The following is a 112,632-nucleotide window of genomic DNA, read 5'->3' as shown; positions in this document are numbered from 1 at the left end:
GATTACTTTGTGGAATTAAGTTTAGTGTCGTGCAGGACAGTCTTTCTTTGGGATGTTGCAGACTGAGTTAATGCCATGTGTCTTACTGATTAGGCATTTGTTTAAATGAGCAGTTGAATAGCTGTACCTAATGAAGTGACCCTTTAAATTATTATTAATGATCTAAAATAATATATACATTTTTTATAAACAGCTTATTCTTGTCACCTCCGTGGTGGAGAGGTTTGTGTGTCCCAGTGATCCCAGGAGCTATGTTGTCCGGGGCTTGTCCCCCTGGTAGGGTCTCCCATGGCCCTTATGGAAGAATCACCAAGGGAACTGCTTACCCTGCCCGGGATAGGGTTACTGGGCCACACCCTGGAGCCAGGCCTGGGCTTGTTCACGAGTGACGGGAGAAGGGAAATTGACAGACGGATTGGGGCTGCTTCTGCAGGGATGCGGTCGCTGCACCGGTCTGTCGTGGTAAAGAGGGAGCTGAGTGTGAAAGCAAAGCTGTCAGTTTACCGGTCAATCTACCTCCCAACCCTCAGTTATGGTCATGAGCTTTGGCTCATGACTGAAAGAATGAGATCGCGAATATAAGCAGCAGAAATGAGCTTCCTCCAAAGGGTGGCTGGCCTCTCCTTTAGAGATAAGGTGAGGAGTACAGCCAGTCAGAATGTGCTCAAAGTAGAGCCGCTGCTCCTCCACATCGAAAGCAGCAAGTTGAGGTGGTTCAGGTATCAGACTAGGATGCCTCCTGGGCGCCTCTTGGGTGAGGTGCTCCGGGCATGTCCTACCAGGAGGAGGCCCCAGATAAGCAGAAAAAAATGGATGGAAGGATGGATAGATGGATGTTATTCTTCTGAAATGCTCTAAAATCTGTACAATAAATAGCAACTACAGTTGTGAGATACATGCAGTGAATATAAAATCAGAAGTGCCTGACTCCGTGGTATAATTCACAAATGCACAGCTTAAAGCAGATAACCTGTAAGCTGGAGAGGGAATGGCGTCTCACTAAATTAGAAGATGCTCATTTAGCCTGGAAAAAGAGTTTGTTGCTCTATAAAAAGCCCTCCGTAAAGCTAGGACATCTTAGACTACTGTATCAAATACAAGATTCTTCTTCTCACCTTCAAATCTCTTCATAACCTTGCTCCCCCCCTACATTGCTGCTCTAATCCATTACTATACTCCCTCACGCCCACTTCTGCTCGTCACTATACCTTCTGTCCGTTTAGCAACTATGGGGTCTAGAGCCTAGAGATGGGGTCATACAGCACCCCATCTCTGGAACGCTCTACCGCAATCTTTAAAGGTCATAAACAGCTTATCTCATTTTAAATCTCGTCTAAAAACCCATCTATTCAAACAAGCTTTTGGCCTGTGACTGGGTGGGTTCTAGGATTTTATCTTGATCTTAACTACTGTTTTGCTTTTCTTCAATTTTTGTTTATTGTGTAATTGTGCTTTCTCTTTTGCTGTTTTCATCTTTGATTGTTTTTTACCTGTAAGGCAACTATGAGTGCCCTGAAAGGCGCCTATAAATAAAATGTATTATTACTTTTATTATTATTATCTTACTACTCATCATTAATTGAAGAAAATAAGAACAACCCCAGGTTTGTTTTCAGCACTGTAGCCAGGCTGACAAAGAGTCAGAGCTCTGTAGAGCCGAGTATTCCTTTCACGTTAACTAGTAGTGACTTCATGGATTTCTTTACAAATAAAATTTTAGACATTAGAGAAAAAATTATTCATAACCATCTCAAAGATTATTCTTCATGTTCGGCTGCTTTCAGCACTGCTGGTATTTGTTTAGACTCTTTGGCTCCAGTTGATCTTTCAGAGTTAACTTCAATAGTTACTTCTCCCAAACCAGCAACATGTTTGTTAGATCCCATTCCTACTAGACTGTTCAAAGAAGTCTTTCCATTTATTGATGCTTCTATCTTAAAAATGATCAATCTGTCTTTATTAGTTGGCTATGTACCACAGACCTTCAAGGTGGCTGTAATTAAACCTCTGCTTAAAAAGCCATCACTGACCCAGCTGTCTTAGCTAATTATAGGCCAATCTCCAACCTTCCTTTTCTCTCAAAGATTCTTGAAAGAGTAATTGTAAAACAGCTAACTGATCATCTGCAGAGGAACGGTTTATTTGAAGAGTTTCAGTCAGGTTTCAGAATTCATCACAGTACAGAAACAGCATTAGTGAAGGTTACAAATGATCTTCTTACAGCCTCTGACAGTGGACTCATCTCTGTACTTGTCCTGTTGGACCTCAGTGCAGCTTTGATACTGTTGACCATAACATTTTATTACAGAGGGAGTCTTCTTCACACACTAAGGTTAATTATGGAGTTCCACAGGGTTCTGTGCTAGGACCAATTCTATTTACACTAATCAAGCTTCCCTTAGGCAGTATTATTAGAAAGCATTGCATCAATTTTCATTGTTATGCAGATGATACTCAGCTTTACCTATCAATGAAGCCAGATGACACATATCAATTAGGTAAACTGCAGGAATGTCTTAAAGACATTAAGGCCTGGATGACCTCTAATTTCCTGCTTCTAAATTCAGATAAAACTGAAATTTTTGTACTCGGCCCCACAAATCTTAGAAACATGGTGTCTAACCAGATACTTACTCTGGATGGCATTACTTTGGCCTCCAGTAACACTGTGAGAAATCTTGGAGTCATTTTTGACCAGGATATGTCCTTCAATGCACATATTAAACAAATATGTAGGACCGCTTTTTTGCATTTGTGCAATATTTCTAAAATTAGAAACATCCTTTCTCAGAGTGATGCTGAAAAGCTAATTCATGCATTTATTACTTCTAGGGTGGACTATTGTAATTCATTATTATCAGGCTGTCCTAAAAGCTCCCTGAAAAGCCTTCAGCTGATCCAAAATGCTGCAGCTAGAGTACTGACAGGGACTAGAAAGAGAGAGCAGATTTCTCCCATATTGGCTTCTCTTCATTGGCTCCCTGTTAAATCTAGAATAGAATTTAAAATCCTTCTCCTCACCTACAAGGTCTTGAATAATCAGGCCCCATCTTATCTCAAAGACCTCATAGTACCATATCACCCCAACAGAGCACTTCACTCTCAGACTGCTGGCTTACTTGTGGTTCCTAGGATACTTAAGAGTAGAATGGGAGGCAGAGCCTTCAGCTTTCAGGCCCCTCTTCTGTGGAACCAGCTCCCAGCTTGGATTCAGGAGACAGACACCCTCTCTACTTTTAAGATTAGGCTTAAAACTTTCCTTTATGATAAAGCTTATAGTTAGGGCTGGATCAGGTGACCCTGAACCATCCCTTAGTTATGCTGCTATAGGCCTAGTCTGCTGGGGGGTTCACATAATGCTTTTTCATTCACCTTATTTACTTTGTTTATACTTCACTCTGCATTTAATCATTAGTTATTATTAATCTCTCTCCCCCCTCAGCAGATGACCCCCCCTCCCTGAGCCTGGTTCTGCTGGAGGTTTCTTCCTGTTAAAGGGAGTTTTTCCTTCCCACTGTCACCAAGTGCTGCTCATAGGGGGTCGTTTTGACTGTTATTTTTTTTTTTCTGTAATTATTGTAGGGTCTTTACCTACAATATAAAGCACCTTGAGGCGACTGTTTGTTGTGATTTGGCGCTATATAAATAAAATATGACTCAATTGAAATTGCCAAAAAATGATTGGTTGTATTTAAATATCTGTGGATTAATTTTTTGGTATAAAATCTGTGAAACATGTGTCAAAAATATCTCTTATGAATGACAAGTCATTTTGAGTGAAAAACAACACTCCTGTCACAAGTTAGAAGCTAAAATCACTTCTTGTCAAAGTGACTTTCATGTATTATTTATTAATGAGGGTAAAAACTATCAGTGACATTAAAAAAGTCTTTTTTTTTTGCCTGAGGAGATCTGGCCAAGAGAGCTGCAGAAATTGCAGTAAATATAACATTACAGTTCTATTAAGCGTAGCCAAAAAGGCCTGGATTGATTATAATGTAGATACAACAATGCAGAGTCATAAATATATTTGCAAAACAAGTCATTTCTTCTTTTTATATATAAGCCCTTCATAAATCCTGTGCACCACAGTGTATTTACTGAGCAGTGTATTTAGTGTATTTACTAAGCAAAGATAATACATTTTAAAAAAAAAAATTGGAAATCACTTTTTGGCTCAACACCAGAAATCTGAAAACTCCGCTGCCGCTGTATTTTGAGTACACCCAGTGCTTGTACTGTATCGCTATGTCTACGGCATCGTCTGGACCTCGCTTTGGCACAGAGGGTGACACAGACGCCCTGATCCGCCACACTATTTGAAAAGCATACCTTGGCTGTTAACCCCTCCCCCCGTCGTACGGTTTGTACGCTTTGGAAAATGTCGATAATCGTGAATGATCCCTAAGACATAGTAGGTAAACAAACTGTATTTATAATCACACTTTTCACAGATGGAGATAAAGTGTTTCACATTGAAAGATATTTTTGTGATGACTTAGGGGCAAAAGCAAAATTGTCATCACCGCTAAATAAATATGATGTAGTAGGAGAAGCAGCAGACGGAGTTGGGAAATGGATGTTTTCAGTGACAGAAGAGATGAGGCAACAGTGAAAGTCTTTCAGGGACAAGGAGCGGAGTTTGCAGAGTGCTGCTGTGGAGGAAGGCGGGGACAGAGAGAGGATGGTTCAACACGACCGAACATAATGCCTGAAATATAACTCTGTCCTAAGAGCTTTTTAAACAAGCCAGAATCTTCTTCTGGCTCACCAAATGTTGTAGCCATTTTATAGTCTTTCTATGATTACTTGTTAGAAGGTAATTGTGGTATACTTCGACCTGTTAGAAGTGAAAAAATGATTTTTTTTTATCTTATTGTTGTGCAAACATCCATTTTTAGCTATCTTTTATATCTTTTTCTAGTGCTTTCATGTGGTACTTATGCAAAGAGCAATTAAAGATTCCAGATTGACCTGCTGTGCTGTGTTGAGTGTAACCTAAAGACTACGATTCAGGTCTGTGATGTATACTGAGCCTACACTAAACTAAGCAAACTGCAGATCCAGCTGAGGAGTGTCATCGAGGAATACCTCAGGATGTTCCAGGCTCCTGGGACTCATGCAAATTTTAACCCATAAAGAGAAAAGTTTTTTTTTAGAACACCTGAAACAATCCACTGTTGGGCAGAGAGAAACTGCTTCTCCACCATGTTTAGGTCAGTAGTAGTTCTCTCCAGTATTATGAGGTCTAGCAGGTGTGTACTCAACACTTTGTTACCAACTGTCCTCATTAGAAGTACACAGAAAGCTTCAGATAGTTTCTATGTCTCGTGTGCCTTCTACATGAGTTTAATCCATGTTTTAGAAGAGGAACTGGTTAGCAGTAGTTTCTTGCACTGTCTTGAGAAGCTTGTGACATTCAAGTGGCTCAGGCTGGATGGCGCTTGTATCTCAGTCACTCCATGAAAGAAAATGAATGCTGTGTGGAAAAATACCCCACCTTCCTCTTCTTCCCTGATATGTTTAATTGCTTTTCTCAAAGACACACCACAACACACAACTCAAAAGAATCTCCAAACCTCTTGCATCTATATTACACTTTACATTATTCATGATGCTCTACAATTTCATACTTAGCACAGGGGGAAATGTTTATAATATGTAGTAGGCTTGTAATTCAGCTCATGAGTTTAATCGATATGAAGGCAGTCAGGGACAGGTCGAATCAACAGGACTCAGCAATAACTGTAGTCAAAGTTTTGACAAAAAGTTAATAGGATTTAGTTTGTTGCTCCTAGAAGCTATTCTTTTGACCTTAAATTATATAATATTATCAAGATCTTTCCACGAGCTTCTCCAAAGCCAGGGAACTGCACACATTTATGTACAAGAAAACAGCAGCGACTTCGGTAATTACTTCACAAAGACACAGTTCAAAAACTGTCTGATCCAAAGTACAGCTGCCAAGTCAACAAAAATCAAATGTAAGACATTATACATCATTTCATGTGCTGATACATCTTGTATGAAGAAATATTGCATGATGTGGCTCATTTCATGAGACTGTCTGAATGAGTAACATGTTAAAGTGGCCGGTCTGTAAATGACACTAACTTGACACCTGATTAGACTGAACTAGCCTGCAATTTTTACATTAAACATGACTGAAAAGGAGTTAGGAAACCACAATATTTCAATGATGATTCCTACAGTTGCAGCTGCTGTTTTCTCCTCTCTAGAGCTGCACCTCCTTCGTCTCCTCTCTCTAAAGCTGTAGCCTCCTCCCTTGTCTCTGGACCTTTTGCCCCCTGCTCTCCATTGTTGCTGAAAGAAACAAAAATTATGTAAAGCACAAAGTTAGCTAGCCAGACACCAACTCATTACTCATACTGTAGCATTATTGTTAGTTCACTGCTGTCTGTCATCTTTATCTGTACCTGCTTGTTGGGGTGGGTGGGTGGGTGGGTGGGGTCATCTTTATTCGTTTCTCTTCATCATCATCATTTGCTTCTGCTAGGGATTTTTTTTTCTTTCATCATACTGTTTTTTAACAATTTCATCATAAAATGACATGCCATCTCTTTAAATGGAGTCTGTGGGGATTAAATGGCATTAGATGCCACAAGATGTGCTGACATACAGTAACATGTTATTAAAGTGAAGTGCTACTTGTGAGGCATCTTATATCACCTTTCCTCCTGTAGGGGCACTATTTTTTGAAACACTTAATATAGGTTGTATTTGCGGGTAAGAAAATTACTCTTGGGTTCAAGAGGGTTACTTTGTAAAAGACTAGACAGGCAAATAGTTCAGAGTGTTTCTCAATGTAAAACTGCAGATTATTTGGGTATTTTATCATTTACGCTAATACAAACACTACAGCAAACCATTGTTGTCAGGCTTTGATCTTTAGGCCTTTGCAGCAACATTTGCTGCTGTCCACATGATGTCTTTTTCAGGGAAGACCTTACTCCCTCTGCTGTAATAAACATTGTCCCCATTCGTATAAATCTGATTGGCCAACAGCACTGAAAAGTAAACCAGTTAATTTAAAATCTGATTAATAGGCTGGTCATCCACTCAGTGCTTATGCACCTGTATGATGACAGGGAGACAGAATCTCATAGTGTGGCTTTGTGAGAAAAATAGAAACCACTATATGTGAAAAGGAAGACAAAGTCGTGTGCGTGTGTGTGTGTGCGTGTATGATAACCATGACACAAACTAAACACTCTATAGTAACAGCAACACAGAAAACCATCAGTGGATGCATTTTTATTTCTGCCTCTGACCGCTGACTGCAGCAGTGCCCCTCAGCTCTGCCAGATCAGTTCAATATCTGCAGGCAAGAAATCAGAACTTTTTCTTGGTAAGATTTCTCAGATTAAAAAAAAAAAAAAGTTTTGCTTGATATTTCCCACGTGTTAGAATTACTGTGAAGTTTAACAGTTACTGATAAGTTGAGAGGTGACACTCTCCGGTAGGTTTTACTAATCAGGGAAGAGCTGGAGTCGTATGTATTTAACTGAAGATATATTAGGGAGGTGGTTAGGTGCTCAGAGTTCTGATTTCTCTGACTTTTCTGTTTTAATGGTCAGTTCTGATAAAAAAAATATTATTGTAGGTGCTTTTAACATCCATGTTGAAAATGACAGCCTCAACACTGCATTTAATTTTTTTTTATTAGACTCAGTTGGCTTCTCTCAAAATGTGAATGATCCCGCTCATTGTTTTTATCACACTCTGGATCTTGTTTTGACATCTGACATAGAAACTGAATGTGGAGAATAAATTTCAATAAATCTTATAAATTTGAAATGTAAATTTCATTACAGTGCATGTGCTGTAATGATAGTGCTGTAACTAAGTTTAAGGATGTAATTACTCCACTGTTAATTTGCCAATGTGCCAACACACTGCAGATCAGCTGCCTGTACACCCCACTGTGTACAACTCTGCTCCTTAGGCTCTCTCCCTACAGTGGAAAGCACCTTGAGGCAACTGATGTTGTGAATTGGTACTATATAAATAAAAATGAATTGTACTGAATTGAATTGATGGCAGACTCAGTGTTGTTAAATTAGGCCAAACCCTGGACTCATTACCAGTCCATTACAGGGATGACACAGATAGGTAGACAACTAGGCTGTTGCTTTTCTTTTCTTTCTTTTTTCTCCAAAAGCTGTGAACTGCTCAGAGTAAATCTGTCACTGCTGCTGTGATAATGTCAAAATATACTGGTCAAAAAATTAAAGGAACAATTTGAAAACACATCAGACCTCAATGGGAAAAAAATATCATGCTGGATATCTATACTGGGTAATGTGCCTGGAATGAAAGGATGCCACATCATTTAATGGAAATGAAAATGGTCAACCTACAGAAGCTGAATTTAAAGACACCCTGAAAATCAAAGTAAAGAATGATGCAGCAGGCTGGAAAAGTTTGCTGAAATTTCACTGCAGCAACCTCGAGTACCTGCCTGTCTCCTGGAGTCTCCTCCATGCTCTGAGACTGTGCTGGGAGACACAGCAAACCTTCTGCCAATGGCACGTATTGATGTGCCATCCTGGAGGAGTTGGACTACCTGTGCAGCCTCTGTAGGGTCCAGGTATGACCTCATGCTACCAGCAGTGACTCTGACCCTAACCAAATGCAGAACTAATCAAAACCACTCAGAAAAGATGAGGAGGAAAATGTGAGTGTCCTCCACCTGTAAACTCTGGAGCTTGAAAAAGGCGACTGGACTTCTTTTTGTTTCTTGAAGACGTTTCACCTCTCATCCGAAAGGCTTCTTCAGTTCTCAACCAAATGGTGGAGAGACCCAGGTATTTAAACCCCTGTGGGCGTAGTCCCCTGGAGGTGGTTATGACCCTCTATTGATCATGTGCGGGAACACATGTGCCCAGGTGTGAAGGGGGCGTGGGTCATATTTAATCAGTGGTTTCAGTTGAAACCAATTTAGGACTCCGCTCCGTTGTTTCCTGTGGCCTATTGAGGTCACTGGAACAAAGGTGTGAATGGGGGTTGAGACGTCTGGGAAGGGAGCTCAGGACAGCACTGTAAGCGGGGGAAAGTTGGTGACGTAATCCACCTCCTCTGTTCAATGATGGATCACACCTTCACACCTGGGCACATGTGTTCAAGCACATGATCAATAGAGGGTCATAACCACCTCCAGGGGACTACGCCCACAGGGGTTTAAATACCTGGGTCTCTCCACCATTTGGTTGAGAACTGAAGAAGCCTTTCGGATGAGAGGTGAAACGTCTTCAAGAAACAAAAAGAAGTCCAGTCGCCTTTTTCAAGCTCCAGAGACTACTATGACCTGGATAACTGAGAATCTACACAGACTCCACCTGTAAACCATTCCTGTTTGGGGGGGTGTCTCATTGTTGCCCCTCTAGTGCACCTGTTGGTAATTTCATGAACACCAAAGCAGCTGAAACTGATGAACACCCCCTCTGATACTTACTGACCACATCAGTATCACAGAGGTTTACCTGACTTGATGCTGAACTCTGAGTAAAACGTGTTCCTTTAAACTTTGAGCAGTGTAGTTCAGTAAAGGTAGCCTGAAATTGTTTCATATTTGTACAGTCACAAAGTCTGATACTGCTGTTCACGCAGATGCTCTGGGTGGATGTTTCTGAGTTAAGAGATTTTAGATTTCACATTTGGGTTGATAATTGTTTATAGAAATAACTGTTTTACTTATGATATTAAATACACTTTGAAATTTAATTTAACTGCAAATGTATTTATGTCTAAGTGTCTCTGGTGGAAACTTTTGGCATTCAAGTGTTTTTAAGGTTTTATTGAGATAATTTCCCATAATTGTAGTGACACATGAGGGGTCGGAAGCATGTAGCTTACACAGCAGTCTGTGGTTTTCTGAGGCAGAGCAGGACTCAGAGCAGAAACTGTGGTGTGGTGTTCAAAGAAACAAAGAAAAAACATCCTGTAACATATTGCTTCACTTGTAAAATGCCCTGACTTGACGGACTTGTTGAAATCATTTCAATTCAGTTATGCAGTGCCAATTCACAACAACAGTCACCTCAAGTCACATTAATATTGTAGGGTCTTTACAATATATAGAGAAACCCCCAACAATCAGACATCCCTGTGTGAGCTCCCCTTTAACAGGAAGAAAGCTTCTGCTTAACCAGGCTCAGGGAGGGGCAGCCAAGAGCCGAAGCAGACAGGAAAAAACACATATTACGGGAGAGAGCCAAAATTTATTAATAAAAAATGCTCAGTGCACGGGATGTCCCCCAGCAGCCTGAGCCGGTTGCAGCATAACTAATGGTTCAGGGTCACTTGAACCAGCTCTAACATCCACTTTTAGAAAGTCTAGGAACCATAAGCAAGCTTGCAGTTTGAGAGAGAAGTGCTCTGTTAGGATAATATGATACCATGAGGTCTGTAAGATATGATGTGGCCGAATTATTCAAGATCTTATATGTGAGGAGAAAGATTTTAAATTAAATTCTGGATTAAACAGGGAGCCAATAAAGAGAAGCTATGAAAGGAAAAATATGCTCACTCCTTCTAGACTCTGCAGCATTTTGGATCAGCTGAAGGCTTTTCAGGGAGCTTTTGGGACAGCCTGATAATAATGAATTACAATAGTCCAGCCTAAAAGTAATAAATGCATGAACTAGGTTTTCAGCATCACTCTGAGACTATTTTTAGCAATATTGCACAAATGACATATCAAATGTTTAAACTTTGAAAATATACAATTGTAAGAAAACATATTAGCTCATTCTGAATTTAATGACCACAACCTCCAAAAAAAAAACATGGTACAGGGCCATGTTTACCAGTGTATAGCATCCCCTCTTCTGCAAACATCCTGAAGACGTGAAGTGTTTTACACAGTATGGGACACATATCATTAGCCTAATGGCTTAATGGCCGAAGTCATATTTTGGCATATTTTGAGATACCTACCTAATTCTACTCTGCTAACAGTATAGATTCATTTAGACACATATCTCATTTTTGGCCAAAATATGTCTTACGCTATTAGGCTAACGATATTTACAACCTGCCTCTGTCTGCCTGTTGGAGATGGGAAACACCTTCACACATATATGCATGCAAGTGGCAGCAAGTCCGCGTAGCTCAGGAAGTGTGGGTTTATCAACTTTACTGGGATGTGCACATTGTGATGTGGGCATTTTCCAGTAAAGGGCCATATCGTTTTTTAAGATAAATACCAAACGAGGTCACGTGACTGCCTCATTATGTGATTCGAGTTGCTGAAAAAGCCGCGGGAAATAGAGGAAGTGTTCTGGGTGATCTGAGGCCAGTCTGATCCACTGTTGTAGCAGCATAATCAGAAACATCTGTATCATCATCTGTATACATTAGCACTTCAGTTTCTGTGTACCTGCTTCTTCAGTTCTCTGTGAGTGTTTTCTAAGGCGGTGAAAGATGTACCAAAAAGAAGGAATCGCCTAAACCCCGACACTTTTAACAAATATTTAATCCTGGATAAAAATCAATACCCCCCCCCACCAGAAACACATGCCATACACTTCTAAATACAATACTTCATTGATACACCAAAACTGATGTATTGATACTTATGCCACGTTTCCACTACACACGGTACCTACTCGACTCGACTTTGTTTTGTTTCCATTGAAATTGTGTACCACCTCAGTGTGGGTGGAGTCGATTTAGCAACGCGGGCAGAAGTCAAGTCAAGATTCTTTATAGAATTCTTTATAGAAGATTCTTTATTTGTCTCCCTTGGGCGAAATGTATCTTGGTTTAAAAAGAAGAAAACAATAAAACAGATCAAGACTACCACTCAATCCGATAAATACATTAAAAAAAAAAAGAAAAAAAACACACAATAAAACAGAATAATTTACATAGAAAAAATAGAACTGTAAATATAAAATCAATATACAATTTAACCAATATACAATTTAAGAACCTATACAACTTGCCATATGTACTTCTTCATCATGTTAGCTCAATGATTGCCTTGATTGATAGGGTTATAAATGAATGTTTGTACCTGTTGTCTTTACAAAGAGGAACCCTGTACCTCCTTCCTGAATTCAGCAGCACATACTCTGCGTGCAAAACATGGGAGCTCTCCATCAAGATGCTATTTGCCTGTGCAATAACTGCTCGGTCAAAGAGTTCCTGAAGGTTGGGGGGAGTGTGACCCATGATTTTACCCACTGTTCTTATTAGATTATGGATTTGCGTTTTGGATTTGACTGTTAGATTTCCAAACCAGCTAGTTAGACTGTATTGACTCTATTGTTGCTCTATAGCAGGGGTAGGGAACTCCAGGCCTCGAGAGTCGGTGTCCTGCAGGTTTTAGATGTGTCCCTGATCCAGCACACCTGAATCAAATGACTGAATTACCTCCTCAGTCTGCCTCACATCTAAAACCTGCAGGACACCGGCTCTCGAGGCCTGGAGTTCCCTACCCCTGCTCTATAGAAAATTACCATTATATTTTTACAAACTCCAAATAAACGGAGTCTGCGCAGAAAATGAAGATGCTGATGAATGCTGGCAGACACCGTGGCAACATGTGTGCGCCAGCTCAGGTCACTGTCAATGTGAACACCAAAGTATTTGTATGAGGTCACCTGTTTGATGGCTTTATTGTGTATGATCACAGGGTTCTGGTCACCAGCTTATCTGGGATCCAACAGCATCTCAAAAGTCTTGCAGGTGTTTATGTGAAGTTTATGTTTATCACACCAGGTCACACACCTCTCCACAGCAGCTCTGTGGGTGGAGTCACTGGAATCCTTGGTGAGCAGACTGAGAATGACGGTGTCATCGGAAAACTTCACAATGTGCTGATTTAACATAGAACTGACGCAGTCATTTGTGTACAGGGTAAATAAGAATGGTGAACTGACGCATCCCTGGGGGCTCCAGTGCTGCTTACCAATGTATCTGAAAAAGTAGAATTGAATTTGACTTTCTGCGGCCTGTTGGTAAGGAAAGAGTGGTACCACCTGATTAAAAAGGGGTTTACATTCATCTGCACCAACTTTTCAAGGAGCATGTGCGGCTGAATTGAGTTAAAAGCTGAGCTGAAATCAACAAACAACATTCTAGCATATGTACCAGGCTTTTCAAGGTGCTTTAAAATAAAATGCATTAGTGTTAACATGGCATCATTAGTACTACTTTTTGTTGTGTATGCAAACTGATACCTGTCTAACAGTGGCCCTACGTCAGTTCTGAGTTTATTTATCATGAGTCTCACTAATGATTTAAAAACACTTGAGGTAAGTGCGACAGGCCTATAATCAATGTCCTCCTGAGGACATGCCTTTTTTGGAACTGGTATTATGATGGATTGTTTCCAGATTTCTGGCACAGTCTGTGTATCAATTGAAAGTTGGAACAGCTGGTGCCAAGTTGGAGTCAGTTCCTCTGCAAATGTCTTTAAAAGGAAAGTGGACATATTATCAGGCCCAGTCACTTTTCTCCCCTGCATGGATCTGAAAGTTCTTGTGACGGCATTAGGATCAATTAAAATCCTGTCCTTCATGTCACAGGTTACATTCATTAGGACAGTGCAGCATTCTCTGGTGTTATCAGATTCAAAACACATGTAGAATGTATTCAATTCATTTGCTTTTGTGGTTTCATCATTGGCAAACAGAGGCTTCCTTTTTGCCTCCATGTTTGTCATTATTCTGATAGAGTCCCACAGTTTCTTGGAGTTGGACATAGTAAGATCCTGTTCTGCCCGTTCTTTATAAACACAACCTGGCTAGTCTCATTTGTTGATTCAAGTCCTTTTGAGCTGCTTTAACTCCTCCGGTATCGCCAAATTTAAAGGCGTCCTTTTTCCTCCTAATGCATTCCTTAATGCCTCTTGTGGTGTACAGTTTATTATTAGGGTATCTTATGATAGTCTTTTGTGGTATAGTACAGTCTACACAAAAAGAGATAAAGGCAGTTACTGCTTCAGCTGCGTGGTCCATATCGGCCTCCTTAAAAAAGATTTCCCAGTCTGTGGAGAGGAAGCATCCTTTCAGTTCTTCAACTTTGTCTCTGGACCATATCTTAACAGTTCCCCTTTCCGGTTTACGGGACTTAAAGACTGACCTATATGTGGGTAACAGATGAATCACATTATGGTCTGAGTTGCTAAGAGGAGGTTTAGCTCTGGCTGTATAGGCCTCCTTAATGTTACCATAGCATTTATCCAGGATATTGTCCTTTCTGGTGTTACACCTCACATACTGATGAAAACCAGGAAGACTCTTATTTAAGCTGCAATGATTAAAATCGCCCGGTATCAGCATACCAGGTTCCCATTCGGTGGATTGTAAACAGCACACACAAGTATGTTTGCAAATTCCTTTGGCAGGTAGCGTGGACTTAATGTGACGCACAGCAGCTCCAGGTCAGGGTTTCAGATTTTGTCTCTGATAGCAACATTTGAACACCAGCTGTCTTTGATATAAATACATATTCCACCCCCTCGAGTTTTACCAGAGTTTATATCTCTGTCCATACGTACATGAGAAAGACCATTCAGCTGTATAAAACTGGCTGGTACATCACTACCAAGCCAAGTCTCTTTAAAAACCAATATATCAGACTCACGGTACTCATGCCAGCCTCGGAGATGTAGACGCAGCTCATCTAGTTTGTTTTTCAAGGAGCGGGGGTTGCAAAGTAGGATTTGGAGCGTTTCAGTAGTGTGTGTGAGAGCGTTTCAGTAGTGTTTGTGAGAGCGTTTCAGTTGTGTGTGTGAGCGCATTTCGTGTAAACAGGAAGGCATTTCGAATGAACAGGAAGGCGTTTCGAATGAACAGGAAGGCGTTTCGTGTAAACAGGAAGGCGTTTCAGTAGTGTTTGTGAGATCGTTTCAGTAATAATGTCCCTAACGGCCCCTCATACTCCAGACCTGTTGTCTAATGCTGCCTCTCCAGCCACGCTTCCTTGCCTTCCCGTCTCGATGTGGGCCTCCCTCGTGCCGTAACAGCTCCTTGGGTATGCTGTCCAAAAGTCCTGGCGATGGCAGGGCTACAGAGTCCCTTAATTCCATTAGCCCCGAGCCAACCATAGGTTATCTGGTTAGTGCTAGTAGCCCCCTCCGTGAAGCACTGGATGCATAGGCTAAGTAGAGTTAACCCTACTAGTGCTAGCAGCTCCATTAAATCCGTGGATCACTTCAGCCACCAACAGTTGTCGAGTTAAAAACAAAACTGTAAAAGCATTACTATTAAAAACTATTAAAAAACTATTTAAAAAATATAACTAATGAACAGACTTAACTAACGAACAAACAGCGAGTGTGCAGTAGGAGCCCTCCTCTCTTCTTCTTCACCGTGTTGCCAGCAGAGCAGTGCCACCAGCAGAGACAGAAATTCTAGAAACTTGGTGACAGGTACAAATCACTTGATGTGATTTGTAAGTGACTCAAGCATGGCTCAGAGACCTCCTGGTACACGATCTAATTTCCTGTCTGCCACTGAGCACAGAAACGTGTGCAAGTCGTTGTTGGACCACACTGTTGGTTTGTGTGTCTTCATTTCCCTCGCTATCGCGTTTTAAAAATCTTCGACATCACTTTTTCAGATCACTTGGAACCCCAGCTGAGTGGGTACTAAACAAGTGCCTGGTTCTAGGACATAATAGAAAACCCTACAAACTGTGCTGAGTCAAGCTCAGTATGTATTAGTGGAAACATTAGATATACCACAATAAGGATAGATTTAGTTCAGCTGTGTTTGCAATACCTTAAATGGAGTTCTTGACATAATAATTGCATAATTATGTTAAAAGATCCACCAGCCAACGTGACATAACAGTAGGAATGCTGTACATCAAATGTCCAGCAGATGTCAGCACTCCTGAATGAGCTGTTAAAGGGTCTTTGTGTTATCTGGCCTTTGGTGAAGCAGTTTTCTGGAAATCGCCGACACATTCACGGGGCCTCATCATACCATCACTACCTTCTGGCTCTGCAGAGGACCTGGTTTGTTCAGTATGTGGACAGTCTCACGAGGAAGGACACTGCATCTGTTTTATGCTAATATGAAGGATGCTTACAGTGCTTTACCACCACTTGGCAGATCAGATCACAATCTGGCCTTTCCTCACCCCACTACAAACCATGTGTGATGAGGCTGGCTGCTATCAGCCGCTCATACAGGAAATGGTTGCTTGAGGCCTGCAAGTCTCTCAGGGACTGTTTTGAGTGCACAAACTGTAGTGTGTTGATGGCACCACAAGATAACAACATGAATGTGAACACTGGCGCAGACGTCATTAGCTTCTGTAGGGACATCATATACCGTAAGGCAGCCATTACCAGACTTCAGAGAGTGATTCATTATCTCATTCATTACAGTAATTTGCACTTCTCAAAATTGATGAACTGCACATATTTGTTACAAATTTGCCATTTAACTAAATAAACCTTTGGCTCCAGTCCAACATACTGGAAAACATACCTATTATAATGAGGATGCACACAAGAGCCAAAAAAAGGCTTTGACTGGTGATGGTGCATCAAAAACCTGGCACCATGTTTGCTTTTCTGAAGAAATTCTGAAGATGCTTGATCAGATTGGCAGCCATTTTTCTGTTCACCCCATAACTGCTGAACATCACACACGCAAAGATGGTTTCCTGATAAAAAGTCAATTCTTTGAAAAAGAGATGTAAATGACATCAGAGGGGATGTGTGTCACAGTGTCTGATACCAAAAATCATATTACAAATTCTGTGAATTTTGAAACCACTAATTGTGTCACATATCTTAGTTTGATAATGTTTAAACAACTATCTATCAGGGTGTGGAGTAAAGAGGACCCACTGCAGGACACAAGCAGATAGAATAACAAAAACTGTACTGTTTTACTGAGGCTGCTGCAGAACTAATAATAATAATAATATGAAACAAACATGAAACAAACACTTACCAAGAATGAGCCAGAGATCAAACCTTCTAACTGGCAGATAACCCACTGTACTTCCTGAGCCACAGCCACTCAACTGGGGCAGCTGAGCCGCAAAACTGAAAGTCACAATATGAAAAACAATGAAGCTAAACAGGAACCAGAACAGAGAATCATTAAACTCATTCCTCAGAAAACCACAAAGTCAAAACAGGAATCAAAACTCAATAACAACAAACTCACAAACACCACTGGATATAAAAAATAACAGTAATAAAGGCGACCATCTTTGCTGCTACACTGTTGCACTTGATATTACATGCTAATGAGTGTGCATGACACAACCTGAAAAGATTCCTTCAAAGTACTATTAGAAATCTGCATTTAATTTATGATTTATATCTGTTGTTCCTCAAAGGCTCAAGTCATACACTTCTTTTTGGTTACATGTTGTGTTCATAAAGGTGGTGTCTTCTCTGACCTAAGGCCTGGATGACCTCTAATTTCCTGCTTCTAAATTCAGATCAAACTGAAGTTCTTGTACTCGGCCCCACAAATCTTAGAAACATGGTGTCTAACCAGATACTTACTCTGGATGGCATTACTTTGGCCTCCAGTAACACTGAGAAATCTTGGAGTCATTTTTGACCAGGATATGTCCTTCAATGCACATATTAAACAAATATGTAGGACTGCTTTTTTGCATTTGTGCAATATTTCTAAAATTAGAAACATCCTTTCTCAGAGTGATGCTGAAAAACTAATTCATGCATTTATTACTTCTAGGCTGGACTATTGTAATTCATTATTATCAGTCTGTCCTAAAAGCTCCCTGAAAAGCCTTCAGCTGATCCAAAATGCTGCAGCTAGAGTACTGACAGGGACTAGAAAGAGAGAGCAGATTTCTCCCATATTGGCTTCTCTTCATTGGCTCCCTGTTAAATCTAGAATAGAATTTAAAATCCTTCTCCTCACATACAAGGTCTTGAATAATCAGGCACCATCTTATCTCAAAGACCTCATAGTACCATATCACCCCAACAGAGCACTTCACTCTCAGACTGCTGGCTTACTTGTGGTTCCTAGGATACTTAAGAGTAGAATGGGAGGCAGAGCCTTCAGCTTTCAATTCAATTCAATTCAATTTTATTTATATGGCGCCAAATCACAACAAACTGTCGCCTCAAGGCACTTTGTATTGTGGGTAAAGACCCTACAATAATACAGAGAAAACCCAACAGTCAAAACGACCCCCTACACTGTAAAAAAAGATATATCAGAATCAGAATCAGAATCAGAAGGTTTTTATTGCCATATGGGTGAACAGGTTCACAGCATTAGGAAATTGCTGCGGTACTTCGTGCTTACAGAAAAAAAACAAAAAAAAACAAATAAGTATAAAAACTATAAGACAATATACAAGTATACAAATTGCAAATATACAGAGATATTAGAGCTATAACTATAGCACAATATTACAAAATTACAAAATATACAGTGCAGAGACTAATTAAAAGATAAAAGAATGTAGACTATATTCCACTAATATGTACATCAGTGCAATCAGACAGGTACCATATTTACTCAATAAAATTGAGGCAACAGATTGCACGCAATATTATTAATTAAATATAATCTTGTTTGTAATTGAGTAAATTTTAATTAAATGAGACCCTTTGGAGTTAACCATTTAATATGAGTAGATTTAATTAAAATACATAAAGGAATTAATTAAAACCTAAACAAAAATATTGAGTAGATATCAAAAAGAGAAATGTCTAAATTAGTAAAAAGTACTAATAAAACATAATTAAATTCTACATACAAGTACCATGTAATTGAGTAATAATGATATATCTTAATCAATGAATTTACTTGAATTTACTTAGTGGATTTAATTAAATCTAAATATAATTCTTACTTAGATATATTGTGTTTATCTCATGACCCACATTTTAAGGTGAGATTACAATGGGTACCACGAAGTACAGAGTAAATAAAACTCAATTAACAGAACATACATTAAATTCTTGCCAAAAGTAACACTTTTAATTATAAAAATTATAGCATTTCATTGCAAACTTTTACAAATGCTGACCTTGAACACTATTTTTGTGAAAACAAAAATGAGTACAGTTGCCAGAGGACCTGTCGAGAAGAACTAAAAAACGTTAGGGCATGGCTACACTGTCCTACTGACATAAATTTACAAATAAATTAAATGCTTGTGACAAATAAGAGAGGAGACCATTTATGGTCATTGTATAAACTGAAATAATTGTCTTATCTTAAAGAAAAATCCTATGCTTGCTTCCTCACCTTAGTGAGCCGCTAAATTATATCAGTTATGATCTTAAAGAGAAGCACAAATCCTTGAAAAGTACATGTGCCACAACAGAAAACATGTAAAAGAACAATTTGTAAACATTTTTACCTTGAACCAACCACAACAGAATTTTTTAAGGGGTATTCAGAACGATGTCCTAAGCAGAACCTGCAAACGTAAGGACCTGTAAAGCTTTCAATAAGTCCACCAAGAGAGTGCGCACCAAGATTGTCTGCTGCCATACAACATACTGTCCCTTTAAAATTCTTTCCATCACTGGCAACAAAAACTCTAGACATACAAAACTCTTCTTTTTAAGACACAAATCTTTTGAGAGGCTCTAACACAATATCATAGCCAAATCTTTTAGCACCAACAGCCTTGCAGAGACTAGACCAGTTTATTGCACAAAGTATAGAGCGCAATCCAGGTGGTATATTTGCTAATACCCAATAAACAGCTGTGATATTGTTTTTTTACACAATGTTCCTAATGGAATCCTCAAAATAATCAATGTGGAGAATGAATGCTATTCTTGGTTCCTCTACAATGAAAAAAAATAGTTTTGTCTGAAATATTCCCCATCTTGAAATGATTCATTCTGAATGGATAAGCTTAACCTCAAGTGAAATATCCTTATTGGTCAATATATGCTGCAAGGTAGAAGGGGCAGGGCATGTATTGGGAGCTGAGATTCTCCTGCAAATCAAGAGCATACTCCACTGGCTAAAATTACAAATAAATTAAATGCTTGTGACAAATAAGAGAGGAGACCATTTATGGTCATTGTATAAACTGAAAGAATTGTCTTGTCGAAAAGAAAAATCCTATGCTTGCTTCCTCAGCACAGCGAGCCATTAAATTATATCAGTTATGATCTCAAAGAAAAAGCACAAATCTATGAAAAGTGCACTTGCCCCAACAGAAAACATGTAAAAGAACAATTTGTACATAAACATTTTACCGTGAACTGACCACAACAGAAATTTCACTGACATTTGGCACCTTCAAACATTCAATTCTCAAGCTTTGTTAAAGCTGAACCTTGTGGGTCACACAAAAGTGTGCGACCATAGTCTCAGTTCAAGCCAGAAGTTTGCTCTTGAGGGACTGGACTTTCTTTGACAGCTTTGATGCATCCAGTTCCAAGAAAAGTTTTTGGAATACCTCAAAGGTGTACTTCAACTGCTTGGGATAGTCGAGATTCAGTGCATAGGTCAAGCCCAAGAGGAGACAGCAAGCACTGGCAATATCTCCAAGTCCTCTGATGACTTCCATGCCCTCAATGACAACTCCAATTTCCTTTGGGCTGTCGCTTGTGGAGGCTATGTCCTTTGTGAGTTATTGCCACTACAAGCTGTTCAAGTTCCTCCAAGTTCTCGATGTCCTGCAACATGAAAATGTAATCAGTGCCATAGCATAAAACTTTATTTTTAAAGTAGCATATCACTTAAAAAAAAAACTGCACAACACATCACAAAGATTTTTAATAAAGAGCTCTATGTCACCCATGTCAATGTAAGGGTGAATGACAAATTAAAGCAAAATTTTAAGTTCATGTTTATTTAGGGCCCTTATTCACTGTTCACTGATCACTCATGAAAACCAGAAGGAGTTCATCCACCAGCAGCCAACAACTTCAGTGCTCCTTAGAATTGATTCAACAGACTGAAGCTGTTCTGGTAGGGCAAAAATTAAAGAGTACGAAAACAGTTTTGGTTACACATCACATACCAATGTACTTGACAGCCTCTAATCAAGGAATTACAATCCTTGAATTAGGTTAATGCGAATTAAGTTCACCTACACTGAACTCTTTGATGAGATGTTCCCCATGCTCTCCAAGGTATTCTATAAGGCACCGAAGGACAACCTCTCTGGCCGTCTCAACCCTAGGGCACGTGGAGTTCTGGAGAGGAATGCAACAACTGATAAGCCAATCATAAAAACAAAACAAAAAAAATCACTGTAGATGTTCTATTAATTCGTAAATGTCAACACATAACACTTAGGGGACAATTCTGGTTTTGTACAACCTAGATCCTATTTTTGTGATTTTGGTCATCATGTTTTTAAATTCTGATAGTATTTTACTTGCCTGCTTCACTATAGAGTTAAATATACATTTAGTGAATCCTTGAGTTCATGGCAGTATTTTTGTGTATGTGTGTGTTTTCTGTTCTTATAAATGGAGTCAGTGCAGTGTCATAATTCTGTTAGTTCTGATATTACACTGCTAAAAAACAAACTTCATTCCACAGCACCTTAGTTTGAAGAGTTTGTGTGGTCCTTTTAGCTTTGTAATGCCTGGTCTGTGAAAGGTACTACATAAAAAAACTTTACAATAATATCGAACACATGGTGATAAAATGATAACTGCTATCTTGAAATGGAGCCTAAAGTCAAATATATACTGACAGCACCTAAAATCCCAATCACTGTATAGAGCGGTTAACTCCATAACCACAAAACTCACAAATAGATAAATAAAGAATTATAATCATCATGATAAAATATTATCTAGACATGTACTTTCAAAATTTTATTAGATTTTGCCACCTTGAGTGTAAAGAAAAAAATGTTGCCTGGAAATCTTACGGAACAAAGCGACTTAATTTTGAAAAGTATTGTACCTCCAGTGGCTCCATTATGATCTACAGTCTTTGTCCAAGTGCTCCACCTTTAGCATGAAACAGCTTCAGTAGCTTGGGAGTGTGAAGGTCCAACCCAGACATAAATTTGGGTTCCAGTTGTACAGTGGTTATTCTCTGAAATTCAGCACTGATCTGAAACAAAAAGGCAACACGACAGACAGTGGTATTACATCACTTCTCAACCTCGAAATCGTCAATGTAGAGAATTAATGCTATTCTTGGTTCCTCTACAGCAAAAAATGGGTTTTGTTTGAAATATTCCCCATCTTGAAATGATTCATAATGAGTGGATGAGCTTGGTCTTTTTTTTAAAACTTCATGTGAAATATCCTTATTAGTCAATATATGCTGCAAGGTCTCAGGAAGGGGCACGTATTGGAAGCTGAGATTCTCCTGCGAATCAAGAACATACTCCACTGGTTCGATAAATTCAAACTGTTCCTTGAAATATTTTCTTCTTTTATAAACAGAACCAAAGGGCCCATCTACTCCCAATGCTTTGCTTGTAGGATGTGACTTACAGAGCTCTTCTGCCAATTCAGTGACAATGTCTTCTTCCACAGCACAATTGCTCTTTTTCAAACTTGTTTCAACTAGCTTATAAATTACTGGAGCAGATGCTGTGTATATAAAATGAAGCTCCTCCACCAAATCATCAATACATTTACCAGAAACGTTGTGCACACTTTCCAACTTCAAGAGAAGTAAGCCAATTCTTTGTTGTATTTCATTCGATATATCCACTGGAGGATTTATACAGGTATCCTCATAATCACTGTCACCTACATGATCAGTGGTAAAGTCTGGTGTTCACCAATGGCATCTGGCTTTAAGTCTTCAATTGAATGAGATCTGTGCTTTCTGCTTTTGTGCGAAAAAAATGTGACATATATATTTGTCTTAAATGTGCATCCAGCAAAAACACACTCTACGGTTTCATGACGCCTCAGATGATTGCCAAGGTGTAGGAAATATTCTTTTTTAGTGGGATGTTTAGATGAGCAGATTAAACATGAGAAACAGAGGACTACTTCTGGCCTTCTAGCTTCATCTTCTGGATGGTATCTTGAAAGATGCGTGCGTAGGGCACTCAAAGTTTTAAAGGAGCACGGACAATCATGAACAAGACAAGGTACCGAATTTCCAGTTTCAAATGTCCTGTGCTGTAGCCTGTAATGGGTCAGAAGATCACCCCTTGTCGTTGCTCTGAATCCGCAGGTTTTACACTGCCATCTCATCTGGGGACATGTAAGAGAAACACAGTAATGTTAATGACAAAATGTGCCTTTCTGCTTAATTGCATCCCTGTATCAATCACATGCATAGGCTGTATTGTAGGGCTGGTTGGTATATCAATATTTGCATCCGTTTGTTATATGTGCACTGACGACATCCAGCCTAGCAAGACGTTAAATTTTTACACAATTATAGCCTACATTCTAGATTTGAGAGTTTCTCCCAAAACAAAACTTGTTAATTTGACTTCATTATTTAAGCCATTTTAAATATTTCATACTATTAATGAATTGTAAAGCCTAATTGTTGTACACTTGAACACGTGATTACTATAATATAATAAGTGACTGGCTACATTTTTACTGAGTTTTATGCAAAGGTAGAACAAATTAATTTTAATAGGGAGGTTTTTATAGCAGGCATCACATCAAGCTGCATCACTTCACATCAGGCTTGCGCATTAACCTACTTTTATCTTTTATATTATTTCACCACCACCACCCCTGCCTGGCTGAAGTTCGCGAAACTTTTAAACTATCAAACCTGGCTGTGCTGGACACAAAACGAATAAAGATATGGTACCGCATTACTCAAATGTTTTCAGAAGAATTGTATTGTACTGTTTCGCGTTTAAATGAGAAAATTGACGCAACCGTCGTGTTAGCTCGCCTCCCTGATATGACTTCTCGCGGCTGGCGGGAGATTAATAAACAGTAACCCTTAATAAAACTGAAGCTCTAAAACGTAACTGTTGATACACTGACTTAATGCGTTTTCAAGGTAACTTAACATTTATGACAAAACAGCGAAAGAACAGAGAGAAGTGATAACGTTACCTGCGTGGTAAACGGTCCAACACAAAGAGGAAGTAAAGCTAACGGAAGTGCAGCAAGTAGAGTTTGGAACATAGATGCTCACTATACTTAGCCCTGATAATTTCCCGTTATGGAAAGGTGTCTAATCGTAACACAAACCCCAACATGCTTATCGGCAGGATTTAATAAGTACATACCGAGGACATATCACTAACATAAACGGAACATGGGCAACACAATAGCGGAAATACTAACCAATATCTTTCAAAATAAAAGCTTGTGCTTTTGTCAGCAATACGAACGGTTCGAAACGCTACCACAGTACTAGCCTATATTAACATGGCTTAGCTAACAGAAGCCAGCTTTCTGCTGCTGAGTCTCTCTCTCTCTGTGACTGCTCATGTTGTATTATAATGCAGCATACACCATACCTATGCATTGTCCTCACCAGCCCAGTACAAACAAAATAAGTTTCCTTACCGTAGTCAACCAGATAGATGAGTAAAGAGGTAGAGGGTAACTCCCCGTCTGCATGTTTTGTGGCTATGTCTGCCAAATTCAAAAAGCGCGGTTAACAGGAAGTGCTTTTCAATTAAAAATTGACCAATTCCATTAAGTTGGATTTATTCAATTTTCTCTCTGTTTAGAATTACACAAACAGAAAGCTTATATTTGATTAACCCAGAATACGTCAGTTTTATTCAAGACATTTTTATTTTAATTTTACTTAAATAATTACAACAAAATCAAAAACACATTAATATTGAATATATTTTACTAAATTCATCAATTAAAACCTACATGACCACAGAATCATTTATTACAGTGTATGAGCAAGCATTTGGCGACAGTGGAAAGGAAAAACTCCCTTTAACAGGAAGAAACCTCCAGCAGAACCCGGCTCAGGGAGGGGCAGTCATCTGCCGCAACCGGTTGGGCTGAGGGGAGAGAAAGACATGCTGTGGAAGAGAGCCAGAGATTAATATCAATTAATGATTAAATGCAGAGTGGAGTATAAACAAAGTAAATAAGGTGAATGAGAAGAAACAGTGCATTATGTGAACCCCCCAGCAGACTAGGCCTATAGCAGCATAACTAAGGGATGGTTCAGGGTCACCTGATCCAGCCCTAACTATAAGCTTTATCATAAAGGAAAGTTTTAAGCCTAATCTTAAAAATAGAGAGGGTGTCTGTCTCCTGAATCCAAGCTGGAAGCTGGTTCCACAGAAGAGGCGCCTGAAAGCTGAAGGCTCTGCCTCCCATTCTACTCTTAAGTATCCTAGGAACCACAAGTAAGCCAGCAGTCTGAGAGCGAAGTGCTCTGTTGGGGTGATATGGTACTATGAGGTCTTTGAGATAAGATGGGGCCTGATTATTCAAGACCTTGTATGTGAGGAGAAGAATTTTAAATTCTATTCTAGATTTAATAGGGAGCCAATGAAGAGAGGCCAATATGGGAGAAATCTGCTCTCTCTTTCTAGTCCCTGTCAGTACTCTAGCTGCAGCATTTTGGATCAGCTGAAGGCTTTTCAGGGAGCTTTTAGGACAGCCTGATAATAATGAATTACAATAGTCCAGCCTAGAAGTAATAAATGCATGAATGAGCTTTTCAGCATCACTCTGAGAAAGGATGTTTCTAATTTTAGAAATATTGCGCAAATGCAAAAAAGCGGTCCTACATATTTGTTTAATATGTGCATTGAAGGACATATCCTGGTCAAAAATGACTCCAAGATTTCTCACAGTGTTACTGGAGGCCAAAGTAATGCCATCCAGAGTAAGTATCTGGTTTGACACCATGTTTCTAAGATTTGTGGGGCCGAGAACACGAATTTCAGTTTTATCTGAATTTAGAAGCAGGAAATTAGAGGTCATCCAGGCAGAAGAGGGGCCTGAAAGGCCCCTCTTCTGTGGAACCAGCTCCCAGCTTGGATTCAGGAGACAGACACCCTCTCTTTTTTTAAGATTAGGCTTAAAACTTTCCTTTATGATCAAGCTTATAGTTAGGGCTGGATCAGGTGACCCTGAACCCTCCCTTAGTTATGCTGCTATAGGCCTAGTCTGCTGGGGGGTTCACATAATGCACTGTTTCTTTTCATTCACCTTATTTACTTTGTTTATACTCCACTCTGCATTTAATCATTAATTGTTATTAGTCTCTGTCTCTCTTCCACAGCATGTCTTTTCTCTCCCCTCAGCCCAACCAGTCGCTGCAGATGACTGACCCTCCCTGAGCCTGGTTCTGCTGGAGGTTTCTTCCTGTTAAAGGGAGTTTTTCCTTCCCACTGTCACCAAGTGCTGCTCATAGGGGGTCGTTTTGACTGCTGGGTTTTCTCTGTATTATTGTAGGGTCTTTACCCACAATACAAAGCACCTTGAGGCGACTGTTGTGATTTGGTGCTATATAAATAAAATTAAATTGAATTGAATCGAATTGAATGGTTTTGGCTGTTATGAGGAATAACTGTGTTTCTGAATTGTCCTCCTGTCCATCTAATTTTTGTGTATCCTAAATGCCTTGGGCATGCTAAATTTCAGACAGACCATTTTGAAAAACATGTGCAGCCTGCACATCCATCCATCCATCCATTTCTTTTGTTTATCCAGTTCTGGGTCACAGTTGGGCTGGAACCTATTGTAGCTGTCATAGGGCGAAAGGCAGGCAACACCCTTGGACAGGTGACCAATCTATTGCAAGGTTAACACATGCATATAGACAACAGTTCACACACACAACTTCAAATAAGCTAACATGGTTATGCTCACATAAAACTTTAATCAAAAGTCAGATCAAAATGATAGTGTTTCCTGTTTCTGTGTTTTCATTTTGTTCTCCTGATCATTTACTTGTTAAAGTAAAGATTCTCTATTAACAGATTTGGATCTGACACCTGATAGTGGCTGTTCCAACAGGCTTCTTTACTGAGTGGAGTGGCCCGGTGCTTAATACACTCGGGACCAGCTGCTAGCGCTCTCCAAAACACCGCTGCTGTCTGGAGCCAGACCGGTTATCCCGCAGGAAAGAAAACATCAGAGGGAGTATTGGGAGTGCAGTGTGTTATGCTTCACGGAGACATGGATGCACCTGGACCACAGTGCCACAGTACCCGGCCTTTTCACTATTTGCGCTGACAGAGATGCTAAGCTGAGCGGTAGGAAGAAAGGTGGAGGGACTGCAGTGTTTGTGAATGAAAGGTGGTGCCATCCAGGACATGTTACCGTAAAGGAGCGTCTCTGCTCGCCTAACATTGAACTATTAGCTGTGTGTATGTGCCCATATTATTTACCACGTGAATTCTCCTTCACTATATTGATCGGTGTCTACATACCACCATCAGCTGATAGGGCAGCAGCATGGGACATCATACACGTGACTGTTACTGACCTACAGCGTAAACACCCAGAGGCTTTCATCACCATCACTAGCGATTTTAACCATGCCAGTCTGGACTCCACTCTGCCAACCTTTCAGCAGTACGTGGACTGTAAAACATGGGACAATAAAACTCTGGACCTTCTGTATGCAAACATCCAGGATGCATACAAAGCCACTGCCCTTCCCCCACTAGGTAGATCAGACCATAACCTGGTCCTGTTAACGCCTCAGTATGTCCCTGCAGTTCAAAGACTTCCCGTTGCCACCAAGTCTGTGAGGAGGTGGAGTCAGGAGGCCAGCGAGGCCCTGCAGGTCTGCTTTGACACCACAGACTGGGATGTGCTCTGTGATCCGCATGGGGATGACATCAACTGCATCACAGACTGCGTCACAGAGTACATAAATTTCTGTGAGGACACCATCATCCCAACCAGAATTGTTTTCCCAACAACAAGCATCACAAGTGACCTGAAGGGCCCTACTGAATGAAAAGAAGAGGGTCTTCAGGTCTGGGAGAAAGGACGGGCTGAGAATGATACAGCGTGAACTGAAGGCAGGGCTGAGAAGGTGTAAAGATGTATACAGGGATAAACTGGAGACCAAACTCCAGCTGAATAACACAAAAGAAGTGTGGAGGGGGATGCAGCTGATCACAGGCCTCAATCCAAGAGATCAGCAGCAGCATGGGGGCAGCATGGACAGAGCCAAGCAGCTGAATCAGTTTTTCAACAGATTCAGTAACGGACCCCCTGTTGCCCCTCCTCACACAGCACCAATCCCAACACCTCCTCAGCCATCAAACAATCCACCAATAGCTTGCAGGTGAAACATGCTCTTGACCCTCTTCAGTCTGCTTATCAGCCTCGTGTGGGGGTGGATGATGCAGTTACTTACCTGTTGCAGCATGCTCACTCTCACCTGGATGGTACTGGTGGCATGGTGATTTTTCCAGTGCCTTTAATACCATCCAACCACCACTGCTCAGTGAGAAGTTGCTCAGGATGGGTGTCACCACTTTTACTGTCTCCTGGATTGCTGACTATCTCTCACAGAGGCCTCAGTTTGTACGGCTGGGGGAACCCTGCCTGCTGTGGTGGTTAGCAATACTGGAGCACCACAGGGGACAGTTCTATCGCCATTCCTGTTTACCAGATTTCCAGTACAACAGTGAAACGTGCCGCCTGCAGAAGTTCTCTGATGATACTGCAGTGGTTGGGTGTATTAAGTGTGGGCAGGAATCAGAGTACAGAGAGCTGGTGAGGAGCTTTGTGGAGTGGTCCAGCAGAAATCACCTTCTTCTCAATGTCAGCAAGCCATTGGTGGTGGACTTCTGGAGGAATAAATCTGCGACTAAGCCCATTAACATCTTGGGAGAGGACGTGGAAACGGTTGACAGCTACAGGTACCTGGGCATTGACCTGAATGACAGACTGGACTGGAGGACCAACAGTGATGCTGTGTATAGGAAGGGGATGAGCAGACTCTACTTTCTAAGGAAGCTCAGATCCTTTAATTTGTGCAGCAAGATGTTGGAGATCTTCTACCAGTCTGTGATAGCAAGTGCCATCTACTCTGCTGTTGTCTGCTGGGGGGGGCAGCATCAGTGCCAGAGATGCCAGCAGGATCAACAAACTGATTTGCAAGGCTGGAACCATCATAGGTCAGAAACTGGAGACGTTTGAGTCAGTGAGTGACAGAAGGTCACTGAATAAACTGCTCACTATTGTGGACAACCCATCTCACCCGCCACATTCCACACTGCTATGTCATGTCGGGCTGTGTGGCTGGGGAGGCTAGACCCGAAATGCAGGACTCAGGCAAATGGTGAACTTAAAGTGGTTTATTTGAGTATAGAAACAACAGACAACAACAAACCTAAACTGGGACTGGACGGGTGCAAGGACTAAACAGAGGAGGACAGCTGGGAACAGAGAGACACACAGCATTGGGAGCAATGATGACGACACAATAAAGAACAGATGAAAACTGAGGGCTTAAAGACACATCAGGTAAGCAGGGCAAGAGGAAACAGCAGGACAGGTGAAGCAAATGAAACTAATAACAGGGGAAGCAAAACTAAACACAAAGCACAGAGAATTAAATTTATATTTATAATACTAATATTAAAATATATACTACTGAAAATTACGTTTTTTACTTTAGTTTTTAAAGCCCAGCTGGAGTATCATCATGACCCACCAGGAGGCCAAGGGAAACGCTGCTTTAAAGGAATTTCTTCAAATTTGGAACAATTATTCAGTTGAACTTTATGATAAACTGGGTGAAAGTCAATATGATCTCACATGGTTTGTCCACAACTAAAAATTAATTACTTTCAATATTTATGTAAATGTCTAAAGTGATAATGATGTTGGACTGATGGAATATGTAAACAAAAAGTCAAAGGAAATTTCACTGTGAAATAAAATGTTCTGCAAAAACACTCTGACCATCATTGAACCCCATAATTTAGGAACAGAAAGACAGATTTTTTACCTTATTTCACTCTTGGTAGGGTACTCAATTGGTGGCGCTAATCTTTGGTTCTCTACTTCCTTCCTTCAAAATATTCAGTGCTTGTGTTACGCTATACTGCCAAAAGTATTCCCTCACCCATCCAACTCACTGAATCCAGGTGTTCCAGTCACTTCCACGGCCACAGGTGTATAAGCCAGCACCTCGGCATGCAGACTGCTTCTACAAACATCAGTGAAAGAATGGGTCGCTCTCAGGGGCTCAGTGAACTCCAGCTTGGTACCGTGATAGGATGATACCTGTGCAACAAGTCCAGTCACTACTAAATATTCCACAGTCAGATGTTAGTGGGATTATAACAAAGTGGAAGCAATTGGGAATGACAGCAACTCAGCCATGAAGTGGTAGGCCACGTAAAATCATGAACATTCTGCAGAGTCAATCACTACAGACCTCCAACCTTCATGTAGTCTTCAGATCAACTCAAGAACAGTGTGCAGAGAGCTTCATGGAATGGGTTTCCATGGCAGCTGCATCCAAGCCTTACATCACCAAGCACAATGCAGAGTGTTGATGCAGTGGTGTAAAGCACGCCGACACTGGACTCTAGAGCAGTGGAGACGTGTTCTCTGGAGGGATGAATCACACTTCTCCATCTGCCAATCTGATGGAGGAGTCTGGGTTTGGTGGTTCCAAGTGTAAAGTTTGGTGGAGGGAGGGGGGGGGGGGGATTATAGTGTGGGGGTGTAGTTCCAGTGAAAGGAACTCTTTTTGGGGATGGCCCCTTCCTGTTCCAACATGACTGCACACCAGTGCACAGAGCAGCTCCATAAAGACATGGATGAGCCAGTTTGGTGTGGAAGAACTTGACTGGCCTGCACAGAGTCCTGACCTCAGCCTGATAGTACACCTTTGGGATGAATTTTCGGGGTGGCTGTAGCTCAGGAGCTAGCCCAGGTCACCTACTGATCGGAAGGTCAGCGGTTCGATTCCTGGCTACTCCAGGCTGCATGCCAGCGTATCCTTGGGCAAGATACTTAACCCCAAGTTGCTCTCCAACGCAACCATTCGAGTGTGAATGTTAGATTAAAAAAAAGCACTTAGCTTGGAAGTGCTTATATGAATGGCTGTGAATGGGGTAAATATAAACATGTTGTATAAGCGTTTTGAGTGCTCAGACAGTAGAAAAGCACTATATAAGAACTAGTCCATTTACCATGAATTAGAGTGGAGACTGTGAGCCAGGTCTTCTCTCCAACATCAGTGTCTGACCTCACAGATGTGCTTTTGGATGAATGGTCAGAAATTCCTAAACCTGTGGAAAGACTTCCCAGAAGAGTTGAAGTTCTCATAGCTGCAAATGGTGGGCTGACATCACCCTGTTTAACTGTAGGCTGTCAGCTGAAGCAGCTGAAGTTCCTCCAAGTGATCCTGAAGCTCAGAAGACCATACATATCCATGTTTTAACCCATGGGCAGGTTACAGTAGTGGTAGATTCAATGAAAGCTTTCACATAAGACTGGACTTATGAACAGTAGATCAAAAAAAAAAAAAGAAAAAAAAGAGCTGCAACAACCATTTGCCTCCACCTTAACCTGCTTTGGCGGAGTTGATGTATTATGAGGGAGGCTTAAGGCAAAATAAAACAGACACTGTCTCAAAGCGACTGTGGGTTATCAACAATATTGCTGACAACCCAAAGGCTAAAAAAATCTAATTCAACCTTATCAGTTTATGTGTCATAGGTAAGTCAAGAACATAGATTTAAAAGTTGAAAATGTTTCTTAGTTTTTTCTTTTTTTATTATTGTATTTTACTTTCTTTAACTACTGAATATTTGAGACACAGTGTTTAACTCTCACACTAATGGAGAACAATGATTTCAGTTCAATATGTGTGAAATATGGATACGGACAGTTTGCTAGTGCAATTATGGCACAGGAAGCCATATTATTTGTCAGACAATTCCATTAAATAAGGTCAAAAGGGATTAACAGCACAGACATGGTTGAGAAGTCCAGCTGAGTGAGAAGAAATAATGGGAGTGAAACCTTCAAGTGGCTACAGCTTCCTCTGTGTGCATTCACCTGTCAAACCAGTCACACCTGTAAATTTAAGTCTAAAGATTAGATACGTAATTTAACAATGTACAGTTGTCACAAAGGAGGAAATTAACTACAGAGCTTCAAATGTTTACCAGTGCTAAATGGCCATAAATTCAGGACAAAGATTCATATATATATATATATATATATATATATATATATATATATATATATATATTAGGAGGTCAGGGGTTCGAATCCCGACCAGGGCAAACTTCCAGTAAGGGTCCCCAGGGTAGACCCCCCATGCTAACCAAGCCTACCTCAGAATATGAGCGAGAGATACATGATTCAAGCCATACCGGCTTGGACGTCGCCCGGATTAACAAGGTCCGCGTCAGATGTTGAGGAACCAGGGCATTCTGACGATAAGTGGGCTACTGGAACAAGAAGGTTACGGCATAAATGGACACGAGATGAGAACCGGGAACTGTTGGAATGCTACTATACATGTAATCCCAGCGAGAGGAGTTACATGAAGAGAATGTGGGACCTATGGATTCTTCGAAACCCAACATCCACACTGACAACGAAACAACTTGTGGCTCAGTGTTCCAACATACGAAGGAAGCAGCTGCTATCACAGCTAGAGATTTATGAGGTACAACACAAATGCTACGGAAAGAGGGAGCCAGGACGACAGGTCAGGGGGGAGATTTCATCATCCCCACACTCCGAGATTGGGTACCAAGCCCCAATAATAATAACAAGTACGCTGAATACCAGAGCAGCTGACCTGAAAGATAAGATCATGGCTTAGAAGGCAAACTGGACCCCTCAATGCCGACTACCAAGAATATGTGAAGTACTCTCTGAAGACCTACTAGAAGATGCGAATGCAGCACTACGGACAATCCCTACCACTACCATCACTGAAACTAATCAGTTGATGTATAACACGGCAGCAGTGATCCTTGAGATGCTTGGCTATAAGATGAACAGCAATAAGGAGCAGTACCCTCCATGGAAGCGACGATTGGAGGCTAAGATCAAGGCAGCATGGAGGGAAGTTAGCCAGCTCTCAGAGTTGCAGAAATGTGGGAGGGAGAAGAACACTGCCAAGCAGAGGCTCACAGCCTTGGCTAACCGCCTGAAGAGGTATACCAGGGAGATAGAAGCCAGGAAAATAAACCGGATGTTCTCCACTGAACCATCCACGGTATACTCTCAGTAGCAGGGGAACAATATGAGAACAGCACCCCCACCAAGGCTGGAGACGGAGCAATACTGGAAGAGCATATGGGAGAAGGATGCAACAAACAACACCAATGCTCAGTGGCTAGTGGATCTAAGAGCAGACCACAGCAACCTCCCTGAACAGGCCCCAGTAACCATCACAGTGGCAGACATCCAAGAAAGCGTCTCACACATGAAGAGCTGGACAGCACAAGGCCCTGATATGATTCACACCTACTGGCTAAAGAAGCTAACTGCATTCCATGAGCACCTGGCAGCACAAATGAACCAGCTGCTAGAGGTTAAGACACACCCAGAATGGCTGACTGAGGGCCAGACGGTCCTGATCCCCAAGGACCCCCAGGAGGGACCAGTCCCATCCAACTACCGGCCCATAACCTGCCTCAGTACAACATGGAAACTCCTGTCAGGCATCATAGCAGCTAAGATGAGTAGGCATGTGGCACAATACACGAGCGAGGCCCAGAAAGGGATAGGCAGAGAGACCAGGGGAGCAAAACACCAGCTACTGGTAGATAAAGCAGTCACTCGAGACTGTAAGACCCGGCTGACCAACATGGGCACCGCCTGGATTGACTACAAGAAAGCCTATGACTCAATGCTGCACACATGGATCCTGGAATGCCTAGAACTGTACAAGATCAACAGGATCCTAAGAGCCTTCATCAAGAACTCAATGGGTATGTGGAGAACAACACTAGAGAAGCCCATTGCCCAAGTCAACATCAAGTGTGGGACTTACCAAGGTGATGCCCTGTCCCCACTGCTGTTCTGCATAGGCCTGAATCCCCTCAGCCAGATCATCAACAAGACTGGCTACGGATACCGACTACGGAATGGAGCAAACATCAGCCACCTCCTGTACATGGATGACATCAAGCTGTATGCTAAAAGTGAACAAGATATCGATTCGCTGATCCATACTACCAGGATCTACAGCAATGATATCGGCATGTCATTCGGACTGGAGAAGTGTAGTCGGATGGTAACTAAGAGAGGAAAAGTAGTCAGAACTGAGGGGATTACACTACCAGAAGGGAACATTGCAGACATTGAGGACAGCTACAAGTACCTTGGAATCCCACAGACAAATGGGAACCATGAAGAGGCCGCTAGGAAAGCTGCAGCCTCCAAGTACCTGCAGAGAGTAAGGCAAGTCCTGAAGACTCAGCTGAATGGGAAGAACAAGATCTGGGCTATCAACACCTACGCCCTGCCAGTTGTCAGATACCCTGCTGGGATAATAAACTGGCCAAAGGAGGAAATGGAAGCCACTGATGTTAAGACAAGAAAGCTCCTTACCATGCATGGAGGGTTTCACCCGAAATCCAGCACCCTGAGACTGTACGCTAAGCGGAGGGAAGGTGGCCAAGGACTAGTGAGTGTCAGAACCACTGTCCTAGATGAAACAATGAAGATCAATGATTACATCAGGAAGATGGCCACAAAGGATCATGTGCTTAGTGAGTACCTCAGGCAGCAGAAACCTGAGAAAGAAGAGGATGAAGGACAGGAACCATCATGGAAGGACAGGCCTCTGCAAGGCATGTACCACCGGCAGATAGAAGAAGTGGCTGACATAGAGAAATCCTACCAATGGCTGGACAAAGCTGGACTGACAGTCAGCACAGAGGCACTAATCATGGCAGCACAAGAGCAAGCTCTAAGTACAAGATCAATAGAGGCTGGGGTCTACCACACCAGGCAGGACCCCAGGTGCAGGCTGTGCAGAGATGCTCCTGAGACAATCCAGCACATAACAGCAGGGTGCAAGATGCTAGCAGGCAGGGCATACATGGAACGCCATAACCAAGTGGCCGGTATAGTATACAGGAACATCTGTGCCGAGTATGACCTGGAAGTCCCGAGGTCAAAATGGGACATGCCCCCAAGGGTGGTTGAAAACAACAGAGCTAAGATCCTGTGGGACTTCCAGATACAGACAGACAAACTTGTGGTGGCTAACCAACCGGACGTCGTAGTGGTGGACAAACAAAGGAAGAAAGTCGTGGTGATAGATGTTGCGATACCAAGTGACTGGAACATCAAGAAGAAGGAACACGAGAAGCTCGACAAATACCAAGGGCTCAGAGAGCAGCTGGAAAGGTTGTGGAAGATGAAGATAACAGTGGTCCCCGTGGTAATCGGAACACTTGGGGCAGTGACCCCCAAACTGGAAGAGTGGCTCCAGCAGATTTCAGGAACGACATCCGAGATCTCTGTCCAGAAGAGCGCAATACTGGGAACAGCTAAGATACTGCGCAGAACCCTCAAGCTCCCAGGCCTCTGGTAGAGGACCCGAGCTTGGAGGGCAAAATAGACCGCCCGTAGGGGCAAGCTGGGATTTTATATATATATATATATATATATATATATATATATATATATATATATATTGTTACAGACACCATTCCCACTTTGGATATTTCTTGTCCACTACATTCACTGAAGTAGAAAATAAAGACACTGAATATTTTTTTAATCTGTATGCCTGACTCCTGGTGCTAGTCCCGAGTCTGGATAATTGGGTGTAAAATCATCAAATATGTCTATAGTGGGCTTGCCCACAGTAAAGCTTCACTGGGCCCATGGGTTAGTCCATGTAGGCCACACAAGGTCATTTGAATCAATCAAAACTAAATTAAAAGCTAATACTGTTGTGGTCCTGACCGCTACATGTGAAAATAAACAAATAAATAAAACATAAAGTTAACAGGTTTGTCAAAATTTAATTTTTTCAGTTCTTTACATAAATGTCTCAGAGTGCTGTGAGGTTAAAACTAAAGCAAAAACTAATGACCCTGTAGTTTTTAATCTCTAAATTAAAATTAAGTGCATACATGTCTCCCACAACATTTAAAACAGAAAGCAACTGAGTGGTTGCTGAAGCCTGCAGTTTTTCCCATCTAAGCATTTTGCTCTGTGGAAAAGCCATGCTCTTAAGTATGCTGGAAATTCCAATAGATTTCTTGACTTGAATAAATTAGTCAACTTTATTTTGCCTGACAGAATACATGGTTTTTATTATGTTACTGTTAACTGCATGGTGAAAACAACAGTTGACTCATTTTTGTGTGGCGTTTGCTGAAATCAGAGAGTCACGCCATAAAGTTAACAAGGGGGCGGACCCAGAAGCAGACACGGTAGACAGCTTAACAAACACAAGTATCTTTATTAATCCACTGAGCTCACAAACTCAGTATTGAAAACGCCTTTTAGCAAAACGAGCTGAACAGGCTTATAAATTCAAATAGGTACTGAGAACACTTTTAGCAAAACAAGGTCGACACAGGTACTTCACGGGCAGCTTGCAGGTGGATACCAGGGCTGTGACTGGCAGGTAAGTGATGTACAGAATTTACTGCAATTGAGTCCTTGAGGAAGAGATGGTGTGGGCGGCGGTGGTCCAAAATGAGTCCGAGGGGAGGCAGGCAGGCTGAGGGCTGGAGAAACCGTGAAGTGAGCAAAAAATCCTACTGCAACGTTAACACTCTGGCGGAGACAGGAGGCTTGAGATGGTCCTTAAAAACTGGAGGAATTGTTGATGAGCTCCAGGTGTGATGGTCTCTGCAGAAGGAGAAAAACCAGCCGCCCAGCCTACGAGGAAAAAAGGAACACCCCATGCCCACACCACAACCACCTGAACCCTGACACAGAGTTTGCCAAAAAAAAAAAACCCATAAAAAAAAAAAAAAAAAAGGAACAGCGTCCACTTGGGTGCAAGGATATTATTGTTAGTGAAAAGGAACGAAATAACAAAAAATGAAAATAAAAAAAATTTTTTGTTAACTGAAATAAATAAAATCAGTAATTAAACAAACAAAAAAATAACAAACTATATTGTGTTTTTACCAAACAAACTAAAACATATTGAAATTATAGATAAAAAAATGCCCTTCATTTTTGTGTTTGTCAATTTATTTAAAAGCCTTGTGGGTTGATTCTTTTCCATAATGTCAGCCGGTGGCCAATGGCGGAGACCCTGGCAGACAGATCGCCAGCTATCGAGACATGGAACGTCTGGTGCGTGAGGTTGAGAGATACCAGCTAGATAAACCTTTTTATAGATAAAAAGGTTTAGATAAACAAGATGTTCTCCACTGAGCCATCCAAGGTGTACTCTCAGTGGCAGGGGAACAATATGAGAACAGCCCTTCCACCAAGGCTGGAGATGAAACAATACTGGAAGAGTGAGGCAACACACAAGCAGACCACAGCAACCTCCCTGAACAGGCTCCAGAAAGAGGTGCTGATTCTCATGCCAGCCGCTTCACACTCGGCTGCGAACTGCTCCACTGCAAGCTGGAGGCCATCACCTGATGAAGCCAATTGGACCGCATCATCTGCAAAGAGCAGAGACAAGCTTCTGAGGCCACCAAGGAAGAAGCCTTCCACCACCTGGCTATGCCTAGAAATTCTGTCCATAAAAATTATGAACAGAATTGGTGACAAAGGGCAGCCCTGGCAGAGTCCAGCACCTACAGGAAATGAGTCCGACTTATTGCCGGCTATACGGACCAAGCTCTCACTGCGGTTGTACAGCAACAACAGGCCAGACACCCCATACTCCCACAGGACCTCCCAGAGGATACCCCGAGAGACATGGTTGAATGCCTTCTCCAAGTCCACAAAGCACATTTAGACTGGTTGGGCAAACTCCCGCGCACACTGGAATATCCTCGAGAGGATAAAGAGTTGGTCCAGTGTTCCACGACAGGACAAAAACCGCATTGCTCCTTTTGGAGCTGAGGTTCGACTAACGGGTGGGCTCTCCTTTCCAGCACCCTGGCATAGACCTTACCGGGAAGACTGAGGAGTGTGATCCCCTGAAAGTTTGGGCACACCCTCCGCTCTCCCTTCTTAAAGGTGGGGACCACCTCCCCGGTTTGCCAATCCAGTGGCACAGCCCCAGATATCCACGCAATGTTGCAGAAGCGTGTCAACCAAGACTTCCCTACAACATCCAGAGCCTTCAGGAACTCAGGGCAACTCTAGTCCTGGTGATACAATTACAAAATCAATCGTCGACCTGCGACCTAGGGTGTCCTGGTGTCACATGCACTTATGGACATCCTTATGTTTGAACATGGTGTTCATTATGGACAAACTGTGGTTTGCACAGAAGTCCAATAACAGAACACCATTCAGGTTCAGATCAGGCAGACTGTCCCTCCCAATCACGCCCCTCCAGGTCTCACTGTCATTGCCCACATGACCGTCAACATCTCCCAGCAAGATGATGGAGTCACCGGATGGAGCACTTTCAAGCACCCCGCCCAGCGAATCCAAAAAGGGTGGGTACTCTGAACTGTCATTCGGCGTTTAAGCGCAAACAACAGTCAGGACCTGCTCCCCAGCCCGAAGGCACAGGGAAACAACCCTCTCATCTATCGGTGAAAACTCCGAAGTGCAGGCAGCAAGCCGGGGGGGATATGAGGATCCCCACCCCAGCTCGCTACCTCTCACCGAGGGCAACTCCAGACTGGAACAGAATCCAGCTCTTCTCCAGGAGGCTGGTTCCAGAGCTCAAACCATGCGTTGAGGTGAGCCCAGCTATATCTAGCTGGTATCGCTCAACCTCACGCACTAGCTCAGGCTCCTTCCCCACCAGAGAGATGACATTCCATGTCCCAATAACCAGTCTCGATAGCCAGGGATCAGTCCGCCAGGGCCTCCGCCCTTGGCAACCGCCTGACACACACTGCACCCAACCCCTACGACACCTCCTGCAGTTGGTGAGCCTACAGGAGGGCGGGCCCACGTCGTCTCTTCAGACTGCAGCCGGCCAGGCACCACAGGCTAATGCCCAGCCAGAAGACTATCTCGAGCTCCCTCCCCAGGCCTGGCTCCAGGGTGGGGCCAAATTAACCCTATCCCGGGTAGGGTAAACTGTTTCTTTGTTTGTATTTGCATAAGGGGTCTTCTGAACCGCTCTTTGTCTGGACCCTCACCCAGGACCATGTTGACATGGGAGACCCTACCAGGGGGACAAGCCCCCTGGACAACATAGCTCCTGGGATCACTGGGACACACAAACCCCTCCACCACAGTAAGGTGGCGATTCACGGAGGAGTCAATGAGGACTACTGCAGATATTTAAAATGATGCCTGATGAGTGACCAAGAGGTGCCAAACCTGGGAAGAGTCGGCCAGCCTGACTGGAGGTCCACCAGACTAAATTACACATGTGTCAGAGACACTAGCTAAATCATTCCTGCAGGATGGGATGCAGCAGGATGACCAATTATGTGACCATCAAGAGCCCCCCACCCAGAGGACCAGAGGAGTTATGGTCCTTTATAAGAGAGTTAAATAATAAAGTCCTAAATTACTCTTCTTGTTGTTGCTGCTACAGCTGTTTGTAGTTCATACAGTTTATTTTGTCTGGCCAACAGTCCAAAACCAAGATAGTGAGTTTACTGTTCAGTTTAGACACCAAAGTAACACATTTCATACTGGAGCTAAAACCTTTTTCATCTCATTGATAAAATAATGGCCTATATTATTTTCTTTTAGAGTTTTCAGTAAAGACAAGAAACTCAACAAAACATAGAAAATTAGGTGATTTATGCAAAAATAAAGCTTTCATTAAAAAATGACTTGGGCCATTATTTTAACAAGGTTACAATATTCAAAGTAGTTTTAGATTTGTTTTCTGTCAATCATAATTGTATGAACTATAGAGCAGCAACTGTAAATTAATACATTTAAACTAGTTATGGCTAAAAGTCAACTTCTTTCCTGCTGGACCTCTTTTCTTACTTTGAATTATTTAGTGTGTTTTCATGTTCATACAGCCTGTTTTTGAGGCCAAAATTTTTGTCATTCAGTATATGCACATATCCCAACTTACCTATATGAAAACAAGACTTGTAATGACTGTTCCACAAGAACAGTTGTGGGTGGCAGTAGCGCAGTGGGTGCTCACCTCGCAACCGGAGGGTCGCTGGTTCGAGTCCCCGTCTGAGCGCATGCTGTCATTGTGCACCTGGGCAAGACAATTAACCCACATTACCTAAGTATGAATGTGTTTGGTGGTGGTCGGAGGGGCCGTAGATGTGAATTGGCAGCCACGCGTCTGTCAGTCTGGCCCAGGGCAGCAGTGGCTACATTAGTAGCTTACCAACAGCAAGTATGATTGACGTGCAAATGAATAGTGCATGGGAATGTAAAGCATCTTTTAGTACCTTGAAAAGCACTATATAAGTCTAAGGCATTATTATTAATAACACATATCCACATATAAACACAGAGGTCTGTATTTAGAACCAGGTTGTTTTGTTCTGTTATGTTGTATGCATGGTTTTGGAAGTAAAAAACTTTTTTGTAGGTATTTTAAGCTTTGTTGTTTATTTTTTAACTGTTAGTAACTTTTGCCAGTATTGCATGTTAGACTTGGGTCCACATTAAATCCAGGTGTTGTAGAGAGACGCATATCTAAATTCAGGAGGTTTTTCCTGATACTGTAGAATATAATTTAATATAAAATGTGAAGTTAAGATTTCAAATCATGCATTGCAGTAATGTTGTAATTGACACTAAATACCTGCTATGTGCACATGTAAGAATATCAGATATTCAATATACAAAATGATGTCAGATATTTAATTTTAGTGCATGAAAATAGTTTCTTAAAACTGAATCAATTAAAGATAAAGTTAATATGCAAAGATATCCTAGACAAGCTCTTCAGCAGATACAACTTATAGGGTATTACATGTATATTTCACAGCTGGCCATCCGAAGTTTGGATTTTTCAGTGTCCAGTCTTGTCGGTTTACGGAGAAATCTCCACAACATATCCGTTAAAGATCCAGTCCGCATTCTTCAGGATATTATCCATATTTGTGACAGATATGGAGCTATCACTGCCTTGGCTAGTACTGTATTTTCGGCTTTTATTCCAGTGTCTGCTAAGCTTGCCTTCCAGGGGGAATTCACCTCTACTGTTGGCCACCACAGTCCCTGCTGTACGAATCCTTTTGTCCTGCTCCACCTTCAAATCAACTGCCTGAGCTAAGCTTTTGCTCTGCCCTGCATTCTGGTCTGCCCTCTGAATTGTTATTCTACTATGCCTCGCTCCCAGGTTTCCCCTCGAAGCTGAGTAGATGTCCTGAACAGTTATTTTTGCTTTTTTTTCTTTGACTGCCCTGCTCCCTGTTTTTTTTGTTTTGGGTTCCACCCTCTTGTGTCCACTCCCCTTGATTACCTTTTACTTGTTGTCAGTGTGTTTTTCTCCTCAAGTGGCTGTGTGAGAAAGAGAAACAACTGTATGCAGAAAGGAAGACAAAGTCAGATAAATGATATGAAGAAAATGAGGAAGTGGTGTGTGTGTGTGTGTGTGTGTGTGTGTGTGTGTGTGTGTGTGTGTGTGTGTGTGTGTGTGTGTGTGTGTGTGTGTGTGTGTGTACATGTGTGTGAGAGACATGACAAAAACTAAGTAACAACCAATCTTGAAGTAACTGCAACACAGCCACACATCAGCGGATGCATCTTCACTTCTGCCTCTAACCACTAAACCTGAAGCAGTCTTACTCAGCTCAATACTCAGTTCAACAGGTAAGAAATTAGAATTTTTTTCTTGGTTAAAATTCTCAGATGAGATGTTCCTCCCGTAGGTCTAAAATTGTTGCAGATATTGTGGAGTTTTTACACAGTTTGTATTTTCCAACCTTGTACACGTGTTTAAAATATTTTCCAAAGTGCTCTGTGTTAGAAAAATGATGCTCACTTTTCATAATCAAGGGAAGGATTGAGGTTTTTGATTGAAGTCATATTGCACTGTTAGTAAGTGTTGGTAAAATGTGCAGCTAAATTAGAAAAACAGACTAAATAAACTGCCTTTTTTTTCCTTTTATGCAGCAATGAATTCATGATCAGATTTGAACATTTTGTACATTCATTCTTGATATGTTGAGAATAGACATGCATAATATCACATTCATTAAAAAAAAAAAGTTTTTGTGGGCATTACCTTTATCTTCTATGATATGACATTCTGAGGGAAACATGATGACTGTGTGGTACAACCTGCACAACTGTGGCATAAAACACAGTAATTCGGTCTGCTGTGCACGTGCTATCATCAGAGCAGAAAACAAACCTTTGACACTGGTGGTAACTGTCTTCGTATATTTTGACTGGTCTGTAAGCAGATTGTGAATAGTGTTTGTACTTATAATGTCCAACACTTCATCACTCAAAGGCAAACACATTATAGCACTTTTAACAAATTAATGCAAGTCTCACATATCTCCAGACTGCATCTTTCAGCTCACAGTATCACACAGATCATTCATTCTAACACGTCTGTATACTTTTACCTCTGTTTCGACTAAACTGTTTCGCTAAATGTAGCATTAAATGCATATAGTGATCTAAGTCTATCCTCAAAGACATGTCTTCAACTTAAAATGTAATGAGTTACACAAAACTCAGTGTGTCAGGCAAACAAACATAATTTATGATTACTCAGAGAAAACATGGACTGTATATAAAAGACAAATATAGATGCCATGATATCACTCATTTGTTTTGTGGCTTTGATTTTGGCATTTAACACCTCATCTTTTGAAGTAACTATATTTCGACAAAAGGACTGAGTACTACATTATTATTGAATGCTGGCAAGATAGCATTTGATAATAACCTGTCATTATCTTGTCTAACAACACAGTCTCGAACTTGTTTGTGAAATACCTCGTGAAAAATAATCTATTGATCTATTGGACAATAAAAACTCTTGGGTAGTGCTTGAAAAAGTCTGTGGCTAAACTACAGCAATTACCATATTTTCTAAAGCTAAATTTAATTGCTTGTCATAGTAACACATCACCTCACAGGTCTCTTAAAAATGTATGTTGTGCTGGGACAAAGCATTCTTCCAGGTGACACTGAAACATGAATTTGAAAGCCACACTAACTGTAACACAAAAGGAGGAGCAGTTGAGCATGCCCCCTGGGCACCTCTTGGATGAGGTGTTCTGAGAATATTCTACTGGGAGGAGGCCCCGAGGCAGACCCCAGGACACACTGGAGAGTTTATAGTTCTCAGCTGGCCTGGGAATGTCTTGGGGTCCCCCCCAGATGAGCTGGAGGAGGTGGCTGGGGAGAGGGAGGTCTGGGCTTCTGTTTAGGCTGCTGCCCCCACGACCCTGCCCGTGAAAAGTGGAAGAAAATGAATGGATGTATGGATGGACCTGTCAGTGGTTACAATGTTATTCCTGATTGATGTATTTTCATGGAAATGTTTAAAAGGATAAATTGATGTACCGATATTTCATAAAATACAGGCTGGTGATCAACTTCACCATGACATCAAAATGTTGTGCAAAAACACTTTTCATGCAACACCAAACTAAAGGAAGGAAGGAAAGAGTTGTGACCTTATTTTGAACCAACAGTGAACTGGTGCCACAGATTTTTTTGCTCCCCTTCCTTCAAAGTCTTCAATTTGAACTATATTAGTCATGTCTGGAAATATAGATGTAAACTTTAATTTAACTGGCTGTTAGAAAGATACAATCACTAGGTGGTGTTTGTTTTTTTCTCCTTGTATGGTCTCTGCCGTGTCATGTTCATTTCCCCTTTGACTGCAGCAGCTTTGCTTCTCTAAACTGCAGAAACCACATCTGTGCGCAACAGCTTATTCTTTGAAGCGCTACAGATCTGTCTTCATTTGTAACATATCATGTTCCAAAACATATCTTGTTTTATCAACCAAGCCTTTGCCAACATCTTAATTAATGACAGTTTTGGCCGCCACAGTTCAAAAAGGTTTTTGTGCAATCGTAAGTCCACATATATTTCAAATTAATCTCTCTTGGTCCTCTTTCCATTTTCATTATAGACTCTTTTTGGGTGATTTATGAGGAAATTAAGAGCATGATTGGTACATTATGTGCTCCTTTAAACTCTCACAACCGGACTTTTCTTAATCTTGAAGTGATTTCCAAGATCACTGCTGATGTTTTTCCTCCTTGGAATGCTCCAGACTAGCAGCCTGCCAAGGTTTCTGCTTTTATAGAGGTATTCACTTATATTATCATTTGTTAATCAAGTCCATTTTAGCAGCACCTAGTTGCTTCTTACCCTCTTAATTCTTAATAGAAGCAAAAAGGGTGTACTGTACTAATTTTTTTCACACACTACATCTGCATCATTGCTTTGATTTTGTTAAATAAATAATGACAAAGATGCATACAATATCTTGTGTTTTTGTAGTTCATCTGAAGTTGTATTGACCTATTTTATGAGACCCACTGAGCAGCATCTTACTTTTGTAAAAACTTGATACATAAAACCTTAAAATTGGAAGAGGGTGTACATTTACCACAGCTGTACAAGTACTCCATGAGAAATCATATGAGTGTGAGGATGACCCAAATGCAGGACAAGAAGGCCAGTTACATTTTGTTCTTTTTCTGTTTTCTCTGATCGCAGCCACAATATGTTTCCGAATGCCTCTCTGCCCACCCACACACTCAACCCTCCTAAGGATGACCAGGCAACTGTTGTGAACAACTTGGACAATCTCAGCATCATTTTCTACATGCTGACCATTGTGTTCGGCGTCACGGGGAACTCGGTGGTCATCTGGGTGGCAGGATTCAAAATTAAGGTGGACATAAAGTGTATATGTTTCAAATACCTTCTGAGCTTGTCAGTAATCTGTTTAGCAAAAGCTTAGTGAAAACTATCATATTTATTCTGTACCATATTTTACAACTCCCTTCAAGAAAGCTTCAGTAAAGACAGTAAATATTTTTGGTAATTTTGATAAGATCCTCTGAGCTTTACAGATGGTTTCACAACAGATACATGTGAAAGCCACAGCATTTGTAAACGTGTTTGTGTTTGTAAACATTTCTGGCAGCTGTGCAAATAATGTCCAGAAAACTAACTGGGATACTAGGAATTATGATAAATACAGGGACATGCATCATCTGCCATGACTGGTTGGGGGTGAGAGGAGGGAGACAGGACAAAAGACATGCTGTGGAAGAGAGCCAGAGATTAATAATAACTAATTATTAAATGCAGAGTGGAGAATAAACAAAGTAAATAAGGTGAATGAAAAAGAAACACTCAGTGCATCATGGAACCTCCCAGCAGCCTAGGCCTATAGCAGCATAACTAAGAGAGGGTTCAGGGTCACCTGATCCAGCCCTAACTATAAGCTTGATCATAAAGGAAAGTTTTAAGCCTAATCTTAAAAATAGAGAGGGTGTCTGTCTCCTGAATCCAAGCTGGGAGCTGTATAGCAGGAAATTAGAGGTTGCCCAGGCCTTTATGTCTTTAAGACATTCCTGCAGTTTAACTAATTGATGTGTGTCATCTGGCTTCATGGACAGATAAAGCTGTACAGTCTTCCCTCGTTATATCGTTTTTCCTTTATTGCGGCTTCACTGTATTACTGTTTTAAAAAAATATATATTTAAGTCTGATTCACAGAGTATTCACTATATTGTGGGATTTTGAAGTACAGTGGCTTGCAAAAGTATTCATACCCCTTGAACTTTTCCATATTTTGTCACATTACAACCACAAACATAAATATATTTCTCTGGAATTTAATGTGACAGACCAACACAAAGTGGTTACAATTGTGAAGTGGAAAGAAAATTATACATGATTCAAAACATTTTTTACAAATAAAAAACTGAAAAGTGTGGTGTGCAAAAGTATTGAGCCCCCCTGAGTCAGTACTTTGTGGAACCACCTTTTGCTGCAGTTACAGCTGCAAGTCTTTTAGGGTTTGTCTCCACCAGCTTTGAACATCTAGTGACTGAAATTTTTGCCCATTCTTCTTTGCAAAACAGCTCAAGCTCAGTCAGATTAGATGGAGAGCGTTTGTGAACAGCAGTTTTCAGCTCTTGCCACAAATTATTGATTGGGTTTAGGTCTGGACTTTGACTGGGCCGTTCTAACACATGAATATATTTGGTTTGAAACCGTTCCATTGTAGCCCTGCTTTATGTTTAGGGTCGTTGTCCTGGTGGAAGGTGAACCTCCGCCCCAGTCTCAAGTCTTTTGCAGACTCCAACAGGTTTTCCTCCAAGGTTGCCCTGTATTTGGCTCCATCCATCTTCCCATCAACTCTGACCAACTTCCCTGTCCCTGCTGAAGAGAAGCAGCCCCAGAGCATGATGCTGCCACAACCATATTTGACAGTGGGGATGGTGTGTTCAGAGTGATGTGCAGTGTTAATTCTCCGCCACACATAGCGTTTTGCATTTTGGCCTAAAAGTTCAATTTTGGTCTCCTCTGACCAAAGCACCTTGTTCCACATGTTTGCTGTGTCTCCAACATGGCTTCTGGCAAACTGCAAATGGGACTTTTTATGGTTTTCTTTAACAATGACTTTCTTCTTGCCACTCTTCCATAAAGACCACATTTGTACAGCGCACAACTAATAGTTGTCCTGTGGACAGATTCCCCCACCTGAGCTGTGGATCTCTGCATTTGGTCCAGAGTCACCATGGGCCTCTTGGCTGCATCTCTGATCGGTGCTCTCCTTGTTCGGCCTGTAGGTTTAGGTGGACGGCCTTGTCTTGGTAGGTTTACAGTTGTGCCGTACTCTTTCCATTTCTGGATAATGGATTGAACAGTGCTCTGTGAGATGTTCAAAGCTTGGGAAATCTTTTTATAGCCTAAGCCTGCTTTAAACTTCTCCACAACCTTCTTCCTGACCTGTCTGCTGTGTTCTTTGGACTTCATGATGCTGTTTACTCCCCAATTTTCTCTTAACCAACCTCTGAGGCCGTCACGGAGCAGCTGCATTTGTACTGAGATTAGATTACACACAGGTGGACTCTTTGTAGTCATTAGCAGTCATCAGGCAACTTCTGAATCAATTGGTTGCACTCAGAGAAAAGGGGGCTCAATACTTTTGCACACCGCACTATACAGTTTTTTATTTGTAAAAAATGTTTTGAATCATGTATAATTTTCTTTCCACTTCACAATTGTAACCACTTTGTGTTGGTCTTTCACATTAAATTCTAGTGAAATATATTTATGTTTGTGGTTGTAATGTGACAAAATAAAGTTCAAGGGGTATGAATACTTTTGCAAGCCACTGTATAATCTGTGTTATGGTTTATTACTGGTTGCTATTGATGACAGCAGCTGCCTTAGTTTGATAATAAGGTAGAGGGGGTGTTGAATAGTGATATTGTACAACTGATAATGGCCAGTCAGTAGGCCAAAAACATCCCAGTCTGGTTACTTACTTTATGTAAATAATGCTTGATTTTTCATCTCTCTTCTCCACCTTGTTTTGTTCTTCTTCTTCAGCCAACAGTCACCAGTGTGTGGCTGGTGAATTTGGCCATAGCAGACCTGATCTTCTGCTTCACACGAGTATTGTCTCTCACTAAGATGTTCTTGTTTGAGCACTGGCCTTTTGGCCTCTTCCTCTGCAAGTTCAACGGCTTCTTCAAATACGCCAACATGTTCTGCTCTGTTTTTTTACTGGCTGTCATCAGTCTGGATCGAATGGTCTGCATCTGGTACCCAGTCTTCACAAAGCGTCGACGCACCCTGTGGGCAGCGAGGGTGGTGGCAGTCCTCATCTGGACTGCAGCGATCCTCTTCAGCATTCCCTACTTCATCCACCGCAAAATCTACACGTACAAGAACAATCTGACTAAGTGCTCTGTAAACCAAATAAATAAGGAAGCAAATTACAACAGCACCAAAGTTGCTCTCTACTCCATTCGCTTCTTGTGCGGCTTCATAATTCCCTTCATAGTCATTCTCGTCTGTTACACCCTGGCTGGGTTGGGCATCCGACGCACCCGCCTATCAGGGAAGTCCCGCCCCCTGCGTATACTAGCAAGTTTAGTCATTGCCTTCTTCCTGTGCTGGGCACCTTACCACTGCCTCCAAATGGTGAAAATGGTGGACAATAACAATGCAGTGGTGAAAATCTGGTTTCCTGTAGCAATATGTGTTGCCTACTTTAACAGCTGCATGAACCCACTGTTGTACTTCTTCATGGGACTAAAAGTTAGGGAGGGGTTTAGACTCTCTCTAACGAGAGTTTATAGAAGGGCTCTGGCAGAGGATACAGGTGGCCAGATTACTCAGTCCACTGATCACTCTTTGGATTAAAGCTCTGGGTTGAAATGCAGTACTCCTTTAAGGAGTCAGACACCAGCGGGTGTAGCTGAGGTCTAAGTTTCTCAGTTATCCTGATGTTTTTGTGTTTTACTAACTAAAACTGGAAACCAGATCTCATGATTGGCAAACCAAATTATTATTGTTATTGTAATGCAATTACAATGAAAATGCTTCAAAAGGTAACAGCATCATAAACATGGCTGAGAAGGCCAGCAAAGTGAAAAGAAATGGTAAAAATGAAACCTAGCAGACAGTCTGTGGGTACAGTTTGTTATTAAAAAACAAAACAAAAAACCAAATGCCCCAATTGTTTTAAAGGGAAAGGAATACAATGATTTGATTTTTATTGCTTGTTAGTTTAACTTGTAATTGGTTATACTGTCATAAATCCTACTGTTGCAACTTTTTAATCAATGATATGTTGTTATTCTACACACATTCTTTTTATTGGTGTTTTTTTGATAACAGTTTTTCAGTAGACAATAACTCAGTACAATTGTGTTAAATAATTTTGACACAGCTGCAGACTAAAAATGTTCTTTAAAAAATAAAATAATTAATATACAAGGATGGTGACATTGTACACACACACTCACACACAAGTGGAGGGAAAAAAACAAGGTTGAGGCTGTGTTACAGCTTAGAGCTGGATTTCAGTCAGAGGAGTTGGGTGTCTGATCAAACTTGTAAAATCATAACCAAAATATGTCAAACCCAAAACCAGTACACCAAAAACATTTATTTTATGGTGCAAGGAATGGTAAGCATTTTTTTTTATATTCACTATGTTAAAGTGAACATGTCAGCAGGGGAACGTGGCAGCATTGCAAATGTAGAAATAAAAAGGCCTATCTACTACCTCTGACCACTACTTTACCCATAAGTACACAGCTCAGTGACAGAGGACAGAGGACAGATGGGACGCCTGCTGGCATGCTTCAGAGCAGCTTCTCATGGCTGGTATCATGAAAAGGCATATGTACACATATGTAACACAAAGAGTAATTTCACACATTTGCTTGTCATTTCACACCAGCAATGACAGCCTTACCTTGTAGTATTATTATGACTGATTAAATTATTAATGAGTCAGTCACTAGTCAATTCCATAATATTACACAGGGTTTTCAGACTTTCTTGTCTCCCTGCAGAGGTTCAGCATAGAGCTATGGGTCCTGCCATAAAAGAAAGTGACTGATACTGATTTTTTCATACATTAAATGGATGTGGCCTGATCTCTTCACTGTCTGGCAGATTGTGTATATTGGCTGACATGAAGACAGAGAGGCTGACTGTAATCGAGGGCTCTGAGGTATTTAACCAGGTGGTGTGAATAAATCTGGATGATCCACATTCATGATGTACAAGTTTTTTCTATATATTCTAGACTTGTGTTGGACTTTGTTTTCTGCTTGGACTTCATGTGCTATAGTTTTTTTTTCTTCCCCAATCAACTTGCTTCTGAATCTCTTCTTTTCTTTTAGTCAAGTCACATTTATTTATATAGCACATTTAACACAACAGTTGACCAAAGTGCTGTACATAAATTTAGAATTTAGAGTCAATTTAGGGCCAAATTATTGTTGTTATATGTCGAACATAACAAGTGTTTCAGAACACCCTTCTTTTTTTTTTTTTTTTTTTTTTTTTTTAGCCTGTCATGTCTGGCATCTTTCACAATCGGAATGATGATCCGAATGCACTGATGTGCCAAACATATTTGCTTTGACAAGAACAGCTCTATATGTTTCCTATAGGCTCTTCTTGTTAATGTTTGCAATTTTATTTTTATTTATTTATCTTTTTATTTAGTTATTCATGCCAAGTCTGACAGGCAACAAGGAAGGGGCAAGAACAAGAGGTGGGGGGGAGAAAAGGGGGGGGGGGGGGGAAGAAAGGAGATAGAAAAAAAATAAAAAATAAAAAAATAAAAGGGGTTGATATACTCACACACACACACACACACACACACACATCCATACACACACCCATATGCACCTACATACACACACACACACACACACACACACATACACACAAGTTTATTGTTTGTAGTGATGTGTGTGTATGCGCCTTTCTCATGCAATGTATTCGATAATGAGGGCGAGAAACTGCAACCATGCCCCCCGCGATCCAGAGGCAGATAGGGAAGGACCCAGGGGACCCAGGCCATCCACAGCACAGGAGCTCAGAAGACTTGGGGCCACACATCCCGATGGCAACCGCGTACACTCCCCAGAAGAGGAAGGAGGGAGGCTACAGACGGAACCCCCACAATCCAGGGGCTAGAGTCCAGAGAGCCAGAGACGACGGGCAGCCCACCCCCCCCGGCAGGCCGGCACCCCCAGCACGAGCCAGGCATGCGGCCCCCGAGGCCCCAAGCGCCCGAGAGCAGCCCGACACCCGGCAGAGCCCCCCCACGCGCCAAAGAGGCCCAAGCCACCCCCAGGTCACGGCCGCCAAGGGAGCAGGCCAAAAACCATGCCGAGACATCCGGCCACACATCCCGGGACCCACGGGCACCCACACCCCAGGGGCGGCAGTGACGACCAGTGGGGAGCAGCGTGGAGCGGTAGGGAGGGGTAACTCCCACCCTCCGTGTCCCACAGGTGCCAAGGCTCGGCAAGCCACCAACCCAGGCCCAGCTGTCCACACACACACACTCTCACAAGCACGCACGTACACACACACACACACGTACCAGTCACACGCACATACACACGCACGCACATTCGCATGCACCAGTCACACACTCATGCATACGCACATGTAACAAACATGGACACCTAATGTGGGAGAGCGGGTACCAGCACCAAGCCAGCGGCAACCCAGGGAAGCAGCCAACCCAGCCCCGAACAATGAGCCAATCCCCATCCCAGGCGGGGTGCACGGAACCGGGGTGTGAGAAGGCCCGCCCGCCCCCTCCTCCCACTCAGCGTGTTGGGGGGGTGATGTGAATGTATGTACTGAGAAGAATGTGTATGGCTGTGTGAAAACTACAGTGCTTTTAAAATTGGAGGGACAGATGTAATATGAGCACTGAATAACAGCGCCCATCCACACTGTCCCCCCAAGGCCCTCAATGTCTAAAATGTAAATAAAATTGAGGTGCAGGCAGCAGTGAACAGACAAGTGGGGCCACCTCAGCAGTGCCACCCACTAACCACTGTGTGACACACCTGCCCCCCAAGGCCCTATATGTACTATGATGTGTTGTGAGCTGTATAATGCAATTAAAAAAGGAGGAGTGGGACATCACGCAGCACAGCGAGCAGAGCCGAGGTGATGGCCCTACTCACTGCAGCACGAGCCCCCCACTCCCGAGAACCTATGTGTGCATAATGTGATGTTAAACTGAGTGGGAGGAGGGGAGGGGCCAGGATAAATATGACCGGGAGGCAGAGGACTACCCCCCGGAGGAAGAGAGCCAGCTAGCTATTGGCTCACTAGGCACCCCAGTTCCCTACACCCCCCCGCAGCCCAGGGAAGGCAGGTCCAGGGCCTGAGGTGACCGCACCCCCAGGACGCCACCGTACTCCAGGCCGGCACCCACTGCCCCCACTGCAAACAGGACACAACACACACCCCACATGCATACAAAGGACAACAAATATCGCACACACACACACACGCACGTACGCACACATACACATGCACGCACACACACGCACACACACACAGACACACACCCCCACATACATACTCACACATACACACACACGCACACAGTGGTCCTGAGTCAGAACCAACTGGCCCCGTGTGGGGCAACTGCTGCTCCCTCACCTGAGCGCCCCACCACCCCATGGGGGAGGGCACCCAGAATCCCGGAATGCCAGCCAGACACCCCGACACAGCCAACCCACCCCACACGGCGGCGCGCCCAAGGGGGCACAGACCCCTCCAGCGCAGGGAGGGGCCCAGCCAGGAAACGGGCAACCCCGGGCACCAGGGCCCCGACCCCCGCACCCCGGCCCCCACAGAGGAAGCCGGCCACCCGGACGGGGCCAGCACCGCCACCACGGGACCACGGGACCCCGAGCCCCACACCCCACGACCATAAGAGCACCATCCAAGTCCCCACCACCAACAACCAGGGCCCGGACACAGAAACCACAAAACGGTAGCCACCGCCTCCAGGCCAGAGCCATCAGACACCCAGGCCCCCCCGGCCCACCCCCAGCCACCTACCGGGCGCGCCATGAAACCAGACCACAGCTCGTCACCCCCATCATGCGATGGAGCTGATCAGTGGGGACCAGAGAGATTCAAATTTTGCCAGTTGATTTTTAGAGGTGGCAGACATTCTTTCCAGACTAATGTGGTCTAAAAGTAGATTCTTATAGTGAGTAACGCATAAATCATTTTTTGATTTCCAATTCATGAGGATAGTTTTCTTAGCGATGCATAAGGTAGTAAGAACTATGTGTGATATATTTGTTTCCATGTTTAATTCACTTAAATCACCTAGAATGCACAGTTTTGGTGATGTTGGGATATCGCAATTAAAACATGTGGATAATTCCTCACATATCCTCTGCCAGAACCTCTGAACAGGTGTACAAGACCAAACTGCATGCATATAGTTTTCAGTATGGTTGCCTGAACAGTGGGTGCATATATTTGTGTCTCTGAGGCCCATTTGGAACATCCTGTGTCCTGTATAATGTATTCTATGGAGAGTTTTGTATTGTATAAGTTGTAAATTCGGACTTTTAGTCATTTTGAAAGTGTTTAAACATATCTGTGTCCAGAAGTTTTCCTCTGGGTTAATGGAAAGATCTCGCTCCCATTTTGTAGTTGGGAGGGATATTGAATCATTAATTTTTAATAATAACTTATATATTTTTGATAATAATTTAGGGGTATAAAGATTTAGAAATTCTGTTACCAGTACAGGGGTTTCTAATTTTAAATTATTTAAATTAAACCTTGCCTGTATGATAGACCTCAACTGCTGGTATTCGAGAAATTTGCTATTGCTAATTTCATATTTGGAAATAAGTTCTTCAAATGAAGTAAAGGTCCCATCGTGAATAACATGTTCTAAATTCTTTATTCCTTTCTCTTGCCATGTTGAGAAGTTCAGTACTGTTTTTTTCTGACATATATCTGGATTGTTCCAAATGGGTGTCAGTTCACATGGGATAAGTGAAGACTTTGTTATCTTTAAGAATTCCCACCAGGCTGTCAGAGAGGTGTTTATGTTAAGACTTTTAAAACCGCTATGATGTTTAATACTGACGCTAATGAAAGGTAAGTCAGAGATTTTCACTTTTCCACAGAGTGTTTGTTCTAAATCCAGCCATGGGCTGTCTAAAGGGCTTGATTTGATCCATCTTGAAATATACTGTAATCTATTGGCTAAGAAATAGTGATAAAAGTTTGGGAGTTCTAGACCACCACTGCATTTTAGCTTTTGTAAAGTTTTTAAACTTATTCTTGAGGTTTTATTTTTCCACAAAAATTTTGAAATGTTTGAGTCCAGAGATTTAAACCAGGCAACAGAAGGTTTATTAGGGATCAGTGAAAACAAATAATTGATTTTAGGCAAGATCATCATTTTTACTGTGGCAACTCTCCCCATGATAGATATAGGTAGAGAGTTCCAACGTGTGAGATCATCCTCTACTGTTTTTAATAGAGGAATATGATTCAACCATACCAGGTCTGACAGCCTGGGGGAAAAATTAACACCTAAATATTTAATATTGCCAGATTGTAGTGAGGTGGTCGTGGTGTTCTGAAAATTACAATTTAGAGGTAAGACGTTTGATTTACTCCAATTGATGGAGTAGTCTGATATAGATGAGAACTTATCTATAAGTGTGATTGTTTTTAAAATAGAAGTTTGTGAGTTCTCAAGGAAAAGTAATACATCATCAGCATAAAGGCTTATCTTATGGTCTGTGTTTTCTGTTTGAATTCCTTTAATATCTACATTTTGTCGGATTGTTGCTGCTAGTGGTTCAATGAAAATGACAAAGAGTGAAGGAGAAAGTGGGCAGCCCTGTCTGGTGCCTCTCTGCAGACTGAAGCTTTGGGAAATAAGATAATTTGTTCTAACACGTGCATTTGGAGAGCTGTATAATGTTCTGATCCAGTTTTTGAAGGATGAACCAAATCCAAATTTGTGTAGAACTGCTAACAGAAATTTCCAATTTACCCTATCAAATGCCTTCTCTGCATCTAAAGAGACAACTGTGGTTTCTAATTTATTAATAGAACAGTAATCTATTATATTTATCAGTCTGCGTGTATTATTGGCAGAGTGCCGACCCTTGATAAAACCTGTTTGGTCTGGATGTATAATAGATGGAGTGATTTTTTCTAACCTTCTGGCAAGGACTTTGCAAATTATTTTAAGGTCTACATTAATCAGAGAGATTGGCCTGTAGCTGGATGGGAGTGTGGGGTCTTTGCCTGGTTTAAGAAGTAGACTAATGTTAGCAGAGTTCATGTTTGGAGAGACCGCATGATTGCTCTGAATCTGAGCCACCATTCTGAGAAAAGAGGGTCTTAGTACAGACCAAAATTCTTTATAAAACTCTGCTGGAAAACCATCTGGGCCTGGGGCTTTATTATTTGGGAGATGCTGTATTGCTTCGTAAAATTCAGATGATGAAAGAGGCGAATCAAGAGTCGCGGCCTGTTCATCATTTAGTTTAGGTAGATTAATGTTATTAAGATATTCTTCAATTTCAGCATCAGATGGATTAATCTGCGATGAGTATAAGGCTTCGTAGAAGTCTCTAAAAGAGTTATTTATTTGTTGTGGGTCGTGGGTAATATTACCAGTTGAGTCTTTAATAGAATAAATGGCTGTTTTTTCTTTATTTAGTTTTAACTGGTTAGCCAAAAATTTTCCAGATTTATTTCCATGTTCGAAGTTTTCTAAACGCAACCTCTGCAACATGAATTGTGTCCTTTTATCAATTATTTCATTTAATTCCAGTTTTAGTTTCCTCATGTTGTTAATTATATGTTCTTGTGGTGAAGCAGCATAGGCAGTTTCTAAAGATTTAATTTTCTGTGCTTTTTCTTTATTTTTCTTATGCGAGCAGTAAGATATTATTTTGTCCCTCATTACTGCTTTTCCTGCTTCCCAAAGAACACATGGTGATATTCCAGGTTGATCATTATTTTCTAAATATGCTGACCACTCCTTTTTGAAATAATTAATGAATTCTTGTTCTTTAAGTAATGATGTATTAAATCTCCAGTTCCTGATTGGTGGTGTGACTCTTTTCTGTGTCAGAGACATAGACACCGGTGCATGATCACTGATAGTGATAGGGTGAATCTGAGTGTCTGTGATATCCATCATCATGGAGCTGCTAACTAAAAAGTAATCTAAGCGGGAGTGAGACTTGTGTACTGGTGAGAAAAAACTATAATCTTTCAGAGTGGGGTGATGTGAACGCCAAGCATCGCAAAGACCAAAATCCTTCATGTACTGTTTAAGAATGTCTGCAGACTGCCAGTTCCTCTGACTCACTGCTGTACTGAGCCTGTCAATATCTGCATTAAGTACCTGGTTGAAGTCTCCTCCTATTATAAGTGTGGTGTCAGAGTGATCGGACAGTAAAGTGAAGAAGGTATGAAAGAAGGAGGGGTCATCAACATTTGGCCCATATATACTAGCAATGCATAAATCTATATTTTGAATAGTTAAATTGAGTATTATAAATCTACCTTCTGGGTCTGATGTAGTATTTCTAATGATGCAGTTTATCTTTTTGTTAATCAATATGGCTACACCTCTTTGTTTGGAGTTGTAGCAGGCTGAGTACATGTGAGGGAACTGTGGAGAGGAGAGTGTGTGCGCAGATGTTTTGGACACATGTGTCTCCTGTAGAAACACAACGTCAGCCTGTAAATCATTTAACCGATTAATAATTTTCACTCTCTTTTCCCTTGAACCAACTCCGCGTACATTCCATGAGACAAACTTGAGTGTGCTCATGTTTAGATTAACCGGTGAAGTGTTGTGTGTTTACTAAAGATGTGTGCGCGCGTCCTCGCATGTGTCCTCCATGACCTTGTGTGCGCATGTGTACGTGTCCTGCATGACTGTGTATCCTGTATGGCAGTGTGTGTGCTGTATGTCCGTGTGGCAAACATGTTGGGTGCAAAAAAAGAAGAAGAAAAAGGAGTGTAAAGTGAGAGAGAAATGAAACAGTGCAAACACCAAAGAGCCAAGCATAAAAAAAGAAAAAAAAACAACATGATAACAAAACAAAGAGCTGTGCATTAATTGTTATATACAGACCTGTAGACCGGCCGCGGTTTTAAGTTTGTCTCTTATCTAATCAATTACATGCTTTAAATTAACATGAAGTTGCTCCTAATAAAGCCATGGGGTAACCTCCCGGTCCCTGTACAGCTGACCGTTAACATAAAGCTTATCTACAGCTACCGTAGCTCTGACGCCCTCAGTGATGTATTTCTTCCTTATTGGAAATAATACTCGCCTCCGATCGAGAATCTCTTTTGGAAATTGTTCATTAACACTGTAGTGTGTTCCACGCAGCTCTCTGCCCCGACTCCTGACCTGCTCTTTTTGCTTGTAATGTTCAAATTTAGCTACAATTGGCCGAGGCCGTTTGTTATCGGGCTTCTTACCTCCGAGCCGGTGAACACGATGGAAAGTTATATTTTTTACCGCTTCACTCGGGAGTTTCAGCTGATGCTGGAGGAATTCGCGAACCGAGGCTTCGGCATCCTCCTCTGCTTGCTCTGGGATCCCGGAGAAGACGAGGTTGTCCCGCATGCTCCGAGCCTGGATGTCCAGAATGGTCTCCCTCATTTTCTTGTTTTCCCCGGTCAGCTGTGTCATCCCATCGGTGAGTTGTTTCACGGTATCCCTCAGCGTTTGGTTCTCGACAGCAAGCGCCGCCACCTGCTCTTGGCTAAACTCCAAGAGCAGGTGGAACACCCTTCTTAACTGCCATTAAGAAGAGGGAATGAGAAAATTTCCAAATGAAGCTGGAGAGGCCCCAGCAGAAGGAAGCAATGGACTGTCTGGACAAAGTGGCGCATCAGGAGAGGACTGCTCACTGACCCAAGCGGCAGAGAGGCCACCATCCCAGTCACTCACCCCTGAGACAGAACCAGCGAGTGAAGGTTCAGCTGTTGCTAAAGCAGTGTTCAATCCTGACATCTCAGTCACATTTTTGTCAGATGGTGGGGCATTACTCAGGCACACAAGAGCACAAGTGCTATATCTCCATCCAAAACTCTACTCAGGGGCAAGTAGTTATCTTGAAGCAGCACCTGAGCCTTAATACAATAGATTAATTGTTGTGTCCAAAGCAGGTTTTGAGGCCACCAGAGTGTAGACAATTGCCTCCCACTTGTCAAAAAGCTTCAGTTTCCCCTGACAGCTTTGTTCTCCAGCAGTACCTTATCACCAAGTGACAGAGGTAGACCTTTGACCCATCTGTTGTTTTTACTCAGCTGTGCAGTTCTTTCGAGTCAGAGCTATCACACAGTGCAGGTCCCGCAAGAGGGACTTAACATCACAGCCACACATAGTCTCGTCACAGAGTACATTCTTGAACATTAGGTGAACTGGCAGTCTAGGAACCCTTCCAAACGTTAAATAGGAAGGTCCAAACCCAGTAGTATCCCCAGGTCCAACTTGGGAAAAATCCTGGTATCAATATAAATGTCACGTCCACACAGTGCAGCCAGGAATGTTATCTTCCATCCCCACGGGAATCCATAACATAGCCAGCTGGGTGTGTAGTCGGACCAGAGGAAAGAGGGTTCCCCTTCTCCCAATCTCCTTGTGATGAGAATTTGGCCATCAATAGTGTTGAGAGACCAGCTGATCAGATCCATAATTTAATTTCCAGTTCGGGGATGTGTGAAGAGATGCTCTAAGCAGCAAAGCAGCAAAAAGCACGGGTAGATAGGGAAGGCTGTGGAGAAGAGGAAAATGCGTCTGTCTCCACCGAGAGCAGGAAGTAAAAAAAAAAAAAAAAAAAAAGATTTACATGCCCCTAAAACAAAGTGATGCTAACTCCGTCCAGACTCTAACGAAGTCTCTCAATGACATCAAAGCTTGGATGGCTTCAAATTTTTTTAATTTTAATAATAAAAAGACAGAGGTCATCGTTTTTGGTCCGGGCATCACGGGGAGGCTGTCTCCTGTGGATCTGGGTTCTTTATCTCAGTATGCTAAGCCCACGGTCACAAATTTGGGTGTTAAAATGAATGAAAACCTTAAGTTGGAGGGTCAGATTAACGCTGTGGTAAAATCTCGTTTCTTTCACCCGAGACAGCTCACCAAGATTAAAAAAAAAATCTCTTGTCGAAAGATCACTTTAATACAGTGATCCACGCCTTTGTTACAACCAGGCTGGATTGCTGTAATTCTTTGTATTTTGGCATTAACCAGCCCTCATTGACTGGAACACGTAAGAAGGAACACACCACTCCGGTATGCTATTCTCTGCACTGGCTTAAATGGCCTTGCACCACCCTACCTCACAGAGTTGCTGCACCTACAATCCCCTTCCTGCTCGCTCAGATCTGCTGACCAACTGCTTTTGGTCGTACCGAGGACTAAGCAGAGGCTCAGGGGGACAGATCGTTCGCTGTGGCAGCTCCCAGGTTGTGGAACTCTCTGCCTATGCACATTAAACAGGCCTCTTTAATAGTCATTTTTAAATCTTCTCTCAAGACCCACCTTTTTCACCTGGCGTTCGACCAAGCTTGAGATGTTTGTATTGCTGTGTATTTATTTCTTCTTTCTTTCTTTCTTTTTTAGTCTAATTTTATCCAGATTCTTGATTGTGTATTTTATTTTTATATTTTATTGTTGCTTTTTATTTTTATATGTTATTGATGCTCTTATTTATTTTTTTATTTTATTGATGCTCTTATTTTTGGGTGTTGACTTTTACCTTTGGATATTGTTGTTTTATTTTTCCATGTTCAGCACTTTGGTCAGTGCTTGCTGTTTTAAAGTGCTCTATAAATAAAGTGGCTTGGCTTTTGATCCTTTTCAAGTTTGTTTTTGTTTGAAGTGGTAATCTTTATATTTTAAAAATAAAAACAAGCTTTGATAAATATTTGCATCTCCTTTTATTTAGTTTGAAGTTGCTATGTTTATTGCCCATTGTTTTAAAGCATGCAGAGCTGTTCAGTAAGTAGAGCAGGGACAGGAAAGGGAGAGTTGATGTGCTGTGAGACTGTGTGTGTGTGTGTGAGACAATCTCACTGCTCACTGTTGACCACAAAGAGCACAAGAAGTCAAAAGCACCAACATGCACAAAGTTGCTGAGCAGAAGTGAAAGAAGGAAAAAAAAGATTCGCACACTATGCTGATGTATTGTTTTTTCTTTTTTTCTGATCATTCTGATCTGTATCTGATTTATATGTAATGTGTTAAAAAAAATACATATACCCCATGTAACCTTTTTACGTACATGTTGATGCAAATGAAGGAGGGCATGTCACTACTGTACTCTGAAAAAAAAAAGAGTGTATCTGTGTGCTGTTCTTTGTGGGATTACTCAGCTAGGAGATTGTGTTTAGTTAGGACAAGAGTTCTTTGGATTTATTCATTTCTTGTTTTGGAATATTGTACCTGTGATTGTCAAGTCTTCTTAATTGATAGGATCTCGATAGGGCCCAGGGTCTGGATTTTCGTCCAGTGAGCAAGTCGAGGCGCTTCCTAATAGTGTTTTGCTGTACCCTTATATTTTATCAGCTTCAAACTTCAGATCAAAAATGCGGCCTACAGACCCAGAAACAGCAAAGCATCCTTGCGCAGTTACTGAATCCCTTGTTGCCCCCAATGCATCCATCGGAGTGTGTGTGTGTGTGTGTGTGTGTGTGTGTGTGTCAGAAAAAAGTACTTAGGTTTAAATAAAAGCATCCCTTGACCCTCCAGTACACTGAATTGGATATGTGGAAGAAACAAGATGAACAGATTTCCCCCATTTTATTTGATATTTAGATTAATTTATAATATAGCTTTATTTTTTGACATTTGTTTTTATATATTTTAATTAGTTGTACATTTTGAAACTCAAAAGCTAAAGATTTTGAATTGGTGCCATAACAGCCCAGCCGGGTGGGGCTGGGCGGGTGGTCATAAGCCATTGTACCCCTGTAGCCAATCCCAAGCCTGGACAAATGGGGGGGAGTTGCATAAGTGAAGCTTTCCTGTGGGCTTGCCCTGCACTGCTCTCTGGGAAATCCTGAAAAAATACGTAAAAAATACACAGACTAACTGATATTAAATGAATCCATTTTATAACGCTTTACTCAAAGCAACATTCCTTATTCATACAAGCACTTCAGGCCGTCGTATACTTTGGCATGCTGACTGGAACAGCATGGAATTACCTTCCAATTAACTGTTCTACCTCCTGAGCTATGGCAACATTACACATGGACATGACCACAAGCATGCAAAGCCACAGGTAGAAGCGCTCATTTTGGAAATGTACATATAGGTTGTGTTTCAGTGCCTGCAGAAATGATGAATACTTACGTTTGGATTGGAGGACATGTTGTGCTAAACAATTAGACTGTTAACACGTAAAATTATACTGGATGAATATGTGGAGGCATGTTTTGGCAGTAAAGATGGGCTATCCTTACCACTGTCCCTCAAGCACCTGAAAATATATTTTAGCCGCTCCAGCTGAAAGTGAAAAGTTAGGTTTTATGCTTGTTTTCTGTTTTACTGAAGTTGATATGATGTATGCATTTTTGTACATTTTACAAATAATGACAGCACTGACTGTGCTAGCTGCATATTTGACCTTAAATTCTGAATCCTGATCATAATTTGTAATAAATAGGGATAATAGTAAAATAGTTTGGAAATAACCTGAGCTTAGGAAAAAAAAAACACTGCTGTGTGCTGCCATTGCTCTCATAATTTTTTTTTTCAGGAAAAAAGATCAGTTCAATAAGTTAAGAAACATAGGGCACCGGACAGAGCCAAAGGAATAGTTTATGACCTGTCAGAAAGATAAGCTAGAGTTGTAAAAGTTATAGCTGGAGGGACAAATGTGTCTTTATAGGCCTCTCCTGCAGGTGGGTGACTGTAAAATTGTAAAAGTGCGGGCAGGAACATGGGCCTCAATCAGTCCAAAGATGGGAGTTCCATAAATGCTCCTATGGACATGATAATCAAACAACACAATTATAAATGACAGGTGGCAAAATATATGCAAAAGTGGCATTATTGAACCGCAGGAGAAATTAAATGGTCGATATCTGGTACCTTCAATATGGCAAGCTGTGACAAGGTAGAATTAGATATACAGTGGCTTGCAAAGTATTCATACCCCTTGAACCTTTCCATATTTTGTCACATTACAACCACAAACATAAATATATTTCTCTAGAATTTAATGTGAAAGACCAACACAAAGTGGTTACAATTGTGAAGTGGAACAAAAATTATACATGATTCAAAACATTTTTTACAAATAAAAAACTGAAAAGTGCGGTGTGCAAAAGTATTGAGCCCCCCTGAGTCAGTACTTTGTGGAACCACCTTTTGCTGCAGTTACAGCTGCAAGTCTTTTAGGGTATGTCTCCACCAGCTTTGAACATCTAGTGACTGAAATTTTTGCCCATTCTTCTTTGCAAAACAGCTCAACCTCAGTCAGATTAGATGGAGAGCGTTTGTGAACAGCAGTTTTCAGCTCTTGCCACAAATTATTGATTGGGTTTAGGTCTGGACTTTGACTGGGCCATTCTAACACATGAATATATTTGGTTAGAAACCGTTCCATTGTAGCCCTGCTTTATGTTTAGGGTCGTTGTCCTGCTGGAAGGTGAACCTCCGCCCCAGTCTCAAGTCTTTTGCAGACTCCAACAGGTTTTCCTCCAAGGTTGCCCTGTATTTGGCTCCATCCATCTTCCCATCAACTCTGACCAACTTCCCTGCTGAAGAGAAGCAGCCCCAGAGCATGATGCTGCCACCACCATATTTGACAGTGGGGATGGTGTGTTCAGAGTGATGTGCAGTGTTAATTCTCTGCCACACATAGCGTTTTGCATTTTGGCCTAAAAGTTCACTTTTGGTCTCATCTGACCAAAGCACCTTGTTCCACATGTTTGCTGTGTCTCCAACATGGCTTCTGGTAAACTGCAAACAGGACTTTTTATGGTTTTCTTTTAACAATGGCTTTCTTCTTGCCACTCTTCCATAAAGACCACATTTGTGCAGTGCATGACTAATAGTTGTCCTGTGGACAGATTCCCCCACCTGAGCTGTGGATCTTTGGTCCAGAGTCACCATGGGCCTCTTGGCTGCATCTCCTTGTTTGGCCTGTAAGTTTAGGTGGACGGCCTTGTCTTGATAGGTTTACAGTTGTGCCATACTCTGCATTTCTGGATAATGGATTGAACAGTGCTCCGTGAGATGTTCAAAGCTTTTGAAATCTTTTTATAGCCTAAGCCTGCTTTAAACTTCTCCACAACCTTCTTCCTGACCTGTCTGCTGTGTTCTTTGGACTTCATGATGCTGTTTACTCCCCAATTTTCTCTTAACCAACCTCTGAGGCCGTCACGGAGCAGCTGTATTTGTACTGAGATTAGATTACACACAGGTGGACTCATTTTAGTCATTAGCAGTCATCAGGAAACTTCTGAATCAATTGGTTGCACTCAGAAGTTGCCTGATGAAAAAGGTCGTTGTCAAAAAAAATCGCAAAAGAAACGGCTAAACAGCGGCCCCTGGCAACTTTCAAAATACCCTTCGCGTTGACCTTACTTTATAGTAGAAATGTGAAATTTGGTACACTTGTAGAACGCTCACTGACAACGTTCTCCAGATGTAAATCTGCAACACCATGACGTTCTGTGAACATTCACAGTGAACGCAGACATTCACTGTGAACGTTCACTGAACGTCCCTACTTTGGATATTTCCAACATGGCAGAAATGTTGAATGTATTTTTAAGGTTCTCCTGTGAACTTATGTTCTCTTTATTCCAATGAGATTTATACACACGTGTAACAAATGTCAAAATTGATTCCAGCCACTTAAAATTAACACTCAGCAAAGAAGAAATTAATTTTACTGATAGAAAAGAAGTTTGCTGCAGTTTATTTGCAGAATATGCCATTTCCCACAAAATCTTTACATTTTTTACCTCAAACTAGCGTGAAGTGCAGGCCTAGATCAGATCAAAACATTAATAACAACCAAGGCAAAGTATTGATGTGATAAACAATCATACTTTAATCTTGTTTTTACTATATACTCATGTACTTTTTCTTGGATGAATAAACAATATTTTTGGACCACCAGTAAACTGAGTAGAAGACTGTTGTGAGTATAGAGAAAATGTTCTAACTAGCAATGTTGTAAAGTCTTTTCCTGATTTAGGGTTCCTCCTCATCATCATTCCTGTCACGTTCTGGATTGGCCGACGTGTCTTTATGACACTTGGCATGTTTCAGCCAATCTCCCAACACAGCCTGGATCTCAGTATCAGAGGATCTGGCTCTTGGTTCTTTCATACAGCCCCTGAAAAATATACAGACAAAAAAAAAAGACTTTGTACGTGCGCATTATCAAGAAAAATGTGACCATGTACTGAGGTTGGTGTCAGACACGAGACAATATTGATTTCATGGGCTATAGAGAAAAGTGCACAGTTGCTAAAGCTTCAGTCTAAATTCTGACCATTTAGTACTTACTAAATATCACGGCCACCAAGTGCTTTTTTTCCGTCTATGGCAGTTGTACTGTTTTGCAACCTTCAGCTCCTTTCCTCCAATGCCTGCCAGGTGATGCACCTGAAATGTGAAACAATACAGTAAAAGTCACTGTTTACACAGAAGGTAAAGGTTGATTTTGACTGTCATGCAGTATCCAAATTTACATTTTTTGGCATATGAATTTGTACAAGACAGACATGTTTTCAATGAAAGCATGTTTTCTGTGTTTTCTGAAAGTGGCTGCTGGTGGTGTATGACGTTGCTTGGTGACTTCTGATGGTGGGAACCGCAGGTGGTTTAGGGGGAGCTGGGTGTTTTGGAAGGTTTTTCCTGGATTGTCTTTCCTCATCTTCACTCTCATAATGGATGTTAATTCACCTTTAACAAAAAAATCATCTGTTTGTTTGTTCGTGAGATTCCTTAAAACCGGTCGAATCAGTGATGAAATCCTCTAATAAATAATAATCTACTCTTGTGAACCATTTAGTCACTTCGTTGAATAAATAGAGCCTGTTTTTGATGCATTCTGACAATCTGATGGTGAGAAAAAGAATTGTAAACACCGTTTACGCATGACGGTGCACAAACTCTTACTTCCTGCTCAGTTTCACACACGGAGGATGCACTGACTATGCAGGGAGTTTATGGTTTCATGTGAAAACCCACCCCATAGCACCATATACCCAAGTGTCAGGAATTTTATTGGCTATACTTCTGTGGTTTTGGATTTTGGGTCACAGTCGAAGAGAACATTGGAGAACATTTGGGGCATGTCCAGAAAAGTCACATGACGCTGTCTGCTTATTATTGGCTCTGGAAAACCCATTTCATAATATGATTGGCCAAATGAGGTGTCAATCCAATTCTGACGGTCTAGTCCAGGGGTGGGCAATCCCAGGCCTCGAGGGCCGGTGTCCTGCAGGTTTTAGATGTATTCCTGATCCAACACACCTGAATGAAATGGCTGAATTACCTCCTGAGTATGCAGTCAAGTTCTCCAGAGTCCTACTAATGACTTCTATATGTGATTCAGCTGTGTTGGCTCAGGAACACATCTAAAACATGCAGGGCACCAGCCCTCGAGGCCTGGAGTTGCCCACCCCTGGTCTAGTCTGTCATATAAAAGCATCGTGAGGGCGGATTGCAGCGTGATGCCATGAGGCTTCAAAATCGGAAAGCACTACAAACGGCCCGTGGGTGGGCCGTTGGCAGTTAATAGGTTAAGGAGGTCTGGATTAATCAGTATAGCAGGCTGCTGTTACAAGCTTGGAATGTGAATATTGATTTACAGTATTGTGTAGATGCATATGCATGTTGTGTTTATATAATATCATACATGTCAAAAAGTGAATGTGACATTGGCCTCCTCCTAGGAAATGCCCAAAGACAAGCAGCCAAAAGGGGTAATATTAATGTTAAAAAAGGCTCGGAAGACACTTGGCACTGTGTATTTACATAACTGGGATATGTGTGCTGTGTATAGATTAACAAACATGCATTTAAAGGAGTGTTCTAGGAAAGTTTTTTTTATTCCAAAAGTTGATAATATTGTGAAAATGAGTTTACCCATTTCTGTTTTGAGGCAAAAGGCTGCATCACATGATCTTACTACAGAAGACATGTGGGTGACTGGCATAGTTGATCGCTATAAGAACAGGCCGAATGATGATGTGTTCGATGACATGTGCCTGGCTAAGTTTACTTCAGAATATCATGTTTTGACGACAAAGGAGAAATTTAGAAATGCAGTAAAGTTGAATAATGGCTTGGGTTTTGTTGCGAAAAGAACTCACACAAAACCAGCTGTTGTTCATTATGCACGTTTCTCTGAAACAAAAGAGCCAGAAAAGTTTTATCAAAGCATAATGCAGTTATTTCTGCCATATCGCTTTGACGGTGAACTTAAGCCTTCAAGTTGTGAGACATTTGCTGAGTTTTGCAGAACTTGTTTAATTAGATTTGTTGATGGGATAACACATTCAGTAAAGTCTGTTGTAGATATAAATAGGAGTTAGTTTGAAGTGGAATCTGATTATTTGGAGGCTGTGGACAATGTTACTGGTGATGTAATGCTAGAAGATGCATGGGCTGAGTTGTGTCCTGAGCTTGAACTGGAACGCTTGGAGTGTGTGAAATTACTAAAAGAAAAACAAACAGAAAACGATAATGAAGAACATGTTCCTGATTTACGTCCATGTTGTAAAGAAATATCAGCATCTGAGAAAAACATTCTTAGAACTGAGGCCTTGCATTAATTAGATCTTTAATTGAAAAACAATTCCCTGTTTTTTTGTTTTGTTTTGTTTCAAATTAGGCAGTGGTGTCTAGACAGGGTTAATGGGAAAAATCCTGAAACACTGCACATTTTTATTACAGGTGGTGCTGGTACAGGAAAAAGTCACTTAATCAGGGCAACTGAGTATGAATCAAAAAGGTTATTGTCCCCTGTGTGTAAATATCCTGACAACACGTGTTTTCTATTGACAGCCCCCACTGGCATTGCTGCATATAATTTAGAAGCAACAACAATCCACACCACATTTTCTATTGGAAAGGATGTACGCTTACTGTACACTCCTTTGAGTGAAGATAAGCTAAATTCCTTGCATGCCAAGAACTGTGATCTGCAGCTTCTTATCATAGATGAAATATCAATGGTAGATCACAATCTCTTATCATATGTTCATGGTAGATTGCGTCAGATAAAACAAACTGGGAACTTTTCAACATATGGAAACATCAGTGTAGTGGCAGTTGGAGATTTTTTCCAATTACCACCTGTAAAAGGAAAACATTATATTCTGGTGTTGCTACAAACATATAGTCAAACTTATTTAAAATTGTACAGTTAACTGAAATTTTTAGGCAAAAAGATGCTGTGTTCTCTCAACTGTTAAACAGGATGAGGACTCGTTCCAAAGGTACACCAATGTCAGCTGATGATTTAGAGATTTTAAAAACACTGAAACAGGTGAGGTCAGCTCAGCCTTGCACATATTTGCAACCAATAAACAAGTAAATGAGCACAACATTCATCAGTTATATGAGTTGCCCTGAATTTGTTACTATAGGGGCACAGGATTACGCTAATGATAGAACAGGTAAACTGAAGTTGTTGGAAGGTAATCATGCTAAAGCTTCAAACACTTGCTTATCAGATGTACTGTTATTGTGTAAAGGTGCACATGTCATGTTGGGTAAAAATGTGTATGTTAGTGATGGTTTTTAATGGTGTTTGTAGTACTGTCACAGAGCTATCACTGCACAAAAAGAAGCATATTCGTCCCCGTATACTGACGCGGGCACCGCTAGTAAACGGCAGCTTTCGTCAGCATACGGGGATGCGCATTTTCGTTCGCCTGAGACGAATATGGTCGTTTACATACCACCAGAAGCAGCGGGGGGTAAAGGTATGGGGGGAGCCGGCCAGCGGGAGGTGTTAACGTCTCTACTTTACATATGAATAGCAGCGCTGCAAGCCGAAGCAGCGGCAACAGACCCACGTGGTTTCTCTGTCATTGGATGAAAAAAATGCCATCACAATTAAGCACTCACATGTGATTGGCTGGTAGATCTGTCCCCCATTGGCCTTTATAAATACAGGCCTGGGTAAGCCCCTCCCTAATAAATAACCCAGTAATAAAAATTATTTTTAATTATTATTTCTGTGATATACCTTGTATGTTATGTTGTATTCATGCCATGCTAATAACCTCAACTAAAAGGAATTCAATTCAGAGAAACAAATTGTGAGGCACAAGTTTGAATTTCTTTTTTTTTTTTTTTTTTTTATTTGCAAAGCAATATGCACATACACACACATACATCATATATAAGAAAACAAAAAACATTATGACATATAATGCTTTGCTACTTCTGGGCCATGTGGTGGTGGCTTTCTCTCACAGCATGGTCCAGCATACAAACACTTATGGTGCACGGTGTTGTATTTAGTGTGAGCTTCTAGACTGTCTTGCAGTTTGGCTCAGAGGTCACTGAGCTCGTGGCTGGGGAAGCTTGGGGGTCTTAATCCAGCCCGACACGCCCTCTGAGACGCCATCCTCCTCATCCAACATGAGGTCAGTGGTGACACCGTCCCAGAAGGCAACCTCCTTCACTGCCAGGACACTCGCCCTCGCCTCCAGCAGCTGTTGACACAGAGCACACATTAAGTCATTATGAAAATATGAAATATTGTGAAAAATAAGGAAACTACACTGAAAGCTTGAGTCTCTTGACTTTGAATGCACACATAGCAGATAAGACCCTGAATGCAAAAAAAAAAAAAATTAATCAGCCCATCTTTGTCATCAGAAACAATGGTTATGTGACAAAGTACCAACTCCTGCATCCTGTGAATAAAAGGCAAATGAACAAGTACTTGAAAAAATGTAACATTGATAAAAGTACTTCAGTGATTTTGGTCATTAACCCTTGAGGCACCTTTAAACTGATTATACATTTTTTATCTTTTAGGTCCCAAAGTGTTACAGCTGCTAAAACTATAAACATTCAGTGTTAATTATTTTCACCTTCACTGCATCACCTTTTATAGACATTTTGGGTTGTTCAAAAGAAGCCAGATTTTATATAAAGTTAAAAAAAAAAATAATGAGTAATATTTCCCAAAAATAAAACTGCATTTACAAGCTAACTACACAAATACAGCAGACGAACAATACAATCCAACACATCTTACCGGCTTCTTTCTTGCACGACACCAGGCAGGATTTTTAATGACTGCCGCCTTTTCCTGAATGTGAGGCTGACTGTAGCAGAAACTGCGGCGAACCGTCTGTAGGTTTAACAAGAAGCTGGAAAACATTTTTGTACATTGTAAATAAAGAGCATAAACACAGTGTATACATAAACATTTTCAGGCAAAAAACACACAAACACCACCAATAGATACTTACACGCAATTATATCACGGTCCACGCATTAGGAACACTCACACTTGCGTTGTGAGGCGAACACAGTCTGTGGAAAAAAAAGGTGAAAATAAATAAGAGTAAAAACATTTGAAATTCTTCTCTCCTCCACACATTGAATACTGCTGCTTTGTTTCTGATTCTTACCTCTGCAGAGGATCATACCGGCTTTTATTGGATTCAGAGTTGTGCAGGCCGCGAACTGCTTCCTATAAGATGAAACCAAATAAAAAGAAACCAAATCACAATACGTCTGTCAGCTTACTGTGACCATTCCTCCACTTTTAGTATTTTTGTTTTAGAAACGACCAAGTCTTACCACGTTTTTCAGATTGTGCTGCCGTCTTTTCTTTGTTAGAGTCCAGAGCATCGAGTCTCCACACAATAGACGCCAACTTGTCTTTTAGTTGCGCTAGCAGAAACTTGAGTAACTGAGGAGATAACCCACTCACTGCAGCCAGCAGTGTCTTCTCGTCTGCAGCGGGGCTGGTTGAAGCTGGCCGGTAGAGAGGCCCGCTTTCACGAGGAGCTTCTGGGGTGTTGAAAATATAGATGACCTCCATTGTCGTACCAGGAAAGCAGCATAGACAAAGAACGCCATTCAGTTTGAACGGAAGAGAATGACCGCACTGGTTTCCGTTGGTCTTGCGAGACCTTCAGCGTGATCCTGCACGTGATCTGTATTGTCCAATCACAGGCGAGGAAGCTGCCACACAGAATTCAATTCATTTCATTTCAACTCAATTAAATTTTATTTATATAGCGCCAAATCACAACAAACAGTCGCCTCAAGGGGCTTTGTATTGTGGGTAAAGACCCTACAATAATACAGAGAAAACCCAACAGTCAAAACGACCCCCTATGAGCAGCACTTGGTGACAGTGGGAAGGAAAAACTCCTTTTTAACAGGAAGAAACCTCCAGCAGAACCAGGCTCAGGGAGGGGGGTTATCTGCTGTGAACGTCTGGGCTGAGGGAAGAGAAAAAAAAAAAGACATGCTGTGGAAGAGAGCCAGAGATTTATAACAATTAATATTTAAATGCAGAGGGGAGTATAAACAAAGTAAATAAGGTGAATGAGAAGAAACAGTGCATTATGTGAACCCCCCAGCAGCCTAGGCCTATAGCAGCATAACTAAGGGAGGGTTCAGGGTCACCTGATCCAGCCCTAACTATAAGCTTGATCATAAAGGAAAGTTTTAAGCCTAATCTGAAAAATAGAGAGGGTGTCTGTCTCCTGAATCCAAGCTGGGAGCTGGTTCCACAGAAGAGGGGCCTGAAAGCTGAAGGCTCTGCCTCCCATTCTACTCTTAAGTATCCTAGGAACCACAAGTAAGCCAGCAGTCTGAGAGCGAAGTGCTCTGTTGGGGTGATATTGGACTATGAGGTCTTTGAGATAAGATGGGGCCTGAATATTCAAGACCTTGTATGTGAGGAGAAGGATTTTAAATTCTATTCTAGATTTAACAGGGAGCCAATGAAGAGAAGCCAATATGGGAGAAATCTGCTCTCTCTTTCTAGTCCCTGTCAGTACTCTAGCTGCAGCATTTTGGATCAGCTGAAGGCTTTTCAGGGAGCTTTTAGGACAGCCTGATAATGAATTACAATATTCCAGCCTAGAAGTAATAAATGCATGAATTAGCGTTTCAATGACTTGTTCTTGGAACTATATTTGATCCACGATATGCCATTAAATACATATATGTCCAGTCCCAACATATTGGCTATAGATCTAAACTCTTTGGAACTTTCTGTAGCACAGTGACCCCCATATTTCATCTGTGACTTGTTCACATATTCTGAGACAGAAGCATAGTTTTTCCCAGAAACTTTTCACGCTCGTCTGTATTATTTGTTATGTATGAAACAACAGCAAGTCTATTTTTACAATCATTTTTCTGTGAACCGCTAAGTAATGGTAAATGGTAAATGGACTAGCTCTTATATAGCGCTTTTCTACTCAGAGCACTCAAAGCGCTATTACGACATGTTTACATTCACCCATGCACTCCCATTCATACAAGCACTTCCATGTTTGCTAAGCTAAGTGCTTTTTAATTAACTATCATTCACACACATTCATACTCCGACGGGACGGTCGGAGAGCAACTTGGGGTTAAGTATCTTGCCCAAGGATACATTGGCATGTAGCCTGGAGTAGCCAGGAATCGAACCGCTGACCTTCTGATCAGTAGGTGACCTGCTCTACCTACTGAGCTACAGCTCTGAAAAAACTGTTACCATCATCTACAATATTTTCAGTCTTACACACATTTCCTTAAGGTCCACGTGATGTTGATTGTTGGAAATTGTGTTCTTCAAAATCAATTTTCAAGCTGTTACAGTTTTAGCAATATCTGCAGACAAGCGAGTAAATAGCAAAATGCTTTTAATATTATTGTTAATCCTTGCACCCTCTTCTACAAAACTCCCAGGTTTTACAGTCTCTACAGATGCAATTTTTTGCTCTGTAGCAACTTGTCAAGTTTTGTATTTATCTGAAACATCTTTATTCATACAATAACCATAATGTGTTTCTGTGTTAGGCTGCATCACACAAACAACTGTCTCATAATGATTACCGCTAATATTTTGCATATTTACTATGTGTACATGTTAAGGCCAAAATAATCAACTGCCAGTTGAATTTCCACGTTAGTAGCCCAACTGCCAACACATTGCATCCTTGAAATTTTTATGTATTGTGACATGGAGGAATATTCACTTCTTAAAGTACTTTCATATATTTCAGAATTTCATTGTAAATGGTTTACAACAGCAAGCCTAATTTTCCGATGACATTTCTGGATGCCACTAATAGCTTGACTAATTGCTCTAAAAAAGCAGTTTCTATTGACTACTATGTTTTCTGTTATACATGGCACATCCAGTTCCCCAACAAAACAAGATGCTGAATTTGCCTTTTCAAACTCCACATTCAGCTTTTTACACAGCAACTTTGCGATCTCTTCAGAGAGGGGGTTGAAATGTAATGCCTTATTTTGGACTTCTGTAACAACAACATCATCATCAATATAATTCCTCTTTGATATTTTAAGTTGGCATGAATGCCCTCTGTACAAATTGTCTTGCAAATCACTACTGCTGAAGCTACTACCAAATTCACCACTGCTGCCATGAATTGCAGTTGCATGTTCACATACAGTTTTACTTGAGTCCATCTGAACAACAACTCCACTGATCTCAAATAAACTCTGAGTGTCCTTTAGTTTACTGGAAAAAGTTCTAACATACTCAAAGACATCACCAAGAGTATTGAAGTATAGAATGACAGTCTTTCCATGTGCATCTACCATGCCCTCGATGTCATGTGCAAGGGAGTCATCCACAGCATAACATCCATTTTGACAAATAAGGGCACAAGTACTGCCACTTACTGTAATAAAGGTGGTTTCATATTTTGAACACATCTTGTTCAGACCATCCCAAAAAGTAGTGTGCACACCAGTATCAATAGGTCAACTAAATCCACATCTCCAGCAACATAGTCCCCATAAACCAATTCAAAACTCTGTTCATCAACATCCAAAGATTTAGGCAAGTCTGGAACAGAAAGAAGCTAATTTCCACCACTGATTAAACTGTTGTCAGGCAAAAATGTATACAGCTCGTCACCTAAAACAACTACATTATCCAGTACATCAACACGCTATTAAAATACACTTTTCAGCATGTGCTTTGTTAAAGCAACAACACTTATGGCTGCACACTGAAGTCCTCTATATTTAAATCAAGCATCACACTGATGAAATGATCCACTAAGCGATATAACATGCCTACTTGCGTTGCCACCAGAAGATGCAACTGTAGCCCGTCTGTCTTCAATGACTGTTTCACATCCCTTCATATCAATGTGCCTCTGTTGTACAGAAATGGCGGAGACTCCATACTCGGTCGCATTTAATGATTCCCTAAGGTTCATAATGTGAATCATTTAAGCATGTGTTAAATATGACATCAGATGTATCAATTTTTGAGGCCAATCCCTGTGAATTTCATGTTCCACAGTCCACAAATACAAAGTACCCCTCATGTTTGACCACCAGGCTAATTGCACCATGAAGCTGAAGGATACACATTCCATCTCTAAACAAGTACTTCTGTAACATTTCACAGAATTCCTCCTCCAGCTCAAAATCAAATGTACCATAAGTCAAGTTTCCAATGACAACTTCCCACATTTTACCAAAAACACTGTGATGCTCAACTTGCACAACACTTGCTTTGTGCCTCTATCAGAGATTACACTAGCACTAAATTCCACCAATTTACAAGATTCCACACCAACCTCATCTATATCCGATGACTTCCACATACAAATGGGAGAAATTTGTTGTTTTATAGCAGCTACAATACTACTTGACAACAAGGTATCTGAACCTGACTGATAATTACAAAAAACTGTCCCTGGAACAAGGGAGGGTGGAAAGGCCTCTAACGCCTGCAAGAAATGGGATTAACAGACTGACCTCTGAGTGACGTCTGCATACACTAAAAATCACCTGCCCCCTCAGGCATCTACAGTGAAAATATTATAAAATATAACATTTCTGTATACACATTACTTTGCAAAGGATTTTGCCTAAAATTAAAATTACTTTAAAGTACTTTCACAACAGAGAACCTCTGCCTAAGAAAAAACACAGAAGAATATTTTTGTTGTTTAAATTCCTGCAATCTTTCATGAATGGAAATCTTTCCATTATTCTGCACAGTAACAGATTTAAGACAGAAACAAATTGGAAGTATTTGGAAAAGAAAACATGGATTGTTATGTTAAAACAATTCCAGAATTGAATAAAAAAGACTGACATTTTGTCAGAATTAATATTCACTGCCAAAAATGTCATTATACAAATTCCCTGGCCAGAAGGAACCTCCAACTGACCCCAACTCAGGAGAGTCAGACGCCTCGCAGACACCCACCTTGTTGGGTGTTTGCTTGACCTACAAAACAAATGAAAGAGAAAAATCACAACATAATAAAAATAACAAAACAAAATAATGTATATCAAGTGATTTCAATACAACACTAAAATTTTATATCATTTACACATTTAAAGTAATATAATCCTTAATAATGTATAACCATTACATTCTTCTTAGCAGACAAACTCCACACTAACAGCAGCAGGAGTTAACCTCATGCTAATTGATGTTTTGAAAGGTTAACTCGCTTTATGGTTTTACAAACCTGCTGTCTCCAACGCCTGGTCCTTGAGGCAGCTGGTTTCTTTGGATGTTCCACAGGCTTCGTCTATAACAACAACACAGACATTTTAGGTCTCTATTGTCTATAAAACACAATACTTAGACTGTTATCAGTAGGTACAAATTTCTGCAACTTACCTCGTTGCCTGTGTGAACATCTTCAAGAGCCGATGGAGAGACTTTTTCCAAGGCAACCAACATATCAGTCGAGAAGTGGACAGGATTCAGGGGGATGTAACAGTCCTTCAAGGCCACTGGAGTTCCATCCATCTGTTAGACAAAAAAATTGAATTATTAAGATACCAATGACATTATCAAATATTTCTTATAAATAGCTGCAAGCCTCACCAACCTTTTCTTGGGAGAATCGAAGGAGTCAGATTCCCCCGAGTAGTTCCTCTGTAAAATTGAGCACATAAGATTTATAATGATTATTCACAGATAAATAAACTAAGAACTTTTTTCCACTGGAAGCATATGTGAAAGACTCTTACCTTCCTGCCGGATCTTGCAATTGTCCACTCTGAAGGGGTGGAGGCGGAACACTTTCCACTCCCTTTACAACCACACGGGGCACAAACCTCGGCTTGTACGGAGGAGCTGCCTGATTCTGCACCAGTGGCTTTGGTGCTGACAGCTCCAGGAAATGATAGGGGACCATACCAGTACAGAAAACCTAGGAAAAATGTATGTTTACATCAAAACACTTATATTGAAAACACAGCAATGCTCTCCTTAGGCCAATGTCTGCAGACCGCCAAAAGATACTGCTCAAATTCTTGTCCTGCTTCTTCTGGATTGATGCTGGCTGTAAGGTTGTTGGATGGAGCCATGACGCAAACTGCATCAGGCTCCCGAGGCACTACAGCATGTAACACCTCTTGGCGCAGTTTGGCTGCACAGACACCAGGTGTGCAGATGACCCCAAAATCTATGCAGCCATTTGACACCTTAACTATGCCATCTGCAAAGGACCGCAAATGGGATGCTCCAATAAGAAGAACAAACTATAAAATAAAAGAAGAAAATATTGTACAATGAGAACAAACTATAACTACATCCTCTACATGAAATGGTTCTTGATATCACAAACTCTCATATCAGGGAGTCCCTCAGGAATGACAAATTTGTGGCTGAGGTCAGTAACCTCACTAGCTGGCCACATGTTGACTTTGTGGTGCCAGCCAGTACCACTCCCTTTAGAAAAACATGCAAACAGAAAATTATTTAAGCAAATACTAACTATGTACTCTGGAAATTTCATTACATACAAATAAGCCATTGAATTACAATATTTATAATAAAATAGACACTGACGTGCAACAAAATCACTGGAGGGCTTGGGGATCCCTACGCGCTCTCGATTCGAACTGCTTCAACCCTTCTATGTGCTGCTTTGGATCAGCGGTGAGACTTTTCTTGAGGCATCTACATTTAAACATTAAAGGATTCAGTAGCATAAGTGTTTATTAATGATTACAACAATATAACATTTGAAGAATCTGAGACAAACACTGAAGACAAAACTATTAAACACCACAAAACTAAATTTAATGGAACTGGAAGATAATTACTATTAATTAGGTACAAAACAACAACAAAAAAAAACAGCAATCATTACAGGTTCCATCATTCACATTGTGACACTATGTACAAATAAGCCACTGACTCATTTAATCTTTGACGGAAGGACAGCTAAAGAAAAATGTACCAGGAAAAAAAAAAACAAACATTCAACAAGTTTTAAGAAAAAAGAAATAAAGTTTCTATAGTTTAAACCCATTAATCCACTTTTTAAACAATGTATTGATTATATCTGAAATAACATCAATAGATAAAGTTTAGATTTATTTTTGACAGCTATTAATAGATTTTTCATGAAATACAGCTTTTTCTATATTTACAATTATTATTCATAAAATTTAAAGAAAAAAACCTCTCAACATCAAAATGAAAATTTACTGTACCTTCACATTTTTAAAAACAGTGCAACACAAAAATATAATGGATGGAACAAGACTCCACTGAAAGTAAAAAACTACTAAAGTACTATTGCACACCCAGTGTGACTACTGTACATGGTTGTAGCAGAAGCTAAGACACTCACTAGCATCTCCAATACTAACGCAAGTGAGTAATCACCATCTCATTTTCCATCACTGGCCTCCCAGTTTTTGTACAGATCTATCTAAAGAGCTATAGATCAATACTTTCACTGCACAAAAATGACCGAACAAGAGTTGTTAAATCAGATCCACATAAATCAAAGTGTCTTGAGTACATAGAAAATAATTACTTTTACTGCTTATTGCTTATTTTAGAAACTTCTCTTCATGTAGTCCTAAAAGTAGTAGTACTTTTAGGAATAGTATTACTACATCATACTTTTTAATTTTACTTGAATAGTATTACTATGAAGTATCTGAGTAACATCACTAAATTAAGGGAAAACATGATTTAACAAAAGATGTAGCACACAGAAACAAATCTACATTTTATATTCAAGTGAAAACTCGAATTTAAACACAAGCTCTGTGATTCTAATGTAAATTTCTATCTGCTGAGCATGCTAAGACATTTAAATCACTGGAAATATCATACCCTATTCAAAACATACATATACATTATGTTCTGTATTACTTTATTAATTGATATTGAAAAAAGATTTTGCAAAATTGTTTCTTCTGCCTCAATTTAATTTTTACATTATATTATTTATTTGTTTTTTCTTTCACATAAACTTGCACATAACTTTCCTTTTTGTCTGATGACATTTCAAAGAATAAATCAGATGTTCTACGCAGTACCTGAGTTTAATTTTTACTCAAGTAATTTTTTGGATGGATACTTCTTACTTCTAGCTGAGATAAATATGTTGAAGTATTCTTTCTCGAGTACAGATTTTGGCTGGTATACCCACCTCTGATGGGGGCAATTCACGCTTCAGCGATCTTCCCTGCAGCCATTCACATGCGATGTGCGCCCATCCTTGTGTAAGTTGACATTCAGGCTCTAGGTTTTTACTGTTCAGCACAGGATTCTAACATTTGATGGACTGCTTCACATCAGCTTTGATCTGTTCTGTGTCACCTTTGTCTATACCTGTATGGCAGACCGTTTTAACATAAAATCCATTTGTCTGACTATCCGTAATTACATTTCAGATATCTAAAACTGCATTTTGACTAGACAAAACTACATTTTGACTATCCAGAATGGTAATTTAAGATATCCGAAATTACTTTGACTAGTAAGAATAATAATTCAAGATATCTCTAGTTACATTTTGATGAGTCAAAATTCCTTTCAAGAAATCTCATCACCGAATTCGTCTTTTGATGGATCACACATCCGTAATTACAATTTAAGATTTCTCAAATGTAATTATGACTAGTCAAAATTACGTTTTAGATATCTGAATTTAACGATTGCGTGAAGGCCCCCTTGTGGTGTACTGAGCTGTCCAAACAATTGCCTGTGTAGATTTTCAGGTGGCTGCAATGGCGCTGGCCGTTATGGACAAAATTGTAAAAAAATACAATATAAAAAGAGCTCTTCAGTATGGGATATGCGGGGAGCGTGAGAATCGTGTACTGAAAGACTGCTTAAGAAATCTGCACAGAATCTCTGATTTTACGGCCGTTTTAATAAACTGCCTTATAAACATTCCACCAAAATGCTCCGTAATTCAAGATATCTCCAACGTCATTCTGACTAGTCAGAATGTTAATTTAAGATATCTTAAATAGAAAAGCCGTCTAATTCAAGATATCTGTAATTCATTTAGAGATATCTTAAAAGGCATTTTGACTAGTCAAAATTACAGTTCTAATATCTCTAATGTAGTTTTGCCGAGTCATTATTTGCTTTCAAGATATCTAGAATTTAATTTGCACTAGTCAAAACTATTTATCGCCTATCTAAAAATACATTTAAGATATCTCGAAATATGGTGTCATTTAAGATATCTTTAATTAGAATTATGACTAGTCAGAATAAAAAACAAGATATCTTGAATTAACTTCATGACTAGTCAAAACTTAATTGTAGATATCTGAAATGAGAGTTTCATATAGTAATTCATTGAAGATATCTTGAATTGAAGCCACCATACAAATGAATGGTAAATCTGACGTAATTTCGACTAGTCAGAATGTAATTAGAGATATCTCATTTTACTAATACGTCTAGTCATAAATCAATTTCAGATATCTGGAATTTAAGTGTGGTGAATCAGATTTTATGTTAAAAAGGCCTGGCGTAATACCTGACTTTGATCTCACTGTGGAAGAACAATGCGCCAATTGGGGTCTAGAGCAAGCTCGCGTGCCCTTTTTTTCGTTTCATTTTGCATAGCTATATGTAAAGAGACCATATTGATGGGGAAATGGAGACTAACGAAACACCTGTTACAACACCACTAAAACTCCCTATAACCCAGTGGTTCTCAAATCCAGGCCTTGTGTCCTGCAGGTTTTAGATGTGTCTCTGCTTCAACACACCTGAGTCAAATATAGAAGTAATTAGCAGGACTCTGGAGAACTTGACTGCATACTGAGGAGGTAATTCGGCCATTTGATTCAGGTGTGTTTGCTCAGGAACACATCTAAAACCTGCAGGACACTGGGCCACAAGGCCTGGATTTGAGAACCACTGCTATAAGCATCCATCCATCCATCCATTTTCTTCCGCTTATCCGGGGCCGGGTCGCGGGGGCAGAAGCCTAAGCAGAGAAGCCCAGGCTTCCCTCTCCCCAGCCACCTCCTCCAGCTCATCCGGAGGAACCCCAAGGCGTTCCCAGGCCAGCCGAGATACATAAGCTCTCCAGCATGTCCTGGGTCTACCACGGGGCCTCTTCCCGGTGGGACATGCCCGGAACACCTCACCCAGGAGGCGGCCAGGAGGCATCCTAATCAGATGCCCGAGCCACCTCAACTGGCTTCTTTCGATGTGGAGGAGCAGCGGCTCTACTCTGAGCCCCTCCCGGATGGCCGCACTCCTCACCTTATCTCTAAGGGAGAGGCCAGCCACCCTTCGAAGGAAACTCATTTCTGCCGCTTGTATTCACGATCTTATTCTTTCGGTCACTACCCAAAGCTCGTGACCATAGGTGAGGGTAGGAACGTAGATCGACCGGTAAATCGAGAGCTTCGCTTTTACGCTAAGCTCCCTCTTCACAACGACGGACCGGCGCAGCGTCTGCATCACTGCAGAAGCAGCCCCGATCCGCCTGTCGATCTCCCGTTACCTTCTCCCATCACTCGTGAACAAGACCCCGAGATACTTAAACTCCTCCACTTGAGGCAAGAACTCGTTCCTGAGCCGGAGATGGCACTCCACCCTTTTCCGGCTGAGGACCATGGCCTCAGACTTAGAGGTGCTGATTCTCATGCCAGCCGCTTCACACTCGGCTGCGAACCGTTCCACTGCGAGCTGGAGGCCCCCCCCTGATGAAGCCAACAGAACCGCATCATCTGCAAAAAGCAGAGATGAGACTCTGAGGCCACCAAGGAAGAAGCCTTCCGCCACCTGGCTACGCCTAGAAATTCTGTCCATAAAAATTATGAACAGAATCGGTGACAAAGGGCAGCCCTGACGGAGTCCAACACCCACAGGAAACAAATCCGACTTATTACCGGCTATACGGACCAAGCTCTCACTGTGGTTGTACAAGGACTGAATGGCCCGCAACAATGGGCCAGACACCCCATACTCCCGCAGAACCTCCCAAAGAACACCCCGAGGAACACGGTCGAATGCCTTCTCCAAGTCCACAAAGCACATGCAGACTGGTTGGGCAAACTCCCACGCACACTCGAATATCCTTGAGAGGATAAAGAGCTGGTCCAGCGTTCCACGACCAGGATGAAAACCACATTGTTCCTCCTGAATCCGAGGTTCGACTAACGGACGCACCCTCCTTTCCAGAACCCTGGCATAGACCTTACCGGGGAGGCTGAGTAGTGTGATCCCCCGAAAGTTGGAGCACACCCTCCGGTCTCCCTTCTTAAAGATGGGGACCACCACCCCGGTCTGCCAATCCAATGGCACTGCCCCAGATCTCCACGCGATGTTGCAGAGGCGTGTCAACCAAGACAGCCCTACAACATCCAGAGCCTTCAGGAACTCAGGGCGAATCTCGTCCACCCCAGGGGCTCTGCCACCAAGGAGTTGTTTAATTACCTCAGTGACCTCACCCCCAGTGATGGTCAAGTCATCCCCCTCATCCCCAGACTCTGCTTCCACTACAGAAGGTGTGTCAGTGGGATTCAGAAGGTCCTCGAAGTATTCCTTCCACCGTCCGTCTATAGCCTCAGTTGAAGTCAGCAGCACCCCCCCCGCACTATAAACAGTGTGAGTGAAGCACTGCTTTCCCCTCCCGAGTCGCCTGACGGTTTGCCAGAATCGCTTCGATGCCGGCCGAAAGTCTTTTTCCATAGCCTCACCGAACTCCTCCCACACCCCAGTTTTTGCTTTGGCCACTACCCGAGCTGCATTCCGCTTGGCCTGTCGATACCTGTCAGCTGCCTCTGGAGTCCCACAGGCTAACCAAGCCCGATAGGACTCTTTCTTCAGCTTGATGGCTCCCTTCACCTCCGGTGACCACCATCTGTTTCGGGGGTTACCACCACGACAGGCACCAACCACCTTGCAGCCACAGCTCTGAGCAGCAGCCTCAACAATGGAGGTGCGGAACATGGTCCATTCGGACTCAATGTCCTCAGCCTCCCTCGGAATGCTGTCGAAGTTCTGCCGGAGGTGGGAGTTGAAGATCTCCCGGACTGGGGCTTCTGCCAGGCGTTCCCAGCGCACCCTCACAATACGTTTAGGTGTGCCAGGTCTGTCCAACATCTTCCCCCGCCACCTGATCCAACTCACCACCAGGTGGTGATCAGTTGACAGCTCAGCTCCTCTCTTCACCCGAGTGTCCAGAACATACGGCCGCAGATCTGATGATACGATTACAAAATCGATCATCGACCTGCGACCTAGGGTGTCCTGGTGCCATGTGCACTTATGGACATCCTTGTGTTCGAACACGGTGTTTGTTATGGACAAACTGTGGTTTGCACAGAAGTCCAATAACAAAACACCATTCGGGTTCAGATCGGGCAGGCCGTTCCTCCCAATCACGCCCCTCCAGGTCTCACTGTCATTGCCCACGTGAGCGTTGAAGTCTCCCACCAAGACTATGGAGTCACCAGATGGAGCACTCTCCAGCACCCCGCCCAGCAACTCCAAAATGGGTGGGTACCCTGAACTGTCATTCGGCGCATAAGCGCAAACAACAGTCAGGACCCGTTCCCCACAGCCCGAAGGCGCAGGGAAACTACCCTCTCGTCCACCGGTGAAAACTCCGACGTACAGGCAGCAAGCCGGGGGGATACAAGAATACCCACCCCAGCTCGCCGCCTCTCACCGAGGGCAACTCCAGACTGGAACAGAGTCCAGCCCTTCTCCAGGAGACTGGTTCCAGAGCCCAGGCCATGCGTTGAGGTGAGCCCAACTATATCTAGCTGGTATCTCTCAACCTCACACACTAGCTCAGGCTCCTTCCCCACTAGAGAGGTGACATTCCATGTCCCAATAGCCAGTCTCGATAGCCGGGGATCGGTCCGCCAGGGCCTCCGCCCTCGGCCACCGCCCGACACACACTGCACCCGACCCCTACGACACCTCCTGCGGGTGGTGGGCCTGCAGGAGGGCAGGCCCATGTAACCTCTTCGGGCTGCGCCCGGCCAAGCACCACGGGCTAATGCCTGGCCACCAGACGCTCTCCCTCGAGCTCCCTCCCCAGGCCTGGCTCCAGGGTGGGGCCCCGGTAACCCTATCCCGGGCAGGGTAAACTGTTCCCTTGTTTTTTCACTCATAAGGGTCTTCTGAACCGCTCTTTGTCTGGACCCTCACCCAGGACCAGTTTGCCATGGGAGACCCTACCAGGGGGACAAGCCCCCAGACAACATAGCTCCTGGGATCACTGGGACACACAAACCCCTCCACCACGATAAGGTGGTGATTCACGGAGGAGCACTGCTATAAGCAATGTTGGAAAAATGTCCAGTACGCTCACTTAAAGGACTGCCTTCTTCGACCAAGACGTACCGACCCCTGGATAGGAAACTGTCTTAATTAGCCCTCATACCACCATACAAATAAAGATTACTGTACTCTCTGTGGTTCCTCTGTCAAAATGCTCAATGCTACTACAGCTGAGTCTTTTCCTCCTCCATTGCTAGCGCAACTGACATTAGTAATTCAAGCCTATCATTATTCTTCCTCTTCCTGCTCTTGTCGGAGACGGTCGCACTCTCTCTCTCTCCCTGCCCCTCCCATCTCTCCGCTTGCTGCTTGCTGTGAGAGCGTCTCTTACACACTGTCCGAATAAGAATAAGACTGAGAGCAACATGGATCTGGCAAATTGGGCCTTCACCATCATTGATCGAATTTTTTCCACTATGAGATCGGGGAAAGGGGAGCCTGCGTGTCCGAGTGGAACAGACCCGGTTGGATACGTCATCGATTCTTGGAGCTCGTGGAGACCTGTGTGCTTCTCGGCCCTTGAGGTCGAAGACGTGGAAGACGCATATATATTCGGCCTTTTGGTAGCGGTATCTTTTCTGTTTGGGCTCGGAGGATACCTGATTTACCGGGAAATCAAGAAAATCTGGGCGGCAGTTCGACATCTGCAGAGGCTGCCGACCCAGGTGGACGGGCTGACCAGAACCGTACAGACTCAGACTCAAAGCCTGGTGGACCTGAGCCGTAAATTTGACGGGCTCGCAGGCGAGAGGGGTTAGATCTGGAGATAAGGTTCGGTTCTGCACAGTGAGGACGGTAACTAATGAATTTGGAATATTGGATTACTGAATGGCTCCCAGTGAGACTGAAGGCTGTTGGGAAAAAACAAGCAGCCTCTTCCAAACAACATCTGCATTATCAGGATTCGGCTCCCCTGCCGGCCTTGGCTGGCAACCATATCTCTCCAGGACTATGTGGGACAGTTGCTCCCCCCCCCCCCCCCCCCCCCCCCCCCCCCCCCCCTCCCCACTCCGCTTTGTGATTTGTGAAGCTGGATCTGGTGTACCACGGCTGCTGATGAAATTCCATCACTATCAGCTAACTGTTATGGCTAGGAGCCGGTATCTGGCTCCACAATGCCCCCACTCTCTCGTCTCCGTCTGCATCCCCTCCTGACCTGACCTCACCTAAGAAATCTGGAGTATATAAACAGAAACTGTACACAAAAGACCTATAGACAGGATCCATAAATAACAGGAACATCAATACCACAACACATAGTACCACACACACACACACAGAGGTTGCTCGCCACCTTGTGCTCTGCCACCTTCAGCTGGTTGGCCACCACCTGGGCCTTCTGCTCAAAGGCTCTTTTGCCTTTCCTTTTTGGAAAGGACTTCAAGAAGCAGTCTAGATGCCTCACAGCATTTGTTAAATGCTTCCTGGTGAGCAACCCCCAGATTTCCACAAAGGTACTGTAATTAGAAAAAGTGAAGTACATTAAAACAATTTTTTAAATATCCTCCTTTTTTCATGAAAAAAAAATTTACCAATTTGAAATTATAATTTCACTTAATGTAACAATGATTCACAATGCATTTTGCTTGTGTTACACTATAACATCAAGTAACTTATGTAGAGGAAGGTACTTTTGGTCAATATTTCTGCAATAAGAAACCTATGCTTGAGCCTCAACTCCAGCTCTTGATTTTGCATTCTTCAGTGCTGGGTTCTTTCATCTTCATGCCCTGATTCACATATTTCTTGGCTCACTTAGATGGCCTGCTTTTCTGTCCCTGAAAGTTTTGCTTGTTAAATTTCTCACTAACCCCTCTCATTAGAGGCTATCTGCACAATGGCTCTACTTCTGTGTCTTCACTACAAAATTTAACAGACTGCTGAAGTTCCTCTGTGTGCAAACAGGGCTGTAAACTGACAGCGAGCACACGTGGTTGGCTAGTTTATGCTGCTTCTGCGTGCAGATCTTTGAGGGCGCATTGAAGGGAAAATGCACCTTTTATAACAAGTACGGATGAACGCTAGAAATAATTGAGGTATGCTGTGGGGTAAAATTTAGAAGTAGTGGTAGCCTACTGCATGCTGTTCCATACTGCTCCACTTAAAGCACTGAGAACACATCATGTAAAATAAAGTGCCATTGCCTCCAAGGAAAATATAAACATTCCTAAGTAAACTTAAGCAGGCAACCTGAGCCGTCAGCTTCGCCGATGCTGCCTCGCCATCAGAAAAGGATGGAAATTTGGAGGGAAAATACCATTTTCTAGAAATACAAAAATTGTTCATCTGTTACTTACTGAAAGAAATTCAATACTAAAATCAACTACAATTTAGAACAACAACTAGACAAACTAGTGAACATATGAAAAATATCACCTCACTATAACACCTTAGACGGTCAGTGTTCTCTCTCTGCTGTTCTGCAAATGTGTGTGAGCTGTCTGCCCCAGAACTTACTCTACCACCCAGACAACATGGGCGTGACTTATTTTAAAACACAAAATGAACAAATAATCTTAGAGAATGACCGGAACAACAGTGTCAGCAATTTCAAATTCTGCACCAATCAAATTCTGTTGTAAACTCCTACAACATCTATAATACAAACCAGCAATAAAGATAAAGTTATAACAGCAACAATAAAAAATCTTATCAATATTGTAATGGTTTATTACAAACTAAGTGAAAGAAACATACTTAATCAGAGTTATATTTAGAATAATTTCTGCTACATCTACATTTATTATCTTGAGGAAAAAAAAAGACATGTACATTACATGTACTTTTTGAAAAATACTTGTGTTCATAACCTTTACACTACAGAGTAGAATTAATGTCACATTTACTAGTAGAAAAAAGGGGAAAAGGATCACAAAATCATGCACAAGCAATCGCATCCCAGACATCGCATCCAACTTCCTTTGTAACTGAGAGCTTTAACGATGCATTATTAAATATGGGGTAAGACAGCATTTGTGATATTGTTACATAATTAAACAGTGCCAAAGACATTGCTAACAATCACTTTAACCAACATCTATATAACTTAAAGTTGCCAACATTAAGTATACCAGTAGCACCTTTAAAAACCACATTACGTATCATATACCATACGTGATATCAACCTTGATATCAGTGATGTTGGCCAGGATAGGCATGCTGACAAGTAAAATAAATAAATGAAAAGTAACTAAATGAATGCTAACACTGATGATTAAAAAGAAATTCTCCTAAATTTTGCATATTCTTTTTTTCATTGGTAAGTCCGGGGTGAGACACTGCTGTGCTGTCACTCACCTCTGGAGGCGCTGTGTCACACATAGTAAAAGCAAGCAGTTAGCAGCCCTTTACTGTATTTCTTTATATCACCATTAAATTTGTCTAAACACACATGTTCAACATATGGTAATGTTCCATAGTCTAATATATCTAATAAATGTGTGTGATATATTTAGTCTTTCTGATCAGCCATAAATGCACAATGAAAAGATGCAGGGTGAGGCAGAAAATACCATGACAGAGGGCAGTGCTGAACTCCATAGACACAAAACACAACAGATACTCTTCTTCTAGGCATTGAAAAGACTAAAAACAGTCAGAAAACAGAAAAATGCAATCATAATAGAACCATTTAAAGCCACTCTTCTTCTTGGCGATCATCCCTATTAAACCTAACAGATTTTCAAAAATAAAGAAGTTTTTTATCCACTGGTGTACTGGCCTGTTTCCTGGTAGCACCTCCAGCCTCTGGACACTACGCTGACAGACACAGCAAACCTTCTTGCCACAGCTCACATTGATGTGCCATCCTGGATGAGCTGCACTACCTGAGCCACTTGTGTGGGTTGTAGAGTCCGTCTCATGCTACCACGAGTGTGAAAGCACCACCAACATTCAAAAGTGACCAAAACATCAGCCAGAAAGCATAGGTACTGAGAAGTGGTCTGTGGTCCCCACCTGCAGAACCACTCCTTTATTGAGTGTGTCTTGTTAATTGCCAATAATTTCCACCTGTTGTCTATTCCATTTGCACAACAGCATGTGAAATTGATTGTCAATCAGTGTTGCTTCCTAAGTGGACAGTTTGATTTCACAGAAGTTTGATTTACTTGGAGTTATATTGTGTAGTTTAAGTGTTCCCTTTATTTTTTTGAGCAGTGTACAATTATGCCAATTATATTTAATACTCACTTTCTGACAAGAAGCCCTCAGAGGTGCAGATAAACAGAATAATTTTCCAACAGCCTCTTTTTAGAGTCCAGTTGTAAAAGGTGTGTCAGTTCCAGGAATATTTTTCACTTGAGAACCATCAGGGTTCTCCAACTTCCATACATTGGTTGAAATCTTTTTTTAATCGCATCACCCAAAATTTTCTTAGACAACCAGCTTGGTTCAACATTTAATGGTAGTGTTTTCCCTCTTATGGGCCTCATGCCAGTTTTGGTTTCTGAAACAGCAGTGGCCAGTTTATAACAGAAAAAGAGGCTCCAGTTTTTCTACTCACTTGGTTATCCAGTGTCTTTTCTTATGCAGCTGTGTGTGTGTGTGTGTGTGTGTGTGTGTGTGTGTGTGTGTGTGTGTGTGTGTGTGTGTGTGTGTGTGTGTGTGTGTGTTTGACAAATGGGGAGACAACATGAGTGTGACTCTGAGAGAGATACAGCTGTATGCAGAGACGGAGAAAAAGCCAGACACATTATATGAAGAAAAAGAGGAAGTAGTGTGTGTGTGCGTGTGTGTGTGTGTGTGTGTGTGCGTGTGTGTGTGTGTGTGTGAGAGAGAGAGAACACGTGTGAGAGGCATGACACACACTAACAGCTAAAGTTGAAGTAACTCTGACACAAACACTATTTGCTGCATCTTCACTTCTTGCCTCCACCGTTTGACTGAAGCGCTCCACCACAGTTGTGTGGGATCATTTCAAAATCTGCAGGTAAGAAATTAGAACTTTTTCTTGGTCAGATTACTCAGATGAGATTGTAAGAATTTTAGCCCTAGGGGGAAATATCAAGTAACAGTTTTTAGAGTTTATGTTTTCAAATCTTATCCACATGTTTACACACGAATACATCACCTATTCTTAATGCGTCAGTTCACACCGACCACGTAATTTCACAGGGCGCATTTGCAGAATAAATTTTTTTCCGATCAAGATTGATTTTTTCCGACTTTCACATACGAATAAACAAATCTGTCCTATCAGATCACTGCATTTGGCAATAAATGCACACTGGTACTGAATATACAATGATATGGAAAAAATAATGATATAGTAAAGTAATGCTGTTTTACCTCAGACACACAGCTAGACGCTGCTCCGGGTCAGTCGGCTCTCTGAAACAGTTTCTCTGCCTCCTTACATGTGATCCCAACTCTGCCAACGAGAGCTCAAACTGCTCCACTGACATCCTGAAACATATATGAAAGCGGTCATGATACAGCTTCAACTCTGGGATCAAACCATGAAATTCTCCCTGCTGCTGCCTTCTTGTGTGAAGTGGATGAACCCAGAATCTTTGTTTTTTTCCTTTTCTTGTTTGGAAACTTGAACTAGAACTTTTTTTCCCACGGTGTGTTTTTTGCAAATCAGTTATTCGCAAAAATGCAACACGTTTGGTGTGTATACACAATACACGACAAGGTCACATCTGAAAAAATTGGAATTTCTTTTTTTTCGCAAAGCACTTAATGCGTTTTGACCTTTGATTAAACATCCATTAATATCGTATTCATTAAAAAATGTTTTAGTGGGCATTACCTATTTCTAATGTGATATTGTAACGGAAACAGGATGACTGCGCAGTACAACCTGCACAACAGAGGTACAAAATACAGTAATTCAGTTGTGTGCTATCGGTAGTGCATAAAACAAACATTCAACACTGGTGGTAAATACACAACAGCAGGTATCAAAGGATTTGTTTGTTACAAGCAGGTTGTGCGTAGTCATTTCTTTGTGCTGATTGTGTCCAACACTTAATCACTTAAAAGTATCCACATTATACTATCTTTAACAAATGAACAGAAGTCTCATGTCTCAGTCTCGTGTCCTTTAGCTCAAAGTCTCACAGAGACCATTCATTTTACTTTTAGAACAGACACAGAAACAACTGAGGTGTTTCTTTGTCTGTAGCAATGCCTACAGTAATCTAACTATCCTCGAAGACATGTTCTTAACTTAAAATGAAATGAATTAATCAGTGTGTCAGTGTTGTTTTGTGGATTCATTTTTGACCTTTAACACCTTAGCTTTTGGAGACAGAAGTAATCATATTTAGACAAAAGGGTTGAGTTTTATGTTGTTATCTAATCGTAAGTGCATTACAATTAGCAGGAATCCAAATCTCTGTCTTTACATCTCTTTATTACTTTTATTACTTTTACTGGGTTACTGAGTATTTATAGTTCAAATAGTTATTTTCATTTATTTTAGATTTTTTAAAATTATTATTATTATTATTATTATTATTATTATTATTATTATTATTATTATTATTATTACATTAGTGAGTTGGATCAGCAGCTCCTGTTTCAGCTCCAGGATCCTGTTTCCTGGAAACAGTGCCATGCCTTGCTCAAAAGCCATGGCAAATAACAGGTAAGATGACAACATGAGTTTGGGAAAAAAACAAACAAAATCAAAACCTTCATTGGAAATAAATAGAATTAGCTAACAAGGTAGCAAAGTGTGGTGGAGGGGTTTGCGTTCCCTAAGGATCCAAGGAGCTGTGTTCTTACGGGCAATTTGATACGGCAAATTGTTCCTGGGTAACAGGTTAGACAAAGAGTGAGTTAGAAAACCCCTGTGACAACCCACATGGCAACAGAAAGACCAGGTCATCCTACCTGGGACAGGATAAATGGGGTCCTCACCCTACAACCTGGAAGGCTTTACTCCATTTTGGCCATTTATGAGAGGATTTAGGGCATAGGTGGATTATAGGTGTTGCTTCATTGAACTCTCACAGCCAGACCTTTTTAGCTTGAAGTCACTTCCAAACATGTTTGAGGTTTCATGGAAAAAAAAAAAAATCTTTTGGAAACTGTGCTGACAGATCAGGAGTAACATAAGCAGAATGATATCATTTTCATCTCTGAGCCTGAACAGTTACATTCAACAACCTCCATCAAAAATGACATTAATGAAACATTTATCTAACCAAACCTGTTCTGACTACCTCAGACTAGTGCTATCAGTGACATGCGGGTGCAGCATTGTCATGTAAGTAGGTGTCTGCAGGTTTCTAAAAGTAAAGTTCTAAATTGATTACTGAATTTAATGGGAAAGAGTGGAACAAGATCGGACCTCTTTAAAGATCAGCTCAACAGCTTTTAACAGTTTTTAACTATCACCTGTATAGCAGCAACAGCACCCCAATTGGTGAGATGTTGCCAGGGCAGAAGTCAAATTTCTTCAAAGGTTTATGTCTGAGGGAAGAATCTCACCACAAAAGCCACTTGGTACATTTCTGGAGTTTTTGACCATGTAACATGATCTTCATCAGCTGATGGAATTCATCTGATGTCACAGACTTTTTTCTGACCTGACCTATTTCTATAACATTCATAACTTCCTCTTTTGATAAGCTTAACCATTTTGAAACTTTTGCAGTAAATTGTTACACAGAAAAATGACAGATAAAAATGAAGCTCTATCAACCACTTAAACATTAAACTGCTTTTTTACTTTTTAGGTCTGAATTGCTTAGTTTAAATGCTGGTTAATAATTACACATTGATCTTCTCAGCTGTTAGTTTAGGAGTTATTTATTCACATTTCTCTCTTTTTTTATCTTGCATGTGAAGTTTCATTTTGAGCATCTGACTTCTTTGGTGGTTTTTAACAATGAAAGACTAGTTTCAAAAGCCAACATTGAATTAGTGACCAACTTCTAAAATAGAGAGACCATTTTTAGTTGTAATTTTGGACAACTTTAGTTAACAACGATGCTTCAGTTCATTAAGTTCTTCAGGCATTCATTTATACACAGTTCTCCTAAGGTCCAAAGACAACATGAACTAATTTGGACCAAGCTTTAACTGTTGACCTCACATTTGACTCTAGCATACTTAAGTATACAGAAGTGTTCATGGTTGACTCCGTGACTGCAAGGTGTCCAGGTCCCATGGCTCCAAAACGAGCTCAAATCATCACCCCTCCATCACCATGCTTGACAGTTCATATGAGGAATTTGTGCTGTGTTTGGTTTTGTGTGATATGTGATATCACACAAAAGTGATATGTGTGCCACATGATCAGTGTGAGGTGGACCCAAATGCATGACAAGAAGGCAGCCAGTGCAAAGCAAATGCCTTATTTTCCCAAAGAAACACCATCCAGGGGGTCAGGGAGTATGATCATATAAAGCCACACGTGAGTTAATCTCATGATTTCCTCCTCACTGTCTGCTGGTCAGGAGTTATGATGAGTAACATTTTGTTCTTTTTCTGTTCTGTCTTTCCTAGCTACACAATGTTTCCCAATGCCTCTCTACCCAACGACGCTGTCCAGACATCTAAGAATGACCAGGCAGCTATGTTGAGCATCAGCGCCATCGTAGACAATGTCACCATCATTCTGTATGCACTGACCGTTGTGCTCGGCATCACAGGGAACTCCATGGTGATCTGGGTGGCTGGATTCAAACTTAAGGTGGATATACACTAGATAATAGGTTCCAAATACCTTCTGAGCTTCTAAATGTCTCAGTTAAATCTATCATATTTATTCTGTACCATATTTTTTTTAACTGTAAATCAGGGTTATTATAGTTAACGAAAACGAACGAAATAACTAAAACTGAAATTGAAAAAACATTGTCGTTAACTGAAATAAATAAAAACTATAATTAAAAGGAAAAAACGATAACTAACTAAAACTGAATTGTGAGTTTACAAAACTAACTAAAACTAACTGAAATTATCGATAAACTGACTTTCATTTACTTGTTTTTTTTTTTTTAAGCCTTGTGGATTGATATGAAATCATTTGTTCTGCTCTCCAAGTTTAAGCTGGGAGCGCCATCGGACAACTGTGTGAGTGTGTGCGCATGTGCGTGCGCTCACCGCGCTGGTCCGCAAAGTAATGGCTGCGGTCTGCTGAGAAAGCGGCAGAGTCCCGTATGGAGGCTCTTTGAGTACAAGAGCACAGATACAATCGAAAGTCTTGTTGTGGATGATGAAAAATGTGCGGAACATTTATCAGTCAGGAAAAACCAGCAACATCAAAGTCCAGCTGAGAAGCGCACAACGGCTACAGAAACCGCTCTGATCCTACCAGGTAACCTGGCCTGCGCCTCTGAGAAACGTGACTACTTGTCGGGTCCACGCAGCCCAGAAAGTTGTGACTAAACTGTTTAGTCCTTGTGCGTTTCTGGCTACTTTATCAGTGAGAGAATAACAATCAGGAATAATAATCAAAGCATCAATATAAGGACTCACAACTGTCAGCAAATTCCTGGTAGGAGACTGCTGAAACTATCAGGATGGACGTGAAGGAATGAAAAAAGTGAAAAAAAACAGGGACAAATATGTTTGCAGCCAAAAAACTGAGCACAAAGAGCGAGGACCAAAAAAGAAGTCCCAGCCTGCACCGCATATAAAACACCTGCACACGACCACAAGGTAATTAACACACAATCCAGCTACACAAGCATGTGGACATGAGGTCGGCAACTTCCGTAGGATATGTACAGAGGCCGCAAAGACCCTGTGAGTCTAATTAGCGAGCATCTAACCAAGCTAGCTCCAAAACAGAAGCAGCTTCAGGTGGTGAGAACATCAGGATGCAGCTGGATTTGAGCTTTGACTCCTTCAAAGAGTTTGTTTTTGTCAAACACCACATGTAGGTGTTGTTAATCTGCTGCACTGATGCTGAACTTTATTGTGGAGTTTATTGTAGAATTTATTGAGTTTGGGAGTTCATGTTTTTCTTTGTTTCTCCCTGTTGATGTTCATGTGTGTCCTTAATATTACACACATTTAGCACATCTTGTGAACAGCTGGTTGTTGAATATATTTCTTTAAACGGTATCTTTTGTCAAGTTTTCATTACACAATAGTCACTTTTGCGCCTTGAATCTTGCACCTGATTAGGTATGAAAATACTAAAACTAATACTGAAACTAACTGAAACTAAGCATGAAACCAAAAATAAAAACTAATAAAAACAAGAAAAACCACTCTGAAAACTAATTAAAACTAACTGAATTAAAGAAAAAAAAGTAAAAACTAACTAAAACTAAACTATAATGTAAAATCCAAAACTATTATAACCCTGCTGTAAATATATCAACTGATGATTTTTAAAAAAATATTAGCTATAAATGCAGGAATGTAACCACTATACTTATGTAAACACATGTAGTGGCAGATTTATCTATAAACTTGGATTTATTGGCTTTTTATGCTAAGAGGCAAAGGTGGAAAAAGTTCATACATTCACCACTTATGTAGAAGTAAAAATACTTGTGTTAAAAACTACTCTGGTAAAAGTTGAAGTATGTCTCTGAAATGTGCTCAGAGTAGGTCAGTTTATGTACTAAAAGGCTCTGCAAGATGACCAAGGCAAAAAATAAATATCACCATCTGCTGGTGTTTAGGATTGCTAAAGTCTTTTCTACACTAAATTGACAGATTATGCTCTTTTCCTTTGGCTCACATAAACCTAAACAGTTTTTAGTTTAATGTACCCCCTCTCTTCAGAGTATTGATTGCATTATGATCTCATGTCATTTCACCATACAAAGAAATCCAGCTCTTAAATTATTTATTTTTTAATTTAATATAATTTCATTTCATTTACAGATTTTTGAGACTTAGGTTTGGCAAAGTATCAGTTAGTTACAGGAGTATATGGCATATGTATATGACAGTACACTTTATGATAGGCAGTGTGCCATTTCACTCACCCATTTCAAATGCTATCCGCCCACTGAATGGTCATTATCAGTCTCATATATATCACATCCTCCACATGCTGGGAGGTGGTCTTCGCCTTTTTGAGTGGTGGTCACTTCACACTGGTGATCAGAAGTAGCAATAAATTGTGTGTTTCCAAGTTATAATGGCAACAAAAAAATGCCCAGATGGGTGTCAATAGTTTAACTCAGTGGACTCTTGATTGTGACACACGGATCATCTTTTACACTTAGTTTTTATTATGTTGTGATGTTCCTTTTTCAAGAGCAACCTTTATGTTTATGTACCAAATGGACTCGTTTATATTAAGAATGGGTTTGGGATAAAAAACAACAACAACAAAATACACTCTTTTACAATGTAATACACATTTGCTAACTTACAATTTGCCACCAGATTGTTCACGCACTTATTTACATGACCACTCGATGTGTGCATAAACTGTGTTTCCCCTTGTTTGTTAATGATTACTATTAATGATAACAGCCTATTGAGTCTGTTATAAGGTAAAGGAAAGTGCCTACTGGTGATATTTTACTGATTACAACCAATCAGGGGCCTGGTTTATATAAATAATATCTTTTATTTTTCTTCCTCTCTTGCCTTTTCCATATTGATTTAATTTTTTTCTTCCTCTTCAGCTGAATGTCACCAATGTGTGGCTGGTGAATTTGGCAACAGCAGACCTGATCTTCTGCTTCACACGAGTTTCCTCCCTCACTCAGATGCTCTTCTTTGACCACTGGCCGTTTGGCCTCTTTCTCTGCAAGTTCAGTGGCTTCTTCAAATACGCCAACATGTTCTGCTCTGTCTTCCTGCTGGCTGTCATCAGTCTGGATCGAGTGCTCTGCATCTGGCAGCCTGTCCTCACAAGACGTCGACGCACCCTGTGGGCAGCAAGGGTTGTGGCGGTCTGCATCTGGATTGCAGCAGTCCTTTTCAGCACCCCCTACTTCATCCACCGTGTGGTCTACATGGACAAGAACAACCTGAGTAAGTGTTCTGTGGATCCAAAGGAGAAGGAGGAGGGCTACAACAGCACCAAAGTTGCTCTCTACTCCATACGCTTCTTGTGCGGCTTCATAATTCCCTTCATAGTCATTCTCGTCTGTTACATCCTGGCTGGCCTGGGCATCCGACGTACCCGTCTGTCAGGGAAGTCCCGCCCCCTGCGCATACTAGCATGTTTGGTTATTGCCTTTTTCCTGTGCTGGGCACCTTACCACTGCCTCCTACTGGTGAAGATGGTGGACAATGAAAACACAGTGGTGAAAATCTGGTACCCTATAGCAAAGGGCATTGCTTACTTTAACAGCTGTGTGAACCCACTGTTGTACTTCTTCATGGGGCTAAAAGTGAGGGAGGGGTTCAGACAGAGTCTGACGAGAGTTTATAAAAGAGCTCTGGCAGATGATATGGATGGCCAGATGACTCATTCCACTGATCGGTCTTTGGATTAAAGCACTGGGTTGAAACACAGTACTGCTGTGGAAGCAGGATGCGGGTGTAGATCAAGTTTGCTTCTCCCAGTGATCCTGAAGTTCAGAATACCACATGTATCCAAGTATTAACCCATCAATATCACAGTGAAATAGCAATAGCATTTTCAGGTAGTGTCCATTATATGATCAAAACCAACGCGAAATATAACAGGTGGACAGGGTACAATAATGATAATGTGTTCAATCACATACCACAAAATTTATCAACAATGGATCAACAGAAAAAGAGGTGTTTAAAGCTTATTAATATGACAGGTTTTCATTGTCTTAAACAGTGGGAGAAAGCTAGAGTACTCAGCAAGATGATGTGAACCTAGAACCTTCTTACCATGAGACCATGCTACCTAATATAACATCTTCAATGTAGCACAGTAATACTGTATATATATATATATATATATATATATATATATATATATATATATATATATATATATATATATATACTTTAAATGATGTCAAGCTAATATTTTATTAATTCAATTCAATTTTATTTATATAGTGCCAAATCACAACAGTCTCCTTAAGGCGTTTTATATTCTAAGACCCTACAATAATAGAGAGAAAACCCAACAGTCAAAACGACCCCCTATGAGCAGCACTTGGTGACAGTGGGAAGGAAAAACTCCTTTTAACAGGAAGAAACCTCCAGCAGAACCAGGCTCAGGGAGGGGCAGTCATCTGCCGCGACTGGTTGTGTCTGAGAAGAGAGACAGAAAAAAAGACGTGCTGTGGAAGAGAGCTAGAATTAATAATAACTAATGATTAAATGCAGAGTGGAGTATAAACAGAGAAAAAGGAGGTGAATGAAAAAGAAACAGTGCGTCATAGGAACCCCCCCAGCAGCCTAGGCCTATAGTAGCATAACTAAGGAAGGGTTCAGGGTCACCTGATCCAGCCCTAACTATAAGCTTGATCATAAAGGAAAGTTTTAAGCCTAATCTTAAAAATAGAGAGGGTGTCTGTCTCCCGAATCCAAGCTGGAAGCTGGTTCCACAGAAGAGGGGCCTGAAAGCTGAAGGCTCTGCCTCCCATTCTACTCTTAAGTATCCTAGGAACCACAAGTAAGCCAGCAGTCTGAGAGCGAAGTGCTCTGTTGGGGTGATATGGTACTATGAGGTCTTTGAGATAAGATGGTGCCTGATTATTCAAGACCTTGTATGTGAGGAGAAGGATTTTAAATTCTATTCTAGATTTAACAGGGAGCCAATGAAGAGAAGCCAATATGGGAGAAATATGCTCTCTCTTTCTAGTCCCTGTCAGTACTTTAGCTGCAGCATTTTGGATTAGCTGAAGGCTTTTCAGGGAGCTTTTAGGACAGCCTGATAATAATGAATTACAATAGTCCAGCCTAGAAGTAATAAATGCATGAATTAGCTTTTCAGCATCACTCTGAGAAAGGATGTTTCTAATTTTACAAATATTGCACAAATGCAAAAAACATGGTCCTACATATTTGTTTAATATGTGCATTGAAGGACATATCCTGGTCAAAAATGACTCCAAGATTTCTCACAGTGTTACTGGAGGCCAAAGTAATGCCATCCAGAGTAAGTATCTGGTTAGACACCATGTTTCTAAGATTTGTGGGGCCGAGTACAAGAACTTCAGTTTTATCTGAATTTAGAAGCAGGAAATTAGAGGCCATCCAGGCCTTAATATCATTAAGATATTCCTGCAGTTTAATTAATTGCTGTGCGTCATCTGGCTTTATTGATAGATAAAGCTGAGTATCATCTGCATAACAATGAAATTGTATGCAATGCTTTCTAATAATACTGCCTAAGGGAAGCATGTATGATGTAAATAAAATTGTCCTAGTACAGAACCCTGTGGAACTCCATAATTAACCTTAGTGTGTGAAGAAGACTCCCCATTTACATGAACAAATTGGAATCTATTAGATAAATATGATTTAAACCACTGCAGTGCAGTAGCTTTAATACCTATAGTATGCTCTAATCTCTGTAATAAAATGTTATGGTCAACAGTATCAAAGCTGCACTGAGGTCCAACAGGACAAGCACAGAGATGAGTCCACTGTCAGAGGCTGTAAGAAGATCATTGGTAACCTTCACTAATGCTGTTTCTGTACTGTGATGAATTCTGAAACCTGACTGAAACTCTTCAAATAAACCGTTCCTCTGCAGATGATCAGTTAGCTGTTTTACAACTACTCTTTCAAGAATCTTTGAGAGAAAAGGAAGGTTGGAGATTGGCCTATAATTAGCTAAGACAGCTGGGTCAGTGATGGTTTCTTTAAACAAACAGTTTAATTACTGCAACCTTAAAAGCCTGTGGCACATAGCCAACTAATAAAACAGATATTTTTAAGATTGAAACATCAATAAATGGAAAGACTTCTTTGAACAGTCTAATAGGAATGGGATCTAATAAACATGTTGCTGGTTTGGAGGAAGTAACTATTGAATATAACTCTGAAAGATCAACTGGAGCAAAAGAGTCTAAACAAATACCAGCAGTGCTGAAAGCAGCCGAATATGAAGATAAGTCTTTGAGATGGTTATCACTATTTTTTTCCTCTAATGGCTAAAATTTTATTTGTGAAGAAATCCATGAAGTCACTACTAGTTAAAGTGAAAGGAATACTCGGCTCTATAGAGGTCTGTGTCTTTGTCAGCCTGGCTACAGTGCTTATTTTCTTCAATTAATGAAGAATATTAAGATGTCCTAGCTTTAAGGAGGGCTTCTTTATAGAGAAGCAAAGTCTTTTCTGAATGTTCATCTTCTAAAATAGTGAGACGCAATTTTCTCTCCAGCTTACGGGTTATCTTTCAAGGTTCATATCCGAATCATATTTTCAGGTCTCTCTAGAGATGCTCAATTGGGTTTAGGTCAGGGCTCTGGCTGGGCCAGTCATAAATGGTCACAGAATTGTTCCAAAGCCATTCCTTTGTTATTTTAGCTGTGTGCTTAGGGTCATTGTCTTGTTGAGAGGTGAACCTTCAGCCAAGTCTGATGTCCTGAGCACTCAGGAAGAGGTTTTCTTCCAGGATATCTCTGTACTTGGCCGCATTCATCTTTCCTTCAGTTGCAACCAGTCGTTCTGTCCCTGCAGCTGAAAAACACCCCCATAGCATGATGCTGCCACCACCATGTTTCACTGTTTGGATTGTATTGGGCAGGTGATGAGCAGTGCCTGGTGTTCTCCACACATATTGCTTAGAATTAACGCCAAAAGGTTCAATCTTCGTCTCATCAGACCAGAGAATCTTATTTCTCATAGTCTGGGAGTCCTTCATGTGTTTTTTGGCAAACTCTATGCGGGCTTTCATACGTCTTGCACTGAGGAGAGGCTTCCGTCGGGCCACTCTGCCATAAAGCCCCGACTGGTGGAGGGCTGCAGTGATAGTTGACTTTGTGGAACTTTCTCCCATCTCCCTACTGCATCTCTGGAGCTCAGCCACAGTGATCTTTGGGTTCTTCTTTACCTCTCTCACCAAGGCTATTCTCCCACGATTGCTCAGTTTGGCTGGACGGCCAGGTCTAGGAAGAGTTCTGGTTATCCCAAACTTCTTCCATTTAAGGATTATGGAAGCCACTGTGCTCTTAGGAACCTTGAGTGCTGCAGAAATCCTTTTGTAACCTTGGTCAGATCTGTGCCACAATTCTGTCTCTGAGCTCTTTGGGCAGTTCCTTCGACCTCATGATACTCATTTGCTCTGACATGCACTGTGAGCTGTGAGGTCTTATATAGACAGGTGTGTGCCTTTCCTAATCAAGTCCAGTCAGTTTAAGTAAACACTCCTTCACTGGAGTTAAACGTACACCAATAAAGGAGTAGAATAATGTCAAGAAGGATCAGAAGAAATGGACAGCATGTGAGTTAAATATGAGTGTCACAGCAAAGGGTCTGAATACTTATGACCATGTGATATTTCAGTTTTTCTTTTTTAATAAATTTGCAAAAAATTTCTACATTTCTGTTTTTTTCTGTCAGGATCGGGTGCTGAGTGTACATTAATGAGAAATAAAATGAACTTTTGTGATTTTAGCAAATGGCTACAATGAAATAAAGAGTGAAAATTTTAAAGGAGTCTGAATAGTTTCCATACCCAATGTAATTACAAGGTCATGTGTACTAAGTAAAGGAGGAAGCATTCCAATAGCCCACTTTGCTTAGGAAGGTTCCTAACTGACAGAAGTGATCTGCAAGGATGGGTAGTGGCCATAATAAGGGCTGTTCCAATTCTCCAAATACTAAGGAAAAAACTACAATGCTTCCTTTATTGAATCCTTTAGCATAAGGTACATTACGACCATGCCTTATGAAAGGAGAGGAGAAAATGGAATCCCATAATTCATTGCAATAGACCATTGGACATTCCCCTCCTAAAATGAAATGCTTCCAGCAGCAACTATCACAACCACAACAGGCATAAGACATTATTTTTTTCGGCATTTGACTTTCTGACATTTGCAGTAAATTGTGTGCCACAGACTTTTTAAGTCACATTTGTGTGACTCATTGTAAGTATTCTCCTGAGAGGGAAACTTGTACAAATAATGCGAGCCATAAAATTACTCCTGTCCACAACTCTCAACCACAAAACTCACACTCCATTAGCTTTTTAACATCGAAGACTTGTGATGCTCCAGACATTTGTAAATCTGGCCCTATATCTTCCTTTATTCAAAATTCCAATCTTTGTAATAAAGAGATATTTTTCACAGGCTGTTCTTGATGCAGAGTGGCTGGAGCTCAGGAGGTAGAGCAGGTCATCTACTAATCTGAAGGTTGGTGGTTTGATCCCTGGCTGCTCCATTCTGCATGTTAAAGTATCCCTGGGCTAGATACTGAAACCCAAGTTCCTCTCCAATGAATTCATAGGTGTGTGAATGCTAGATAGCATTTTGGTGTAGAAAAACGTGCTTGTATGAATGGGTGAATGAAAACAAGTGCTATATAACAACCAGTACATTTAAATGACCTGCATAAAGAAAAAAAAAAGAACACCTTCTGGTGAATTAAGGTGCATTTTTTAGTCCATCTCTTGCAAATTGTAGTTTGAAGATGATGGCATCACATTGGTAAGGAGACTAGTGTAAGGTCTTTCAGGTTCTCAGTGCACCATTCTGCTTTTTTCCTAAGTCCTTGTGAATTCTCCTAGCCACCTTTCCTTAACCTTGAAGACAGGTTCCAGTAACCATCACAGTGGCAGACATCCAGGAAAGAGTCTCACATATGAAGAGCTGGACAGCACCAGGCCCTGACATGATTCAGGCCTACTGGTTAAAGAAGGTAACTGCACTCCATGAGCACCTGGCAGCACAAATGAACCAGCTGCAAGAGCAGGGGTCAGCAACCTTTGACACTCAAAGAGCCATTTTTATCCGGTTTCCATGGAAAAGAAAACACAGAGAGCCACAAATACTACTGGATGCCGGTAGCCGCTATCGGCTTACGCGAGTGACGCATATATTGAGAGACAAAAAATAAAAAAAAAAAAATAAAATAATTTTATTTTGATATTTCAAGGTCACAGTAATGTTCTCATTTAGAACTACAATAAAAACCGAAATAACAATAATAAAATGCATTTCAATTGGATACTTATACAGGGTTCTAATTTCTTCAGCCTGGTGCCCTCTCTAATGCAAATTAGCAAGCTAATGCTAACCACTAAATACTGCTCCTGCTTGTTAACTGAGTAACAGGGCCTACGTATGTAACCAGAAAGCACCTCTGAAGCCTAGACAGTAATCACAGTCTTTGTGGACATGTAGGTACATTTCTTGAGGTGCATGTTAGTTATGTATGTAAAACCTCTGCAGAACTCTAAATCAGGACTTATTAGATTGATAGAGTGATAATTTTTGCATATAATCCAGACAAGTTACACTTATATCGTGCATTTAATGTGTCCCAGAGTGCTGTTTCCTTCTACTAATGGGTTTGCAGAAATCACGTAAAAAGCATACACAAAAAAAAAAAAAAAAATCAGATGTTTTATCGATCAGCTGCTAAAAGCATTTCCTGCATTTGAATATCAGCCACCTGTAGTTTTTTTTGAAGGCCTTTCACAGCTCCTCTGATGCTGAAAACTAATGTTTGACTATTGCATTCTGAATACAAGTAGGGCTGCAACTATCGATTATTTTAGTAATCGAGCATTTTATTGATTACTCATCCATTAATCAAGTACCAACACACTGGATCTACTGTATGCCAACATCAAGGAGGCATACAGCTCATCACCTCTGCCTCCCCTGGGGGGCTCAGATCACAACCTGGTTCATCTCCAGCCTGTGTACAAACCCTTGGTACACAGAGAACCAGTTGTGACACACACAGTGAAGAAATGGTCTGAGGAGACTGAAGAAGCTCTGAGAGACTGCTTTAGCTCCACTGTGTTGGAAGAGCTTTGTGCCCCTCATGGGGAGGACATCGACAGCATCACGGACTGCATCACTGATTACATCAATTTCTGCGTGGAAAACACTGTGCCCACCAGGAGGGTACGGTGTTTTTCAAACAACAAACCCTGGATCAACTCTGAAATAAAGGCTCTCCTGAAGGAGAAGAAGAGAGCCTTTAGATCAGGAAATAAGGAGGAGCTGAGAGCCGTGCAGAAGGATCTGAGAAGGAAAATCAGGGATGGAAAAAACATCTACAGGAAGAAGATGGAGGACCAGCTACAGCAGAGCAACATCAGTGGGGTTTGGAGTAGTTTGAACTCAATTTCAGGCCACAAACCAAGCCCTAGGATTGCGGGAGACTTAGAGTGGGTGAACAACCTGAACCAGTTCTTTAACAGGTTTGACCAGCCACCCACCCCTCCCCCAGCCCAGTCCCCCCTGCTGTCAGCCCCACCATCTTTAATGACTGCCAACCTTTCTTCTTCTTGGGACCTCACACCTCTCAGCTCTCAGCCATCACCCACCCCCTTCACTTCTGAGGACTCCATCTCACAACCCCCACCCCCCACCTCCATCTTGTCCCTCTCAACTCATCATGTGAGGAAGGAGCTACGTAAAATCAAGGTGCGAAAGGCTGCTGGTCCAGACGGCATCAGCTCCAGGCTCCTGAGGTGCTGCGCAGCTCAGCTGTGTGGCATCATGGGATACATGTTCAACCTGAGCTTGAAGCTGGGGAAAGTACCACAACTGTGGAAGACCTCCTGTGTGGTACCGGTACCAAAGCCCAAACATCCAAAGGATCTTAGCAGCTACAGGCCGGTAGCCCTGACATCGCATCTAATGAAGACCCTCGAGAGGCTGGTCCTCAACCATCTACGCCTCATGGTGTCGTCTTCGTTGGACCCGCTGCAGTTCGCCTACCGGCCTGGCATCGGGGTGGATGACGCCATCATCTACCTCCTGCACCGAGCTCTGACCCACCTGGAGAAGCCTGGAAGCACTGTGAGGATCATGTTCTTTGATTTCTCCAGTGCTTTTAACACAATCCAGCCAGGACTTCTGAGAGACAAGCTGGAACTGTCAGGAGTGGACCACCACATCTCCGAGTGGATACTGGACTACCTCACTGACCGCCCACAGTACGTGAGGACACAGGGCTGTGTCTCTGACAGGCTGGTCTGCAGTACGGGGGCCCCACAGGGAACTGTGCCGGCACCGTTCCTCTTCACCCTCTACACTGCAGACTTCTCCATCAACTCCCCACGCTGCCATCTGCAGAAGTTCTCTGACGACTCTGCCATAGTTGGCCTCATCACAGGTGAGGATGACTCAGAGTACAGACAGTGGACTCAGGACTTTGTGGACTGGTGCCAGCGGAACCACCTCCTGATCAACGCCGCTAAAACCAAGGAGCTGGTGGTGGATTTCCGCAGGCGCAGACCCACCACACGGACACCGGTGAACATCCAGGGAGTGGACATTGAGATAGTGGACTCTTATAAGTACCTGGGTGTTCACCTAAACAATAAACTGGACTGGACTCATAACACTGATGCGCTCTACAGGAAGGGTCAGAGCAGACTCTACCTGCTGAGAAGGCTGAGGTCTTTTGGAGTGCAGGGGACACTCCTGAAGACCTTCTATGACTCTGTGGTGGCATCAGCCATCTTCTATGCAGCAGTATGTTGGAGCAGCAGCTTATCTACAGCTGAGAGGAAGAGGATAGACAAGCTCATCAGGAAAGCCAGCTCTGTCCTAGGATGTCCTCTCGACTCAGTGCAGGTGGTGGGAGACAGAAGGACTCTGACCAAAATAACATCACTGATGGACAAGGTCTCCCATCCCATGCATGAAACTGTTGCTGAGCTGGAGAGCTCCTTCAGTGACAGACTGCTGCATCCTAAATGCACAGAGGAGCCTTATCGTAGATCCTTCCTCCCAGCAGCTGTAAGACTTTATAATCATCACTGCTCCCAACAAAAACCACAATAACCTACACAATGTAGGATAATATATAATATACTGTAAATAGTCCGGCCTGTTAAGGTTCAACACACAGGCACATCATGTACATTGTATATAGTGTTATTATTAGTAGTATTAAGGTTAATCTTGTTTGTTGATTTTATATATATTTATATTCTTTTCTTAATAGTGTGAATTATTATATTTTTACTTATATTTATAATAACTGCGGCTGCTGTTACACCCAAATTTCCCCTCTGTGGGACAATAAAGGCTGTTTCTTCTTCTTCTTCTTCTTCTTCTACTTGGATGAGAAATAATTTTTCGTTTTAACAAATCATCATCATATTTTAACTTCCGTACTGCAGATGTTTCTCTGTGGGAAACAAACAGGGTGGATGGAGCAGCTACAAAGTTCTCTGTTCTTCATGTTGCTGATCAGGTGGTTAATGAAGGACCTCCAGCTGTTTCCTGGTTGCTCCACCTGACCTCACCTCAGCAACGGCTCCGCCTCTTTGCGCTGCAGACAGACTGCAGGTAAAAACAGCTGCTGCTGTTGTTTTTGTTGAAAAACTGGGGGCTGCATGAGCTTAATGCTGTAATGCTTTTTATTCACAAGCATTATCCTAAATACATTTCTACAGCAGGTCTATTTTTAGTCGGAATAAAGCATAAAAAATATTTTGACGGAGCCCCTTGGCACTGGGAGGCTTCTGGCACAACCACTGCTAGTGCTAATGACAGCCCCCTCTAACAAACTGGCAGTGATGTGAGGTTTGTGACCGGTGAGGCACAGGCTCGTCTGGAGTCGGATATTCCCATATATGAACCCAAAATTATGCCAGTGGTTAATTATGCTTTAATCAACTCCATACTGTTCAACAATGATAGCAAGAAAAACAAAATATTTAATGTGAGGTCAAACTTTTTTTTTTTTTTTTGGGGGGGGGTCTCTCTTTTTAAATGAATTTAAAAAAAAACATGTATTTGTCTGCAGCACTGGACCCTATTGGTACAGTGTGGTACTTCCTGCCTCCCCTGTGTATTTTCACCGTGCATTTTTGACCGATTATAGAGAATAAACATGTCACACACGTGTGTTTTTTTTCTTGCCAGTTTTAACAAATTTTAACCCCTTGCTGTGTTTTTTTACGATGTTTTATGTCTCATCATGTGTTGTTTTTTTATTCCATTTGTTCTTATTTGTTCTTAAATGTGGTGTTTGTTTTTAACATGTTTTCTCTTAGTCTTTTAATCATGTCTGTATTGTTATAAACCAACTCACTGTACTGCACAACAAATTTACCTCTCGGGTAGAAATAAAGTAACTTGAACTTGAACTTGATAATACCATCATGGCATCATGACTTAGGCCAAGTCACACAGAGTTGCAGCATAAGAATGAAAGAGCTGCATGCGGCTCCGGAGCCGCGGGTTGCCGACCCCTGTGCTAGAGGCTAAGACACACCCAGAATGGCTGACTGAATGCCGGACAGTCCTGATCCCAAGGATCCCCAGAAGAGACCGGTCCCACCCAACTACTGGCCAATAACCTGCCTCAGTACAGCATGGAAACTCCTGTCAGGCATCATAGCAGCTAAGATGAACAAGTGCATGGCTCAGTACATGAGCAGGGCCCAGAGAGGAGTTGGCAAAGATACCAGGGGAGCAAAACACCAGCTACTGGTAGACAGAGCAGTCACTCAAGACTGTAAGACCAGACTGATTATGTCCTTTACATATTGTGTCGTAACACACACACACACACACACACACACACACACACACACACACACACACACACACACACACACACACACACAAACACACACACAAACAAACACACAATGAGTAAGTTAATCGAGCACATCTGACTCATTAATATTCTGTATGTTACGCTTACAGAGTTTGTTCTGTGCTTGTGTTCATTCATACACTCCTCTGGTTCTACTTTCTTAGCATCTTATAAAGATAAAGGCTTGTGATCATAAAATTATACCCATTAAAAAGACTCTGAGTCCTTCTTTTTATGCATGTGGCCTTGTGTTTGATGTCTTGGTTAGAATATTCTTGGCAACAAAAGACTAGTCATTCAAACCCACACTGCATTAGTGCAAACATAATATATATATATATATATATATATATATATATATATATATATATATATATATATATATATATATATATATATATATATATAAAATATATATTAGGGGTGGGACTTTAACGCGTTAATTTCGATTAATTAATTATGGGGAAATTAACGAATTAAAAATTTTAATGCATTTTAATCGCACTTTGCACCGTGGAACGTTTCTCAGTGCACGAGTTCCACACATACAGATTATATCGACGCACAATGTCCAAATTCAGGGGCCGTATCCTTCGAAGGACCCGGCCCACATCCTTCGCAGCCCAGGAAGACCGCAAAGATTGGAAGTGAGCGGCTAGCCTTCATATCAGCGTCACCTGCCCTCACCTCTGCGTAGCTCATGTCACCTACCAACCGCGAGTGTGAAGCACAGCTGTGTAAAAGCAGCTGGTTAAATGGAGAACGAACTTTTGCTCCTTTTTGTGGTTTAATTTTAAGTCTTTATTCAAAATAAACTGTTAAAACAAGCATAACAACATCAAGGAATACAGCTGAGTGAATGATTAATTTCCAACTATATTAAGTGAGACATTAATGTTGAATAAAACTATCCAGTTATGATGCTTAACTTTAATTTCAGGAGTTTGCTTATCACAGGAGCACTTCCACCCTTCGTTGGTCTGTGTAGTAGACTGGTGGGAAAATAAAACTTTGAAGTTTAAGCTTATGTATATTGATTCATTCATCAACCAAACTTAAATTAATATTTCTCATGTTAAATATTAAAATGTGATTAAAATGTGATTAATTCATTAATTACAAAGCTTCTAATTAATTCGATTATTTTTTTAATCGAGTCCCACCCCAATATATATATATATATATATATTCCTTTCATGTTCCTACCTCGACTAGCATAGGCTATTGGCTCACTTTTCCTGCTTGTTGAGAAGAGATCACTACTCCCAAGCCACCACAGCTTGCATCCACCTCCAGAATAAACGGGAGTGAAAAATCCAGGTAGGCCAACACTGGGTGGTGAGCCTCATTTTCAGGGCTTCAAAGTTCTGTTGACACTCTTCAGACCAGTTCTCAATAACACCATTGCCAGACATTTTACCAGCGTTGACACTGCCAAACTCAGCCACCACCTTATGTAAAGGGGCTGCCAACTTGGCAAAACTCCACAAAATTACGATAATAGCTGTCAAACCCTAGAAAAGAATGCAACTCTGAGGCAGTGGTGGGAACAGGCCAATTAGCTACTGCCTCAATCTTACTGGGATCTGTGGTGACACCTTCCCCAGAAATGATATGGCCTAGATAGTATAAGTTCCTCTGGAAGAAGGGACACTTGCTCAACTTAGCCTTCAGACGCTCATTTTGAAGTCGGTCTAACACTACCTTCATCCTCTCCAAAAGTTGTTCCACAGTCGAGGAAAACACAATAATATCATTGGGGTACAACAATAGCGAATCGCACTGTTGGTCCCCAAAGATGTGCTGCATTAGTCTCTGTAATGTGCTAGGGCATTACATAACTCAAAAGGCATCCTGTTCCATTCAAACAAGCCAAATGCCATACAGAAAGCAGTCTTTGGCTTATCTGCCTCACTAAGTGGCACCTGGTTATAGCCACTCGCCAAGTCCAAGGTCAAAAACCAGCAGGCCTCAGACCAAGAGACTCCTCTTGATATGTGGCAGAGGAAAAGCGTCCTTCAGGCTCTTTCTATTGAGCTGTCAGTAGTCAACACACATTCATATGCTACCATTCTTCTTCCTGACCAACACAATGAGAGATGTATAGGGGCTGCTACTTCCCTGGATAACCTGGGAGAAAAGCAACTGGTTGATGTTTTTCTTCACAACCTCATATTCGGAGGGTGGCAAAGCACAGTCCAAAGGCTCAAACAACACTGTGGAGCCTGAATTCTCTATATAACATGTGACTGCCACCATCTTCATGACACCAGCAAGAATCTTACCCCTGACCTTTGCTTTCCCTAGACTGTCCTGTGGGGACTGAGCACCAGCATGATGGCACTGATGCACCACAGTGCCTCGGAGACACAAGGCTGAGAAAACAATGCCAAGCCAAAATGTTCTTGGTAGCACCTACGAATCACATTCATCCCTTAAACCCCAGGCACCTGAGCAGGCACACCCCCAGGGGTGTCCAGTGGCATGATTGGTGGTGCTCCTGAACCCAAGGCTCAAACATACTGGTGAAAAAAGCTCTCAGACACCGTTGACACTAGTATCTATTAAATACGGGACCTTCACTCCACCCATGTCCACATCTAAATGGGGACAAGAGGAAATAAGTTTAGAAACCTCTAAGCTATCGAACATAACAGCCCCAACCTAACCGTGGCTCTGCAGTTCAGTGGGCACTGGTTTGCGGCTGAATGGGATCGCCCAACCAAGATTGGATGAGGGTTGTGAATGAATGGGAACATGCACGTTATCACACTCTCGTGCAAAATGATCACTTTAACATCTCTCTCATCTCATGCATCTCAGACACTGAAGGAGAAGGAACAGCATTCAAAGAGCTGCCTTGAACACCATACTGGACACCAAACACTGAGGGAACTGAATAACTGCAGCCCCTCATGCCACCAGGTAACCCTTCACGCTCCCACTGAATGGCCTCTGCCCTAACATCAAGCATAGTGTAATTAGGCTGACTATGTGCCAACTGCTTCAACTCACGGTGCAGAGAACTATCTGACATGTGTTCCACAAACTGGTCTCCCAGGAGAACCTCAAAATTCTGCATGCCAGCAGTCTCATGCTGCTTCACCGTCTCCATAAGACACATCAGAGCCAGGGAAAACTCCTGAAGTGTCTCTCCCTCCTGCTGCCGCCTGGAGACGAAAGCCTCCTGCAAAGCGACATACGAATCTGAACACCCAATATGCTCTAGCCACAACTACTCATGGGCTAACACATAGGTTTTTATGTATCAAAAACAGCTCAAGAAAAGAGAGAGAGTTAGAGCTGTAAAATAATTTTTAAATTAGTTTTTTATTATTTTTAAATTGTATTTTACTGTTTCGTTAACTACTGAGCATCTGAGATATATTGTTTAACTGGAGTGGAGGTGAGAGTCCTTGTTAAAAGTTGAATCAAGGTGAGATGATTTTAGGTCACTGTAAACAAAAGGCAGATGTCGCCATTGTGACATCACCCAGTGGTTTATGAAGCCCTGTTTTGATGCATTTTGATCACCACAAAAGTGACAATATTTGTAAAACAGAATGGAGTGCTAAATTGTCAGCTAATGCTAGCCTGCTTGATTAGGAAAGATCATCTATAGATAATGCAGACACATGGCATAAAGAAAGAGAGGAAGTGTCTGTGTGTGTATGATAGACATGACACAAACCAATCCACCTGATGTAACACTAACACAGATAAACATCAGAAGATGCATCTTTACTTCTGCCTCGAAGACTGAAGGAGTCCTCAGATATGTTCAATATATTGAATAAATCAGAACTTTTTCAGGTTTAGATTCTTCACATAGATTTGTGACGTGATATTTCCCAGTAAAAGTGTTTTAGTTGTGTATTTTTTTACAGTTGCAAAATTATTGTTAAACAGCTGGACGAGACTGGAAAACATAAAGTACTTCATGTAATATTAGAGACCTGATGTTCACTTTCCTAGTGAAGTGAAAGTGCTTGGTTTTGTGTATTTCATGAAGTCGTATCACAGAGGTACTCATTACTGATAAAATGTGTAGCTAAGTTAAGAGGAAAAAAGAGGTTGTGACAAACTGAAGTTTTAAGATTTTTATCATTTAAACAAGACTACAAACTATAAACAATAAATAAATACATGATCTGATGATGAATTAGATGCTGCAAGAGGATTTTGTTGGAAGAAAAACTGTGAATACTGCATCAATGCATGCAGTCTTAATATAAAACACATTCTTGTGGGCATTAACATGCACGTCATCTGAGGGAAACAGGATGACTGTGACACCACTTGCACAATTGGGGAACAAAACAGTAATTCAGTCTACTGTATGTGCACTATGCTTAGTGCAGAAAAGACACATTTAACACTGGATGATAAATGTACAATAGCAAGTATCGAAAGTGTTGTTACTAACATATATTTTGACTGGCACGTGTAAGCAGATTGTGCAGTCATTTCTTTGCGCTGACTGTGTCCAACACTTAACCAATGACTTAAAGGTGGCCATGTTGTACTTAATGGAAGTCTCACATACCCCCAAAATGGTTCAAATGAACTCATCCTTTTTTGTCTGTAGCTTTAAATAAGCTTCTGCCAGGTTCACATCACACTTTTGAGGCCCACGCCAACTTTCACATTTCCTCTGACAACAGTGCTGTCATAATGAGTCAAGTTCACTACTTTTGATATTTCCATGGTAACTGCTTTGTGACAGGCATATTTTACAAAATCAATGTAGTTTCCAGGTTTTCTTGTTTAATTGTGCTTTTTCAAAAGTACATTAAGAACATTTTATGCAGTTATGGTTATAGTTTCCTGTTTCCAGCTTTGCATTTGCAATCTAAGAGAGAATTTTTTGCACTTTTATAACTGTGGGACTATGGCTACATTTCTCTGTAAGTATACTATGTGTGGTTGTAACTAAGCATAGCATGTGTGAGTGCATATGATGTACTACTGACCCTGGATGGGGGACTGTGTGTACATTAACAAAGACTGATAGATGTTTAATCAGCCAGACGTCTGCCTTTCTACCAGCCGAAGGACTACATCTGCATTCTGGTGGTCCTTTCCATCTAGTGCTAATGATAACCAGGTCCACAGAGGGCCTCCACCCTGTTAATCAGCATCTGAGTTCCTGCATCTGGTTACACACCTGTTTGCTATTGGAGAGATAGAATCCCAAGTATAAGAGACTGAAACATCCCTCAACTTGGCCCCAGATTGTTGCACCACTTACTGTACTCTCAAGCCTGGCAGTTTCTATTTTCTGTGTGTGCAGCTTTGTAAGTAAGTAAAAAATGTATTTATATAGCACCTTTCTAGATAAAATCACAGAGTGCTTTACACTTTGTCACTGTGCACTCACTCACCATTGTTTCCTTTACGCCAGGGATCCCACGCTGCAGGAGAGAGATGCGGCAAGCAGAGAGCTACCAGTGAGTGATAACCCACCTGCCACCAGGTTATTGCCTGTGTCTACGCCTCTGCCCCGCTTGACAGAATAATCTGGCCAAAAGATGGTGCAGAGGACAGGGTCTCAGATGCAGAGTTGAAAGAGGTTACCGCCCAGTTTCTGCCAGATGTCCAGCGTGTGGTCAAGATCCACACGATCCGCACTAGAGACTATTACAGGTGATCTTCCTGGATCTTCCCAGTTGGCTTCTAAAACTTGTCAATCCAGGGTGGCTGCAGCCTCAGCTGTACGTGTCCGAGCCAGTTGTCCCAAAGCTGTCTGCTCCTGACGGTCCCCGAGCTGCCCATGTCTGTGAATGAGGGTCCATGAACAGCCAGAACCTGTGTCCAAGGGTTTTACACCACCCCTACTGGAGATGTTTCATCAGCTTCATTGACATCGGCCCCTGAGGAGTCTTGTCTGTTGCCAGCCTTCAGATGGTCTCCTTAGCCTTCACTGGTGTTGGCGTTCCATCTGGTTTCCCGTTGGCCGCTGTCTACTTCAATGCCAATGCAAACCACCAGCAAAATCTCCAGTGGAGTCCTGTCGCCCTCGTCAGTTCTGCCACTGGCCTCCGGCCAAGCCACCCAAAGGCCTCCACCACTGTTGCCAGCCTCCAGCCAGGCTTCTTTGGAAGAAGAGATTGGGAAGTTTTTAGGGAAAATTCAATTAATGATGACTCCATTAATCTGAAGGAGTATACAGAATCTGTGACTGGCTACAAATGCATAGAGGATGTCAACCTGCGACCCAATCAAAAGTCCTGGGTGACCAGCAAGGTACACTAACTGCTAGCAATTATACTTTCATGATCGGGAGACAAGATGGCCTTCCAGGTGGCTAGAGTCAGCCTGTCTCATACTAAAAGAAGAGCAAAGTGGACATATGCATAGAGAGTTAATGAACACTTGAGCTACACATAGAGACACATCGCTTGTGGCAGGGCATTCAGGCAATCAGGACTACAAGCCCATCCTGCACATCTGTGATGGTGATGGCTCCCACCTAGATGAGTTTTCCTTCAAGGAAACTACTCCCCTAAGTGAGCAGGGGTTGGTTTTTTTTTTTTTTTTTTTTTAAGTCACATGAACACTGGAATGCTATACACTTGGAGAATATACACTTTTTGACCCATACATATTGTTTTGACTTTTTGTACATCAGTCTGAATAAACTGCTTTTTTCCCACTCATCTGTCTTCTTTTTTGTTTGCATTTAGGTCTTAATTCCATGCTTTATGACACAGTTTGCTGATATCTGTTAAAAATGTTGCATTTGAAATTACATGCCATTTAAAAACACGTTAATATCTTTATGCTTGCTCCTCTTCTGAAGTGCTAGCAAGATGCTGAAGTACCTCAACTACAAGTTCCTGACATCCAGGTCATGCCAGACAGCTTTAATGCCGGAATATAGTGCCATAAAATATTTATAAATTGTTGTGTGCTAACTGATGATGGAAACACCAAAAGGATTGTAGTGCCCTGACAGCTTGGTGTATGAAGCTGTCCCTTAGTCTGCTCATCATAGCCTGGAGACTCTGCAGTCTCCTCCCTGATGGCAGCAGGCTGAAAGGGTGTGTTGTGACAGATGAGTGGGGTACACAGCAATACAGTTTTTGGGTGAGGCAGGTGTTATAGATATCTTGTGTGTCTCATGATGTGCTGGAGGGTCCTGTGGCAAGATGCTTTGCAGGTGCCGTACTGCACTGTGATGCAGCTGGTCAGGATGGTCTCGATTGTGCACCTATAGAAGGTGCACATGATGAGTTTAGGACTCTGACTCTGCGCAGCTTGCGGTGAAAGTGGAGGTACTGGTAAGCTTTCCTGGCCAGAAAAGTTGCTTTGTGGGTACAGGAGAGGTTCTTTATGACATGCACACGCAGGAACTTGGTGCTACTCACCCCCTTCACTGCAGTACCATTGATGGTCACAGGGGCATGGTGGGGTCATGCTCTCCATGAGTCCTTTGTCTTCTCCACGTTCAGAGAAAGATTGTTGCGGCTGCACCACAAGGCCAGATGGCTCACCTCGCTCCTGTACTTTGTCTCCTCATTATTGTTAATGAGATCCACTATGGTTATGTCATCTGCAAACTTGATGCAGTCATGGGTCAAAGTGTAAAGAGGAGGGCACTCAGCACACATCCTTGGGGGGCCATGTTCTGAGTGTGTTGCTGCTGACCCGAACTGCTTGTGGTCTCCCCATCAGGAAGTCCAATAGCCAGTTGCACAGGGAGGTGTTCAGCCACAGCCAGTCCAGTTTATGAATGAGCTGTTGAGGAATGGTTGTGTTGAATGCTGAAGTCAATGAACAGCATTCTGACACAACAGTCTCTGTTGTCCAGATGAGTGAGGGCTGAGTGGAGGTCAGTAGAAATGGCGTCATCAGTCGATCAATATGCAAACTGAAAGGGGTCTAGAGAAGGGGGCAAGACAGGCTTGAGATGTTGCATGACTAGCCATTGGAAAC

General features: G+C 41.6%; 2 protein-coding genes, 1 long non-coding RNA gene and 1 pseudogene across 4 annotated transcripts; 2 read left to right on the top strand and 2 right to left on the bottom strand.

Annotated features, from left to right (window-relative positions):
- Positions 1-18,762: 18,762 nt before the first annotated feature.
- Positions 18,763-24,609, bottom strand: LOC115787788 (uncharacterized). Of its 2 annotated transcripts, none has more exons than XR_004020544.1 (5): positions 24,431-24,609; positions 23,036-23,137; positions 21,879-22,031; positions 21,053-21,154; positions 18,763-20,632 (listed from the first exon to the last, which is right to left on the bottom strand). It is a non-coding gene; the product is annotated as an uncharacterized LOC115787788 (long non-coding RNA). The 2 variants fall into 2 exon arrangements; XR_004020545.1 differs by lacking the exon at positions 24,431-24,609 and adding an exon at positions 23,972-24,412.
- Positions 24,610-44,552: 19,943 nt separating this feature from the next.
- Positions 44,553-48,222, top strand: LOC115788633 (C3a anaphylatoxin chemotactic receptor-like). The gene is made up of 2 exons (XM_030741755.1): positions 44,553-44,723; positions 47,402-48,222. Exons 1-2 carry the CDS (start codon positions 44,553-44,555, stop codon positions 48,218-48,220), a joined length of 990 nt encoding a protein of 329 aa, XP_030597615.1. The 3' UTR covers positions 48,221-48,222.
- Positions 48,223-56,573: 8,351 nt separating this feature from the next.
- Positions 56,574-75,522, bottom strand: LOC115788182 (uncharacterized; annotated as a pseudogene).
- Positions 75,523-90,586: 15,064 nt separating this feature from the next.
- Positions 90,587-94,511, top strand: LOC115788654 (C3a anaphylatoxin chemotactic receptor-like). Its single transcript, XM_030741781.1, has 2 exons — positions 90,587-90,784; positions 93,693-94,511. The coding sequence occupies exons 1-2, from the start codon at positions 90,605-90,607 to the stop codon at positions 94,509-94,511; spliced, it is 999 nt and encodes a 332-aa protein (XP_030597641.1). The 5' UTR covers positions 90,587-90,604.
- The last annotated feature ends 18,121 nt before the right edge of the window (positions 94,512-112,632 follow it).

Source organism: Archocentrus centrarchus, chromosome 11 (assembly GCF_007364275.1).
Source record: "Archocentrus centrarchus isolate MPI-CPG fArcCen1 chromosome 11, fArcCen1, whole genome shotgun sequence".
NCBI classification, from domain to species: Eukaryota; Metazoa; Chordata; class Actinopteri; order Cichliformes; family Cichlidae; genus Archocentrus; species Archocentrus centrarchus.
This window is presented reverse-complemented; position numbering and strand designations above follow the sequence as displayed.

What these genes read in the sequence shown, in the direction of transcription:
- LOC115788633 (XM_030741755.1), top strand. Translation starts at nt 44,553, where the DNA reads ATGTTTCCGAATGCCTCTCTGCCCACCCACACACTCAACCCTCCTAAG. An exon ending in TGGCAGGATTCAAAATTAAG is followed by an intron (nt 44,724 to 47,401) that starts GTGGACATAAAG and finishes CTTCTTCTTCAG; the next exon opens with CCAACAGTCACCAGTGTGTG.
- LOC115788654 (XM_030741781.1), top strand. Translation starts at nt 90,605, where the DNA reads ATGTTTCCCAATGCCTCTCTACCCAACGACGCTGTCCAGACATCTAAG. An exon ending in TGGCTGGATTCAAACTTAAG is followed by an intron (nt 90,785 to 93,692) that starts GTGGATATACAC and finishes CTTCCTCTTCAG; the next exon opens with CTGAATGTCACCAATGTGTG.